This window comes from Myiozetetes cayanensis, unplaced genomic scaffold, assembly GCF_022539395.1.
Source record: "Myiozetetes cayanensis isolate MyiCay16 unplaced genomic scaffold, myiCay2020 scf44, whole genome shotgun sequence".
In the NCBI taxonomy this organism is placed as follows: domain Eukaryota; kingdom Metazoa; phylum Chordata; class Aves; order Passeriformes; family Tyrannidae; genus Myiozetetes; species Myiozetetes cayanensis.
This window is the reverse complement of record NW_026087676.1, coordinates 598,065-709,761: the sequence shown is the minus strand read 5'-3', so window position 1 is coordinate 709,761 and position 111,697 is coordinate 598,065. Positions and strand designations below refer to the sequence as shown.

General features: G+C 61.0%; 11 protein-coding genes across 14 annotated transcripts; 4 read left to right on the top strand and 7 right to left on the bottom strand.

Annotated features, from left to right (window-relative positions):
• Window positions 1-4,384: 4,384 nt before the first annotated feature.
• IKZF3 (IKAROS family zinc finger 3) lies at window positions 4,385-31,430 on the top strand. The gene is given in 9 exon segments (XM_050330824.1): window positions 4,385-4,431; window positions 4,433-4,536; window positions 6,754-6,807; window positions 7,425-7,532; window positions 18,673-18,933; window positions 19,612-19,779; window positions 21,312-21,428; window positions 25,428-25,544; window positions 28,935-31,430. Coding segments are annotated over 9 exon segments (1,677 nt in total). The 3' UTR covers window positions 29,636-31,430.
• Window positions 31,431-34,762: 3,332 nt separating this feature from the next.
• Window positions 34,763-37,092, bottom strand: LOC126648079 (retinol dehydrogenase 8-like). Its single transcript, XM_050330769.1, has 6 exons — window positions 36,950-37,092; window positions 36,697-36,858; window positions 36,090-36,269; window positions 35,921-36,014; window positions 35,646-35,829; window positions 34,763-35,122 (listed from the first exon to the last, which is right to left on the bottom strand). The coding sequence occupies exons 1-6, from the start codon at window positions 37,065-37,067 to the stop codon at window positions 34,883-34,885; spliced, it is 978 nt and encodes a 325-aa protein (XP_050186726.1). The 5' UTR covers window positions 37,068-37,092; the 3' UTR covers window positions 34,763-34,882.
• Window positions 37,093-37,974: 882 nt separating this feature from the next.
• GRB7 (growth factor receptor bound protein 7) lies at window positions 37,975-43,711 on the bottom strand. The gene is given in 15 exon segments (XM_050330736.1): window positions 37,975-38,121; window positions 38,223-38,316; window positions 38,612-38,699; window positions 38,788-38,848; window positions 38,929-39,045; window positions 39,117-39,197; window positions 39,529-39,627; window positions 39,756-39,866; window positions 39,939-40,076; window positions 40,163-40,236; window positions 40,330-40,455; window positions 40,557-40,713; window positions 40,909-41,053; window positions 41,155-41,308; window positions 43,648-43,711. Coding segments are annotated over 15 exon segments (1,650 nt in total). The 5' UTR covers window positions 43,706-43,711.
• A 1,056-nt stretch (window positions 43,712-44,767) lies between these two features.
• MIEN1 (migration and invasion enhancer 1) lies at window positions 44,768-46,937 on the top strand. Its single transcript, XM_050330737.1, has 4 exons — window positions 44,768-44,871; window positions 45,481-45,578; window positions 45,828-45,904; window positions 46,201-46,937. The coding sequence occupies exons 1-4, from the start codon at window positions 44,777-44,779 to the stop codon at window positions 46,282-46,284; spliced, it is 354 nt and encodes a 117-aa protein (XP_050186694.1). The 5' UTR covers window positions 44,768-44,776; the 3' UTR covers window positions 46,285-46,937.
• A 301-nt stretch (window positions 46,938-47,238) lies between these two features.
• Window positions 47,239-57,137, bottom strand: ERBB2 (erb-b2 receptor tyrosine kinase 2). Of its 2 annotated transcripts, XM_050330810.1 has the most exons (27): window positions 57,113-57,137; window positions 54,446-54,597; window positions 54,180-54,366; window positions 53,750-53,887; window positions 53,587-53,655; window positions 52,889-53,001; window positions 52,672-52,813; window positions 52,469-52,585; window positions 52,095-52,221; window positions 51,941-52,014; window positions 51,758-51,848; window positions 51,242-51,441; window positions 51,001-51,133; window positions 50,821-50,911; window positions 50,573-50,733; window positions 50,432-50,479; window positions 50,186-50,324; window positions 49,975-50,097; window positions 49,782-49,880; window positions 49,510-49,695; window positions 49,264-49,419; window positions 49,092-49,167; window positions 48,858-49,004; window positions 48,665-48,762; window positions 48,404-48,574; window positions 48,023-48,290; window positions 47,239-47,922 (listed from the first exon to the last, which is right to left on the bottom strand). In XM_050330810.1, exons 2-27 carry the CDS (start codon window positions 54,578-54,580, stop codon window positions 47,612-47,614), a joined length of 3,600 nt encoding a protein of 1,199 aa, XP_050186767.1. In that variant the 5' UTR covers window positions 54,581-54,597; window positions 57,113-57,137; the 3' UTR covers window positions 47,239-47,611. The 2 variants fall into 2 exon arrangements, with proteins under 2 accessions (XP_050186767.1, XP_050186768.1); XM_050330811.1 differs by lacking the exon at window positions 57,113-57,137 and having other exon boundaries at window positions 50,573-50,911; window positions 54,446-54,630.
• A 1,390-nt stretch (window positions 57,138-58,527) lies between these two features.
• On the top strand, window positions 58,528-62,068 carry PGAP3 (post-GPI attachment to proteins phospholipase 3). Of its 2 annotated transcripts, XM_050330829.1 has the most exons (8): window positions 58,528-58,735; window positions 59,450-59,547; window positions 59,619-59,771; window positions 60,242-60,304; window positions 60,401-60,462; window positions 60,722-60,858; window positions 60,969-61,173; window positions 61,484-62,068. In XM_050330829.1, the coding sequence occupies exons 1-8, from the start codon at window positions 58,543-58,545 to the stop codon at window positions 61,545-61,547; spliced, it is 975 nt and encodes a 324-aa protein (XP_050186786.1). In that variant the 5' UTR covers window positions 58,528-58,542; the 3' UTR covers window positions 61,548-62,068. The 2 variants fall into 2 exon arrangements, with proteins under 2 accessions (XP_050186786.1, XP_050186787.1); XM_050330830.1 differs by lacking the exon at window positions 59,619-59,771.
• Window positions 62,069-62,338: 270 nt separating this feature from the next.
• Window positions 62,339-64,333, bottom strand: PNMT (phenylethanolamine N-methyltransferase). The gene is made up of 3 exons (XM_050330734.1): window positions 64,180-64,333; window positions 63,778-63,985; window positions 62,339-62,825 (listed from the first exon to the last, which is right to left on the bottom strand). Exons 1-3 carry the CDS (start codon window positions 64,331-64,333, stop codon window positions 62,339-62,341), a joined length of 849 nt encoding a protein of 282 aa, XP_050186691.1.
• Window positions 64,334-66,017: 1,684 nt separating this feature from the next.
• Window positions 66,018-67,050, bottom strand: TCAP (titin-cap). The gene is given in 3 exon segments (XM_050330807.1): window positions 66,018-66,273; window positions 66,906-66,966; window positions 66,969-67,050. Coding segments are annotated over 3 exon segments (399 nt in total).
• Window positions 67,051-68,157: 1,107 nt separating this feature from the next.
• Window positions 68,158-83,958, bottom strand: STARD3 (StAR related lipid transfer domain containing 3). Of its 2 annotated transcripts, none has more exons than XM_050330814.1 (15): window positions 83,905-83,958; window positions 80,528-80,785; window positions 78,060-78,137; window positions 77,774-77,851; window positions 77,593-77,646; window positions 77,372-77,489; window positions 76,276-76,371; window positions 75,666-75,721; window positions 74,902-74,994; window positions 73,619-73,681; window positions 72,591-72,686; window positions 72,027-72,106; window positions 71,560-71,664; window positions 70,358-70,451; window positions 68,158-68,616 (listed from the first exon to the last, which is right to left on the bottom strand). In XM_050330814.1, the coding sequence occupies exons 2-15, from the start codon at window positions 80,738-80,740 to the stop codon at window positions 68,512-68,514; spliced, it is 1,329 nt and encodes a 442-aa protein (XP_050186771.1). In that variant the 5' UTR covers window positions 80,741-80,785; window positions 83,905-83,958; the 3' UTR covers window positions 68,158-68,511. The 2 variants fall into 2 exon arrangements, with proteins under 2 accessions (XP_050186771.1, XP_050186770.1); XM_050330813.1 differs by having other exon boundaries at window positions 80,528-80,841; window positions 83,905-83,941.
• A 732-nt stretch (window positions 83,959-84,690) lies between these two features.
• On the bottom strand, window positions 84,691-88,927 carry PPP1R1B (protein phosphatase 1 regulatory inhibitor subunit 1B). The gene is made up of 8 exons (XM_050330756.1): window positions 88,602-88,927; window positions 87,518-87,578; window positions 87,101-87,123; window positions 86,595-86,670; window positions 86,395-86,514; window positions 85,869-85,937; window positions 85,271-85,399; window positions 84,691-85,189 (listed from the first exon to the last, which is right to left on the bottom strand). The coding sequence occupies exons 1-8, from the start codon at window positions 88,680-88,682 to the stop codon at window positions 85,101-85,103; spliced, it is 648 nt and encodes a 215-aa protein (XP_050186713.1). The 5' UTR covers window positions 88,683-88,927; the 3' UTR covers window positions 84,691-85,100.
• Window positions 88,928-99,281: 10,354 nt separating this feature from the next.
• Window positions 99,282-101,716, top strand: NEUROD2 (neuronal differentiation 2). The gene is made up of 2 exons (XM_050330822.1): window positions 99,282-99,518; window positions 100,599-101,716. The coding sequence occupies exon 2, from the start codon at window positions 100,604-100,606 to the stop codon at window positions 101,678-101,680; it is 1,077 nt and encodes a 358-aa protein (XP_050186779.1). The 5' UTR covers window positions 99,282-99,518; window positions 100,599-100,603; the 3' UTR covers window positions 101,681-101,716.
• The last annotated feature ends 9,981 nt before the right edge of the window (window positions 101,717-111,697 follow it).

Genomic DNA, 111,697 nt, shown 5'->3' with positions numbered 1-111,697 from the left:
GGCCGAGCTTCTGGTAATTGGCTAAATTATATTTATCATAATTATCTTGATCATATTTATCACCCCAGGCCATGCTAATGTCCAAAAATGATGTAATGGGATTTGCATAGCAAATATGGAACCAACCAACGCAGGAATGAGAGTTATTTTTGTAGAGAGCTGTGAAAGTTTAACTCAATGCTTCCATGTAAAAAAAGGCACATAAATTACAAGTTTCTTTTAATGAAGAAGCGTTTGCTAAAAACAGAGAAAAAAGTTTGAAAAAGAAGGTATCAAGCTATTGATGGTAAACAGTTTTACTCAATAGTTCTTCTTCCTTAAGAAATTAACTCAAGTGGTTGGCTAAGGTGTAAGAACTATGTCAGGGTTTTCATTTTTAATGTCCTTGAGCTGCTGAGCAGGACAGAACTGGGACCACCTCAAACAATCCTGTGTTCCCATGTGCTGAATGTTCTCAGTTTTACTCAAAGTGAGCATTTCACTCCGGTGCTGTGCGGGCAAAATGATTCAGTTTTTAACGTGTCTGCTAAAAACAACTCATTTTTCAGCCTGAACAGCCTCAGTTCCTAAGGATGTTTATAGCTCATTTCACATCCTGCACAGGCCCAGCTTGTTAATTATTATTAAATAATATCTTTACTATAAAGCTTTGGCTGCAGTTCTGAATCTTTATAAACTGAGTCTGCATCTTTAGCCAAATGACTCATTTATTTTCAAATCTATAACATTCCTAAGTCACAGATTGATAAATTGTCATCATAGACTTGTAAGCTGGGTGAGGAGGGAAGGTTGGTTATTTTTAGGAACAGGGAGTGTCAGGGGGAGGATTTATTAGGACAAAATGTGAATTCAGGTATTTGTGCTTAAACCCTGGATTACTGGGGTTTTTCATTAATAGAAGCTCTATCAGTAGGAAATAATAGAAGAGGAAAAAATTTGACATAAACTTGATCATGGTATGAATAAATATTAAAAAGGTGAATATTTTACCCTAGAAAATACATAGAGAGACTTCCAGGAGTCCAGAGTCAGGTGAAGGACCTGTGCAGGGCTCTGGAGAGGAGCTACCTGAGCTGTAGAGCACAAGTTCTGTCTCTGATCTTTAAGGTGAGTGATCCAAAGCTGGGATCACACAAAGGAGGGGCACAGTCAACACAGTGCCATTTTTACAGGCTGACAAAACCAGGCTCATTTGATTTCTGCCCTTAAAATAAAAACAGAGAGAAGACACAAGCGATTATCTGATGGTAAAAGTGATGGAAAGTAAAGATTTACAGTGGAGAACAAATCTGGAAGCAAAAGAAAAAGGGCATGTATAATCCTGGGGTGGGAACCAGAGGTTTTTGGTTGTCACACAATAATCCCAGGGCTTCCTTAGAGCTCCCAGGAGCAGGAAACCTTCCTAATTCCTTCCTAAATGGTTCTGGAAAGGGGACACAGAGATTGTCTGGAATAGCAGAGAATTGGACTTCATTATCCCACATAACTTTTTTTTTTCCTACATTTTATTTCTAGAATCATTTTGCAAGCGATGGAAAAGCAACAGTTTAAGAAGGAGTTGATGGCAGCACACAGGAAGTGAGTAGGAGAATCATGTTTCCATGCTGTTATCCCACACCTGAGCTGTGGTAATTCACACTCCCTGCCTTTGGATTTACATCCAAGCTCAGATCCCAGTTTCATTTGCCACTTCAGTAACTGGGCTTAGGTTGGAAGGGACCTGTAAATGTCACCTGGTGCCACCCTCAGCCACAGTGGGGACATCCTGTGCCAGGTCAGGTCCCTCAAAGCCCCAGCCAGGCCCGGTGTGCCGTGAGCCTCTTTCAGGATTCTGTGCTAGATGTACAAAAATCATCATTTAGCAATTCCCCGAGCACTTTGAAACTCACGTTTGCTTTATTTTATCAAAGATCTTTGCACCTTGATTCTCTGCTAAACAGCAACGCTGTTCTGTCAAGAAAAACAGCCCGTTGAACCTAAGTTGTATTTACTCTCAGTCACTTAACTCTTAACACACAGCCTGAGATGTCTGAGGGCATGCAGTGCGTGCTCTGCGGGCTCTGATGCCCTTTGTCCTACCCAAGTGTCTGGGGGCTCCCCCAGACACCCCTAAAACAGGCGCTGTGCCCTCAGCCCGAGGGGCTGGAGCCTGGTAGCGGCAGCAGCAGCAGCTCCGGTGTCCCGGTGCCGGCCCCGCCGCCCGGCGCCGCTCTCCGCCCGCCGAGCCCGGGCCGGATGTCACGGAGCGGGGCGGGAGGCGAGGCCGGTGCTCCCCGCCGGCAGCGCCGAGCCCGGCGGGGCAGGTGGAGCCGGGACCCGCGGCCGGAGCATGGAAGGTGAGAAACGACCCCGCTCTTCCCTCGCGGACCCCGGAGCCCCGCAGCGGCTCCACCGCCCCGGGGACCTCCAGCCGCTTCTTCGGGCGCTTGCTGCGAGCAGACCGCGGGGCTCCGGAGGAGCGGTGGAATCGCGTGTAGCAATTGAGCAGGAAACGAGCGGGGCTGCTTGACCGCTCTCTGTTTAATTTCAGAGACATCACGGCGCGTGTGGCAGAGCCGGGGTTTATCTGCTGGTCCTATTCTGGGTTTTAACGAATTCAAGGGTGTGTTGGTTTCTTTTCACTTGTATGTGATGTTCAGAGCCAGCAAAAGCCAAGCTGGGAGTTAAATCTTGGGGTGCAGAATGATTCCCTTTTGAAGGAAAGCAGCATTTCTCGTGTTTTTAACAAACCTGGCAAAGAAGCTCTGCAAAGCATCACTTGGCTTCTTATTTCAGAGGTGGAGATTCTTACTGCAACTCAGAGCTTCAGGGGCTAGAGTTCAAACTCTGCTCAAGGTCTTGAGCAGTTTGCTTATTCGAAGTTAGCTGCAGTTGCCTATTTAAAAATGCATTTTGCTTTGCTAAAGGCTTTCTAACTTTGTATGTAAGTTAATCACTCATTGAATGTGACTGAATTGAGACCATCACTGCTTGAAAGACAGAACTAAAGTTTTGAAAGAATCGATTTGGGGGCAGCTTAGCACTTAAAAATGCAGCCTTGTTTTCTTGATGGAGTTGGGATCGCTGCCTTTTTGGGAGAGAAAACTTGTGAGGTAGGTGGGAATAGCCTGTGATTAGAAAATGATGTCTCTCTACAACTGAGGTCATCTAAGAAGTCTCTTTTTTTGGCTTTCTTGTTTCTTGTGCACTCCAAGTGAACGTGGAAATAATCCTGCAGGTTTTGGTTCTGTACGTGAGGAGGATGAGGATTCATTAATGTGCCCGAGGCTGTTACAGTGGGGATGAAGTAGGTGCTATGCCTGGATACAGTAACTGCCAAGAGCGTTTCCGTGGGTCTTGGGAAAATCTCAGTTGCTCTGGGATCAGCAGGGAATTTGCCTCTGAGGACAGAGGGGGAACTCTGCTGTCCTGGATTTTCCATGCCCAGCGTGAGGAGGCCCAGTATGGTCACGGAGCGGGAGATGGGCCCTGGCCAGAGTAGGTAGTCATTAACTTGGTTCTCTCTCTGTGACTAGTTTGGTTTGGTTTTGTGACTGTCAAAAGAACTGCCCTGCTGTCAGCTCCAGGTGCTGGGATCAACCTGTTGGACCAAGGGTTGGACTTCGATGATCCTAGTGGGTCTCTTGCAACTCAGAATATTCCGTAGTTTGTGATGTTCAGTGTTGAATCACTGAATTATTCTGCTGGGTTTAGAAGGTCTCGTGCTATGGTATGAGCGTCGTTTCACACACTGCATGGTGCTTAAGAGCAGCAAAGTATTAGAGACTCCACAAAGAATTTATTTGGTCTGGGTGCCTTCTTCAGAAAGCCATGGAGACTGTGGGTGCTGGATAAGGGTTTTCAGTGGGGAAATCAGCTGTAATTTCTCTCCTTAATGGCCCAATGCAGGTTGGAGGTGAAAAACACGTTGGGGTGAAAGAGATTGAGTGGTACAAGTAGTGTTTTATTTTTGGCTTGTTTGTGCCTCTTAAAATGCTGCAAAGACAAGGAAACTGGCTGTGTTTGCTCCAAAAGCTGTGATGGAAGCTCTAAGGGCAGATGGGATTTAAAAGCTTGTCCCCTTCCCTGTGCTGTTGGGTTGAAAATTGCAGCTGGCAGGAAAAAAGGCGGATTTCTGTTTTCACTTTGGAGACAAACAGGTAAAATTATAATGACTCAAGACTTACCTCTGTTGGCTACAGTTGAACTGAGGATTAGAAGGGTGTTAATGTTACTGTTGATTTGAAAATTACCCGTTTTAGAGCAGTCAGAATTCAGGCAGGCTGTTCTGCTCAGGCACCAGGAGAGAGCACGAGCAGTGTCACACATTCAAACACTGCAGCTCTTTTTTTAGCCAACCATTTGAATATTTTGGCTCCCTTTGGCCATTGGTGCAGAACACAGGATGGCCAAGGATTGGTTTCGAAAGCAGATGAATTTTACTTCTGCTTTGTGAGGACCTCTGTGCCTCGGCTGCAGCGCAGAGGGACGGGCGTCCCCTTCCCATGCACCCCAACCTCTGGAGCTCTTGGAAGCTCGGGAAGAGGACCGTGCTCTGTGAGTGATTTCCTGCCTCGTGCTTTTCTGAGCGTTGCTGGGGAAAAATGGTCTTATTGCTACAGGATCAGGAATCTTCCCAGACCTTCCTCTCTGGCCTAAAATTCTCGGGAAAGGGACCTGAGGTTAAATATTAAGGGGCCAGTAAGGCTGTAAGAAGCTGCTGGGGGCTGGTATTGCAAAGAAACCAGGTGCTGGTGAGGGGAGGCTGGAGGCTTGACAGTGAGACAAAGACAGGGATGTTTCTCAACCAAGATGAGGAACGTTCCATGGTGTGTCGTTGTTCTTATCTCTTCTGAAGGGTTGTCCTGCCCATCTTGGGCAGGAACCTGCTGGGCCCAACAGAATAGGAACAAATCCCTGGGGGAGATGGGGGTCCGAGGAGGGTGAGCAGGTCCTGCTCGGCTCTCGCTGGGCTCAGGCAGCGCTGTTCTCCAGCCAGTCACCCTGCACCTGCAGGGAATATCTGGGGAATCCAATGGTTCATGAAAAGATACAACTCTCCAGGAATATATGTGGAATTGTTGGAACTGAAGCATCCAGGTAGGGGTTCCAGTTCTTCCCTCCAAGACCTCCCAGGAGAAGGCAGAGTTGCTGCCAAGGCTCCAAGCCTTGAGGCTCCATCCTGGGGCTTTGACTCTCAGCACCAAAATGGGGCAACTGCCCAGGGTTTCTGAATGCAATTAAAACTGAAATCAAGTGTTGCAGAATAATGGGGATTTCATTGTCTTGTCCAAAGCTTAATTATGTGTGCAATTACAAGAGTTTGTGTAGTTGAAGTGTTTGTGTTCACAGAATCATGGAATGGTTTGGGTTGAGAGGGACCTTAAAGCTCATTCAGTTCTACCCCCTGCCAAGGGCAGGGACACTTTCCACTGTCCCAGGTTGCTCCAAGCCCCATCCAACCTGCCTTGGACACTTCCAGGGATGGGGAAGCTGCAGTTTCTCTGGGATATTATTGCAGTGTAAAGTTATAATCAATAGTAGAGAGAAGTTTGTTCCTGTACCCAGGATTTACTGATGTTTCCTCATTACAATTTGCTGTATAAATCGGTCCTTTTGCTTCTTTGCCCCTCGCTTTTCCTGGCATGATGGAATGAAACAGAGAAATTAAGGAGTCCCTTGATCCTTTTAATTTATTTAAAACCCACATATTTGGTAAATATTTGATCTCTTGGTCATTTAACTCAGTGACTCCTCACGACACAAGGCCTTCATTGTGCTGCACGCACCAACCAACCCTCCACTCGTGCAGCTTTTGGAGAGCCCCATCTGATACCAGGCTGGCTTGGCTGTAGAGTTACCAGAGCTTTATATTCTGACGTTGCAGAGACCACAGAAATGTTCCATAAGCAGAGGAGGTAAAGACAGATAATGGTGGGGTAAATGTCACCCGTGGTTAACACCTCATGCCCGCCGCCTGGGTGGTTCTGTTATGTAACTGCCAGGAAGGAATTTTCCCAGTCCAGGAGCTGTTGTTTGACTGGTACAAAGAGGGCAGAAGCTTTTCTAGCACGTAAAAGGTAAAGATGAGGCACAGCTAGAGGAAAGGAAGGAGGCAGGAAGCAGGTAGATGTGAGTCTGTTAAGAAAATCAAGCTCCTATCAATGAAATCTCGAGGCAGTGAGGCCTTGAGTGGAGATGCAACAGGACAGCTCCTGCTCAACTCCCCAGCCTAAATTAGGGCACTGGGGTGGGAGATGGCAACACCTGCAGCCTGTGCTGGCTCCAGAGCCCTGCTGAGCCCTCTGGGAAACCAGGCCACATGGGTAGTCCCCTGAGGTATTTTTAAAATGCCTGGCATTTGATCCCTATCGGAATTTCTCAGTGGGAATTAGGCCTGCATTCCCACGAAAACCAAGCAGATCTTGTGGAGATAACAGGGGTTTCCCTTTGTTTTGGGAAAGGAATGTAAAGCATCTTTGTGCTTTGGAGAAATTCCCTTCCTACAGAGTGCTGTGCTCATGGGGTATGCAAGGAGGAAATCAAAAGCATAAGTTACTCTGCTCTGTAACTTTCTGAAGTTAGAAAACCACACTAAATCCCTCTTCTGGGCACAGGCTAGTGCTCAGGATATAATATATACACTAATTTGGTATTTATTTATTTGAAATCCTGCTTTTTCTGTTTTGCTTTCAGCCAAGAAAAGGGTGATTTAAAAGATTTATACCAACTGTGTCACGAACCGACACCTAAAGCTGCTTTTCTCTTTTGCAGATTCACAGCCTGGGATGGACCTCAGTAACCCTCAGGAACAGCCCCTGGCTGCAGGTACTGTGCTGTTCAGTTATGTTCTGCCACCTTCTCTTGGCAATTTTACATTTAAATGGGGAAAAATACAAGGATTGCAGCTTGTTCAGATTCCCAGGGTACTGAATAACAGAGTCACAAATACAAAGATGGGCACCAAAGACAAAAAAGTGAATTCTATATTCTTGAAATAAAACTGTTCAACATATATCTGTAAAATGACACTGAAGTGGAGAAAAAGACTGTATAGAAGGAAAGGAAAGTGTTTTCAGGAGAAAGCTGCAAGTTTTGATTAGGGAAGCAAGAATAATGTGATTCTCTTGGTTGACTGCATTTCTGAAAATATGAAAACAAACCTCCTGAGTGAGCTGGATAATAAGTGCTTCACTTTCTTGTTAACCAAAATTCAACCTTCTGAAAATGAGTTCAAGGGGTGAGAGTTTCTGTGGGATTTTGGGAATAAAATCATTCCCCCCCAACTGCAACTAATGCATCCATAGGAATAGCATCGTGGGCACTGCCAACAGTACTGGGAGGGTGCAGGTGCTTTGAGGGAATCACCTGGAAATATTCTTGGAGCATAAATAGTTACTGTTTTGTTGGGTTTGTGTTTTGTTTGTTTGTTTCTTTTTCACAAGAACAAGAGGATTTGACAGACTGTAACCTGAACAAATCCCAGGAAATGGAAAGCATGGATAACGTGGAAGACATGAAGGAACACAATCAGTCTAACGAAGAAGTAGGAGGTAAAGTGGAGTTGGGATTCTGGAAAATAATAGTAATGTGTTGCCTTTCTATCCATCTGATCATGCTGTGAGATCATGTCTGTAAAAGGAGTAACAATACAACTGGTTTGGAGCATTTCAACATGCTCTGAGGAGGAGCAACTGTTCTCCATCAGGGAACCTCCCGTGCATTTTACCAAGGTCAGTTTTACAGGATCTATGAAATATGGATGGGAAGATAAAAAGGGAAGTGCATCTGGCGAGCCTTTAACGTGTGTGGTAATACACAGATTCCTAAGAGCCCTTTGCATGGACAAACCCTGTCTTAGGGCTGCAGTTTTTATTAATGCTGTTAAGTCCTTTCATTCCTGCATTGTCAGGAAGACTTTTGGGGAGGTGAATTTACAGGAGTTAAACAAAACCATAAATATCAATAAAACATCATTCCCCTCCACCAGCCTCCCTTACCATTAGAGCTCATTCATTATAAAGGGAGTGTGAACCTCCAATCCCGCAGTGCCCCATCCCTTGATTCCCAGGGAATGAAGCCATGATTGCAGGGAGGAGGCTGCTTCAAGTGCACTAAAAAGGTACCTGCAGCATCTCAGGGTAAAATGGCACGAGATAGAATGTACATTGTGTTTGCTTCAGTGCTTCACACACTGTTCTCTCCAGTCATTCTGATACCGGAAGCACAATAAATCTTAAATATTTAAGCACCCTGTGCTGGTGCTCTGGGCCCTGCAAGCAGCAGTAGGTGCATTTAAATTTCTTCCCAAAGACACCAGTTCTGTTGCTGTTGGAGACTAAAATTCACAAATAATCTCAGCTTTGATGTTGTGGCCTCTGTAAAACAGCAGCAGCTCTGTTAGTCCTGAGCAGTCCTCGTGGGTGAGTAACTACTGTCTGACTTCTATAAATGAAACCACATTCTGACAGTGCTGCCCTGGTGGGAGGGTTATCTTTTTGGGATCACTAACCTTGGTAAAACCAAATATATAGTGTTCTCCACAGACTAGAAATATCATTGGTATCAGTGCTGGCTTTTGGGAAAAGGATTATGTCCTGCCCACACCTGAAAAGTCTGTCTGGTTTAAAAAAAAAAAAAAAAAAACCACCAAAACTATTTGGCACATTGAGGTGCTCACCAATCCCCTCATTACATACCAAATCTAAAGAGAAATCATGAAAAAAACCCTTTCTGTGGTTCTCATAGTTGTTGATCACTCAGTGAGTGATTCCCAGCTCCTGGCTGATGACATCCTGGGACACACAAACCTTCCCTCCTGAACCCCCACACCATCCGTGCCCCCGGGCTTTGTTCCATCTGCTCGAGGCCATCATGGGAACTGACTCATGGGGAGAGATCAGGCCTGTGATAACCTGCTTTCCACTGCCTTGCAGTGCCTGTAACATGTTTGTCTCCAGCAGGGCTGTGTCTGGGTTTTCCACCTCTCGTCAGCCATCCCTAGTGAGTAGGAATCTCCCAGTTTCTCGGGCTGCACGTTTCTGTGACTCTCGCGTTATTCACGGGTGACACTGAGTACGTAGTGGGGATTTATTCTGAGGCTTTGAGCAGAGGTTGGAGCTTGTTCAAGTCTAGGTGTTGTCTGACTTGGTTTGGTGGAGGCTTTTATGCTGAAAATGGCACTGGGATCGCTTTTAAAAACCTACAGAGAGTTCATAAAACCACTAAATTAATGTATAGGGCTGAAACAACATCACTGGTGCTCGTTTAGCATGAAAAAAATCGACATTTTCAGCAAGCGGTTCTGTATTTATACTTCTCTGAGCACGTGCAAACACCAGTTGATGATGTTCACCAGCACAGGTGAGATACCTGTGAGGTACCTGACACAGGTGAGAAGCCATTCCAGGAAACCCCTGTCCTATTGCACCCCCATTCTCAGGGCTCCCAGCACGATGATGTCTGGGTATCAGGCAAACAATTAGGCAGAAGGCTCCGGTAAAATGATAATTAAAAGCTTGATGGGGGAGAAGGGGGGAAAAAAAAAAGAAACAAAACCCCCTGTTCTTGCCTCAAGGGACTGGAAGCTGCACGCTGTGGTGCACATGGTGTACGCTCGCCTGCAACCATAAAAATACACCGTTCCCATGGTGCTTCCTGTGTCTGGTCTGAAAAGAGACGAGCAGTGAGGCAAAGGGGGGGGGAAAGCACTTGATTTCCCCTGTTCCCTGATGCGCCCCCAACACTGTTACCTTTGGTGGCCGAAGCTGAGGCGGCTTTAATTTAAAAATTAAATTAAAAAAGGGGCCACGCTCTTCCCTCGGGGAGTCCCAATGTTTAATTACGGCTTAAGTCCCCCAGCTGTTGAGGCAGACAACTTTTTTGGGGTGTTCTGAATGTCAGCGAGCTTTCATGGTTGCGAGCCAAGCAGAGATAAAAGGCACGTTCGCGGTTTATGGATGTTAATTGGTGCTGCTCGGAGGTGTGGGAGGGGGGGCGGTTGAAAGGCTGGATGAGGCGGGAGAAGGTGGCAGAGCCCCGCTCGGGCTCCGGCGGTGCTGCAAGCACACGCAACTTATCTGCCTGGAAAGGAAGTGCCGTTTTTTATCGCAGTATTACATCTCCCAAGCCCAGCCCGAGCCCCGGCGCTCATGGGGCTCGGGGTTATCTCACAACATCAGCAGAAGTTCGCTGCGAGGGGATTTCTGTGGTGTGAAACCAGCAGGGAGTCTGTGCCGAACCAGGCCGCTGCTCTGGGGGCTCTGCCGGGGCTGAAAGGTGTGTTTTCCTTATCGCCAAACGATCCTTTTGAGTGTGTTTGAGCTCTTCCGACTGCACCGTCAGTGGCAGGAATGCTGCCAGGCACGTTCGGTGACATCGATGGGGGCGGTGGTGTCACAGCAGCCTGGAAATGATTGACATAGCCTGGACTGTCCTGAGCCCCCAGGGCTGGCACAGACACTTGGACACCCTCATTGCATGGACAGAATCAGAAAGTGCAGCTATGTCTTACTCTAATTAATCCGTTGCAGTGATTAGAAAATAGAATTTGCTTTTGAGATATCCTGACTAGCAGTGGGAGATCTCAGGCAGGACAAGGGCTGGAAGGAGGATTGGATGCACAGTGTTATTCCACAGATGATGGGCTCCTTTCCATAACTTTCATAACTTCATTTTTCTTCACTTGTTCTACAATGTGTATCTTGGGTTCATACAAAAAAATTCCCTGAAGTTACAGGTGAGAGAAATATTTATTCCTCAGGCATCTAAATAAAATCTAGTCCAAGGTAGGTGAGTTGTGTGGTCCCTCCCCACCTCCTCAGCAGGAAATAAGTGAAGAGGAAGAAAATGGCCCTGGGAAGTCAAATCACACGTTGTCAGAGAAAACGATCCATTTTTAGAAATACAGGTCAGTGGAAAGGAAATCAGTTAGTGAAGGTGAGTCATGTTTTGCCCCCAAACCAGGCTCTTCATTTGACACAAAATATGATTTTAAGGGGCAGGTTCACTCTGTCCTGCTGGAGAGCTATGAGGAAGCAGAAATAAACCCCTAAGAGCCAGAACTTTGCTAAAACAGTTCCCTGAGTGTTGGAATTGATGTGTCTCGTGTCTTGCTGCTGACTTTCCCCTGCACTGTGCAGAGTTTGCTCAGTGCTGTTTTCCCTGCTGCACCCACCTGCCGAGCCATCCAGCCGAGCTCCTCTCCTGGTGCAGGAGCTCCACCTCCAGGAGCGGCTCTGGGAGCTGCAGGTGCAGCGTTTGACAATCCTGAGCTGCCAAATCCTCCCTGAGTTTTGTGGTCACAGAATGCTGGGATCGTTTAGGCTGGAAGAGCTGTAGGATCAGTGTCGGAAAGGGAACACAGAGTGGGTGCATCCTCTCTAAAAGACAAGGCTAAAAGTAAACCACGAGTATTTAATTACAAGAACCTCAATGAGGAGAGATTGTAGGTTTAGGCTAAAATTCAAGTCAAGATTATTTACTACTGGAATTTTTTTGTAGATGAATCAAACCAGTACACTTCCAAGGATTTTGAGAACATCTGAACCAAGCTCCTGTCTTCAGCCTATGGGCCTTAAAATTCCTTGGATCCTTATCCCAGATTTCCCCCTTCTTCATATTGTTACATTCCCTCTCCCTGCCATGTTTTTCTCACCAGAACATCTTGCATTGTCAGGAAGACTTTTTGGGAGGTGAATTCACAGGGGTTAAACGTTGAATTTCTCAGGTTTGAAGTTCATTTGAAGCTCAGTTGACCAGAGCCGACCGTGCCTGAGCGGTCACGTTAGTGATTGCTCCCTTGATATAAGTAACACCAGCGATTATCTGAATTTAACATGTGGCCTCTCTCAGTCTGACTGTTGGGTCCAGATGTTCTCTGATTAACTGTCTCATTGGAGTCTGATTTAACGGTTGTGATTGTATCAGCCCTGCTGGACTTCAGGAATTGTAATTTTAGTGCTCTTTTCTCCGGGTGATCTTATCTGAACGGTGAGGGAAGGGAAGAGCTCACGCAGTTTCGTCTCTTTCTGTGCTGTTTTTTTTTTTTAAGAAAGAGGCTTTGGAGGTGTTCATATCTGAAAGGATAATGTGAACAGGTGTCATAGATCAAACAGATTTCACCTGCAGGCCTGGGGATGTGGGGATGACATTCCCTCTGTGCCATCCAGCACTGGGAGCGTAGAAAATTGAGGAAAACCGGCAGATTGGGCACACTTTGAAAAATTAAAGAGAAAAAATAGAATGCCCTGGTAGTTTCAGTACAGCACTAACCGTGAGTTTTCCAGCCCCAGTCCCGTTGTCCCAGGGACTCCCACTCTGCTCCCCCAAATTCTGTTTGTAGTGGCAGGTAAATGCATTTAAAAGCAATTAAATTCCCTTTCCTTCCCTAAAGCACAGCCCAGTGGCTGTGCAGTTTGTCCTGTTGGGCTCCAGCTTTGGGAATGCTCAGCTTGGGGCAACACTTCTCCTTTATCCCTATTTTTGTTAATACAACTGCAATGTATTTTGGAAACCGTTAGGATAAAAACCCTAAAGCCCACTAGAGTTTTAAGAGGCAGAAATCAGTAATAGAAGGGTGTGAAATTATAGATTTACTCAGGAATATTCATCCTGATAAGAAAAATGCTTGTATTAAATAAGATGCTGTGAGAATCTGTTACATAATTCGAGTTTCCTGACTCAGACGAGCTTGGAAACGACGTGTGTTGTTTGGTGGGGGTTATTCTGCAATTAATTGTCCAACTAGATAAATTACACCGTGCTTTAATGGTGGAGAGACACTGGTATTAATGAAGTAGAAAATACACATCTGAGCGCCTGGAAAATGACGCCTGGCTGATTTTTTTTTCCCCTTATTTTCTCTCCAGCTCTCAGTGCTGTGTTTCCATTTGGTTTGTTTTTATTTTTGTTTCGAGTCCCAATAAAACCGAGGACAAAGGGGAGTGATGAAAGTTTCTCTGCTGTTTTTAGGAGTGAGATTTCCACCAGGTGTGTTCAGGAATTACCACTCACCTCTGCTTTTTATACAGGATCTAAACAAAAATAGAGACTTGTGTTTTGTGCTGTGTGGAACAGCAGGACTAAGAAAATACTGAGAGACACAAAGATAAACTCAAAGCCAGTGTGTCCAAGTCGTAAATGCAAAATTTGGGATTTTTTGTTGCTGCTTTGGCCTGTGGTGACACAAAAAGAGACCCGAGGAGCAGGACAGGTCCAGCGTTCACACCCTTTATTGTCACCACTTCCTCGTTGGGGTTGTTGTCTCTGCTGTCTGGCTGGAAGTTGATACTGCTGAGAGGTGATTGCTCCTTCCTTTGTTGGCAAACAATGATCTCATAAAAGCTGTTGGGAAAAAGGGAGCTGAGTGCTGGAGTCAGAGGAAAAACAAAGCCAGGGTGGGCCAAAAAGGCTTGAGCTCCTTTCCCTTGCCTAGATGGATATTTGCAGTGGGGTAGAAATAAAACAGGGAGAGAGGTTGCCTTATCTGACTGCTTTGCCTCAATTAAAAAACCTCTCATGTTGCCACTGTGTCACTTCACGTTTTATAATTCCCCCTTACTTACAGTCTCCAGATTTTCAGTACATACATGTAATTGTTTGCTTCTTGTTGTTTAAGGAGAGAAACTTAGGAGGAGCATTGAATTTTTAATTACCTCCCACCCCCCAGTTTATAATTTTATGGGATGTACTGCTCTCCTTATTCACTGAGGGAATGGGAGTTTTGAATTCCTGACGTGTCTCCCCCCTCAGTGTGTTGATTCCACCCCCGAGGTGTTTGTCACAAACATTCGGGATTCTGCCTCGAATGTGGAAACTCTGCTGGCTCTTTCAGCCTCACCACTTGTCTGCTCCATCTCAGGCTGTTTGGGGGTACAGGGACCTCTCCTCCTGGGAGGGGAGCAGCTCTGCCTTGTGTCTGCAGGGGTTCTGTGCAGATGAATCAGCGGTGAATACCTGTCAAAGCCAGGGAGTCACAAGAACCCTCCGATAGTCACCGTATTGACTCCCTTCTTGTTCCCCGGCATCTGAATCCCATTAACAGCTGTCAAAACCTGGTAAACTATTTATATGCTTTCACAATTTGTTTAATTGGATAGTTAGGAAATGGCAGACAAGAAAAGCTTTTCTTCCCCCCCCTTTTTTTTTTTTCTCTCTTTTCCTTTAGTCTGGCTGAACATCTGTAGCATTAGGGGCTCATTATCTCTGAATTGGCACAGCAAATCAGCAGCATCATTAAAATGCCACATTAAGATGATTAAGTTTCTTTGTTACCCAGTTGACTTTTTGCATGTGCTGAGGATTTCACGATTATGACCCCACTCCTTGTAAAACACTTGAGCTACATCACCCTTTCCTGCGTTGTCTTTAATGGCTTCTGGGTTTTATTCCTTGTGCTTTTCCTAAAGCTCCCGGTAAACTTTGCTTAACAACAGGACAAAACTTACCTTCTCTTCTCTGTATTGGATGCCAAAGTCTTGGATTAAATGGAGAAACTGGGGGATTTTCCTTCTGAAATCTCCTCCTAGAGAAAACAGCTAAGATTAAGACCTGCCCACCCTTGTTCTAATTATTTGTTGCTCTTGCCTTTTTTTTTCTTCCTGCGTTTTCAGCCTGGAGAAGAGAAGGTTGTGTGGAGACCTCACAGCACCTTCCAGTGTCTGGGAGGGGCCTCAAGGGAGCTGGAGAGGGTCTGTGGTGCCAGGACAAGGGGGAATGGCTTCACACTGAAAGATGGGAAATTTAGGTTGGACATAGGGAAGAAATTCCTCCCTGGGAGGGTGGGCAGGCCCTGGCACAGGGGTTGCCCAGAGAAGCTGTGGCTGCCCCTGGATCCCTGGAAGTGTCCCAGGCCAGGCTGGACAGGGCTTGGAGCAACCTGGGCCGGTGGAAGGTGTCCCTGCCCATGGCAGGGGGTGGGACTGGAAGAGCTTTAATGTCCTTCCAAGCCAAACCCCGGGTGATTCTCTGGTTTTACCGAGCACACACAAGCCCTGTTTGGGTGGTGACTCAGTCTGAAGTTGCCACCGCAGCTTTATTTTGGATTTTTTCCAGAACCCATTGTTTTTGCAGCGTTTCAGGTGAAACAAAAATATTACTCTGGAGTATGTCTTTCATCTCGTAATCATCTCCCCAGGAAATGAAACCATGTGCATCAGCCTTAACGCATCACACCGGTACTTTGTTGTGTAAAAGCTGCAGGTTTGGTTTTTTTTTTTTTCTCAGTGTATATTAACTCCATGAACTGCCTCAAGAAAAATAGTTCCCTGGCTTGGGCACCATGGGTGGGTTATTTCTCTTACAACCTCTTTATTTTCCTGATAGAAGAGATGACAGTACTTCTTTTTTTTTTTTTTTTCCCCCACTGTGGGAACTTGGGTAGTGCTTTTAGGGATAATTGTGTTTTTCCTCAGTTAAATCTCTCTTTTCTACATGAAGTCATGTTCACCTTCCTCTTGATTAAGGTGGACCGGCCTGAAAACTCCCTGATCTCATCAAAACAGGTTGATATGATTTTGAGGTGATGGATACAAACCTTCCACACAGCTGCCAATCTCCTGATCTCCCGGTGTTCTCTGGGCATGCCAGGACAGAGCAGAAGTCAGGGCTGAGAAAGGACTTTGATGCTTCCAGACTCTGCAACCACCTGCTTGGTTTTAGCCTGACTTGCACTGAGCCATTTTTTCCTCAGACTGGTTTTTATACCAAAACTGTCTCCTGGGTGGATCTCAGCGAGGCAGAGCAGCCTCTAAACCATAACAGGTGACAAATTCCAGCCCTTCTAACATATATTTGCTTTAAACCAACCTCTTCCCTCGTGGCTTCTGCTGCTCTCAGCCATCAGAAAGGGAATTTTTCTGTTGAGGTGCTTTTAATGTCTACATGAAAGCACTCAAGCCCTGCTGGGATGGTGTGGACAGCCAGGAACGATGATGATGTGTTTTTTTTGGGGGTGATGTAGGGGTAGAAAACCCTCAGTGAGAACTCAAGTGCACCCTTCTCTCTTACTACGAGGAACCATCAGCCTGAGGCGCAGCGTGGAGAGCGCAGAGGTGATTATTTTCCACATGGGATGCTGGTTGTTTTCCACATGGGATGGTGATTATTTTCCACATGGGATGGTTTGTCCGGTCTGCACCAACCAGGACGTGGCAGGGGTGGGTGAAAGGTGAGACGTTGGGCAGAAAGTGGGAATTGAAATTGTGTCTGAAAGCACCAAGAAGGTGCAGCTGCACCGGGCACTTCCTTTTACCGTGCTGGGCAGGATGTAGCAAATTATTTTGGAACTGCCTCCCTTTAAGAGGGGAAAAAACAACCAACCAGCCCACCAAAAAAGCACTTTTAGTTATTTTTTTTCTCTTTTCCCCTGGAAAAGACATTGTGCTGAAAGCTGCTGTCAGCAACTGGCAATCATTTTCCCTTGGAGTGATGGAAATGGATGTATGAACTAATTTTGAAGGAATCTTGATAGCAGGATCACCCTGGCAGCCTCAGACGTGAAGTTGGCAGCTGAAGGCACCTGCAGAGGAAGCAGGAATTCATGGGATGTGAAGCAGGAATTCATGGGATGTGAAGCAGAGCTGGTGCTGAAGAATCCACGGAGAAAACCAGCCCATTTTGGGTGAATTTGGAGCTCTCTGCGACCCTCTGAGCAAACACCCAAACCCCTGTGAGCTCATCAGTGACCAGGACACCAAACTCTAAGCATTGTCAAGGACAGAGGGATAAAACCACACAATATGAGGGGAAAGCCCATCCTTCTGTGGATATCCTCATCCAGGGAGAGCACCAGAGGGATCTCAGAGTTTCCCACACCACCACAGAGTGTAGGATGAAGAAATCAGGACCCACCTGTTCCCTCCCCCTCAACTCAGACAGTTTGGCCGGGTTTAGGGAATAATTTAGGACAGAGGAGCGATCTTCTCACCAAAATAGAGTTGAAAATTTTGATTTCATGGAAGTTGGGGTTGCCAGATCTTTCTTTTTCAGCTCTGCTTTTATGTCGCCACCTCATTTTCGCTGCCACCCATTGTTTGTTCTCGGCATTTGATGTGGTTTGTTACTCAGAACCAGAGCTAATACATATTCAGCAGTTTGTGTTCTGTACTTTGGAGAAAGGACAAGTGGTTCAGTGCCAGATTAAACTGTCTTAACCCTGGGCTGCAGGGAGGAGCAGGTGGCCAGAGAACAAGGCTCTCAAACAGGAAGCCGCATGGTGCATCTCGTGGGGTTTGTCTTCACTGGGGAGCTTGAGCATAACTGCAGTTCCAGCCTTTAGTTTCTTTCTCTGTCAGAGAACCATGGAATGGTTTGGCTTGGAAGGACATCAAAGCTCATCCAATTCCACCCCCTGCCATGGGCAGGGACACCTTCCACTGGCCCAGGTTGCTCCAAGCCCCCTCCAACCTGGCCTTGGACACCTCCAGAGCTGGGGCAACCACAGCTTCTCTGGGCAACCTGTGCCAGGGCCTGCCCACCCTCCCAGGGAGGAATTTCTTCCCTATATCCAACCTAAATTTCCTGTCTTTCAGTGTGAAGCCATTCCCCCTTGTCCTGTCACCCCAGTTCCTGATGCAAAGTCCCTCTCCAGCTCCCCTGTGGCCCCTGCAGACACTGGAAGGTGCTGTGAGGTCTCCACACAACCTTCTCTTCTCCAGGCTGAGCAGCCCCAAATTCCTCAGCCAGCTTTAAGCAGCAAAAAGCCATCCTGCCCATTGCTGAGGGGTTTAGTGGAAGTGCTGGAGAGTTAACAGTGGAAAGGAAATGCAGCACCATGAGTTGGGAATCACCAGCAGTTTATACAGTGTGACCGATTTGCTCACATTTTCACATTGTTAGTAAATCATTAGCTCCTTGCTGCATCCACCTTTGTCGTGGAGCTGCTCTCGTCGAGGCAATGCCTCTGGATTCCTCTGGACAGGGAAACAGGCCCAGGGACCTGTTTGAAGACCATGAATGCTTCGGGTTCTTTGCCTCACCCTTTCAACACGGCTTTGGACAAACCTTTTGATTTTTCTGGGATACTTTCACTCCTCAGGAAATCCTTCCCCCACCTCTGCTGGTTTTACTCACGCGGTAAATGGGGATTGCAGACTGCTCCTCACACATCCCAGAGCTGTGGATAAAAATTGGGACTTGCAAGTGAAAACTGGGATTATTGATTAGGTTCAGCTGGTGAGAATCTGCACCACAGGAGCACTGGGAGTCTTACACTGCTCAGACATATTTCGTAGGAGTGTTCCAAGCACCAGAGATTCCACGGGAAGATAAAAGTTACAAGATATAATTATCCTTTTTTAATTTTATGTCTTTCTGTATTTCCAGTTCACAGGAGCAGACTGAGATGCTGGTTTCTATAGAAATAATAATTGTGAGTGATGTGAACAAGTGTTCTCTTTTGAATCCTGACTAGTTCCCTGTAATTTCAGGAGAAGTTTGTACTGTATCCTACTTTCATAATCTGTAAAAAGAAATTATTCATCACAGGTAATTAGCAGGCAGGTCAATGTTTCTAAGGTTTATCTCACTAAATGTCCATGACCAGTTTCATTTCTTCATCTTTGGGTGTTTCAGTAACACTTTTAGGAAATGGATAATGTCATGTTATATAATTTTTGGCTCATGTTTTTTTCCTAAGGTACTTTGTGCGTAAGACGAGCATCTTTTCACTCCTGTGCTTTGTTTTACCTGCAGATGATGTGATCAAAGTGAAGGGTGAATACAGTGAAAGAGAGGAGAGTGCTTTAAATTCCGAGCCTATGGAAAACCCGGAGGAATCTGAGCTGCCTTACACCTATCCCAGAGAATATAACGAGTATGAGAGCATTAAACTGGAGAGGCACTCGGGTTCCTATGACCACGTCAGGCCAGCTAGTGGGAAGATGACTTGTGATATCTGTGGATTAGCCTGCATTAGCCTCAATGTCTTGATGGTTCATAAGCGTAGCCACACTGGTAAATATCCCTCTGTTGTTCTTGTAAGAGCTGGGCACTGACAGGATAATGATTTTTAATCCAGACTACTTATTTTTAAAAAAGGATCCCAAAGCCAGGCTTTCCTTGCCCTGCCCTGGAGGCCACATGTGATCTCTAGCAAGTTACCCACTGTTCTGTGCCTCACTTTACCCACCTTTCCTCTCACCAGGGTTGAATGTTATTAAAAGCACGTTTGTGAGGCATTTTAAGAATTCTGGATGAAAGGCACTATGTGATGTCAGTATTTCAGGCACAAAGCACGAGTTAGTTCGGTTTTGTGCTGCCATTTCCAGTCTGTGGATGTACTTCTCTCTGTGCTATCCCTGGGCAACAAACCAACCAGCATTTTAAGTTTCAACCTGCAGTAAGATGAGGCTTTTTTTTTTTTTTCTTCTTTTTCTTCTAAAAATTGCTGGCTTGTTGGAATCAGCCTCCTCCAGAGCACTTCTTTCCATGGCAGAACCGTGCAGTGCTTTCCATATGCTACGAGCAGCTCTGACACCAGAGCTGCACCTCCCTCCCACTGAAATCCCACTCTGCGTGTTTCTGTAGAGAGAGGTCGAGCCAGTAGCTCATTCTTTCCTCTTCCAAAAAAGGCAGAGGGCAACCTGATACCCACGTAACCATTAAATGTCCTTTTCTGTATGTCATTTTAAGGTGAACGGCCATTCCAGTGTAATCAGTGCGGAGCTTCCTTTACTCAGAAGGGAAACCTCCTCCGCCACATTAAACTACACACAGGGGAAAAACCTTTTAAGTGCCACCTGTGCAGTTATGCCTGCCAGAGGAGGGATGCGCTTACGGGTCACTTAAGGACACATTCTGGTAAGTGACGTCACAGGCACCTCGCGTGGTTCAGGTGTGTGGCACTGGGACACTCGGGGCGCGAGGTTTGCTCAGCCTGCCCGAGAGCCCACGCAGAGCAGGGACCCACTCCCTGTGCTGGTGGAACCCACTCAGGCCCTGCTCTGGGTGCTCTTAGTGCGGGGGAACACGTGTCACAGCCCACAGCCCTCCTGGCACAAACAACTCCACGGGATTTTCACTGAATCGGTTCAGTTTGGAAAAGACCTCCCAGGTCATCAAATCCAACCTCTGACCCATCACCAGCTTGCCAGCTTATTTGCAGATGAGTGGAGCTGGCTTTGCCAGCAAGCCCTGAACTCCAGGAGAGTGTGAGAGGTGCTTTGCTGGGATTTCCTCCCGTGCCATCCTGAGCTGTGAGGAAAACTCTGGGAGCGCAGTCCTGGGCAGAATTACTCTATTGCCAATTGATGCCTCTCAGTGGTCTAGTGCCTTTCATCTGAATCTCTTAACATGCTCACAGGTGGTTCTTCTCCAACCTGGTAGGGTGTTCTGTCCATTTTGCAGAGGGGGAAATGGAGGCACAGAGCTGAGGTGAGCTGAATAACAAGCCAGGTCAAAATTGGTCCTAGTTCCCCCAGTTCTGCAGGAGCCAGGTTGTGCTTGCCCTTGGATTTGTGTATATCCTGGGATCTTCAAGGGCCCAGGAAGAAAACATTGATTCTAAATGACAGATGCTATCTCTGCACTGCATTGAAAAAAAAAGTTCAACCTCACAAAGAGTCAAAGTCAAAAATGAGCTTATCTGCCATGGATAAATGAGATTCTGATTTAATCAAGACCAGTAGAGTGGTGGTGAATGTTCCCCACCAGCACAATGCTAAAACCTGGCCTTGGACACTCCCAGGGATGGAGCAGCCACAGCTGCTCTGGGTAACCTGTGTCAGGGCCTCCCCACCCTCACAGGGAAGAATTCTTCCTACTATCTAATTTTAGAGGATGCCTGTTCCCAAACCAGTACTGAGATAATTTAGGAAGCACTTCCAGTCCTTGCCTATGAGGCTATGTGGGGACAGGCTATGTGGGGATCTCGAGTTTCAAACAGGTTTGCTTTAGTTTAAATGAATTAGGAACATCATTCCCTCTACAACAAATGCCTTTGGGAATGAAATCAGTTTAATGAAATCCTTAAAGAATTCTGTACAGGCAGGACCCAGGCCAGGCACTCAGGGCTGTGGCAGTCCTGGTTTGGCAGCGGTACTGTCAGAAGCTACTCCAGGAAAAGCTGTCACAGGGCTCTGGGAACAGTGTTCTCACTTAAAACCTCTTCCTTTCTGGTGCTGAGCTTAGAGGATGAGGAGGAACTCTGTGTGTCTGGTGGTTTCACCCTCATGTCACCCTGAATTTGTGATGATTAATCTCAACAGGAATTTCGAGCATTCTCTATGAGCTGAACGTAGGCTGTTGGTAACTATGTGCTGAATGTCAGGAGAGGGTATCTTAGTGGTCTCTTGTGGCTGTTTTACTTACTTTATGATGTATTTTCTTTCTAGTGGAGAAGCCATACAAATGTGAGTTCTGTGGCAGGAGCTACAAGCAGAGGAGCTCTCTGGAGGAGCACAAGGAGCGGTGCCGGACTTACCTGCAGAGCGCTGGCATGTGTGAGGCTGGTGAGTTCATCACAGCACGGTGGTTTTGGGGGTTTGCTGCATTACAGGGCTCCAAAAAGGGCGTCTGGGGAGCTGTTAACCCACAGCCTGAGAACAGCTTTTCCTCCACTCAGCTTTCAGTAACCTGAGGGGCTGTGGTGTTGTAAAGGGGCTGGTTCAACGCAGCCCTCGGGCAGGGAGTTAAAGAGTGCCTTTATCTTAATCCCTTTTTTGTTTCACAGTTACTTTGAATAAAACATCTAAAATACCTTGTACCCAGTATTCTGTAGGTGATACAGTGGGTTAAATTATTCCTGCATTAATGCCATTATGTGGCTCACTTTATGGGATGAGTTGTTGACAACAGTTGCTCATGTCTCAGTCTGTTTGGTGGTTCCTCTTCTTTTGAATAAGAACTAATAATCATAATCTGTTAGAATTTCCAGAAGTTTTAGTGGCCTTATCAGCTCATCAGGAGTTCTGGTTTTCATGAGAACCCTTTACACATTGTAACTGTGGTTTGTGTCACAGTACACACTCCCCTGAATAATCACCTGGAGTGTCCAGCCCTGAAAATGGAAAACCTGAGACCTCCCAGAGCTCTCAGTGATTCTCAGGGGTTCAGATGCATTTCAGAACAGCGACATTTCACTCCTTAGCCCAGCCTGCTGTGCAGTCCTTGCTGCAGTGGGCAGGGAGCCTTGACTGGTCACAGGGAATGCAAATTCCCACTCTTACATGAGGTGGTTGCTCCCTCTGCCTTGGAGACCTTCACACTCTTACAAACACTGCAGTGTCTTTAGGGGAGGAGGAAGTTTTATGAAAATTGGGAACTCCTGGGGCATTTCCATCCGATTTCCTGGTACCAGCAGGATGCTGGGTGACAGCACCAGGGGGAGGGAAGGCTGGAAAGGCCCTCAGGAGGTCATCTGGTACATTTTGTTTATTTTCTTCCCTAAGTGTAGCATTTTGTATTTGTGTTTAGTAAACATCCTCTTTCTGTTTCTGACCCTTTTCTCTCTGCATCACTTTCAATTCTGGTGCTTTTTCTGAAATCCTTGCAAGCTTCTCAACCTGGTCTAGTGGGAGGTGTCCCTGCCCATGGGAGTTTGGAATTACAGAATCTGTAAAGTTCCCTCCAACTCAAACTATTCTGTGATTCTCACACGGAGCCATCTTTAACCACAAATATGCTCTCCATGCATCATCCATAACTCATTAGAATATTTAGAGGCATCAGGACCACAGTAACCATTCTAGTTCCTTTTTTTAGCACCAGGTTCCAAAGGTGGAAATATTTCTAAAAGGAAAGCTTTATGTAACAATACTGCTGGAGCATTGTCCCTGATAACCATCTCTGCTCACATTGTTCTCATTGCACAATCACCCAGCTCTGTTCCACTCTCCATTCTCGAGTGACCACACCGAGATGCTACAGGAAGCAATGCCTCTAATTTCAGCTCTGCTCTGTTCTCGAGGGCTCTGCTCGCCATATCCGCACCTTCTAAAAATTCTACTCACGCTGGTGGTGGTGTGGCAGAAACCACACTATGGAAACAGCTCAGTGCAGGGGGACAGGGGATGTGCTCAGGGCTGGGGCAGCAGCCGCTCTCTCTGCAGCCATGGGGGGACACAGAGAGGGAGGTCCCACCCTGGAAGTGTCCAAGGGCAGCTTGGATGGGGCTTGGAGCATCCTGGGCCTGTGGCAGGGGGTGGGACTGGGTGGGCTTTAAGCTCCCTCCCAATCCAAACCACTCTGTGATGACCAGCAGTGTTTGGAGAGGCTGTGATCACAAGACAATGGATAATTCCCATTGGCAGGGTAGTTATCTTCTGGCAGTGCTTTATAAACTCAGGATCACACCTGACACCTACACTGAGGCTGGAGCAGGGCTGGGAGCACCACGGGGACATCCCAGGGGGAGCAGGGGAGACCACCCTCAGCCCCAGGGCTGGCTAAGCAGGAGAGAGGCACCCAGGCTGAAAAGTGGCAGCAGGGATGAATATGTTTACATGAGTCTCCAAACACACTGGAGTAATTCAGGATAAAAACCAGGCCAGCAGAGCAGTGTGTTATTCCCTTTCAGGCACTTCATGCCCTGCACAGAGTTACAGGACTGTGGCAGAGCTGAGCTGGGCTCTGGTATCCCATCATTCCTGACTCAGATTCGCAGCTGGTGTTTGTACCTCTGATACACTTCACATTTTCAAAGTGCTGAACAAACACGGACAAATAGTTCTGGCTGAGGTTTGGTGAGTCATGGTTTGTGCTGACTGAAACTCGTGCGATAGCAGGAGCAGCGCCGACAAACAGGGAAAGGCTGCTCCGAGCTGGGAAGGATGAAGCTGCACTTTCAGCACTTGCTGTATTTGGCAAACAGCAATTTAAGTCTAATAATTAATAAATCTGCCTTTTAGCAGGACTGAAGTGAAACCAAAGTGTTCCTGTCACCTTCCTCCGGCAGTGCTTCTCTCTAACTTAGGTTATGCTTCATTTATTCAGGGAGGCCTCATCGTGACCTTCCAGGGGCTGATAAAAAGGAAGGAGAGGGACTTTTTATGTAGGTAGAGAGTGGCAGGACAAGAGGGAATGGTTTCACACTGGTAGATGGGACACTGCGGAGGAATTCTTGGCTGTGAGGGGGGTGAGGCCCTGGCACAGGTTGCCCAGAGAAGCTGTGGCTGCCCCAGCCCTGAAAGTGTCCAAGGCCAGGTTGGAGCAACCTGGGACAGTGGAAGGTGTCTCTGCCCATGACAGGGCGTGGGACTGGAAGGGCTTTAAGGTCCCTTCCTTTCAACCCAAACCATCCTGTGACTCTGTGATTCTATGTTCAGGTATGTCAGTGCATGTGCCCATCAACCAGGACTCTTCCACAGGGAGATCCAACCTTTTGTACTACACTGGGAAAGTAAATCACCCCTCCTCATCCTCCTCTTGTAGATCCCAACTCCCACAGACACGGGCACTCTCCTAAGACGTGTCCAGCTGTCACCACCGTGACTCCCGACCCTGGAACTCTCAGCAACGACTTTACACTTTAATATAATGCAGTTTTTAATATAAAAGTCCCAGTGCAGAGCTGTGTTGCTGAGGTGTGAGCAGGGCTGGGGGGAAGCCGCAGCAGTTACGATCAGTATTAGTGTGGCAGTAGTGAAATGAGGTGGCAGCTTTCCAGCTCATGGCCTGTGCAGCCTCCAGGAGCTGAGAGCAAGCACAGCCCATGTGCAGTGCTGGGCACTGCTCAGCACGGCTGGGAAGAGCTCTGGAAAATGGGAAGAGCCTTAAGTGGCCCAGTCCTAGGGGGGTGATGGCAGGGCATAGACACTTTTCCTAAAATTGGGCATTCTGGAGGTTAGTGAGGTTTAAAACACCATAGAGAAAACACTGATAGTTAGTTTTAGCTCTAGCATTTAGGGAGAAAAATGAAGTGACAGTAACACCTGGGAAAAAAAGGAGTTAGAAGTAAATTTTAAAGGTTCTATTGTTTTGATTTTAATGGAACAGTGATACATTTCATACGAGTTTCTTAGTGATTCGTTATGACAACTATGACTGATATCTGAAAAGTGCAGCAAGGGGCCTGAGTGTCTTCTCCTGAGCCTGGAGCACTGTGTGAGTGTGCAGGTGTCACCCAGCCTTACTCAGAATAAAAAAGAAAAGCTTGCAGAGCTTGTGTCTCCATCTGCAATTTAACCAACCTTCCAGCCCCTTCATTCACTTCCTCTCGCAGTCGCCCATGCTGGTTTGCATGGTCTGTGCTCCCCGAGCGAGCTCGGGGCTGGGCCGGCTCCCACTGACCACAACTGGTGCCCAAAGAGCAAGAACGACAGAAAAAGCAAAAAAAAAACCAACTTTGCATCAGATCTCCAAACTGTTTCCTCCAGTCACTGTGGCAAATTGGAGATTAAACCAGTCAGCTCTTCCTTTATTTTATCTTTTTTTTTTTTCACCTACGTGGTTTTTTTTTCTCTCTCTTTTTCTTTTTTTTTTCCCCTTCCCTTGCTCATTTTCCAACGTAGCCAGCGTGGAGGCGAGGCACATCAAGGCAGAGATGGGGAGTGAAAGAGCCCTTGTGCTGGACAGGCTAGCGAGCAACGTGGCAAAGAGGAAAAGCTCAATGCCTCAGAAATTTATCGGTAAGAACAAAACCCCCTTTTCATCCCCAGCAGCTCGAGACGTGCGAGTGGGTAACCCTGGGGACAATGTCTGTGCTTCTTTTAAACACCCTGCTCAGCCTTGGCATCTAAGTGTAAAAGAATGAGGTTAACTTGGATTGTTCTGATGGGGTTTTTAGGGATTTGGTGTAGGGGGTTGATTAAAACATGAGGAATTTACTCTGTTGGCTGCTTAAACTGGGTGGAAGCTGCTGCTGCTGTGCTTTGTGTTTATTTGTGCAGGTGGTTTATAAATGTATTTTATGGGCTTTCATGTGCTGTTTCTGTACCTGTGCACTTGAAATGTTCTCTGCTAGGATCTAGAACAGGCAAAGAACAGGAAGGTTAATGTTTTCCCAGCAGGAGCTGAAGCTTCCTGCAGGACTCCTGTGTGCAATAAGGCCTAAAGACAGAAAAGTATTGGATTTCTGTTAGTCATCCTCCTAAATTCGACTATGATTAAAAAAATATCAGATCCTTTCTTGTGGGAATTTAAGCAACCAGATGTTTCCATAGCCTTTTCTTTGCATTTCATTGTCCGTGATCAGAGCTTTGCATGTCGGGGATCCGAAATACTCGTCGGGCAGGTTCTGTGTCCCAGCCGGATCCTCTTGGCCAGTCTGATTTCATCAACCCACCTTTAAAGAGGATAAAACACCAGTCTGTGTCCTGAGGAAAGCCCTTAGTCAGCAGCTGTAGAACACAACACTGGTGCTGCTGAAGCCTTATTTGTGCTGTTTGTGTGGTTGGTTGCGGTGTCAAGTGCTGCTTTTTTGGCTTAATCTAAGGTTTACCTTCAGTGGTGTTCCCCTGGGTGGGAGTGCAGGGGGGGGCTCCCTGGGCTGCTGCAGCCAGACCCACCTGGCAGGGGGTGTTCAGAGCACCCATCCTGCACCAGGTCCAAAGCCAGGCACAGATGTGCTCCTGGACCCACCCCAGGGAAAGGTGTGTCTGCTCCCGGGTCCATCCAGGCAGGAAAACAACTCCATTTTTTGAAGGTAGCTCTTAGTGGGTTTGTGGGGTAGCACTGGGCTTTCTTCTGCAAGAAGTGAACTCTTTTATTTATTTATTTAATCTCAGTGTGGCTTTCTGAAGGTCACCTCATTGCACAGCCACACCATCCGAGTGCCTTTGGTGCTCAGAACTGAAACTGGGACTGTGGGGCTCGGCCCTTACACACCATGCTGTGATTCAAACAGCAATGCTGATGCAAATGGCTTTGTAATTCTTTAGCTTCCTTTTATTTTTATATATTTTTTTAAGCTTTTTTTTCAGCTCTCTTGGTGTACAGTTGGCATCACTTTGATCTGTAGGTATTTTATCAAACACACCTGCAGCAGGATGCACCCCCTCGAGTTCAGAACTAGTGGGGTTTGGGTTTGCTGTGCCAACCTGTGAGTTCCTGTGTGGCACAGACCCTGTGGGATTTGTGCCCGTGCTGGGTGGCACCAACTGGCACTGCACACTCAGGTGATCTTGTGGACAAGCTGCAGAACCCATCACAGTTCACCTGAAGGCACAAAACAACCCATTTCTGAAACTTGCTGTTTATCTAGACCTTCTGTGCTTGTTCTCGTTGAGCAGCATGTGAAAAAAATTCCCCCCTTGTCCCTTTAATCCCTGGGAAGGACGTTTGCAGGAGCAGGCTGCCCGACCTTGGCCTGACTCCTGTGCCTCTCTGACCTGTCCTTGTCAGAGCCCGGATCTGCCAGGGAATTCCTTGGGAAATCAGGGAATGAGTGCTGATGTTTCATTTTGTCAGGAAGCAGGGACAGGGATGTGTAGTAACAAGGCATCTTTGTTTGGCCCCTTGCTCTGAATGAAGTCCATTGATGGGAAGAAGAAAACCCTTTATTATTGCTGGAGGGCTCTGCAGAGATTCAGACAAGCCCCAGGAGTCTTGCCCACTTTCTTTTTCACATCTCCATCCCCAGTAGCTCCCTGGGCTGCACCAGCACAAGTCCCACAGGAGGACAGGGACCAGCAGAGCCTGTACTTGACCCTTCACCTCCCCACCAGGCCCCTCTTCAGAGCCTTCTCCTGGGGGAGGGGTGTCCCGGGGGGACCTTAAAATCCATCAGGACAGTGGAATCACTGAGAGCCTAATGATCATTCAGGAGCTGGGCTCAGTGATCCCTGTAAATCCCTTCCAACTCAGAATACTCCAAGATTCTGTGATCACACGTCGTGTTTTTGTGCATTTACCTTTTGGCCTTACCTTATTTAACCGCCAAATGTTTAGGGAATTCCTATCAATTTCTGCACTTTTTTTTTTGGTTGCCTTTTTTTTAAATTTTTTAAATTTTTAAGTTTCAAATTTTTATTCCCACCTTTCACGTGCCTGGAGCTGTGTTTTATGAGTCACCCCAACGCTCTGCAGCGCTTCGTTTCCTCGCACGTGGAGCTGGACGGCGAGCGGCGGCGCCGAGGGCTGGGAGCAGTTAACACTCTTGTGGTTCACGAACCTTTCTGGAGTGTGTTTGAAAAGAGAAACGTGAGCTCCTGGTTTTCTGCCCCTGCAGTGAAACCCCACGAGTTTCATACACATTGAGTCATGGTGTTGACAGGTGACTGATAAACATCTGCACCACTCGAGTTACCGTAACTGAGAGATTCGTGGATCCGATGTTTGTGAGTCCCTTGCACACAAAACCTTTCATCTGCTCCTTTCTTTTGTATTGTGTGTTGGCTTTTTTTTTTTTTTAAGCTATGAACAATTTTATGGTTTAAGTAACCACAGAATTCAGTTACTTATTTCTAGACATTCACCCCAAAAATGAGTTTAGCGCTTCTGGGGCGCAGTTTTATTTCCTCCTTGCACCAGTCGTGCTGTGCTGCCAAAAGGTGTGGGCAGGATTTCAGGTGAACTGTCCTTCCCTTCTGTCCAGTCCAGAGCTTCCAGAGCCCCAGCACACCCAGAGGAAAACAGTTTTCCGTTACTAACCCTTTATCAAGTGACCCTAAATGTGATTTTTGACACCTATATATATCTCTGCCAGTGTTAGATTACCTGAAAGCTTGTGTAGAGATCCAAGAACCCAGGTGTGGTGCAGAGGAAGTTGTAGCTGTCAGAGGACAGTGGGGAAAACTGACTTCAGTGTCCAAGGCCATATCAAAGACAGGTCTATCAGAAAGTGCCCTCAAAGCCTCCTTCCTTAGACTGCTCTGCTTCCAAGCCTGAAGTTTAAAAAAATAACCACCCCCCCCGAAAAACCCCTCCCAGAAACTACTTGTGTCTATAAACAGAGTCTTTCAGCAGAGACCATCTCGTGCCTCCTCACTTCCCAGAGCCTCCTGCCCTTTAGAGGAGGCACTGTGGGGTTTAACCCTCCTTTGCCCGCCCGGGTAACTCTGAGCTCTGCTCCCTCGCAGGCGAGAAGCGGCCGAGTTTCGACGTGGGCTACGGCCCGGCTTTCCTGTACGAGAAGGAGAGCGAGCTGATGCACGGGCGCATGATGGACCAGGCCATCAACAACGCCATCACCTACCTGGGGGCCGAGGCCCTGCGCCCGCTGGTGCAGACCCCGCCGGCGCCCACGGCCGAGATGGTGCCGGTGATCAGCAGCCTGTACCCGCTGCCGCTGCCCCGCGCCGACGTGCCCAACGGCGCCGCGCCCGAGCCCGGCCACGGCCACCTCAGGGACAAGAGCCTGTCATCAGACAGGGGCCTCTCCCCCAACAACAGCGGCCACGACTCCACGGACACTGACAGCAACCACGAGGAGCGGCCCAACGCCTCCTTCCCCCACCAGGGCCAGGCCATCCCCGCCCCGGCCCGCAACGGCCTGCCGGCCCTGAAGGATTTCCCCCGGCCCTACGACATCCTCAAGCCGCCCGCCCTGTGCCCGCGCGACGCCTTCAAGGTGCTCAACAAGGACGGGGAGCCCATCGGGGTGTTCCGCTGCGACCACTGCCGCGTGCTCTTCCTGGATTACGTCATGTTCACCATCCACATGGGCTGCCACGGCTTCCGAGACCCCTTCGAGTGCAACGTCTGCGGCTACCGGAGCCACGACCGCTACGAGTTCTCCTCGCACATTGCCCGGGGGGAGCACAGGGTCGTGCTCAAGTGAAGGGAGCGGCTCCCCCCAGGGCAGGGGCCGTGTTTGCCCGGCCCAGGGGAGGCTCGTTTGGTCGGGTTTTTAATTAGCGTCACGAAATTTCCCGAGTATTTTTCTAGGCCGGTTTTTAAGCGTGTCACGGGCAGGTGACACCTCTGTAAATTCTTTCCCGATAATTCAGTGTTCTGTAGCATCTCTGCCTGGCTGCTGTGGTGAGCAGGACTGTGGGAAACGCCCGGGGCAGAGCCTGGTTTTGATACAAACTTTATTTTTGTGAAACTTCGGAGCCATTTGCGGTGTTTTCGATTTTTAACGTGTGTTTTGTTTTTATAGGGTTTGCTTTAACTCAGCACAAAAGGGTTTCGTGGCAGCTCCCCTGCTTGCTCAGGTGTTTGGTCAGAGGTGTGTTGGAGGAGCTTTTCCTAGTAATAATTCTGATATGGTCTTCCAAATCAAGGGCAGGAAAAGGGAGGGATTTTTATTTCCTCCTTCAAGCTTTTCCCCTAAGCCCTAACAAGTGTGTGGCCCCACCACACTTCCATTTTTCTTACCCTTTTTATTCAGTTTCTTTAAAGTCACTCCCACCCAGCAAGAGCAAAATAAGAAATGAGACCCATTTGGGGTTGGGATTTTTTTTACCAATAAGTATTTTTGGGACACCCAGTGAGGTCACTGGTTGGCTCATCCATGTAGGCTGGGGGAAATCCCAATTTTCACTGCTGGAAACTCCTCCTTTCTGACGGGCTGCCACGAACGAGGATGAAGCTGCGCTGTGTGTTGTGCCTCTGCCTTGCTCCTGCTGTGCTCCAGCAGCAGGACACGTGGCTGTGCCATTCCACGTCCCTGTGGACAGTGCTGGGATGGGAGTGGGATCAGGTGGGACCTCCAGGCGTGTGGGAGCTGCACCAGGACATCCCTTGGCAGGAGATGCTGCTCCACACCCTGAGCAGGTGCCTCCCTTTTGAAGCTGGTTTTTAAAACAATTCCTTGGAACTCCTCCCTGCTCTGCAGCCCTGTTGGTGTCCCTGTGCTGGAGAGGGATTTGGGAACGGCTTTGCTGAGTGAAGGTTTATTCTTTGTGAAGTTTTTTTGTTACCCCCTAGTTAGGAGTGTTCTGATGGACTTTCTGCATCCCCTGTGTGTGGTTTGAGAGCTGCGTTGCTTTTGTATTATCCCTGGTGATCCAGCTGCTTCCTTGAGGGAAGGCTGGATCAGGCCTCAGGGTCAAGAAATCCTGATTTCCATTCCCTCTGCCTCTTTTGGCTCAAGTATTTCCTCCCAAAGAATTTTAAGGTACAAAAAAAAAAAAAAAAAAAAAAAGACTACATTCATTTTTCCCACTAAGGGTAGGCCTGGAGGGGGATAAATCAGCCTGCAGAGTGTCCAGAGTGCTGTGGAAGAGCTAATCCAGGACCCTGCTATCCCTGGGGCTCAGGAGATCTGGTTTGCTGTCATGTGTGGAGCTGTAAAACACCCTCAGGATCTTTCCCAGTTTCCCATCTGAGGCAGGTTGGGCTCTTCCCCACCAACACTCGTGTCATGGTGTGACAAACACTCCCCCCAGGTGAGGCTGTGGTTCCACCAACAATCCACCCCAAGGGTTGAGCCTTTGGGAAAGGGAGGGAAAGAGTTCCCAGAGGACAAAGAGAAACAGTTCTACTGCTGCCCTGCCATTTCTGTGATAGTTTGGGGAATCTAAGTCCGACATTTTTAGGACATTGTGGTTGTCTTTATCAACTTCTAATTTTGTCACAAGCTTGCTTTTCAATGGCTTAGTTTTCAACACCAAAGAATTGTCAATAAATGAATAAAATACCTAAACAATGACAATGTGCTGACTTGAGGGCAGGCAAAGACAGGCTCTTCGGGGAACCTGCACACCTGGAGCCATCCAAAAATCTGATTTTTCACAAGTGGTTTGTTATTTTGGTCCGGAACAGATTTGGGCTTGGGGCATTCTCTGGCCCATGGTGTGTCCGCCTTGCTTGGCTCTTCCCTTCCTGATGAACTGCACCCCAACAGTGGCAGGGGAAGCCCAGGGAAGGAGCTTTTAGCACCAAGAAACGAGTCTCTGGTGCTTAAAGGTTTGCTGAAGTTTTTAAAAGATGTCAGTAAACCCACGTGTGCTAAAGCAGAGCTGGGAAGTGATGGCAAAGCAGGCTGAGGAGTGGGAATGGGATCTGGGGAGCGGGGCTGGAGCACCAGGGCTGGAGTTGGGACCTGTGAACCACCCGAGTGGGATGGGACTGTGCCTGTTCCTCCAGCTGCTGGAAAATGGTGTTGGACGCAGCCGTGGTTAAAGGGGAACGATAAAACCCAAGAGCCATGGGGTAGGGGCAGCTCAGCCCCATGCCTGGACCGCGGGGTGGGCGCAGGGGTTCCGTGGGATGCCGGGGGCTGCACCCACCGTGCGGGAACGCGATGGAAACATCCCGGCGGCGGGAGGGTGGAGGCTCACACCACCCCCAGCCCTCTTAACACCCGCCTTACCAGGCTGGCGTTGCCCGCCCTTGTTTCATTCCCCCCTGACACCTTCTGCCGCAAGGGCTGGACACGCTTGAGAAACAGAAACGAAAAAACAACCCAGAAGAAAGTCAGAGGATCCTTTTTTTTTTTTTTTTTTTTTCCCTTCTCACTTCCTTCCCAATCCGGGGTGGCAATAAAAACGCCGAGGGGTCTTTCCCCCTCGCTGTGCCAGCGCTGGGTGCGACAGTGCCAGCCCCGCCAGCCCCTGGGGGCTCAGTCCCATCCCTGATCCAAGCCCCCTCATCCCTCTGCTGCCTGGATCCAACCCCCTTTCAAGGCTTACAGAAACCTTCGGTTGGTGTTGTGACAGAGCGATCCTTATCTGCTGATAGCTGTTATCGTGACAGAGCACGGAGGAACTGGTTTTCCCCGCCGTCGTGTCGAAACACGCTTCCTCAACGCCCCAAAAAATCCCGTAAAACTCTTCCGGGTGCTGCGCCGCATCCTTGGAGCATCCCGGCCGGCTCCTGCTCCCCCGCGGGGAGCGGCCGAGCTCCCAAAGCCCGGCGGAGCCGGGAGGGGACAGAGGGCGAGGGACGTCTGAGTCAGCGGCACCTCCCCCGTGTCCCCGTCCCCAGCCGTGCCCTGAGTCACGGGCCCCGCCGGCGTTTTCCCACCCTCCGCGTGGGCCGTGTTCCCAAATCCGGGGGGCACGGCGCCAGCAGAGCCACCTCTGTGCTGAGTGACAGCCTTGGAAGTGTCCCCAGCGCTGGCACCGCCACGGGGGGATTCTCTGCAGCCCCGGGGGTCCCGCCGGGACACGTGGGAGCAGCACAGGGACAGGGCCGCGACTGTCACCGGGGCACCACGACGGGGGCAGCGGGTTCATGTCACGCCTGGTGCCCCCTTCGCTGCGCCGGGAGGGAAGTGAAGCCCCCGGGGAGCTCCCGAGCCGTCCCCTCCGTCCCCTCCGGCCGGGTTAAATCTGGCTCCACATTTGCATGGCAGCGAGCCGGCACCTGGCAGCGAAATCCTCGGGGGATCGGGGACACGGGGAGCGGCTGGCGATTGTCACACGCCGGGGACAGGAAAGTCCCAGCAGACAATTGTGTTTTTTAGAAGAATCCGCTTCCGACCCGCCCGGCTCCGGCCGCTCCAGCGCGGCACCCGCGGGGCTGCGGCAGGGGTGGGGTGGGAATGGATGGTGGTCCTGGACTCGGACTGCTGTTCCACGGCCACGGCGGGTGCTCCGGGTGGGCGGTGATGCTCCTCAGCCTCAGGCATGACCCAGGTGGCCCCCACAGATTAGGGATCCCCCACCACCAGCAGGTTCCCCCCTCGCTGTGCCCGGGACCCCCGTGAGGGGGGCTGTGAGTGGGGCTGAGGCCATCACAGGCTGCTCCCCCCAGACCCCGCTGCCTCCCACCCGCAGGGAGAGCTGCGGCTCATCCTCCTCCTCCCAGTTCTCCCAGTACCAGCCCCATTGCTGCTTCCCTGGGCACTGGGGGGGGAGGGGGGATTGGAGGGAGGGTCCTGTCCTCCCTCAGCCCCTTTTCCCACAGCCGTGACTATGTGCTGGGGGGCTGGGCCGCAGCCAGGGCCCCCCCTTGTTGCTCCCCGGCGCCGGGCACAGCCCCCTATCCCCCTCCCCCCGTCCTGCCCCCCGGAGTGGAGAAAGTTAGTCAAATCTGCAGAAACCGCAGCGGGGGGGAGGCAGCGACTCTGTCACCGCTTTGATGTCACTCCTGCACGTCCCACAGGTGCTGCCATCGCCCCGGGGCCGCGGTCCCACCGCCGCTTTGCCATTAACTCGTGCGAGAAGGGGGGATAATGCAAAAATATTTCCTCTCCCCGCCCCCCCCCATCCTGTCCCCGAGGTCCCTGGAGCCGGGGGGGCCCGGAGAGGCCACGTGCGAGGCACAGGAGCTGCAGCCACCGCCCAGCCCTCGCACGTGGGGCCGGGGGTCCCGGCAGGGCTCCGGGGGGCTGCGCCGCGGGAGGAGCTGGGGGGGGGTGGTTGTGAGCAGCGGCCCCGCGGGGTGGATTCGTGCCAGGCCTCCTGCGGTTTGCCCCTGCGCTCCCCTCCCGCGGCTGTCACGCCAGGCGCCCACGCCCCACCACCACCACCACCAGGGGTTCACCCACCCTGCCATCACCTCCCCGAGCCGGAGGGGAGCCCCCCAGGGGCAGCGTGGGGCGCTGGGGTCCCCTGTTCCCAGCCCTTGCCATGCACCCCAGCTCCACTTCGCCCCGGTTCCTGCCTCCCCTTTGCACCCCCTGTGCCCCCTCTGAACACACCACACCCCGCTCTCACCCTGCTCCACCCCCGTCACCTCCTGCACCCCCTGCGCTGCCCCAGGGCCTTGGGGCTCAGTGCTGGAGGGGGGTGACTCAGGACACCCACCACCCTCCATGGGACATTCCCGACCCCACAGCAGTGCCCGAGGGAAGGAGGACGCAGGAAGGAGGACACCGCCTCTGGCAGCCGGGGGGTGGCCGGGTCAGGTCCCCTGGGGGCCACACGCCCTCGGGGGCAGGGGGTCGGGTGCCCCAGGGAGGGGGGAGGCCCTTCCCAGCCCCGTCACGGCCGCCGCTCTCCCGGGGGAAGCCGCTCCGCGTTGCTCACCCGGCGCTGCTTACAAACACCGCTCCCACTTTAGGTTTAATGCGGCGGCGGCCGCGGGCGCTATTTTAGGGCCGGGGCCGGGATAGAAACCCCGAGCGGGGTCCCGGCCCCGAGCCCCCCATCCCCCGGGGGATGGGCTGCGCGGTGCCCGGGGCTTTTTTGGGGGGCTATTTGAAGCCCAGGAGCCGCACGCCCGCCTTGACCTTGCGTGACTTCCAGCGGAGCAGGCGGATGGCGCGGAGCCCGAAGCGCAGCACCGCGTCGTACTTGAACACCAGCTTGTAGAAGGCGTCGGTGACCAGGGCGCCGCTGGGGTCGGCGTGTTTGAGCGCGGCCATGGGCGTGTACGCCGCGTTCGTCTGGTGCCGGAACGGCGGCCGGGCCGCCTCGATCACCCGCAGGGTGTGCTGCAGGAGGGCAGGGCACTGTCCCCTCCCTCCCTGTCCCCCCAGTCCCTCCTCAGCCCCAGCCCGTTTCTGTCGCCATCACCATTCCACTCCCATCCCCTTTCAGCCCTGTCTGCATCCCATTCCTCTGCATCTCCATCCCCATTCCTATCCCATCTTCTTCCCGTTCACATCCCATCCCCAAGCCCATCCCATTCCATCCCTGTCTCTATCCCATCCCACCCCATCCCCATCCCATCCTCCCCCATCTCCATCCCGCCCCATCCCCATTCCATTTCCATCCCATCTCCATCCTCAGTTCCCTCCCATCCTGTTCCCATCCCATCCCACCTCAACCCATCTCCACCCTCATCCCCGTCCCCATGCCCCAGCATTCCCATTCCCAGGCAGGCTCAGCCCCATCAGGATGGAGCTGTCCAGGCAGGATCTGTCCCATTTCGGACTGGCCATTGCTGTTCCTCATTAGGGCTAATTAACACTTCTCTGCCCAGCCCAGCCCAGCCCACTGGGGCCCCTCTCCTACCTCAGCAATGTCCTCGGGGGTCTGGCCCAGGCTGGCGAACACATCCCTGGAGTTCCTCAGGTAGAGGTCGGTGAAGATTTTGGCCGTCTCGGGGTCCGTCCGGGAGTAGTCGGCGCGTTCGGCCTCCTCGTACAGCTTCGTCTCGAACTCCGTCACCACCGGCCCCGGCTCCACCAGGCTGATCCTGCCCGGGGAGGGGGCGCTGGGCACTGGAGCCCCCCCCAAACCCCCAACCCCGAGGGTGTTGCAGCCCCCCCGCCCCGTCCCACACTCACGCCACGTTGAAGCGCAGCGCCTGCACCACCAGGCTCTCGCAGAAACCCTCCACGGCGAACTTGGAGGCCGAGTAGATGTCGTTGAAGACGATGCCTGGGTGGGTTGGGGGGGTCCCGGTTAGGGCTCAGGGGGGTGTGGCCCCCCCCAGGGTGCCCCGTGCCCCTGTACCCTGCAGGCCCATGATGCTGCTGATGACGACGATGTGGCCCCCGCGGCGCCGCTTCATGTCGGGCAGCACCTCCTTGACGAGGCGGACGAGGCCGAAGAAGTTGGTGTCCATGAGGCTCTGCATGGCCGCCACGCTCTGGCACTCCAGCGGGCCTGCCATGCCCACCCCGGCGTTGCTGACTGAGGGCATGGGGCGTCAGTGGGGGCAGCCCCCCGGGGAAGGGGGATCCCACACCCCGGGCATGGAGGGTCCCCAGCGTGGGATGTCCTGGGAGCGAAGGGGCCCTGCTGCACAGGGTGTCCCCAGCATGGGGGGGTCTCTGCTGTGTGTGGTCAGGGGGTTCCCCATGCTCAGAGGGTTCCCCCAGCAGGGTTTGGAGGCTCCCTGGTACATGGAACATCCCTGGCATAGAGGGTGGCTGGTTCATGGGGTCAGGGGGCCCTGGTGCACGAGGTGTCCCTGTCGTGGACAGTCCCCAGCACTGGGGGTACGAAGCCTGGGACATGCTTGGCAGGGACAGCCCCCAGCACAGGGGGTGTCCCCATCACGGAGCTTCCCAGCCCAGGACTCCCCACAAGCAGGGCAGGAGGGGGTGCCAGGGCTCACCCAGGACATCCACGTGGCGCCCGGGGATGCTGTCGAGGCAGGCTCGGATGGAGCCCTCGTCGCACACGTCCAGCTGTTTGATCTCCAGCGTCCGGCCCAGCGCCGGCCCCGCCGCCGCCGCCAGCGCCGCGCTCCGGCCCACGTTCCGCATGGTGGCGATCACTGGGGAGGAAGGGGGGTGGGCACGGGTGGCTCAGCCTCACGTGGGATCCCTCTGGGGGGGCTGGGGAGGTCCCTCCTTTGCCCTGCTCACCTTGGAAGCGGCGCTGCTTGTCCCGTGCCAGCCGCACGGCCAGGGCCAGCCCGATGCCCGAGGAGCAGCCGGTGATCAGAACCGTCTTGGGAGCCATGGCACGGCCTGTCGCCCACATCCCAGCCCCCCCGCCTTTATAGCAGCTGCCCCGGCCCCGGCCTTGGCCCTGGCCCCCCACCCCCCAAATCCGGGCCCTTAATCCCCCCCGGATAATCCGCCCCCCGCTCCCTGGGGATTTGCAGCGGCCGCGTGGCTGAGCCACACGTGGTGCCCCGGGCACACAGAGGGGCCTTTGTGCGGGACCTGGGGCACACTGGGGACATGGCAGGACACGGGGACACTGCCAGCCGTGTGCCACCGGCAGTGGGGGGCTGTGGGGACCCCCCCACCCCCGGCTCTGCCTTTGGAGGGGATGAGGCGGGAGCTCTGCAAAAATAACCTTTATTGTCACTGGTATAAAACACGTCCCAGTTTTCAACTGGCCTTGTGGGGACGTGGGGGACGCGGTGGTGGCTGCCCCCCTCGCCCCCCCACCCCGGGACCCTGCTCCTGGGGACCCCGAAACGCCCCTGGTGTGGGGGCAAGGAGTGCCAGGCTCCCACGGGGACACTCGGGGCTGCTGCTGCTGCAGAAGGGGGGGACAAAGTGCTTGAGTGTGGGGGGCCCTGGCGAGCTGAGCTGTGCCATGTCAGTGGTGCCAGGCTGTGCCAAACCATCCTGGTGGTGCTGAGCTGTGCCAAACCGTCCTGGTGGTGCCAGGCTGTGCCAAACCGCACCAGCAGTGCCGGGCTGTGCTGAGCCGTGCCGCGTCAGTGGTGCCCAGCTGTGCCAAACTATGCTGGTGGTGCTGGTCCGTGCCGAGCCGTGCCATACCATGCCAAACCGTCCCAGCGGTGCCAGGCTTTGCCGATTCATTCCACGCCGGTGGCGCTGGGCTGTGCCAAGCCGTGCCATATCGGCAGCAAGGCTGTGCCAAACCGTGCCGGCAGTGCCGGGCTGTGCCAAAGCCAGGGTGCCCCGGGGGCTCAGAGGGCCACGCAGGTGCAGTAGTGGCGCAGTTTGCAGGGCAGGATGCCCCGGTTGATCTGGTGGAACTCCACCAGCTGGATGAGGTCGGCGAAGCGCGTCTGCCCGTCGTCCATGGTGAAGTAGAGCCGACCCTCCTCCTCGCTCTGCCAGGGGCCAGGCGGGTCAGGACCCCACAGCCCTGCATCCACCTGGCCCCTCTGGGCCCCCCCGACCTCGCCCAGCCCCCCTGGAGCCCCCCACTCACGGGCAGGATGAGGTAGTGTTTGACGCGCTGCAGGTGGCACAGGGACAGCACGAAGCCCTTGGGGTTCCGTTGGCTCTCCCGCACCAGGAAGACGCTGCAAGGCCCAAGGAGGGGGGGTCACTGCTGGCCCCAGGCCCCTCTGTGTCACCCATGGGGTCCCACATACCTTCCACAAACTCTGGGGGCCCAGTACCCCCTGCAAACCCCGGGAACCCCAAACTCATGGGGAGTCCCAACCTCCCTGGGATCCCCCAGCAAGCCTCCCCCACCCCTACATGTGTCCTGCATCCCCCCCTCCCAGGACCCCACAACTCTTGGGGCTCACGTCATCCTCCTGCTGTCCCACGTCCCCCCTCTGAGCCCCAGGGACCCCTCCCAGGCTCCCATACCCGTCCACCATGCCCTGGCGGCCGATGAGCTGCTGGGTGTCCTCGCGGGAGATGCGCCCGTGGAACCAGGGCTGGGTGCGGTGGATGGCTGTGGGGACAGGGGTGTCAGGCTCTGGGGGGACCCCACGCCAGGGGCAGGGACCCCCCCGTGGGTGCAGCCCCCCCCTCCATCTCACCGGCGCTGAGCGGGGAGCTGTGGCAGGCGGCGGGCAGGCTGTACCGGTGCGTCGTCTTCTTCTGGCCGGGCAGAGCAAGGGGTGGGCGTTAGGGTGGGCTCAGGGGGGCTCCTCCCTCACCCACCCAGCACCCCAACTCACCCTCCAGGCCTGAGCCTCCTCCAGGGCCGCCGTCAGCACCTCGCTGGGGTTCTCGATCACCCGGCCCGTGCACCCCGAGAAGTCCATGGCCACCAGGGCGTTGTCAGAGACGCTTCTCTGCGGGGGAAGGGGGGGTCACTGGGGGTCCCCCCACGGGCAGGGGGCTGTGGGGGGTGGGGGGCACTCACCAGGGGCGTGGGGCCGATCCAGGGGGGTTGGCTCAGTCGTGCCTGCGCTTGCTGGTAGTTGCGGTAGAGCTGCATCCCGTACTGGGGGGGGATGGTCCCGTCAGCTGGGGGGGCCCGTGGGGCCCATGTCCCACTGTGGGGTGGGTGGGGGCGACAGGGACCTCCACAGACACCCATTGCAGGGATGGGGATCTCTGTATCCACCCCACACGGGGACAGGGACACCCATCCTAAACCTCTTCCAGCAACCCCCCTCTAGAATCCCTCTGTATTGCCCCCAGCATCACCTCAGTATCCCCCCAGGAATCCTCGGGAATTCCCCCAGCATCCCTCTGGCATCATTCCAGGCTCCCCTCCAGCCTCCCCCCGATCTCCCCGGGCACAGGGCCGGTCCCACCCCGCCGGGGCTCACCTTGAAGAGCCGGAACGCCGCCATCCAGCAGCTGCGGCTCTGCTCGTCCTCGCTGCAGAGCAGCTTCAGGCCCTTCACGCCACCCCGCACCTTGTGGGGCTGGAGGAGAGGCCAGAGCTGTCACAGGGCAGCCCTGACTGGCCCTGGGAGCGGGGGGCAGGGACAGAGACCCCCTGGCAGGGGGAGGCACCGGGAAGGACCCCCCAGCCATGCAGGGACATCCCCACCTTGATGCAGAAGCCGAACTCGGTGGGGGTCCCGTAGAGCTTCTTGCCCTGGGTCACGTAGTAGATGTTGGACTCGGTGAGGTCAGCGAAGTACTGGAGGTGCCGGGGGTCCTGGTGGCATGGGGGGTGTCAGGCTGCACCCTCTGGCTGTGCTCCCCTCCCCAGTACTCCCCGTGCCCTCACCTTGGAGGTGCCCTTGGTGGAGTAGTAGAGCCCCGAGTGGCGCAGGGAGAAGTGGAAGCGCTTCCAGACCTTGCGGCCGGGCTCCCGCAGCTGCAGGAACCCCTGCACCTCGGGGCAGCTCCCAGAGTTGAGGAAGTTCTGGGGGGGGGGACACGGGGGCTGAGGGGCACGGCGGGGTCCCCGGGGCCGCCAGGGCGCCTCAGTCCCATCAGAGCACCCCGTACCTGGATGAGCTCGGAGTGTGCCATGCTCTTGTTGGCCTCCAGGCAGCTGGACACCATCACCTCGGGAACAGCGACTGCTGGGGGCACGGGGTGGGGTGGGTCAGCCCAGCCCCTTGGGGTGCTGGGGGTGCCCATGGGTTTTTAACCCCCGTCCCTGCAGGCCCCACGTACCACGCTGCTCTTGAAGAGCTCGTACTTGGCGAAGTTCTTGCGGAACACGAAGCGGCTCTCGGCGCCGGCGGCCCAGGAGCTCTGCACCTCCACCACCGCCTCGTGGTCCTCCAGGCACCGCTCTGGGGGGAGCACGGGGGGTCAGAGGGGGGGACTGGGGGAGCCCCAGCCATGCCCCCATCCCCCCGTGTGCCTTTTTCCCCCTCCCCCAGCGAGGGCTCACCCAGGGCCAGGTGAGGGTGCAGCTCCACCAGGGCCCAGCTGTGGTCGTGGATCGCCCGCGTGCGGCGCACCAGGGTCTCGCAGAGCTGCCGGGCCGTGGTGCCCGCCGAGACCTCCAGGGAGCGGCACGCGCCGTCCTCGCCGAACACCTTCACCACCTGCCACGGCACCACCCTTCCCTGAACTCGCGTGGGGGGTGCTCCTTGCCCCAGGGATGGGACCTTCCCAGCCCCATGACGCGTGGGGTGTGGGGGGGGTCCCTGTCCCAGGACCAAGAACCCCCCTCCCCAGCCCCTCAAGGCTCACACGGGGGGTTCCTGTGCCAGGGCTGAACCCCCCCTTCCCAGACTCACGTGGGAGGTGCCCTCGCGGGGGGATCCCTGGCCCAGGGCGGGGCTGCTGAGGATGGGCGAGTTGGAGGGGCTGCAGAGCTCCGGGAAGGGGTTGGGAATGCTGGGCAGCGACGACGCGCGCGGCTCCTCCTGGGGCGGTGTCCGGCTGCGGGCACGGGGCGAGGGTGGGGGGGGATGTGACACCTCTGTGACACCTCTGTGACACCTCTGTGACCCCCCCCGCGCCCCCTCCAGACCCCCACCCACCTGCTGCCGTGGATGAAGAGGGGCTGGGAGCGCTTGACCTCGGGCGGCCCCTCGCCCCCGTCCCACTCGCCGGGGACCCCCTCCTGCTCCGCCCCGCCCGGCCCGGGGGGCTCCCGGAGGCTGCTCTGCTGAGCCCCCCCCTCCATGGCATTATCTGTGGGGAGAGAGCAAGTCCAGCACTGTCCGGGGCTCCAGGTTTGGGATGCAGGGCCAGGTTTGGGATGCAGGGCCAGGTTTGGGATCCAGGGCCAGGTTTGGGATGCAGGGCAAGGTTTGGGATACAGGGCCAGGTTTGGGATACAGGGCCAGGTTTGGGATCCAGGGCCAGGTTTGGGATGCAGGGCAAGGTGTGGGATACAGGGCCAGGTTTGGGATGCAGGGCCAGGTTTGGAATGCAGGGCAAGGTGTGGGATACAGGGCCAGGTTTGGGATGCAGGGCAAGGTGTGGGATGCAGGGCCAGGTTTGGGCTCCAGGGCCAGGTTTGGGATGCAGGGTAAGGTGTGGGCAGCCCCCATGGGACGCTGTACCAGGCTCCCCACAAGCCACACGCCACCAGTGCTGTGATGCTGCTGAGGGGATCCCACCCCTGGCACCCACCCAGGGGGTGTTTTAGCAGTGCCCAGACAAACAGAACCCCCACCCGAGGGGGGCTGGCTGAACCCGAGGGTTGGGGTGTCCCTGACCCCCCAGACCTGTCCTGATGCTGGGGACAGGGGTGTGAGACTGGTGCTGAGCACAACCCACCACGAGACAGCTGAGAATCCCCCCACATCCCTCACGGGACCCTCACAGCGCACCCAGGTCAGCACTGGGGGTCTGTGGGCACCGGGAGACACCAGCTGAGCTGTGCTGGGCTGAGCTGTGCCAGGCTGAGATTTGATGGGCCGAGCTTTGCCAGGCCGGGCTGTGCCAGACCGAGCTTTGCCAGGCCGGGCCGTGCCGGCGCCGTGGGGAGCAGGAAGCGGGAGCGCGGCGGCGGCTCAGCCCAGACACCTCCTCGGGTCCGGCCAAACCAGTTCTGGCGGCCGCTCCCAGCTCCACCTCACCGCCCTGGCATCCGGGGGCGAGGGAGCCGGCGCCCGCCGTGGGAACCGCCGCCAGCCCCCCGCGTCGGGGGGACCCCGGAATCGTCCCCCTGGTCCCGCCGGTGCCGGTGCCACGGCACGGGGAGGGCTCGGACACCGACCACGCTCTGGGTCCGGCCCTGGAGTGACCAGCACGTGGCTCACGTAACACACGTGGCACCCGCGGCTGCACCGGTGGCACTCGGTGACACTTGGTGACACTCGGTGGCACTTGGTGACACTTGGTGACACTCAGTGGCTGTGGCCTCGGCGGGGACGTCCCAGGAGGCCGCGGGCACTCGGGTTAATCATCCACCCTCTGCCCCTGCCCAGCCCTGTGCTGTCCCCTCCCCGTGCCCCTCCCCGCCTCCTGCCAGCTCCCGGGGCCAAGTCCATGGCCGGGCAGCACCGGTGCCATCCCAACCCATCCCATCCCTGTTGTCGCCGTGTCCCCATCCCGGTGTCCCTCTGCTCCACCCCCATTCCATCCCTGTCCCCACAGTGTCCCACCAGGACATTCTGTTCCATCTGCACTCCCTGCCTGGCCGGACCCTGGGGGGGACAGGGGACAGCCGGGGGGAAGGTGGGGTGACAGTGCCCATGGTGGGACACGGGGGATGTGACAGATGGGGACCCCCAGGGCCCTGGGACGGGGACACAGCCCTGCCACCAACACAGCCCATCCCCATGGCCTCAGGTCACCCCGGGGCCAGCCCTGCCCTGGTGGCCCTGCCGGGGCTGTGACGGGGTGGTGACCGTGGCAGGGGAACACTCAGGGTGTCCCCACAGTCTGGGACAAACAGGGGGACCCAGGGCCTTGGGGCTATGGGGGAAGGGGACAGGGCCCACCAGGGTGATGGGGTGGGGGACTGCAGGGGGTCAGGACCGCTGGGTTGGGCCGTGGGGCCACCAGGATGATGGAGCAGGGGGACCACCAGGAAGGGACAAGCCAGGGCCAGCAGGACTGGGGGGCAGGGGGATGTCCAGGCTGTGGGGTGGGGTCTGGGGGCCACCAGGGCTACAGGAAGGGTCCCAGAGCCACCAGGATTAGGGGACAGCTTCCCAGAGCCAGCAGGGTGAGGGACAGAATCCCAGGGACACCAGGATAAGGAGATGAGGTCCCAGAGCCACCAGGGCTAAGGGAGGGCGTCCCAGGGCCACCAGGATAAGAGGACAGGGTGCCAAGCCCCCCCAGCTGTGGGTGGGGGTCCCGGTGGGTGCCCAGGTGGGGGTCCCGGGCTCCCCAGGGGCACAGAGGTGTCGGGGAAGCCACGGGGGTGGCAGAGGAGGAGGAAGAGCCGGGAGGGAGGTGGGAGGGAGAGAAGGGGCAGGGTCCCAACCAGGGGTCCGGGATCGTTCCCGGCGGGATGGGGCCAACCCCCTGGGCTGAGCAGCGGCCCCCCCGGCCCCGGGACCCCCCGGCCCGACCCCGCTCCTACCTGCAGGCGCCCGCCGCGTCCCGCCACCCTCCCGCCGGACCGGGCATTCCTGTTCTCCCCGGCTTTATCTACCTGCGCCTGCCCCCGCCCCTGCCTGACATCACCGCGCCCCGGGGCTGCCGCCCGGCCCCGGCCCCAAATGCACCCGTGGGGGGCTCCCACAGCTCCCCCGGACCCGCGGGGGGGATGCCCAGCCCGGCCCCGTGCTGACCCCGGGGGGCTGGACCCTCCAAACCCACCCACGGCCCCCCATGAGGAGGGGATGGGGAGTTTCCCACAATGCACCGGGGTGAGCCCTGGAGCAGCCAAAGCTGGGGGACACAGGGCCCTTGAGGGGATCACAGGGACCCCTGGGATGTCCTGGGGCTGAGGGTTCCACGGGCCCCAGCCCACCCCCATGGGGGTCTCCACCCTCAGGGTGTGGGTTTTGGGTCGGGGCTCCCCTGAGACCCCCCAGTGTTGGGTTGGAAGGACCCCACAAAGGGTGGGGGGTCCCACGGGGTCATCAGAGGTGGGAGGGACTCCTTGGGTGGGGGATTTTTCATGGGGGTCTCGTGCAGGCAGCAGGAGGGATGTGGGGACCCCCCATGGGAGGGGGGCTGTGGGGAGATTTGGGGGGTCCCCAGGGGGATGCTGAGGGCCCTGTGGGGGTCCTGAGGGTCCATGGGTGGGGGCACAAGGCCCCACAGGACCCCATGGGAGTATTGGGTAGGGTGGGGGTCCACAGAGCAGTGGGGACTCCCGTGGGACCAGAGGGCTCCTGGGAGGGTCATTTCAGGTCCCTGTGCGGGTCCCCTGGGGGTCATTTTGGCTCCCCCTGTGTTGTTTTCGGGTGACACTGGGGTCACTCCGGGTCCCCCAGGAGAGGTCACCGGGGGTCGTTTTTGGTCCCCCCTGGGGTGGGTGTAGGTGACACTGGTGGTTGGGTCACTGCAGGTCATTTTTAGTCCTCCTGGGGGGGTCAATTTGTGTCCCCCGGGGGTCACCGGGGTCACGCCGGGTCCTCCGGAGGTCTCGCAGAGCAGACAAGACGGGGCGGGGCGGCGGCGCAGAGCGGCCGGAAGGCGCCGCGTCACGTGACGGCAACCCGGAAGCGGCGGCGCGGCGGGAGCGGGGCCATGAGCGGCGGGGCCGGGGACGGGACCGGGACCGGGAGCGGGGCCGGGAGCGGGGATGGCGCTGAACGGCGGGTCCGCATCGTCGTGGAGTACTGGTGAGAGCCGGCACCGCCCGCGGCAGCGGGAACCGCGGGCACGCAGGCGATCCCGCGGCTCCCGAGCGTGTGCGGGGCCTGTGCGGGGCGGTGGGGACTGGGGAAGGGGGGATTGGGATGAGGGGTGGGGAGAGAAGACACGGAGGGGCCTGGGAGGTGAAGGAGGAGCTGAGGAGGGAGGTGTGCGGGAGTTTGGGGGCTGGGGTGGAATTTGGGGGTCTGGGGGTTATAGAAGGGTTGGGGGCGGAGGGGGGTTATAGGGGATCTGGGCTGAGGAGGGGATTTAGGGGAGCTTGGGGGTAAGGGGGTTTATAGGGGTTGGGGGACTGAGGAGAAGGATTTGGGCGGCTGGGGGCTCTCCAGGGCGAGGGAAGTGGGGATGGAGCAGGGCTTTGTTGGGGGTCTGCAGGGCGGGGGGAGCTGGGGAGGTAATTGGGGGTCGCAGGGTTATGGGATCCGAGGGGGGTGCAGGGGGTCGGGGAGGGCTCCTGGCTGGAGGTTTGGGATTTTGGGGGGTACAGGATGCTCCAGAGCTGCAGGGGGGAGGTACAGGCGGGTGCTGGGGGGTCCCTGTGCCTCGACCCCCCTCGCCTCATCCCCCACCCCCAGCGAGCCCTGCGGGTTCGAGCCCACGTACCAGGAGCTGGCGAGCGCCGTGCGGGAGGAGTACCCGGACATCGAGATCGAGTCCCGCCTGGGGGGCACTGGTGAGGCCCCACAGCGCCCTCGGGGGCTCCTGGGGGCACCGCAGGAGGGGGGTCACACCTGCCCTGACAGGTACCTTGGGGAGGTTGAGGTGGGTTCAACCCCGCGGTGAGTCTGGGGGGGGGAGGTCATTTTGGGTGCAGAGTTTGGGCTCTGGGGGGTCTGCAGGAGCCCCCCAGGGATGCTCTGGGTGGTGGGGGCTGTTGGTTGAGGGGGCACAGCTCAGGGCTGGGCTCCCCCTGTGCCCTCAGGCGCCTTCGAGATCGAGATCAACGGGCAGCTCGTCTTCTCCAAGCTGGAGAACGGGGGCTTTCCCTACGAGAAGGACGTGAGTGTCGCCCTAGGGGCCCATCCTGGGGGTCCTGGGCTCAGCCAGGGGGGGTTTGGTTTGCACTGAGCCCCCCCCTCCATGATGGGGTTCTCCCATGGGGGGGTCCCTGTTTCATTTCATCCCCCTCACGATCCCAGCAGGAGTTGTTCCCCTTCCTGCCAGATCCCGCTGGGAAGGGGGGAGAGGGGCAGTTCCTGCAGCTCCTGCCTCGCCCTGGCAGGGATTTGTCCCCGTGTGACCCCCCTGTGTGGTGTCCCAGCCCTCCCAGCCTGACCCTGCCCGTGTCTCCCCAGCTGATCGAGGCCATCCGGAGGGCCAGGAACGGGGAACCCCTGGAGAAAATCACCAACAGCCGCCCCCCCTGCACCATCCTGTAGCCCCCCCAGGGACGTGGGGGTCCCCCCTCGCTGCTGTGACCCGGGGGGGTTCACTGGGGACATCAAGGAGGACCAGGGATGTCAGGGTGTCCCCCCCCATCACCCCTCGCTGCCTTTGGTCAATTCCTGCATGCCTGATGGGGGGGGAGCAAGGAAATTGGGGGAATTTGGGAGCCTCCTGGGGACCCCCTGTTGTGGCACCTCCCTGGGGGGGGGGGCACAGGGGGTCCCCCAAACCCCACAGCCCCCCATGGGCCTCTCCCCTCCCTGAACCCCTGGGAACTTGGGGCCCCCCGTGAGCGGTGAGGTCTCTGCAGCTCCCAGGAGGTGAATTCCAGAGGGAAATCCACTGGCTGGGCCTTTCCTGGGGTTGGTTAAGGATTAAACAGCTCTGTCACTGTTTAATCCAGGCGGGGGCACGGGGCCCCTCCCGGCCATGGCAACCCCGGCCTGGCCACGGGTGTGTTTGTCCCTGACCCCTCCCCATTCCCAGGCTCCTGCTTCCTGCCTGGAATGACCCTGCCCTTGGCCTCGGGGCAGGGGGGGCCCCTATTTATTCTATACTGTGTATAAACCCAAGGGCTGGGACGGAGTGAGGGATGGAGGAGGTGGAATAAAGGATGGAGGAGGTGGAATAGAGGATGGAGAATGTGGCTCCTCTGTGTCCTTTGGGAATGGGGATGGGACACAGCTCCTGTGTCCTGCTCAGGGTTGGTGGGATTAGGAATTTTTCCCCAGGCAAGAGGGAAGGGAAAGGAAACAGGGATGGGGAAAGGGACATACTGGAGATGGAACTGAATCTGATGGAAAAGGGGGAATCAAATAGATGAGGGGAGCAAAGAGGAAGGGAAGGGGAAGGGAAATGAAGAGGGAGGGGGAGGGAAGGGACATCCTGGCCCTCAGGAGACGGGGCTGGGTCGGATGGAGAAGAGAGAACCACACAGACCAGAGGAGTAGAAAAAACAACCAATGTACAATCCTCAAATATACATCCCGGGGCTTCCAAGGGATCCCGGGGGAGCCGGGACACGCCCGGCGTCCTGTCCGGCTGCTCTCAGTGCAAGTCCGTGTGTCCCAGCCGTGACAGGGACACGGGGACAGCCCTGCAGTGGGGGGGTGATGGTACCAGTCTGTCCTTCCCTGGGCACCCCCCGGCGTGGGGGTCACCCCTCTGTCCCCACACCTCGCTGTCCCTCAGCGTCCTGGGCTCTCCCAGCCCCTGCATGGCCGGGGCCGCCCCCGGGGTGGGGGGCAGAGGGGACCGTGCCCAGCCCCATGGCCGCGGCTCGTCCCTCCCTGAGCTGCCTGGGCGAGGTCAGGGGGTCTCTCACACGGCCTCGGGCCCGGCCAGGCCCAGGTACTCGGGGTTCTCGGCCGTGGGCGTCGCGCCGGGGCCGCCCTCGGGCCCCCCGCCCTTGGGGGGGTCCTGGTTCCAGTAGTAGGGGTTGTCGAAGGCCTGGCTGAAGGGGCCGGGGGGTGGGGCCAGGTACTCGGGGTTCTCCACGGCGTGGCCGAAGGGCCCCGGGAACGGCAGCTTGGGCTCCTTGATGAGCCCGTTCTTGCCCTGGTGCCCCTTGGGCTTGTCCGGCGGGGACGGGGGCGCGCGGGGGGGACGCTCCCCGGCCTGGTTCACGTACTCTGCGGGGGGAGAGACACGTCAGGGACCCTCTGAAGGGGAGGGGGCAGGCAGACCCTCTCCCTCTGCCCCCTGTGGGGGTCCCCACCGTGCCCTCCCTACCTGGCATGGTGCTGTGGGGGGCCGTGGCGGTGAAGCCCTCGGGGTCCTCGCTGTCCTCGGCCGCCAGCCCGGTGGGATCCTCGCTGTACCGGGGCAGGGGGCCGGGCTCCCGCCCCGGGGGGCTCTGCAGGGCCGCCTTGACCCCTCCCTCCCCCTCTGGCACCTCTGGCACGGGGCTCTCCGGCCCCTCCACCAGGCCCTGGGCAGGGAAGGGGAAGGAGGACAAGCCCTCGCCCTCCTCCACCTTGGCCGGAGACTCCGCCGTGCTCTGGGAGCGGGAGAGGACACAGAGTCACCCCGAGGACCGTCCCGGTCCCGTGGGGTCACCCCACAGCTGTGCCAGGAGCGGGGGGTCCCTTCCTGCCCCAGCCCGCCCCGTACCCGCACGGAGGAGATGCGGCTGCGGTAGGTGGTGGAGGTGTCGGCGCTGAAGAAGCCGTGGTGAGGCACCAGGTACTCTTCGGCGTCCACCAGGTCATCCATGTCCTCCTCCTCCAGCAGCGCCCGGTAGAAGGTGCTGTCCATGGAGCCCGGCAGCCCTGCCAGGTCATTCTAGGGGGGGGCACACACCGATCAGTGCCCACCCCGGGGCGCTGGCAGGGGGGGACAGGACCCCTGGGGGACCCCCAGGGACCCACAAACCTGGATGACCACGAAGCGCTGGGGGTCGCGGGCCATGCGGGAGAACTCAGTGACCAGCTCCCGGAACTTGGGCCGGCACTCGGAGTCGATCATCCAGCCTGGAGGGCAGGACACACCATCAGGGCCCCCCCTGTCCCTGCTGCCTGCCTGTGATGGTGTGTCCCCACGCTGCCCCACGTCCCCCTGCCCGTACATTTCACCATGATCATGTAGACGTCGATGGTGCAGATGGGCGGCTGCGGCAGCCGCTCCCCCTTCTCCAGCAGGTCCGGGATCTCCCGCGCGGGGATCCCGTCGTAGGGCTTGGCCCCGAACGTCATCAGCTCCCACACCGTGACACCTGGAGGGAGCAGGGGCATGGGTTTGGGGTGAGCAGCGCCCTGAGGACCCTCCCTGCTGCCCCTGGGGTGGGGACACCCCGAGGTACCGTAGCTCCAGACGTCGCTCTGGTGCGTGAAGCGCCGGCGCAGGATGGACTCCAGCGCCATCCACTTGATGGGCACCTGGCACGGGGAGGAGGAGGAGGAGGTGAGCAGGGCTGGGGCCTGGGAGCTGGCTGGCACCGAGGTGCCTCCCCACGCTGTCCCTGTGCCCCCCACCTTGCCCCCGTCGGCGTGGTACTCGGTCTCGTCGATGTCGAGCAGCCGCGCCAGCCCGAAGTCCGTGATCTTGACGTGGTTGGGGCTCTTGACGAGGACGTTGCGGGCGGCCAAGTCGCGGTGCACCAGCCTCACCTCCTCCAGGTAGCTCATCCCCTGCGGGTGGCACGCATCTGGCTGTCCCTGGCCCGCCCCAGGACCACCACCCCCTTCCACCCCCAGATCCCCCCAGACCCCCTGTCCTACCTTGGCGATCTGCACACACCAGTTGAGCAGGTCCTGGGAGCCGATGTGGTCCTTGTTCTCCCGCACGTAGTCCAGGAGGCAGCCGTAGGGCATCAGCTGCGTCACCAGCTGCACCGTGGAGGTCAGGCAGATGCCCAGCAGCCGGGACACGTAGGGGCTGCCCACCCCCGCCATCACATAGGCCTCCTGTGGGCAGGGGGGGGTCAGGATGGGCAGGGGCTGCTCCTGGCCCCACACCCCTTTCCCCGTGGCGGTGTCGCTGCCACACTCACGTCCAGGATCTCCTTGTTGGCTTTGGGTGACGTGTTCTCCCGCAAGACCTTGATGGCCACCGGGATCTTCACGCTCTCCCCATCAGGGATCCAGATGCCCTGAGGGTGGGGGGGGACAGACACACACACACAGGTGAGGGGAGCGTGGAGCAGGGAGGGTCCCGCCCCACCACAGTGCCCCCCCACCCCTCACCTTATAGACGGTGCCAAAAGCACCAGAACCCAAAACTTTCACTTTCTTGAGCTCGGTCTCCTTCAGGATCCGCATCTGGGCTTGGTTGGGGAGGGCCCCGCTGGGCGTCAGCGGCTCCACCAGCTGCAGGGCACACAGGGGTGAGGGGGGCCGGCTCCTGGCACCCCCTGGGTGCTGAGGGGGTCCCCCCCTGCCCCCCAGGAGGTCCCACCTCGGTCTCCTGCAGCAGGCGCCTCATGGTGTGCTTGCGCTCCTGCTGCCGCCGGCGCTTGACGCAGATGACGGTGATGAGGAGCAGGACGATGACCAGCAGAGCCCCCACCACGCCGGCGATGATGGACGTCACCTGGCTGCGGGGTAGGGGGGCGTGGGGGGCGGGATGGGGTGATGGGGGACCTCCCAGCACCCCGAGGTGGGGCGGGGGAGTCAGAGTGGGACAACACCCCCACGCTCCTACCTCGGCTTCTGGTCCACGGGACACCCGTCCTCATCCCGGATGGTGCACCTGGGGACACAGCGTGTGGCACCCCGCTGTCAGCACCCCCCTGCTGACAGCTGTGACCCCTCCCCTGCCCAGCCAGGGACCCCCCGGACTCACGAGTGGGTGCAGTTGGTGGGGCAGAGCTGGCACACCCCGTCCTCGTCCGGGTATTTCCAGACGGGCACGAAGGAGGCATCGGCCTTGACCCCGCTGGGGCAGCGCCGCACGCACTGCTGGGCGTCCTTGTAGTGGGCACAGGCCACGCACTGGTCCGGCTCCTGCAGGAATTTAGGGGGGTTGAGGCACCCTGTGGTCTGGGAACACCCCCTGTGCCACCCCTGGGTGTGTGTGTTCCCTCCCCTCACCGATCCGAAGCAGGTCTCGGTGCCGTTCTGGGGCTGGCACTCGGGGTGGCACGGCAGGCACCGCGTCCCATTGGCGTGTTCCCGGACGGCTCTGCGGGGACAGGGCACAGGGATGGCGTCCTGGACCCCTGAGCTGTGCTGGAGGAAGGGGCTCTGCCCTTCCCAGGCGTCTCCACTCACCCATCCAGGAGGTTGCAGGAGGCCACGCACTCCTGGCCACGCAGGAACCGCTCGCAGGCCACGCACTGGGTGGGGCCGGGGCCCCAGCAGTGCCCGTGGGCGCAGAGGTGGAAGCAAACCAGCCCCTCGCTCTCTGCAGGGGGGGCACCGTCAGCACCAGGGGGTCCATCAGCACCGGGAGTGGTCCATCAAAGATGGGGGGGTTCCACCCTCTCCCCCCACCCCCCCGGGCACCGCTTACCACACTGCTCGGGGGGCTTGTTGTGCGTCTGGAAGAGGCGCTGGCGGGGGTTGCGGAAGATGCTGTCCCAGGGCACCTTCTGGAGGAAGCAGAGCTGGGGGTTGTGGTGGACGAGCACCATCCCACTGCTGATCTCCTGCAGGGCCCGCAGCCCCAGCGCCTGCACCGCCAGGTCCCGCAGCGTCAGCGAGTAGGCGCCGCTGCCGAGACACCCACGGGTCACACACGCGGCCCCCCCGTGTCCCCCCATCACCCTGAGTGTCCCCCCACGTCCTCCCTGTGTCCCCATGCCCCCCTTATGTTCTCCATGTGCCCCCCATCTCCCTGTGTGTCCCCCTGTGTCTTTGAGTTCCCCTGTGTGTCCCACCATGTCCTTCCTGTGTCCTCCCTCATCCCCACATGTCCCCATGTCCCCCCATGTCACCCCTGTGTCCCTCTGCATCCCCCTGCGTGTCCCCCCCATGTCCCTGCATTGCCCTCTGTGTGTCCCCTCACGTCCCCCCCGTGCCCCCTCACTTGTGCAGGACACGGCCCCGGATGACCCGCAGGTTTTGGAACACTCCCAGGTCCTCCATCTCAGGCGGCCAGGCAGCGATGTAGAGGAAGCCTGAGGGGAGCTGGGTGTCACTATCCTGTGTGTGTCCCCCCCACCAAATCTGATTTCCCCTCCCCCAAGCCCCCCACTCCCCCAGTTCTCACCCGTCAGCTCCTCGAGGCTCTCAAAGATCCGCAGCAGTTTGGGGTCCAGGGGTGCTGTGTTGGTGCTGGGGTCCCTGGCAGGGATGGGAGGGAGGTTGGGGGGGTCCTGGTGGGGGTCCTGGTGGGCTCAGGGAGGGGGGGATGAGGTGCTTACCCAGCGAAGGTCTCGGGCAGGAAGGCCAAGCTCCCGAAGATCTTGGTGCAGCCAGAGAAGTGCTGGATGTTGGAGGCGTTCACGGCACGGACACCCTTGAGGAAATCCACTCCCAGCCCGTAGCACACTGTGGGGTGGGACACAGCAGGGCTGGGGGGCTCTGCCAGGACCCCCATCCCGCTCAGAACACTCAGTGCCCCAGTCCTGCCAGCCACGGAGCCACCCCACACACCCCAGGGGTCCCCAGAGCTTCACCAGGCAGCTGCTCACCCGCACCTCTGGGGTCCTAAAAGCCCCCACAGGTCCCTGGAGGGTTCCCACTGGCACCCCTGGGGTCCCCAGAGCCCCCCCAGCCCCCGGGGGTCCCTGCTCACCCTCTGGGCAGGGTTTGCTGCACTTCTCACACTTCTGGACGTTGTTGACCGTGACCTCCTGGCTGTTCTGGGGGCACACGAGGGTGCAGGACCCCACCTCTGTGGCTAGGTAGTTATCTGGGGGGGCATGGGGGGGCAGAAAGGGGATGTCAGGGCCGTGCTGGCCCCCCCCCCAGGCCCCCCCTCCCCGGGGTGTCACTCACAGGGACACTGGGTGACACAGCTGGCACCGAAGGTGTAGCGCCCGTCGGGGTTGGGCATCGACTCGAAGGTGTCCGAGTTGTAGATGACGAGGGGAGGGCAGTGCAGCTCGCAGATCCCGCTCCTGTTGAAGTTCAGGCACGCCTTGGGGGGGAGAACAGCCAGTGTGAGAGACCCCTGCAGCCCCCCACCCCCAGAGCCCCTCTGCCCCGTGCTCACCAGGCAGTCGGAGTGCTTGGGGCCGGTGCAGCCGGCGGCGCATTGCTCGTGGCAGCAGTCGGTGGGTTTGGTGCCCTTGCAGCGGGGGCAGCCGTGGCAGATGACGTTGGTCACTGTGGGGGGCACACAGGGGCACGCTGGGCACGGGGACCCCCACGGCTTCCCCCCCTCCAGACCGCCTGGGGGTCCCCAGGATGGAGGGGCTGGAGGGGAGGGGTTCCTGTGGTGGGGATTTGGGAGGTCAAGTGTGAGGATCCCCAGGGCAGGGATTTGGGGGCCGTGGAGGAGTCAGTGGGACAAGGATTTGAGGGCCAAGAGGAAAGTCAGGGGGTCTCCTGGGCAGGGATTTGGTTGCTGAGTGAAGGTCAGTGGGTCAGGGATTTGGGGCGTAAGCTGAGCAGGAATTCCACCCTGGGCAGGAATTCTAGGGGTTTAAGGGGCAGGGATCTGGGGAGGGCAAAGAAGGTCTCTGGGGCCAGGACTTAGGTGACAAGTAGGGGTCAGTGGGACAGGGATTTGGGATTGCAAGAGGAAGGACCAGGAATTCTACTGAGGGCAAGATTTAGGTGGCAAGTAGGGATCTGTGGAGCTTGGATATGGAGGGGGAAGGAAAGGGGATTCCCAGGGATTTTGGAGAAGCCCGTGGGGCTTTGGGGGTCCCTGGTGGGTGTCAGAGCCACTGCGGGCTTGGCACTCACACGTCTGGCAGTCCCGTGGGCTCTCACCCCAGCAGTGCCCCTCGGAGCACAGCGCCCGGCAGTCGGGACCTGCGGGGGGGAAATCGTGAGTGGGGGCTGCTGGAGACCCCCAGCCTCCTTCCCCGGGTCCCACAGCCCCCTCCCCACCCGCAGGGGCTCTCACAGCTGCGGTTGCGGGCGCTCTCCACGTGGATCTCGCCCCGGAACTCGTTGTGCCGGTGCAGGATGTCACTCCACAGGATGGTCTCCTGGAAGCACAGCTGGGGGTTCCTCTCGATGTGCACCCCTCCCTTCAGGATCTCTGAGTGGGGGGGGGGAAAAAGGTGCAGGGGGGTCAGTGTGGGGACAGGGGGATCCTGCAGTCCCCGTGGGGACTCCCAGACCTGTCGCTCTCCATGGGAGCACCCAATCCTGGATGGGGACACCCAGTGCTTGATGGGGACACCCAGTGCTGGATGGGGACACCCAGTGCTGGATGGGGACCTGCCACCCCACAGGACCACTTGTCCCCAGGCAGGACCCCACAGCTCCCAGCACCAGGAGCAGCGCCCACACCCCCGAGCCCCCCATGCAGGCCCCGGGGGGGTCCCCACCTGTGAGGTGCCTCATGCCGAGCTGGCGCAGCCCCGGGGTGCCGGCGGGGCCGGCGTTGCCCACCACGGCCAGGGCGTAGCGGTCCTGGAAGAGCTGCGTGCCGCGGATGATGCGCAGGCTCTGCAGCTCCAGCCCCCTCACCTGGTTCTCCGCGATCAGCACGTACCCCTGCACCTCCTTGATGCCCTGGGGTTGGGGGGGACACAGGTGAGGGGCTGCTCAGATCACCACTCTCCCCCCCCCAGTGTTTTCCCACTGCACACACCTTGAGGAAGGCGGTGTCAGCGTCGGGGGGCAGGTAGGTGAGCTCCAGGTTGCCCTGGACCACCTGGCAGCCCTGGTAGAGGTGCCGCAGGGTCTCGTAGTGGCTCTCGGGGCTGGAGGGTCGCAGCAGCTTCATGTCGGTGCCAGTGCAGACTGTGGAGGACAGCAGGAGCTCAGCAGGACCCCTCAGAGCCCGACTCTTCCGAGCCCCCGCGGGACCCCAAGCCCCGGCCCCCGCAGGAAGCGCTGTGGATCCGGCGGCCGCCGTTTATCTCCGGGGCTGCTCCCAACAGCTTCCGATGGGCTTCCTGCATCGCGGCTCCCCCCGGGCTCCAGCCCCGGCACACGGAGAAGCTGCTCCCGCTCTGGCACCGGCCCCACTCGAGGGACAGTGGGGTCCCCACATCACCCCATGTTTGCCAGGGGCTGCAGGGGGGGCTGGGTTTGGGGACCCCCTTCCCCTCGGTGCCGAGCCGGGGGCCACAGCGGGGGCCGCAGGCAGGAATGCTCTGCCCACGCGGGCGGGGGGGCCACGCTGAGACAAGACCCGATTGTTGAGCGGTGACGGCTGCGAGCCCAGCCGGGCCCATTGTGGGGGGCATCGTGGGGGGGCCGCTGGCAGGGCCACCGTCCCCGTGGCACCGCGGCAGGGTGGGGGGGCGTGGGAGCCCGCCCTGGGTGCCAGGCCCCGGGCGGGTGAGTCACGGGCGCGGGTGGCACAGGGCCCCGGCCGCCCGCTCCCGGCAGGAACCGCCTTTTCAGGTCGGGCGTGTTTGGGGAGCAGTGGTGACGCAGGGCTGGCGGGCACGGCCCAGCCCCGGCGCGCCCGCGGCCCCCGGCACCCCAACACCTCAGCTGGGAGAGCCCCCCGCCAGACCCCGACTCTGCTCCGACACCGGCCCCGCCACCAACCCCAAAACTGGCCCTGCCACCACCCCAGGGTTGTCCCCAGTGCCACCAGCCCCGCCGCCATCCCCTCCCGGCACAGGGGGCACAGAGGTGCAGGGGGTCAGCCAGAGGTCCGGTGTCCTTGTCCCCGGTGTCCCCATCCCCGGCTGCTGCTGGTGCCCCACGGCTGAGTGACAGCCCCCGGTGGCAGCAGCTGCTGCGGTGGCCTCGTGGCCGGGGGACCCGGCTGGTACCCGCCTCCTCCGAGGCCTACGAGCCAGGGACAACACTGGCAGGAAGGGGGAAGCCCCCTGAGCCTGGGGTGCAGCTCTCCCCCCACACGCTGGTTCCCCAGCAGGGAACGTGCCGCTGTGGCGGGAGGCCAAAGCTCAAGGTCTGCCCGTGGTGCGGGCACGGGATGCCAGGGGCTCCCCTGGGGCGAAGGGCAGGTGGGACGGGTGAGTGGCAGGGCCGAATCCTGCTGGGATCCCGGTTCCGTGCCTTGGAACTCGGCCCTGCCAGTTCCCCCAGTCCCCTGGGAAGGGCAGCGAGGGATCCATCCTGCCCCAGTGGGCAGTGCCACCGCTGAGGGCCTCGGCTGCCCGCAGGCGTCCAGCAAAGCCCGTGGGCCACGTGCCCGCAGTGCTGCCCCGAACTGGGGCTGCTGGGCACAGATCCGGCCCCAGGGATGGGGAGCACTTGTGTGTCCCTGGCTGGGAGCTCCCGTGGCACAGACACTCCTAACAGGGCGAGCCGTGGGGTGCCAGGGGGGAAGAGCACCCACTGTGTCCCCACATCCCTGTCCCAGCACCCCACACCGGCTCAGCCCCACTGGGCATTGGTTTCCCAAAGCCCTGATGCTGGAGCTGCCCCCCAGCACAGAGCTGCCCCCCCAACACGGGGCTGCACGGAGGCAGTGGGGACCAATTTTTGGGGCTGCCAGTGCTCACTTTGGGACCACCGGCCCCGTCCCCCACTGGCCCCGGCCCTGCCGGCCCCATCCCAGTGCCCAGGGGGCTGTCGGGGCTCCGTCCAGGCTCCCTGCTCCCCCCGGGGCTGGGCTGGGTGCGGCACGTCGAGAATGTGGATGGGAGCGACGGGGACGCACCCACCCACCCACCCACCCGCTCCGTGGGGCACCGCGCCTGTCCCGCGCCCCGAAACCTCGCGGGGCCGCCGGGCAGGGAACCCCACACAAAGCTGGGGTCTCCCCGTCCCCGCTTCCCCCGGCGGTACCGGAGCCCCGGGACGGGCAGGGCAGCCCCCTCCGGCCCAGCGCCCCCCAGTACAGACCAATCCGGCCCCCAGTCCCGGCGGGCGATCGCGGCGCGGGGACACGGGGACGCGCTGCCCGCGGCGGGGAGAACCGGGAGGGACCGATGGGACACCGGGGGGGGAACCGGGGGGAACGGGAGAGGGGGCGGTCCCGTCCCTTCCAACCCAGCAGCCCCCGGGCACACCGGACCCCGCAGTGTCCCCCCCGACCCCCTCCAGCTGCTGCCCGGTCCCATCCCCCTTGCCCTCTCGGTCTCCCCACGGTGCCCCCTCGGTCGCCACGCGGTTCCCCCTCGGTCCCACCCCCGCCGTCCCCTCGGTGCCCTCCCGGTCACGCCCCCTGTGCCCCCCCGCCCCGTCCCCCTCCCGGTGTCCCGTGTGTCCCCCACCCCCCCAGCTCCCGGTGCAAAACTTCGCGCAGAGTTCCCTGCGGGGCGGGGGTCGCTCCCGCAGGGCTCCGGTGTGCCCCCCTCCCCACTGCCCGGTGCCCCGCGGTGGGACCCACCTTCTGCGGGGGCGGGGGCCAGAGGGCGGCGAGCAGCAGGAGCCCTGCTCCGGAGGCAGCCCCGGCCGCGATCATGGTGCTCAGCGCGGCCCGCGGCCCATGGCCCGCCGCCGCCGCCGCCGCCGCCGCCGCTCCGCGAAAAGTTTGCGGGGCCGGAGCCGCCGCCTCCCGGGCTCCGCCTCGCGGTCCCGAGCCCCGGTCCCGGCCCCGGGGCGAGGGCGCGCCGCGCGCTCCCGCCGCCCCGCGCGCTCCCGCCGCTCCCCCAACACACACCCCCGGATCGCGACACTCCCGCGCTCCGGACCCCCCGCCCTCCCCGAGCAGCGAGGGACCCCATCCCGGAGCAGGAGTCCCCCCAACCCCTCGTCCATCCACCGGGACCCCTGCTATCCCTTCCCATCCCTCGGAGCACCGGGGACCCCCCCGTGGTCCCCTGTGCCGGGGTCCTGCTGGGACCCCGCAGAAAGGGGGGGTCGTCGGAATAGGGGGAGAATCCCCCCCACCCTGTCCCCTCACCTGCCCCGCTGGGGTTGGGGCTGTCACGGGTGCAGGGGAGGGGGGACAGCGATGCCACTCCTGGGTCTGGGGTCGGGGGCAGTCCCAAGGGGTGAGGGGGGACAGGCCCAGCACCCGGAGTGGTCCTGGGGGGTCGGGGGGACTGTCCTGGGGGGACAAGGACAGGGGGACAGTCCTGGAGTTCAGGGACAGCCCTGGGGGGACAGGGAGAGTTCTGGGGTGCAGGGACAGGTTTGGGGGTGCAGGGACAGGTCTGGGGGTGCAGAGCGTCAGTCCCGAGGCACAGGGGCAGTCAGGGACAATCCCGGGGTGCAGGGACGGGGGAACAATCCCAGGGGTACAGAGACACTCCTGGGGTGCAGGGACAGCCCCGGGGGGCCAGTTCTGAATGAGGGGGACAATTCTGGGGTGCAGGGACAGCCCTGGGAGTGGGGACAGGGGGACAATCCTGAATGACGGGGGACAGTTCTGGGGTGCAGGGACAGCCCAGCAGCACCCAGTGAGGTGTCCCCAGAGCTGTCCCCTGTCCCCTCTCCGTTCACCTGCTGCCCTGGGCACACACGGGAATTGGGGGGGGGATCGGGACATGGTGTCCCCCAGGAGCATCCCCGTCCTCCACAGGGACCCCTCACCCGGGAAACCCCCTGGGCAGGCACAGAGGGGGGCACCTCCCCAGGGCGGGGGGCTGGGCTGTGATTCCCCCCCCCCGTGTCTCCACGGGCCACCCCACAGGTGCCACCGAGGGAGGTCCCCCCGCTGTTGGGGGGTCCCCTCTGGCCGGGGATGATGACCCGGGACCCCCATGAGGGGACACCTCCCGTCACCCTCCGCGGCCGCGCGGGGGCGGCCTCTCCCACAGTGCCCCGCGCGCGCCGCGTCCGGGGAGGACCCGGAAGCGGCCGGGCCGGGCGGCGATGGCGGCGCGGGCCCCGCTGCTGCTGCGGCTGCTGCTGCTGCTGGCGGCGGCGGCGGGCCCGGCCCGCGGCTCGCAGGGGGACCGGGAGCCGCTGTACCGGGAGTGCCTGAGCCGCTGCGAGCGGCAGAACTGCTCCGGGGCCGCCCTGAGGCACTTCCGGGACCGCCAGCCGCTCTACATGGGCCTGACAGGTACCGCCCCCCCCCCGCGCGCCTATTGGATGGAGCCGCGCGGGGACACGCCCATAGGGGGCGGGGCCTTATGTGGGACACACCCCTGTCACCAGGCCACGCCCCCGCCGGGAGGGACTGGGATCCAACTGGGGAGCACTGGAGTCAAACTGGGGAGCACTGTGGGGACTGGGATCAAACTTGGCAGCACTGGGGAGGGACTGGGATCAAACTGGGGAGCACTGGGGAGGGACTGGGATCAAACTGGGGAGCACTGGGGTGTCCCGAAGCCTGCTGGGCTATACTGGGGCTGGACTGGGAAGCACTGGGCCATGCTGGGGGGGTCACTAGACCATGGCGGTTCTATACTGGGGGCCACTGGGCTATGTTAGGAGTCACTCGGGCTATACTGGGGGGCACTGCTGGGCCGTACTGGTGGCTGTTGGGCTGTTCTTAGTCCATACTGGGATGTACTGAGCTGTGTAGTGAGATCACTGGGCCCTCCTGGGGGGCCACTGGGTCATACTGGGAGCTACTGGGCCGTGATGCTGGTCCCCCCCTGGGGACAGCCATGTGCCCTCCCCGCGCCCAGCACAGCCCTGGGCAGGGGTGGGATGTCCCCAGTGCCACAGGGCGAACCCCCCGCGGTGTCCCCAGTGCCGCCTGCCAGCGCATACTGGTGCATACTGGTGGGCACTGGGAGGCGCTGGCGGCTCAGCATCGCCGTGCCCGCAGGCTGGACGTGCCGGGACGACTGTCAGTACGACTGCATGTGGCTCACGGTGCGGCTCTACCAGCGCGGGGGGCACCGCGTGCCGCAGTTCCACGGCAAGGTGAGCCCGGGAACCCCGGGGGGAGGGAGGGGGGTCCCCCCGGCCCCGCTGACCCCGCTGTGCCCCCGCAGTGGCCGTTCCGGCGGTTCCTGTGTTTCCAGGAGCCCGCCTCTGCCCTCGCCTCCTTCCTGAACGGCCTGGCCAGCCTGGTGATGCTGCGGCGCTACCGCGCGGCCGTGCCCCCCGCCGCGCCCACCTACGGCACCTGCACCGCCTTCGCCGGGGTGAGACCCGCCTGCCCGCCGGCCCCTGCACCCGCGGCCCTCCCTCTGCTCTCCTTTCTCTGCCTTTTCCCCTCCTTTCCTTTCCTTTTCCTTCCTTTCCCCCTCCTTTCCCTTCCTTTCCCCCTCCTTTCCCTTCCTTTTCCTTCCTTTCCCCCTCCTTTCCCTTCCTCTCCTCTTCCTTCCTTACCTTTTTCCCTCCTTTTCCTCTTTTCCCCTTTTCCCTCCCCTTCCTTCTTCCCTTCCTTTATTTCCTTCCTTTCCCCCTTCTTTCCCCCCCTTTTTCCCCCATCCCCTTTTTCCCCTTTCCCTCTTTCCCCCTTGTCCCCCCATTTCCCCTCCCCTTTTCCCCCCATAACCAGCTGATCCCACCCAGCTCCAGCTGCTCCATCACCCCCATCCTCAAAATGGGTGTGGAGGGGTCCTGACCCTCATCCCCCCCTCCCCAATCCCACCTTTCCCCCTTTTCCCAGGTCTCCCTGAACGCCTGGTTCTGGTCCACGGTTTTCCACACTCGGGACACGGCGCTGACGGAGGTGAGGGGGTGACACCCCGGGGTGTCCCCGCATCCTGGGGGGGTCCCTGTCCCCCCCTCTGCTGCCAGTTGGGCTCATCCATCCCAAATCCCACAGAAACTGGATTATTTCTGCGCCTCGGCCGCCGTCCTGCACTCGGTGTACCTGTGCTGTGTCAGGTGGGCACTGGGGGCACTGGGACTGCACTGGGAGGCACTGGGGCCAACTTGCAGCTGGGCTGGCGAGTGCTGGGCCACGCTGGGGCGTCACTGGGCCGTATTGGGGGGTCACTGGGCCATGCTGGGGCTGTGTTAGGGGTCACTTGGGCCACGCTGGTGGCTGTTGGGGCACCCTTGGTCCATGCTGGGAGGTGCTGGGCTGTGTAGTGGGGTCACTGGGCCATGCTGGGGGCTCACTGGGCCACCCTTGTCCCCCCAGGACGCTGGGGCTGCAGCGCCCAGCCTTAATCAGCATCTTCAGGGCCTTCCTCCTGCTCTTCCTCACCTGCCACATCTCCTACCTGAGCCTCGTGCGCTTCGACTACGGCTACAACCTGGCGGCCAACGCGGCCCTGGGTGAGCTGGGGGGGTGCTGGGCTGTACTGGGAGCCACTGGGCCGTGCCAGGGCTGTGTTAGGGGTCACTCGGTGCCCCTCTGTCCCTGAGTGCCCCCCCTGTTTTCCCAGGAATGCTGACGGTGGGCTGGTGGCTGCGCTGGTGCCTGGGGCACGGCCGGCGCCTGCCGCACGTGTGGAAATGCGCGGCCGCGGTGCTGCTGCTCCAGGCGCTGGCGCTGCTGGAGCTCCTGGACTTCCCGCCCCTGCTCTGGGTGCTGGACGCCCACGCGCTCTGGCACATCGGCACCATCCCCCTCAACGTGCTCTTCTACAGGTCTGTCACACCCCTGGGCCCGTTGCTTCCACGGGGGGTTTTTTTTATTTTGGGGTGGTGGGAGTCTTGTCTTTAAAACTGAGGTGCTGGGGACCCAACTCTTGAAGTTGGGGTGCCCTTTGGTCCGTGGGATGCTCAGGGCTCCCCCCTCCCACCACCTTGAAATGGGGGTGGCTCAGTGGGGTGTGTCTGTGCTCAGTGGGGGGTTCAGGACTCCCCCAGTTTCCCCCCTTCCCAACCAGCACAGGCAGCTGGAGGGGGGTGTGGACCCAAGAACGACCCTCCTCAGAGCCCCCTGTTTGTCCCCCAGTTTCCTGATGGACGACAGCCTCTACCTCCTGAAGGCCAACTCCGACCTCCTCAAAGTGGACTAGAACTGCTGAGGGGGGCAGGGGAGAAGCCCCTCGTGCCACCCCCCCAGGGTCCTGCCCTGTCCTGTGCCAAGTGACCCCCCGGCTCCCCCCGGCCACGGCCTCCTGCTCCCCCTGGTTGCCTTCTGAGGTTTGTTTTTCCCTCTCCCCCAAATCCCTGTGCCCCCCCTCACCTCTCCCTTGGGGGGGATGGGGACCCCCAGTGCTGGTGCACAGGGGGCAAGGGGCAGCTGAACCCCCCTGGACCCCCCCGGGGCTGAGCCACGAGGTGACAGTGGTCACAGTGGGGAGGGGGACACGGGGGTGACTGTGGGGGTGGGTCTGTGCACTTTTGGGGCCTTGCTGGGCCCTGCTGGGTGTCTCTGGCAGGGGTGGGGGTTGATGTGTGGGTGCCTTGGGGCTGGGGGTGCCCCCCCGGCCCAGAGGGGCTGTGCCCCCACCCCGGGGATGTGCCCCCCACCCCGCCCCCCTTGCCTGGGTGTGCTGTGGGATGTGAATAAAGCTGAGTTCAGCCTGTGCTGGGTTATTGCCCATCTTGTGTCCCCTCCCTGCCCCGAGGCCACCTGCTGTCACCCCATGGGGCACTCCTTGTCTTGAGCCCCCTTTCCCACCCTGTGCCCCCCACCGTGTGCCCCAAATCCCCCCATCGTGACCCCCACTCATCCCATACCCACCCTGTCCTTGCCCTGTTATCCCCACAATGCCCCACATCCCCCCTCTCAGTGCCCCCTCCCCACACATCACCCCTTCCCCACACCTCTCACCGGCTCCGGCTCTTGCCACGACCTCAACCTTTATTCCACCCGCCCGGGAATTTGGGGAGGGGGATTCCCGGGGTTTCCCGGGCTCAGCGCTGGGGGTTTCTGGGCGTGGGCGAAGAAGACGCCGTGCACATCGTCCACGCCGGTGCGCAGGGCGGGGGGCATCTCGTAACTGCGCAGCTCCCGCAGCGCCAGCCCCGCGCCCGCCAGCGCCGCCCGCACGTCGGCCAAGGCCAGCGGCACCACCGGCAGCCGCGCCGGCCCCGCCAGGTAGAAGGACTCGCCCAGGGCCCCCAGGAGCAGCGCGTGGCCCCCCGGGCGCAGCAGGGACCCCACGTGCAGCAGCGCCCGCGCGAAGGCGGCGCGGTCGGGGCTCACGGCCTCCAGGCAGAAGGCCGAGAGCAGAGCGTCGGCCGGGGGGTCCAGGGGGGCCCCCAGCGGGTCCGGCCGGTGCACGTCGATGGGCAGGATGCGGCGCAGGCGATCCCGCAGCCGGCGCTCCTTGTCCTGCCACGGCTCCCTGGGGAGAGAACAGGGAGGGGGGAGTAGGGGGGGGATTGATGGGGAGCACAGGGATGTGGGGATGGGATTGATCCAGGACCCACAGGGATGTGGGGATGGGATCCTGCAGGGATATGGGGAGGGGATGAACCCAGCACACACAGGGATGTGGGGATGGGATCGACCCAGAATGCACAGGGATGTGGGGATGGGATCAACCCAGAATGCACAGGGATGTGGGGATGGGATGAACCCAGCACACACAGGGATGTGGGGATGGGATCCTGCAGGAATGGGGAGAGGGGATGAACCCAACATGCACAGGGATGTGGGGATGGGATCAATCCCAACATGTGGGGATGTGGTTGCCTCAGAACCCACAGGGACGTGGGGACAGGACCCTGCAGGGATGTGGGAGTGGAATTGTGCAAGGGTATGGGGGGATGGAATCAATCCAGAATCCCAATCCAGAACGCCCAGAAATGTGGGAACAGTGCCTTGCAGGGGTGGGCCCAGCACCCACAGGGACAGGATCCCCTGGGGATCAACCCAGCAGCCATGGGGATGTGGTGGGAGGGGATCTAGCAGGGATTGATCAGGAACATGCAGGGATGTGAGGACAGGATGAACCCAATACCCACAGAGATGTGGGGACAGAATCCCATGGATATGTGGGGCCGGGACCTTGCAGGGATCCCCCCCAGCATTCACAGGGGTCCTGGGGGGGCCGTGATCCCCTGGGATTTGGGGACATGATCCTCAGGGATCATCCCAGCATCTGCAGGAGCATGGGGCCGTGATCCCATGGGATTTGGGGACAGAGTCCCACAGGGATCACCGCAGTGTCTGCAGGGATGTGGGGCTGTGATCCCGGGGGCCTCGGGCACACTATCCCTCAGGGACCACCCCAGCACCACCCCTGTCCCCCTGCACCCCCCCACGACCCCTCCCACCCCCTCCTGCCCCCCTACCCGCGGCCCTCGATCTTGCAGACGTGCTGGATGAAGGGGCTCCAGTCGAAGGCGCCGGGGTCCGCCCGCACCCACCGGCCCAGCTCCTCCCTGTTCACCGCCAGGTAGTCGGTGGCCACAATCTCCTCGAAGTGGTCGCAGGCGCTCAGCAGTTGGTAGATGGTGGGGCCCGAGCCCACATCGATCAGGGTCCGGCCCTGGATCTCACCTGGGAGGGGGGACACACACACACACAGAGGACATGACTGAGGGGTCCCCACACCCACCCTGGAAGACCGGGAAAACCCGGGCGGGCGGTGGGAGCTGCCCCCAACGTGGGGTGTGGACGCAGTGGTGCCCCGTGCCTCAGTTTCCCCGCCCCTCTGCAGGGTTTTTGGGGGGATCCCCGAGCCCCCCCCTCACCGCTAGCGAAGGTGTCTGCGAGGCATCGCAGCTTCCAGGGCACCACGAACTCCTCGGAGGAGAAGTCTGCGCGGGGGGGGAGGTAATTGTTGCGCAGGTACGCGCGGGGGTCGAAGCGCTCGTAGCCCTCGCGGAGCTCGGCCAGGCTGCTCATGGCGCGGGGGCTGCGGCTGCCGGGCCCGGCCATCGCCTTTTATCCCTGTGCGAGGCCCTGGGGGGGCCACGGGGAGCCGTGACGGCCCCATCCATCCAGCCCCCCCGTCCCTCCATCCATCATCCATCCCGGCTCCCAGCCGCCCATCCATCCCCGGTAACTGGGTTAGCGCCGGAGCCCCGGAGCCATCCCGGAGCTGATAACGCTCTGCTGCCCTTCCTGGGCTCAGGGATCCAGGAATCCTGGCCCAGTCCCCGTGTCTGGGAGATTGGGACACCCCCTCCCCAAACCCCTGTGCTGCCCCAGCAGGCCTGGGAGTGCTCATGAGTGTCCCATGGGATGGGAATGGGGAGGGATTGGGATGGGGAAAAGGATGGGAAGGATTTGGGATGGGGGGGAGAAACATGATGGGGCTTGGGAAAGGGATGGGAATAGTGTGGGATGCGGATGGGAAATGATTGGAAAGGGATTGGGATGGGAATGTGGAGGGATTGGGATGGAACGGGATGGGGATGAAAGTGGGAATGGTTTGGAATGGGATGGGGATGGGCATTGGAATGGCTATAGGAAGGGACTGGAAAGGGATAGGGATGGGGATGGGGATTGGGATGGGGATGGAAAAGGGATGATGGGGATGGAAAAGGGATTGGAATCAAGTGGGGTTTGGGATGGGATGGGATGGGATGGGATGGGATTGGAATGAGGCCTATCCGAGCTCTCCATCACCAGAGAGCCGAGTGTGCTGGACCTCAGCCCAGCCCTGGCAGGAGCTGCACCATCTCTGCCAGCTCCCAGTGCTCCCAGTGCTCCCAATGCTCCCAGCACCCTGTGACAAGGAGCAGGATGAAACCCTCTTATGGGACTGTGGGGAGGGTTAAAGCCCCCAAATCCTGCCCGTGCCGGAGCTGTGGGTGGGTGAAGGGGAAGGGACAGGCGGCTCCTGAGAGGAAGGGTCGGGAATGGGGCCGGGATGGAGCCAGGTCGGGCACAGGGAGGGCACAGGGCCTGGCAGGGGCCCAGGGACAGCGGGATCCGGTTGGGAACAGCTAATCTGGGCACGGGGGCCATCCTGGATCCTGGCACCAGGGCAGGAGACAAGGGGGGTTATATAAGCCCAAGGCTCCCCCCTAAACTCCCACAGGACACCCGTGTCCCTGCAGCTGCTGTGCCTCAGTGTCCCCCGGCCCACAGAAAGTCCCTCTCCCCCTAAGCCTCGCCCCCCATCCTCCTGTCCCCCCCAAAAACACACCTCCTGCACAGCGTGAGCCTTTTATTGCCGTACAAAGACCGTCGTTTGTACAACCCCAGCCCACCCACCCACCTACCCACCCCCGCCGCCCCCTCAGGGCCCCCTCGGCCCCGGGCGGGTCTCCACGCTCCTCATCCTCACATTCCCGTCTCTTTGCCAGGGAAACTGAGTCACGCCGGTGCTGCCGGGAGCCCCTGAAACGCGGGAGCCCCCGACCCGCAGGGACCCCGTCCCGACCGGCCCCCACCGCGCCCTCAGCGGGGTGGGCTCCCAGGCACACGGGAGCCCACCCCCACCTGCCCCCTCCCTCCTGCGCTGCCTCTTCGGGGTGGCTGAGCAGCCCCAGCTCTCTGGGTGCCCCCAGCCCCCCAAAATCAGCCTCGTGACCCCCCACCAACCCCGACCTCCCACCCCTCCCCGGCCCCTCCACCCCGCTCAGCCCCGCTGGGCTTCGTGGGAGAGGGAGCGGGAGAGGGTGCGGGGGAGCCCCCCCTTGGCTCCGCGGAGGTCCGGGGGGGCGAAGAGGGGCAGGGGGAGGCTGCGGGCGTAGGGCAGGAGGTGCTGGGTCAGGGGCTGCCCCAGGACCCCCACCCGGATCAGCCCCCAGGGCGAGCGCTGCTGCAGCACCCGCGTGGCCCCGCGCTGCTCCAGCGACTCTCGGCGCGCCGTGTCCACCTCCCGCCGGCACCACCTGGGCACGGGGCGTTCGTGGGGGTCAGGGCGGGGACCCCAGAGCCCCACGGGGATCCCCCAAGCCCTGCTCTGGCGTGTTGGGGTCACCCCATCCCGCCGGGAGTCCCCCCTCGAGTCCCATCCCCATCCCATGGGAAACCCTGGAGATCCCCTTCTCCCACCCCATCAGGGTCCTTGGATCCTATAACCCCCAAACCCTATGGAAACACCCCACTTTGGGACCCTTGGAGTCTCCAGCAGCCCCGAGAACCCACGGAAACCCCACAGTTTGAGACCCTTGGAACTGCCCAAACCCCCATCAGGACTCCTGGAGCCACCCACAACCCCAAGACCCCATGGAACCCCATGGAGCCCCCCCAGTCCCCAGACCCCAGGGAAACCCCACAATTTGGGACCCTTGGAACCACCCAAAGCTCCCATCAGGACCCCTGGAGCCGCCCACAATCCCTAGACCCCCATGGCACCCCTAGTTTGGGACGCTTGGAGCCCCCCACACCACCAGGACACCACAGAAACCCCCCATTCCGGGACCCTTGGAGCACCCCCCAACCCCACCACCCCACAGAAACCCCCTGTCCCGTGGTGCCCGTCGCCCCCAGCACCCCCAGGCCCCCCAGCCGTGCCCCTCACCCCTCCTCGGGCCGCGTGCTGAGCTCCAGGTCGAGCCACTCTGCGCTGAAGGTCTCTCCCTGCCCACGTCCTGCTCGCTGACAGAGCAGCCCAGGCGGGCTGAGAGCCCCCCACTGCAGCCCCCCACCACGTCGGAGCCCACCATGGTGTCAATGCCCCCCCGCCCCGTGCCCGCCCCGCTTTTATGGCCCCGCTGGGGCTATTTTGGGACGTGTCTCTGGCACGGCGGGCACGGGACGGTGCCAAGGGGGATGGGGGGTTTAGGGGTGGCACTGCTGACATGTGTCACCCTGGCGTGTGCCACCCACGGGTGTGTCCCCCCCTCACTGCCAGCAACGTGATGGCACCGGCAGGACCCCCCCTGACCCCCGCCCAGGGCACGTTTGGCCTTTTCCCTGCTCCCGGGACCCCGGAGGGGGTGAGGAAGGCAGGGGTGCCACTGCCAGTGCGGTGCCACTGCCACCCTGTGCCTCAGAGTGACATGGGGGGCCCTCCCTCAGGGCAAAGGGGGTTTTGGTTGCAGGGCCCACCCCAAACAGGCTGTTTATAGTGCCCAAATAGGCTGTTTATAGTGCCCAAATAGGCTGTTTATAGGGCCAACAGACAGGGTGCCCACTGGGTGACAGCAGCCCAGGGCTCACAGGCACAGGGATGGTGACAGGGGCACGTGGGGCTCCAGCCCCCCCCTCAGACACCCCCCAGCCGTGGGGGTCCCACCTCAGGGGAGCAGCAAAGGGTGGGGGACACGGGGGGCACTCAGTGCAGATGTGGAGGCTCCTTGTCCATGGAGCTGCCACGGGGTGGGGGACAAGGACACCCAGGAGCAGCGACACCCACGGCCACTGCCACCCACAGCCAGCGGCCAAAGGAGCTGGGAGACCCCACCCTTTGTGCCCGAGGGGGGCATTTGGGGTGACCCCAGCCCCACCCCTGAGCTTCGACTGCCGCGGGTGACAAAGGGCACGAGGAGCTGCAAACAGTGCAAGGCTTTAATTCCCCCCTCACCAATTTTTGGGGGGGGGCAGGGGGGTCGGATCCCCAGGCCATGGCTGGGGGGGTGCAGAGAGCCCCCTGGAGCAGGGGGGGGTTGCTCTGGGTGCCCCCCCTCCCTCAGTGCAGCCCCCGCGTGCGGAGGGGGCCCCTGCGCTGCTGCTGCTGCTGCTGTGCTGTTTTTAGAGCAGCACACGGCGCTCACAGGTAGAGAAACCGCAGCCCCCGCGCTCCCCCAAACCCCCCTCCCCCTACACCCCCAAAAAGGATCAAAGTCTCTGCTTAAGGCAAATCCCGCGCCGGGAGCTGCGGGATTGGGAAGGGGGAGGGGGTTTGTGCAGTCCCAGCCGTGCCCCGGGGTGGGGGGCACAGCCCCAGGGTGGGGGGCACATGGGGGTCACAGCTGAGCCCCCACCCCCTGTGTGGGGCAGGGGGGACCAGCCCAGCCCCGGAGAAGGGCAGGGCAGGGGTTTGGCACGTAACAGTCAGTGGTTCCAGGGCCCCAGTGAGGGGGCAGGAGGAGCTGAGCCCCCCAGCGAGGGGTCCCCTCTCTGGGAGGGGATTTGCAGGGTCCTGTCCCCCCCCCTTCCAGAGCAGAGAGGGCCGTGGAATGTCCTCAGGGCTTGGAGCAGAGCTCGGCCACGCGCTGGCGCAGGTGGAAGGCGAACTCGAACATGGTGGCAGCCAGGCTCTGGTGGATCAGGTACCGCGGCAGCCGACCCTGCAGGGACACAACGGGGCTGGCACACGGGCTGGGGGCTGAGGGGTGGCCCCATCCCACCCCTGGGGCTTCCAGGGACACAGAATCACCAGCACAGGTTTGGGAATGAGAGCTGCCCCTTCCATCCCACCCCCAGGAGTTGCAGGGATGCAGGAGCCGTGAGCGAGGTTTGGGGCTCAGGGCTGCCCCTCATCCCATCCCATCCCATCCCAGGGTGTTCCAGGGACAGGGACACAGAGCCACGAGCAAGGTTTGGGGTTGGGGGCTCTGGGGATGCAGCCTGGAGCCTGAGAGCCTTGTGTGAGGTTCGGGCTGGGGGCTCCAGGGACACTCCAGGAGCACCCACGGCGCGGAGCTGCGGCTCTCGTGGAGCTCCGAGCCGGGGGAGGATCTGCAACGTGGTTTGATCTCCCTAAAAAAGCCCTGCACGACTCACCCCCACCCGCCTCGGCCTCGGCTCCGTGATGGGAGATCCAGGAAAAAAATAATAATCCCAGTCTCTGCAGGGGTGGGGAGGGAGCCCAGGAAGGGCTGGGAGCTGCTCTGGGGGTCCTGAGCAGGGATGGATGAGGGGACAACTATCCTGGGGGTCAGGCTGGCACAGGACAGCCCCCTGCCCTCAGATTGGGGGGTTCCAGCACAGATTTTGGCCTGCAGGGGGTTTCCTCTCTGATTAAAGGGCAGGAGAGTTCGAGGCCGCTGTTCCAGGGGCCGTTTCAGTCACCTCCCCACAGGGACCCAAACACACACATCCCACCCCCTGGAGCAGGAAGGGATGAGCCACGGGCTATAAATACCCCTCCAGGGCCAAAGGAAGCAGCGAGGAGCTCCGGAGGGGGTCTGGGCACTGGCAGAGCCCCTGGGGAAGGCGCTGGGAGCAGTTGGGGGTTATTTATAGCTCGGCCGCTCCGGAATTCCTTCCACCACCGCGGAGGCGGCTCCGGCCCGGGAAGCACAAGGAACCTCTTCTCTTCCCGAGCCCCGTCTCAGGGGTTTGTTATCCCCCCTCTCCAAACCCCTTACAGGCATGGGAGCCAGACCCATGAAGGACACAACGGGGAGGGAGGGCACTGCCCATCTCCAGCGAGGCGGGCAGGAGCCTCTGGGGGAAGGGAGGGGAGGGGAGAGGGCCGTGGGAGGGGAGGGAAGGAGGGAGGGAGGGGAGGGCCCGGGGGCCGCAGCGCTGCAGCACAGCGATGAATGGAGCCTTTGTGCCGCTGCGGCAGCGCCGTTACCACGTCAACATCCCCAACCTTCCGCGGGGGAAGGAACGGGCCGGCCCCGCTCCCGCCCCCGCCCCAGCCTGGGACACCCGCAAGGCCACGGGTGGCAGCTCCACAAAATGCTCCAGGCCTGGGAAACCTCCTTCTCCCGGGGGTGGATACGGGGTGGGGGGTGTTGGAGCTGGGAATTGCCCCTCTGGAGTGTTCCTGGGAGCAGCCAGGCACAGCTGCCGTGCCCATCTGGTTTTGGTCCCCCAAATGGATAAAAACATCCTCTCCCCCTAGTTCTGCACTCAGAGGTGAAGCCCCTAAATGAAATCTTTCAGGTAAGGAAGAGCCTGCCCGCCTCCTCATCGGGGCAATGATGGGGATTTTGGGGTAGTTTAACCTCCACCTGAGCCCCTCCAGGGCAGTGTTTGATAAGGAACCACTCCAATGGCTGCTGGGATCCAGGAGCAGGGCCCTGGGATGCTGGAGCCCCCAGGAGAGCAGTGCCAGGAACCAGGGACTGGCTTTACCTTCAGGTCCGTGTTGAGAATCCAGATGAAGGTGCAGACCCTGGGGTTGCTGGGACACTTCAGGACGATGAAGCCTCCGGGTCCATTCTCACCCCTGTGGAGCAGAGCCAAGAGGATCAGGCAGGGCCCGATTCCTGGCTGGAATCCCGCACCGCTCCGCATGGATCCCGCCTGGCAGCCAGGGCCGGAGCCCCGTGGGGCAGGAGCAGATGTGGAGAGCCTGGAAAGGTGTTCCTTGGCTCCAGGAGCACGAGCCAGCACGGCAGGGCAGGCTTCCCACAGGTGCCTTGGCACTGGCGGTGCCAGAGCAGCAGCTCTGCCTCTGGATGGTGCCAGCTCTGCCCCACGGGAAGCTTTCCCAGCCAGGCACAACCAGGAGGTCCCAGGGAAGCCCTGTGTGCTCAGGACAGGCTCAGGGGACAAGGATCTTGTCACTCCAGCCCCCAGATCCTTGCTGGCACCATCTGATCCGTCTCTGAGACGGGAGCTGTGCACAGATTTCCCTCCCCTGCCCAGAACACGCTGTTTTCGCTGGGTACATTTGTCGAAGGATTTTTTTCCAGGCCCCGAAGTCCCCTGCTCTTAAATGGAGCGAGGCAGCTCCGAGATAAAATGGCAATTACTTTAACCAGATTATTGGGAAGGGCGATGTGGGAGCGTGGCAGCACAGCTGGGCCCCGGCAGGAACAAGGAGTCCTTGTCTGCCGAGCCCGACCCTGCCAGGGCCCAGCACCAGCCCAGCCCTTCGGAATGGGAGAGACCAAAGCCCTGCTGAGATTTTGGGAGCTGCTCCATCCTTCTTTCACCCACGGGACCCTCTCTCCATGTCTTAAGCTCGGTTTACGAGGAGCAAAAACGCGTGTGAGAGGCTGGGAGCGTATCCAGCTGTTTACTGCCCTCTGAAATTCCTGCTACACAAACAGGATGTGGAGTGGGGGACTGGGACAGGGCTGCTGCTGCTACTGGTCGGGCACCTCCACTCCCCTGAGGTGGGAAACGCCCCAGCAACGCTGACAGCACAGAGAGTTTCTTGAACAAAGGGAGACGAGCAAGGGAAGCGAGGTTTCAGCTCCACAAATAGCTCGGCTTCCTGCAAGCCCTGCCAGGAAAGGCAGCAGGGTTTGCAGCTAAGTGGCTCTTTGCCCTAAAGCTTCGTTGGGAGTGAGTGATCCCAGCTCAGAAAAACAGCCCCTGCCTCTTACCTGACGTACTTGGAGAGAGGAGGCTTCAGGCTGTGCGTGGTCGAAATCCCTGAGGAAACGTACCTGTCCCTTCTCCTCTCGATCCGACGCACGTTCACGAAATCCCTGAGCAAAGAAAGGGCACTGCCTGCTCAGAGCACACACATGGCATGTGGAGGGAGCAGATCCCGCTCCCCTGACTGCTGGGAAGGGCTGTGGCAGGGCTGTGTCAACACGGGGACAAAGCACAGCCAGCACTGATACGTGGGAGCCCGACCGAGCGGCCGCCTGAGGTTTGGAGCTCTTGAGAATCCTGCCAGGAATGTCTGGAGGAAAATTTCAGGGGCTGCTCGCCCTTGGGAGGGTCACACAGTGGTGACACCGGAGCTCCCAGCCGGCCCAGAGCGTTCCCAGTGCCCTCAGAGGGCTCTCCCTGTGGTTTGGGGGGTGTTTGGGGGCTCAGGATGAACGGAGTGGGATGAACCGACCTTGGGGAAACCACCCCTCCGGCAGCGCCGGCCGCCACGTCGTACGAGACGATCGTGTTGTCCTCGATCCGCTGCAAGATCTGGGGAGGGGAGAAATAAAAACGAGAGATCTGCGCTCAGACTGTGCCTCCAAGTGCCAAGAGCTGGGGGACACATTCCCTCCCCCAAACCAGCACCAGGATCAGGGCACCCACAGGCTCTGTGGTGCAGGGGGGTGAGTTCGCTGGTGGTGTGGGACGGGTTTGCCTCCTGAGTTTTTGTGGGGGCACAGGTGTCACCTCCAGCTCCCCAGAGCAATGCCCAGACCCTCCAGCGAGCACAGGCAGGCTCTGCTCGGCCTTGGCCCCTCTCCCTGCCCACCTCACGGGCTCTTGGCCGGGCTCAGGCAGCGGCTGCCGCGCGGCGCTGGGACGAGCGGCGGAGATTTAACGCCTCAGTGACTGGGACCCAGCTCGGCTCCAGCACGGCCTGGGCGCTGCCAGCAGCCTGTGCCGGGCTGGGAAGCTCCAGCTCTCCGCTCCAAGGAGCTCCTGTGATTAAGCCATCTTTGTCCAGCACGCTCACCTGGCACGCTGCCACTGTTCTGTTCCACAGGATCATCTTCTCCGGCTGCAGAATCACCTCCTGGTAAACCAGCTCGGGAGAGCACTGCAGGAAAGCCTGAGGACACAGACACAGCAGTCAGCCAGGCCCCTGCTCCCCTTGGGGAAGATTGTTTTTAAGGAACACAGGGCAGGACAACAAAGGACAAGGGGGATCATCTTGGAGAGCGGCCTGGTTTGCATACAGCCAGGGTGCCACCCCTGTCCCAGTGCTCCCAGGGGAATGGAGGGCACAAACCCTCGGGATTTGGGAGCACTGAGCTCCGTGCTGGTGCGAGGGCAGGGGATCTGTCTGCTTGCCTCCTCTCCCACCCCAATTCCCAGCAGCTCCCTGTTCCCCTGGCTTGGGAAAGCCACGTTTTTGACCCTCCAAGCCATTCCAAGCTCCACCACCCATTCCCCCCCACACCCCAACCCCACAGGAGCCGGGGGATCTTTGGAGGCAAACGGTTAACGCAGTAAAGGGGGACCATCCAGCTTTTCCTGGTGAACACACACAAGAGCTGCTCCACTGGCAGCTCCTGCCAGCGAGGCAACATATGCACTGGAACAAAGAGGAGCCACGGCAGCGCCGCCGCTTCATTAGAGCGTGGTTCCCAGCCAAGGCTCTCCAGCTTGGGAGAGGGCACCGGAGCAAGGCACTTCCGAGCGGCTCTTCCCGATGCCAGGCAGCAGCAGACGCCTGCTCAGCCCTGGTCTTGCTGGCAATTAGTTCCAATTAGCCTCCTTGGTCAGATTAGCCCGAGATGCTGGGGTTGGAAGCGAGTCTCGCAGTCACCTGCTCCCGGTTCTCCCCGCAGGGTCTGGGGCCCGGGATGTTTGCTGGGGAGTTTGTCTGCCAGCCAAGGGGTTTTCCTGGAGAGATTCCCCAGTGCAGCTCATCTGTCTCAAGCACAGGGAGCGTGTCCTGCAGCCCTGACCCGTCCTGAAAGCTGAGCTGTGGCCCTTCGCCCGTGCCAGACTGGGAATCGATCCAGGGAGGGTTCTTACCTTTAAAATAAAGGTCTTGCCGTGGAAAGGGATCTCAAAAGTGTAAACAACATCACCAAAGTCCTGTGCAGGAGATAAGAAAGGTGCATTTGTGTCAGCAAAAGGAATTGCTCCTATTTGGGGTGAAGCCTAGCAAAACACTGGGGTTCCTGCCACCCCGAGGGACCCCCTTCACCCCTCCAATGTCCCCCTGCCCCCCCATGCCGGGCACAGAAACCACCCCGAGCACGTTTCAGCTGGCCATGCCTGCATTTCCATCAACAAAACAACATCCAGAGAGGCAGCAGGGGTGAGACAGAAAAAGAATCCGCCCCGTGCCAGCCTGCAAACCCCACGTCAAGGTCAAACTCTCTTTGCAGCACCGGGGCAGGAGAGGGGGGTCGGTGCCAGCACTGCACATGGGAGATGAGCCCCCCCCTCCACCACCAGAGGGGCTGGGCATGGGCACAGGAAAACCTTTCATCGTTAGCCCTGTGTTAAACTCTGATTAGTCTATTTAAATCCATCCCCCTTTGGAAAAAGAAAACAATCTGCCCAGCTAGTTTGGCATCAGACAAAGGATCACTTGACAGGGGAATTTGAAACACCAGATGAGACAGCACTTTGCAGGGCTCGCACCCCCCCCTCCCAGTCGTGTTTCCACCTCGTAAAACAGGGTCAGGTTTGGGAGGGGGGGCAGAGACACCTCCTCTTTCTCCCTGCCCTTCAGAGCTCTGGGCACACCAGAAAACCTTGGGGTGGGCAAAGACACATCCCAGATTTACACTCCAGGTCCTTGTGCTGGGGAAGGGGGTGGGGGGGAAGCACCAGTGGATTTGGGGGTGGGAAGAGCAGTTTGTACCCCACATTTCCTGCTCCCACGTGGGCCAAGACCCTGGTTTGGATCCACCCAGCAGGCTCCAAGGCACCTTTCCTTGGAGTAAGAGCTGAGCTGGAGCCATGGGAGCAGCATTCCAGCACTCACCCCAAAGGTGAGCCCTCCACCCTTTGCCCACCCACCCCCGGCCAGAGGGAGGAGGGCTGAGGCTCCCACTCCTGTCAAACTGCAGGGCAATTAAACGTCTAATTAAATAAGGGGGGGGAGGGGGGGGGGATTTTACATTTAACCGAACTGGAAGAGATTCCTAATTCAATCAGGTAATTGTAACGCTTGTTAATTTTTCACGGCGCGAGGAGGCTTCCAAAGCCTCGTTTGTCCCGGTTTTTTGCTAAGCCTCTGCCAGCTGGGATGGAGGGACACACACACACACACACACACACAGAGAATACCACACCACACTTGCATTGTTTTTCTCGAACTTCCAGTTCTCCTCCTGGGCGAGGATTTGGTCCACGACCTCCATGGCCTCCTTGCCTTGTCGGACGTACTCCTTTTCCTGGGGAAAGCAGGGAGGGTTCGGTTAGCTGGGCATGCAGGAGGCCTGAGGGGGGGTGTGTGAGGCTGCTCCCCCTCCCACCAGGCTGGCAGAGGGAGAGGGGATCAGAAATCTCTTAATTTGGGTCACAGAGGCCTCATTTTGGAGCTCCAAGTCACGCTCCCTGCCCTGGCTCGGATCCACACACCAGCTGCGGCTCCTGCCTCGGCGTGAGGGCTTCCAGCAGGAAGAGGGCTCTGGGATGTGCAGCTTCCTTCCTGGAGCAGCCACAAGTGGGGCTGGACCACTGGAAAAAGGGCACAAAGCCTGTGCCCAGCCAGGTTTTGGGGAGGTGAAAGGGCCACCCTGCAAGTCATGGGGACAGGGAGGCGATGCCCACACTGGAATGTGCCCAAAAGGCAGGGATGGAAGGGGGACAGGCAGGAGCAGAGCCAGGACACAGCCCTGTGGGATGCTGCAGGGAAGAGGACGCAGCCCTGGGGGAGGGGGGTGAAGCTGAGGGGACTCAGAGGACCCTTCCCGTGGTGGCCACGAGAGGTTCAGCCACACATCCCCAGAGCAGAGGGGTGTGGAATGGGGGGCAGCAGGACTGGGGGGATTCCCACAGCCCCAGATCAGCCTGGAGAGGGACAGGGACAGTCCCAGTCTCGGGCTCTGCTGCCTCAGTTTACCTGAGCTGTCAAGGCCTTTCTCCCTGTGCCTTCCTCATCCGACTCGTTGTCCGACCCTTGGGGGAAACACCCAATTAACGAACAGTTAATGAAGGTCCCACTGGTGCAACCCCCTCTGACCTTCTCCTGGGGGCAGTGGCTGAGCCCTGCCCCTTATCCAGTGGGAAGGGCTGTCAGTGAGGATGACTCCAGTCCTGTCTCCCTGAACACCTGCTCAGCTCTCCCGAAGGCTGAGCTCATCCTGGGTGTCACCTACACTGGGATAACAGCTCTGGAAGGCTGAGCTAATCCCAGGTATCAGATACACCAGGATAACAGTTCTGGAAGGCTGAGCTCATACCGGTGTCACCTACACTGGGATAACAGTTCTGGAAGGCTGAGCTCATCCCAAGTGTCACCTACACTGGGATAACAGCTCCAGGTGACATCCCCCCACTCCAGTGCCAGCACAGTTGGTGTCCCAGGGCAGTGTCCCAGGGACAGGGATGTGCTGCCAGCCCTGTTCCTCCCCTGCCTGTGCCCACCCACCCCCCTGCCCTCATTCCCAGGAGCTGGGATGAGCTGGGATGAGCTGGGAAGGGAGAGGAGGGCTCAGAACAGCACCTCTTACCTGCGAAGGACTCGGGGGGGGAGTAGAACTGCCCCTCAGAGAGGGCCCGGGGGTAGAGCAGGGGCCGTGAGGCCGCAGCCTGGGCTGCCAGGTACCCTGGGAACGGGAGCACAGGGATCACACACTGCCATCCCCACACCCAGGGGTGCCAGCCCTGCCCAAACACCCTCCCAGCCACTTGTTTCCCACGAGTTTTCCCGCTGACACCAGCCAGCCCAGGAGCTTTGCGGCTCCTCTTGCCTCATCTTTTGTCTGAGACGTTTTATCTGCCTGGAGATCAATGGGCTCTTCTGCCTGTCAAATAATCCAAAGGCGATTAAGCATCTAATTAAATAAGAGCTTCCCCTGGAAGCAATTTGGAACCTGAGCCTAATCCAATAGAGGCATTAAACACTTGATCATTTTTCATCTTAAAGCCTCCTTGCAAGACCCAAACATCCTCTGGTGCTTTCCAGTCAGTCAGAGCATTTCTGATCCAGCCCTGCCTGACAAATGCTCCCTCGTTCAGGGTCACTTCCCAGCCAGTCTGGGAGGGGGGCAAATCCTTGTGGTGCTGCAGGAATGGGCAGCTATTCCAGCACCAGCTCCCTGGAAGGACCCTGGGAGCCACAGGGTGACGTGGAAAGCATTAGGTCAGGCTCAGTCTGTGCTCAGTGTGACCTCAGAGACCACAGGCTGTGGAATGTCACACCCCATAACTCACAGCGTGCCCCACAGCGCCCCTGTGACCACAGCAACCCCCCTGGAAAGGTCTCCAGACAGATCCAAGTGCAGAGAGCAGGGACAGGGAGTCCAACACACTCTGCCTGGCATTTGCCTCACTGCTTCCAAACACTTTCTCTCCCATGCAGAGGATCCAGACACTGGGGGAATCTGGCACATTTTTCTCCCCTCAATTAAAAGATGCTTTTTATAATCTGGTATTTTTCTTCCCCCGAAAGGGGCTTTGAACACCATTAACAGAACTGAGTCAGGCACTTCCCATTCCCAGCCAGCCTGGAGATCCCTTCTCCAGAAATGTCAAAGCAGCAGCAACCAACCCCAGGCCTGGTGCCTTCATCCAACCCCTCCAACCAGCGAGGAGCCAGGTACTCACATCGCTCCTCTTCTGCCTCCTGAGTCAGGACTTTGAAGTCCAGGAACCAGGTCTCCAGCCAGGCAATGACAAACGAGACGATGGGAAGCAAGTAGCCAAAAGCCCCTTTGGTCAGAAGCTGCGTGGAGGAAACCACAGGGGAATTACCCAAATGGGATAAAAAAATAAAATAATAAAAAAAAGGAAGCACAAAGGGAGGAGCGCAGGGAAAACCAACCAACCTCGGAGAGGATGACCTTCACAATCAGGAAGGCACTGGAGACCAGTGTGGTGACCTGGAACGTGAATGGACGCGGCTCAGATAAATGAATAAGTGGCTCAGATCCCCTGTGAAGCCCCTGGAGGGGCAGGGAGAGGGGGGAGAGGGAAAATGAAACCAGGAGAGGCCAAAGTGGCTCTTACCGCGATGACCCACCAGTGGCGCAGGCGGACGATGGCGTAGCCCAGGAGCAGCACCACGAACCGAAACAGGGCCAGGAGCTGCACCAACAACCCCCCCAAGAGGCACCAGTCACTGCCCTTGCCCCCTGCCAGCTGCTGGGGGGGCAGGGACAGGTGCCAGCACACGAGGGACAGGCGGGGTCAAGGCTGCACCAGGATGGGCTGTGACTGGCTGGGACTCAAGGTTTGGGCTGTGGGGATTGTGCCCATCCCACCCCGAGCCCTGCAGGAGGGCTGAGATACTCACAAATATGTCAAAGAAAGAGCTCTTGAACTTGTATTTGATGACTTCATCCTTCAGGTTCTTCTGGATGCCGTCCTTGGTCTGAGGGGAGACAGAGAAGCAGGAAGATGCTGAGGGCACTGATGAGGAACTCCCGGGAGAAGGAGCCCGGCCAAGCAGTGCCTGGGGTTATGGCCAGGGCAAGGAGGGCACCTGGAACACAAATGGTGCCCAGCAGAGGAGCAGGGAGGATGCCAAGGCACATTTTCCCCTGAGATTCACGCTGAGGAGCGTGGGTTGGGCAGGCAGGGACATTAAAACACCTCTACGTGTGGATTTCCAACCCCCAAACCCGCTCCTCTGGCTCAGCACAGCCAGTGCCACCAGATCCTGAAGGCCCTGGACGGGCACCTCCCACTGCTTCCAGGTGACAGACTTCAGAGGAACAGGAGGAGACACAGGAAAAACAGAAAACCACAGGAAAATGCCTCTGCAGCACCTTCAGTCACGCACTGAACCATCAGAACATCTCCCTGTGAGGGCTCTCGGGGTCACCCAGGACCTGGGGGGGTGGGTTTAAGGATCCTCCTCCTGCCAAGCACTGAGAGGGGTCTCCCCTCCCTCCTTCCCAGCCCCAGCTTCCCACAGCACTCCAGGAAATGTGATGGAAGGAGGGAACCAGCGGGTCCAAAGGAGCTGCCAAAGGGAAGAGGGAGGGGAGGAGGAGGAGGAGGAGGCCCAGCCACGGGCACAAAGGGAACCTGGAACAGGCTCACAGAGGAGCATTCCTGCCTCACCCCGGGGCAATCCCGGCTCTGAGGGCCCTGGCACCACAAATCCTGGGAGCTGGGATGGCTCTTTGTGAGGGCACTGGGACAAGTGCTGCACCTTCAGGCCGTTGCTCGGAGCTGGGCCCAGCTGGCTGGGAGGGGCTGGATGCGAGGAACTCTTGGATGGGCTGTGAGGAACGAGGTGCTGGATCCCGGGCCAATCCCTTGGCAGGAGGTTGTCCTGGCACCCTCCGAGGGCAGGAGAGGAGCCACCGGGAAGGGATCCCTCTGGGCAAGGGCTGGGGGTTAAAATCCAGGCAGATGGGGGGCAAGGAGAGGGGGCAAAGCAGCGCTGGGCTGTTCCTCCAGCTGGGCTTGTGCCAGCTTGGCCACCAAGAGCCTCTTCCCCACACCAGGGAAAACTCTGGGTGTCCTTTTGGGGGCTTGTTTTCAGTTGGAACACAAGGCTGTGGACAAGGCAGACAAACGACCCGAGGCATCTCTCTTTGTCTCTGCAGAATTGTCTCTTAACGAGGGGCAATTTGCTCAGCTTATCTCGGAGCCGAGGAAACCGTTGGGATAACAAAGAGGAAAGAAACAAAAAAAAAAAAAAAACACAAAAAAAGGCCCATTAGTCATGATACCGAATCGTTGCTCTTCATAACCAGGCAAATAAGCTGCTCTAATAGCTTTAAATATGCAGCATCTCGGCTCGGGGCCCAAATATCAGCAGTTAGTCACTCATTAATGGCTACCTGAACGACCCACGCTCAGGCATCACCCTGGTGACCGAGCCAGGATTCTCTCCCCGGGGCTGGAATTGCTGGTTTGGAGGCAGCACCTCCCCCTGGGAGAACCGGGACAGGAGCAGGAGGGCCGGGGTCCAAACTGGGCGTGCTGGACACCTGCTGGCATGGCTGGAATGCTGGCTGGGAGATGGTTTTTCCTAAGGGGGTGAAGGGCAGGGGGCTCCTGGGGCTCCGGGCAGGGTGAGGAGCTGCTGCCAGGACAATCTGTTAAGTGCAGACACTCAAGAGATAAGGAGGGCAGAGATAAGGGCTGTAAGTGAGCAGGATCCAGGCTGATAAAGCAAGGCCAGAGCCCAGGGTCTATCAGATCATCTCTTCCAAGGGAGGACATGGAGTGCCTGAAGCCAGTCAGGACCGGTCCAGGGAAAATAAAAACAAAATACAGCCCAGAGAGGGACTTGGACCCGGTGGGGTTGAGGTAAATAAACTGGATTTTGCCGGTGGTTGCAACACGGAGCAAAGGCAGCAGTTTGTGACAGTCAGAAGGGGACCAAGCCCCTCGTGTTACAGTCCCTGGGGAGGTGGAACAGCACCTCCAGCTTTCCAAAGCTGAGATCAGCAGCGGTATTTTGGGATCAAAGCCCCTCGAGGATCCTCCCCTGCTCCGGGAACAGCAGCGAGCCCGGGGAGCCAGCAGAGAAATTTGGCTCAACCTGGTGATTCCAGGAGCCCTGGATCTCAGTGACAACACAACACAGAGCAACAGGGCCGGTGTTAACGACCCTGGACAGCCCCCCCAGAGCCCCGGGGGCAGGAAACGAGCTGCACTTTAATTTACACTCAGGAACACGGGGCCAGGGCTGGGAAGAGCAAACAAAGATCGGTCCCAGGAGTGCCGGGACCTGAGCAATTAACTGAGGGAGCTTAAACAGGGGCAAAGATTCCCGGGGATTTTGCTTCCCCTGCGACTCACATTGAGCTCGATGATCCAGAGCAGGGAGATGAAGAGCAGGTCGAAGGTGACGAAGAGGCAGAAGGTCCTCCTGACGTCCGAGATGACCTTCCTCTTCTCCGGGGACAAGAAGTAGGGGGAGAAGCCCTGGCTCTGGGAGAGGGAGGAGCTGATGGAGGCGATGGCCGGCAGGCTGCGTTCCAGGTCGTGCTGCAGGTCCGTGGGCTTGCTCATCCTCCGGGATCGGCACCGGGAACGCGTCGGCCGCGGCAGCGTCACCTGCGGGGGGGGGGGACACTCAGACACCCCTCCTGCCAACCCTCCAGAGGGTGATCCTATGAACAGAGCAGACTGTTGGGGAGGAATTCCTTGCTGGGAGGGTGGGCAGGCCCTGGCACAGGTTGCCAAGAGGAGCTGTGGTTGCCCCTGGATCCCTGGAAGCGTCCAAGGCCAGGGTGGGGCAACCTGGGACGGTGGAAGGTGTCCCTGCCCGTGGCAGGGGGGTGGCACTGGGTGGGTTTTAATGCTGTGGCAGCAGGAAAAGGAGCCCCAAACCTCACAGAGACGCCATGGCAGAAGGAAAAGGGCCACAAACCCCAGGGAGGTGCCATGGAAGCAGAAAAAGGGGCCACAAACCCCACGGAGATGCCGTGACGGAAGGAACAGGGGACCCCAAACCACACGGAGACACCACGGCAGCAGGAAAAAGGGGCTGCAAACCCCACAGAAAAGCCGTGACAGGAGGAAAAAAAGCGACCCCAAACCCCACAAAGATGTCGTGGAAGCAGAAAACGGGGCCTCAGGGCGTTGCAGGAGCAGCCCCCGGGGTATCCCGGAGCCACCTCGGGAGCTGAGGGCACAGATCCCAACCTGCCCAGCCAGGACAGCACCCTGCTCCCCTCCAGAGGGGTGGGATGTGGGCTCTGCTGCCCAGCCGGGCCAGGCAGGGCAGCAGGGGAGGCAGCAGGGAGGGAAGGGGACACCCTGCTCGGCGTCCCAGCCCAGGGCACGCGCGAGGTGCCGGAATCCTGAGCCTCGTTTTCCTGCGGCCGTGCCAAGCATTGTCCCGAGATGTTTCCTCTCCGTCAGACAGGAGCACAAGGAGGGCCCTGTGGAGCTGCCAGCGTGACAGGGGCACAGAGGGCAAACACGGAACGAGGATGCCAGAACAGGTCGGACCAGGGATCTGTCAGTGCCACGTCCCAGTCACCCCCACGGCCTCCCGAGAAAACCCTCCCGCTCTGGGATTGGTTTTGCCTCCCAAAAGAATCCCCTTCCTGGGCTGTTTGGGGCAGTTCTGCTCCTGCCAGGGACCCCCAGCGAGGTTTGTCCACCACCAGGAGGCTGGGAAAACAACACAGGCCCTTGGGAAGGGGCAATCCATGGGGGCAGGTGAAGATGCCAAACCCCCCGAGCGCTGGAGCGCCGAGCATGGCCTGATTTGGGGTGATCTGGGGCTGATCTGGGGCTGACCTGGAACGATCTAAGGCTGATTTGGGGCGATCTAGGGCTGATTTGGGGCAACCTGGGCCTGATTTGAGGTGATCTGGGCCTGATTTGGGGCGATCTAAGGCCTGATTTGGGTCCCCCAGGCAGCGGCTCCAGTGCCCCATCCCCGGGGGAGCAGCAGGGCCGGGAAGGGAACAAAGCTGGACTCCTGTCAGGTCCCTCTCCGAGGCGCTTCCGAAGGAGCTGGAAGCTCCTGTCACTTCGGATCAGCCTCTCCAGGCGCCGGGCCCGGCTCGGAGTGACAAAAAGTTAAGGACATCTGCGGGGGGGATGAATAATGGATCACCCCTCCCCCCTGCCGACAGCACTTTGCACTTAGGCAGCTCCCCCCAACCCCCTCAAAACTTTCACAGCGCCTTAAAATCACCCTTTATTGAGCTCCCCCGGTGCTGGATTATGCATTTCCAGCATCCTCGGGCTCTGCTCCCAGGGAATGAGGGATGGGACTGGAGGGAACGGGCCTGGAGCCGCACCGGGAGGAATTCCTTGGTGGGGAAGGGTGGTCAGGCTGCCCAGGGAATGGTGGAGTGGCCACCCCTGGAATGCCCAAATAAAAGGGCCTGTGGATGTGGCACTTCGGGGAGGGACTCGGTGACCTGGGAGGGGCTTTTCCAGCCTAAACGACTCCAGGGACGCCTTGGAGCTTCTCTGCCTCAAAAAAATGGGGATTTTTGGACTCTGAGGGAGGATTTTTGCTGGTGAAACCTCCAGGAGGCCACAGGGGCTGCAGGGACCGGGGGTGATCCCACACGGGCAGGGAATCCCAGGGGGAAGCGAGCACGGAGGAGATCCTGATCCAAAATCCAGCAGCAGCAGGCAGGGAAACACCCCCCAGGACAGGACAGTGCCACCACCCCAAAAACACCCCCCAGGCACCTCCTGTCCCTGCCACAGCCCCTCAAAGCCCCCCCTGTCACCCCCCTCCCCCTCTCCCCATTAGCCCCATTTGCATGTTAATGACCTGTCTCCCAGTCAGGAGCTTTTATTCTTTCCCATCTCGTGACTCCACTTCTCCTTCCTCCCTCGCTCCCCCGTTCCCGTGACAACCCCCTCCTCGTCACCTCTCCCGGGATGTGCAGCCCGGGAACATCTCCCCCTTCCCCCCCCCAAAAAAAAAAACAACCCCTCTGCGGCTCCCGGCTGGGGGAATATATTGCAGGGGGCAAGTTTGCCAGGGGACGAAACACCCGGAGAAGCCCCCCAGGGGATGTTTGGGGACTCCAGAGTGTCCCGCTGGACACACACACACACTGGAATTCTGGGCTTCCCATGAGGGGGAAGAGAGGCCTTTAAAGTGCGAAAACAAAACAAAAATATCAAACCAGATATTAAACCTCAGTTTAAAACAATCCCCGGGGGGGGGGATCCGATGCCTTTGGATCTTCCCTTCAGAAAGTCTGGGTTGGAATTTGGGGTCCAGAGCCCCCCCCTCATGCAGTGTTTGGGATCAGAGCCGGGAACCCCCCCCCCCGGGATCCCCGTGGGGTGTCCCAGAGGGGGGAGTTGGCCGTGGGATGGAGGGGAGGGCAGGGCTGGGACCCCCCGAGAGCCCCTCAGTCCTCCGGTGAGCCCCCCAAAAACCCCTCAGTCCTCCGGTGAGCCTCCCAGCCCGGTGCCCCCCGACAGCCCCTCCCCGGTACCGGGACCGCCCCGGCCCGCCGGTGAACCGTGAGGAGAATGGAGGGGGTGGTCACAGCGTTTAACGGGCCTGCCCTGCCCCGGGAGCCCCCCGGGACCCCTGGGACCCCGGGACAGCCTCGTCCCGTCCCCACCGGCGGCCGCGCCCCCGGGCCGCGGCGGCACCGGGACACTCGCACAGGGGTGGGGGCCGCGTCTGAGCCCCCTCCTCCCCGAGGCCCCCCGGAGCCCCGGTCCCCGGTCCCCGGTACCTCCCGGTGCCGGGTCCGGTCCCGCCGGGAGCCGCTTCCGGCCCCGCCACCACCTCCGACCCCGGAAGGGAAACGGCGGCACCGACCATGGCAGCGGCGGGGGGGAGGACGGGGGAACCATTGACAGCGGGAGGGGGGCAGTGGGCATGGGAGAGACCACTGGACATAGGGGGATCTATGGGGCTGGAAGAGGCCATTCACCATGGAGGGGGGGTGTTCAGTGGGGCTGGGAGATTCCATCCCCAAAGGAAGGGTGGATCGGTGGGGCTGGGAGAGACCATTTCTCACGGCGGGGGGAATCAGTGGGGTGAGGGGGAGAGACCATTCCCTGCGGGGGGATGTCCGTGGGGCTGGGAGGGACTATTTCCCACGGGAGCCAGTGGGGCTGGGAAAGACCATTCCCCACATTGGGGGGGGGGGGAAGAGATATCCATGGAACACTTGGTCCTGCCCCACATCCCCCCTTCTCTGACCCCCAGAACTCCCCTGTCCCCTGCCCCACACCCCCGGGCTGTCACCACCCCCATATGGGGTTCAAGACCACCCAAACAGGGGGGTCAGGACCCCCTATAAACAGGGGGCAGAACCAGCCCCCCCACATGGGGGATCAGAGTCCCCCAAACACGGGGGTCAGGACCCCCAGAACACAGAAGTCAAGACTCCTCCAGGAGGCTCAGGACCCCCCCCCACATGGGTCAGAGCCCCCCAAACCATGGGGGTCAGGAACCCCTACACGAGGGTCAGAGCCCCCCACCCCCATCCCCGTCCCCCCAGTGACTCTCCATCCTCTGTACAGCCGTTTATTGAGGGTGGGGGGCTCTGCTCGAGGGGCACCAGGGGGGGCAGGACCCGTGGGGGTCGGGGGGCCCCAGACCCCTCCAACACCCGGGGGTCCCTCCCCAGCCTGCCCCGGCAGCCGGGCTTGTGGGGAGCAGGGGGGTGGCACGAGGCCCATGGGGAGGGGGCGGGGAGGGGCCTGGCATGGCCTGGCATGGCCCAGTTCGGCCCAGTACGGCCCAGTTTGGCCCGGCATGGCACGGCACGGCGCGGCACACGGCAGACGAAGCGCAGGCAGCGGGCGGGGGGGCGGCCGGGGGGCACAGGCGAAGCTGCTGGGGCCGGGGGAAGGCGTTTGCTGGCGGGGAGTGCCGGTCCCGGTGTCCCGGTGTCCCGGTGTCCCGGTGTCCCGGTGCCGGCTAACTGGTGCCCAGCGGGAAGGTGGGCGAGTGGCGCTCGGTGCCGATGGGGCGCGGGGGCACCTCGGAGAAGCCCACGTGTCGCCGCTCTGGGGACAGACAGGGGGGTCAGTGAGGGCGTGGCGGCACCAGGGACACCGGGGACAGGGCGGGGGACACACCCCACGTACCCCCGGTGCCACCGTCCTGCTCCTGCCCCGGCTCCTCCTCGTCAGCCTCGGGGATCTCGGACACCGTCAGGGCCTTCAGGTCCTCCTCGCGCTCGTCGATGCCGCCGGCGAAGGAAACCTTCTGCCCGCCTGGGGGGGGCCGGGATGGTGGCCCCGGTGGCCAGGATGGTGGCCCCAGGGACACCGAATGTGGGGTGACCCCACTGTAGCACCGGGGGGGGGATGGGGCTCCCAATGCCCGAAGGGGATGCAGCAGTGGGGTGGGTGGGTGACCACGGCCCCTCGTGGTCCCTGTGCCCCCACCATCCCCATCTCAATCCTCCCACCATCCCCATCTCCTTGCCCTCCCCTGCCAGAGCCACCCCTTCAGCACCCCGTCCCCTCACTGTCCCCATCCTCCTGCCATCCCTGTCCCCCCGCCGTCCCTATCCCTCCACCGTGCCCATCCTCCCGCCACCCCCCTGCCATCCCTGTCCCTCCCGCTGTCCTCATCTTCCTGCCATCTCCACTCCTGTCCCCCCATCGTCCCCATCCCCTCACCATCCCCACCTTTGTCCCCCCCACCATCCCCGTCCCTCCTCCGTCCCCATCCCGTTACCTTTCCGCTTGTGCGCCTTGGGCCCGGCGGGGAAGTAGCTCCTCTCGGCTCTGCCCTGGCTCCCCGGGGCTGCCCGGGCGGGGGTGGATGAGGCCGGGGCAGAGATTGGCACGGTCGGTACCGGGGGCACCGCCGGTGCCGCATCATCCCGCGGCCGGGGGTCCCGCTGGCGTCACCCGGCCCCGCGGGGACGGGGACACGGCCCAGCGGGGGGATGTGCGGCCCCGTCACCGTCACCGGGCGAGTGGGCAGCAGGGAGGGGCAGCACCAGCAGCAGCCAGTCTGTGTCCTCCCCACACCCCCCATGCCCCCGAGGGCTGCAGGGGACGGTGGCCCCCGTCCCGCTCCATCAGCCCCGTCCCCATCTCTGCGTGCCCCCCGCGCTCCCACAACCCTATCCCCGTGTCCTCCGGGCTCGGGAAGCCCCGACCCCACAGCCCAACATCCCCTGGGGGTGGCACCCCCACCCCCATGTTCCCCATCCCCCTCCCATGCCCCAGGCTCCCCCAGCCCCGTGCCCCCTCACCAGACTCGAGGCCGCTGTCGGGGTCGCAGCCGTGCTCGCCGTCGTCGGGCTCCCCGTCCGAGCTGTCCCCCCCGCCCAGGCCGCTCTCCTCCAGGTGGGACTGCACGATGCGCTGCACGGCTGGGGACACGCCGGTGTCACCGGGGCCCCAGCCCCGCCTGTCCCCCCCAGTGTCCCCCCCAGTGCCCCCCTGCAGGTACCTTTGAGCGAGGGTGGGGTGTAGGCACACGGGTTGGTCCTCTTTGGTTTGAGCAGGCAGCCCTCGCCCGAGGAGCGCTGTGGGGGCAGCGGTGTTGGGGTGGGGGGTCCTGGTGTCCCCTCCACAGACAGACACTCCCCATCCCCCCCCCCACCATGGGGACGTGATGTTGGGGACCCCCATGGTGGGGACCCTGCCATGGACACCCTGGGTTTGGGGGCCCGGCTGTAGGGACATGGCACTGGGGACCCCACAGTGGGGACCTCTCCATGGGGACATGGCGCTGGGGACTCCCTGATGGTCACAGGGCCGCTTTGCACTGTGGCCAAACCCCACAGCCTGGCTCGGCTCCGTGTCCCCGTCCCGTGTGCCCGTCCCCAGCGCTGGCACCGTGTGCCCATGCCGGGAGGGAGCCGATAAGCACCAGGCGCCAGGGCTGGGCCCCGATAACCCCCTGGGGGACACGGGACAGGGGGATTAGGCTGTGTCAGGGGGGTGCCCACTCACCTGGTAGGGCAGGTTCTCGTCCTCTGGGTTGGCGGTGCCAGGGAGAGAGGGTGAGTGTGAGGGGGGCTGCTGGCACCCCCAAACCCCTGCTGCAGGGGTTATCCTGCCACAGAGTCCCCTCCCTGCCACTCCATTCCGTATGTGGCACCCCCTCCCCTCCCCGCCACCATGTCCCATCCTGGACAACCCATTCCACAGGTGACACCTCGTCCCACCCACCACCGTGTGCCCTCTGTGCCACCATGTCCCACCCTGGACATCCCACTCCACAGGGGACACTGCTTCCCATCCCTGCCAGCATGTCCCATCCCAGACATCCCATAACATGCAGGTCACCGTGTCCCACCCCTGCCACCACCACCTCCCGTCCTTAGATCAGACGTCCCCTGCCCCGTGTCCCACCCGTGTCCCGCTCACCTGGCGAGGAGTGCTCGGAGAGCTGGAAGAGCATGGCCGGCGTGGGCCTCCTCCGGCGGATCTGGGGCACAGCGGGGTGTCACGGGCTGGGGACACCCCGGGTCCCCTGTCCCCTGCCCTGCACCCCGGGGACACGTGTCTGCACGTGTGTGAGTGTGTGTGTGGGAGCGGGGACAGGGACCCACCCGGCCCGGGGTGTCCACGCTGTCCCCGGTCCCTCCCAGCCCCGTGAGAGCCCCAGCTCCTGCCGGGCCCCTCTGGGAGGGCTCCGGGTCCGAAGTGTGCTGGGAATGTCCCCTCGGATCAGGCACAAGCAGCGGGGGTGGCTGCACCGTCCCCCAGCGTGTCCTGTCCCCTCCATCCCACCCTTGTCCTCATCCCGTCCCCTCCATCGAATCCCTTCCCTCCTGTCCCATCCCTGTCCCTGTCCCTGCCCTGTCCCCCTGTACAACTCTCCCTTCGCGGGACCACGGCTCCCACGGGGACCTTGGAGCTCTCTCCTTGTCCCGTCCTGTGTCCCCCATCCAGTCCCATCCCCTCTGTCCCTCCCGTCCCGTGCCCTGCCCGCTCTGATCCCCCTTGCCCTGCTCTGCCGGTGCCATCCCCTCCCTCCTGTCCCCTCTGTCCCCTCCGATCCCCCTTGTCCTCCTCCCCAGTTCCATCCCCTCCCTCCCCTCTGTCCCCTCCCACCTCCCCCTTGTCCCATCCCATCTGCCCCAACACACCCCTCACGTCCCCTCTGTCCCCCTCGATCCCCCTGTCCCACTCTCCCCGTCCCATCCCGTGCCTCCTGTCCTTCCTGTCCCCTCTCCTATCCCCTCCAATCCCCCTCGTCCTGCTCTCCCGTCCCCACCTTGTCCCCTCCTGTCCCCTCCGACCCCCTCTGTCCCACCCGCTCCCTCCTGTCCCCTCCAATCCCCCCTTGTCCCATCCGCTCCCTCCCGTCCCCTCTGTCCCCAGCCCGTCCCCTCTGTCCCTGTCCCTCCCCGCCCCACTCCAGCCCCCCTGGACTCTCCCGCGCGTCTCCCCCTCATCACCCCCGGTTATTCCGGGGGTCCCCGCACCCCTCTTTCCCCCCACTCACCATCTCGACGGCGCGGGGGTCCAGCTGGCTGGGGGGGGCCGGCACGGAGAACTGGATCTTCTTGCGGTCCTTGGGGTCCATGGCCTTGGCCGGGAGTCACCGGAGCCGGGGGGTCTCTGCCGCCGGTACCGGGCGGAGTTCGGTGGCGCCCGGGGCTCGGTACGGCGAGGAATGAGAGTGGCGGGAGGTGGGGAAGGCAGAGCCGGTGAGGAGGAGGAGGAGGAGGAGGAAGGAGAGGGAGGGAGGACACGTCTTCCTACCAGGCGCTGAATTATTCATCCCCCCCTCCCCGGGCAGGGGGGCTGAGGCCCCGGTAATGAGCCCTTGGGGAGCCCCTCAGGGGGTTCAGCCAACCCGTGGGGGGTCTTTAACCCCTTTCCTGCCGTGGGGGACTCCCGGCTGCGGTGGCCGGTTGGGATGGGACAAGGACGGGTGTCTCTTGTCCCCTGTGCCTCGGTCTCCCCCCAGGCAGGGGTGGGCAGGGAGTGGGGGTCCAACTGCTCCCACCCTTGGGTGGGCAGTGGGAAAATCTCCCCCTCAGCTGCTCTGTACCACACGGGACAGGGACACCACTCCTGGGATACAGCCAGGGGACATCCGTGGGGACATGGGACCCCCCAAAACATCCCATCACCCACGTGCTGGGGGTCCTCCCCAACTTCCAGCTGCAGCCCCTGGGATGCCAGAGGTGGGGGGCTGTGTGCCCTCACCCAGGCTGTGCCCACCTGCCCCAGCTCTTCCCTGGCCCTCAATTATTCTCCCCACAGAAAATTCCATGAAACGCCAATTTTTCCCCCCCCGGGGCGAAGCGGGAGCTCAGCCCCCCAGGGCAGCGCCTGGCACCGGTGCTGCACATTCCGTACAGGGGCCTGGGGTGTCAAGGGCATCTCTCTGGACCCCGCTGAGGGGGCACAACCAGGGGGTCCCCGCGCGGGGACAGCAGGGTCACCGGGAGCCGGAGAGGTGGCTCGTCCCCTCCCGGGACGTCCCGGGGCAGTGGCCATGGAAGCCGCCCCTGAGCAGGAACGAGGAAGGGGGAGCTGGGAACTGGCTCCGTCCCCCGGATCTCCCGGTGCTCCAACGGCTGCGGGTGGCCCCGGGCCAGCAGCCACCGCTCCAGCAAAATATTTACCCGAGTGGCACCGAGCCATGGACCAGCCTCCCGCCCGCCCGGCACCACGCGGCACAGCTCGGCAAAACACGGCAAAGCTCGGCTCTGCCTGGCAAAGCTCGGCTCTGGGGGACAAATCGTGGCTCTGGGGGACAAATCTCGGCTCTGGGTGGCAAATCTCAGCTCTGGGTGGCAAATCTCAGCTCTGAGTGGCAAATCTCAGCTCTGGGTGACAAAGCCCAGCTCCGGGTGAGAAATCTCAGCTCTGGGTGACAAATCTCGGCTCTGTGTGACAAAGCCCGGCTCTGGGTGATAAAACCTGGCTCCGGGTGACAAACTGGCGCCTGTGGCACAGCGCAGTGCCCACTCTGGGGACGTCCCAGGGCCGGGCACCAGCACAGCCCAGCGTCCCCACGAAGGCCAAGGCCTGGGGACAAGGGGAGGGGTCCCTCGGTCGCCCCGTGCCCAAGCTGGCCCCGTGCCAGGCTCTGAGCATCACCCCCATCCCGGGACCCGGGTCGTTATGGCAACAGGTTCCCCGGGCTCCATCCCGCTGCCGTTCCCGCTTCTCCCACCCACGAGGACGCCGTGTGAGGGGGTGGCCGGGCCCCCTCCCCTCCCCTCCCTGCGCTGCGGCAGCGCCGGCACCCGCAGCCCCCCGGGATCGGCACGCGCCGCCCGCGCCCGCGCCCACGCACGGAGCACCCGCGGGTGGCACCTGCAGCGTGGCACGGGGGGAGCCACACCGGGCCCGGAGCTCGGGAGGGGGGGGTGGGCACCTTCCAGGCACACGTGTGGCACACGCGGCCCCTGCTCCTCGCCGGGACGGCCACGCAAGGGGACCGTGGGCACCACCCGTGCCGTGCCCGTGCCGTGCCGGTCCCCGTGCCCGTGCCGTGGAGCTGTGGGGGCTGCAGCTCTCTGTGCAGCAGCGAATCCTCCCGCAGAGAAGAGTAAAAATAGCAGCAGGTTGAGGGAAGAAGCTCTCGCCCCCCCGCCAGCGGGCACCGGAGAGGAGCCACAGCCACAGGGGACGGCCACGGCGCGGTGGCACCGGGACAGGGGGCTGCGGGGACAGGGGGACACAGGGGCAGGGGGACACGGGGGCAGAGGGCCCTGAGGATAGGGAATTGTGGGGTCAGCGTGACACCAGGGCAGGCAGCTGTGGGGATGGAGCGTCGTGGGGACAGGGGGACACGGGGATGGACAGTCTGGGGACAAGATGGGGACAGAACTGGGGCCGGAGCGTCGTGGGGATGGGGCACACCAGGGATGGAGCACTGTGGGGACAGGGAAGCAGTGAGGGCAGTGGGGACAGGGTGCCCCGGGGATGGAGCAGCGTGGGGACAGGGTGTGCTGGGGACAGAGTGTTGTGGTCACGGGGGGCACCAGGGACCGAGGGTTGTGGGGACAGGGCGTCGTGGGGACAGGGTGGGGATGGGGTGCCGTGGGGACAGGGCCCCGCGGGGACAGAGCATCCTGGGACAGGCACAGCCGGACCAGCGCCCGGTCCAAGGGTGAGTGTCGGGGGCGGGGCCTGTCGATGAGGGGCGGAGCCAGAGGGTGGGCGGGGCTCTGTCGGGACGGTCGGGGGGGCTCCAGGACCCCCCCAGTGCCCCCCACACCGGTACCCCCCTCCGGGTCCCCTGCCCGGCCCTGCGGGGAGTCTCCCACCCAGTCCCTGTGTGTCCCCCCTCCAGCTCCCCCCGGGCTGAGCCCCCGAGACCCCCGCACCCCGAGACCGTGGGCGCACCCCCAACCCCGGAGCTGCAGCGGGGGTGGCGGGTGGGGGCCGGTGCTCCCCCCGGGGCGCAGGGGAGGAGCCGGGAGTGGGAACACGCGTGGGAAGCAGAGCACGCGTGGGAACCCGAGGGGCGGCAAGCGGGGCGGGGGGGCACCGCGGGGGGCTTAACCCCTTCCCTGCCGGGACCCCCTTCAGCCACAATCCTGGGGGGCTGCAGAGGAGAAGAGGGGCCTGTGGGGGGACCCTCCCCAAATGGGGCTCCACGGGGTGGGGGGGACTGGGGAGGGGGCACCCCCCCCCGGGGCTGTGCCTGGTGCCGGTGCCCCCCCAGCCCCGTGTGCCCACGGTGACAGATGTCCCTCCCGACGCTGGCATGGCCGGGCTGGCACGGCCACCCAGGGCTGGCACGGCCGCCTGGGCCGGGCAGCGGCTCAAGGGCTTTGGCACGGGGTGACCCGAGCGGAGCCGCGGCTGGAGATGACCCGGCTGGCAACCACCAGACACCGGCCACTGGCCCACGCCAAGCCTCACACCCACGGCACGGGGTGGGACGGGGGGCTGGGGGCACTGGGGGGTCCTGGGGCAACACCCCTGGGGTGGGCACCCGCCTGGGCAGGGGCTGGGATGGTTTAGGGGGGTCTGTGCACGGGGTCGGCCTGGCCCAGGAGGGGCTGAAAGGGGGAAACCTTGGCAGGGGGGAGAAGCTTTGGGGGGGGAATATTGGGATGGATGAGGGGGGGAGAAGCTTTGGTGGGGGGGAATATTGGGATGGATATGAGGGGAGACAAGTCCAGAGTGTCCAAGGAGGGAGGGGGTGCAGCACTGGGACTGGAAGAGGCAGCCTGGGGGTTTCCTCTGCCTGGGGGACCACACGGGCCGTGCCTCAGTTTACCCACCTGTAACACGTGCCCTCCACAGCCCAAAGCCCCCCCGTCCCCTTCCCTGCAGAGTTGAGACCCCAAAACCCATCCTGGTACTCCCATAATACCCTACCAGGGTGGTCTAGGGGGGGCTCCTGCTCCTGCTCCCCCCACCCCATCGCTGACCCCCCCGGGGGGGCCGGGCCGGCAGCACAGACCAGTTTGCTGCCTCCATTCCCAGAAGAAAGAATAAAGTTAAAACATCTGTTAATTTATAAACCAATTTAACCATGACTGGTTAATAAATAGCTTCCAGCTGGCACCCCCAACCCGTGCCGGGTGAGGGGGATGGGGGGGGGGGCACAGCCGGGCTTGCTGCTCTCCCACAGCCCCCCCGGGGTCATTGTCACTTGTCCCCGTGGGGGTGTCCCCGGGGTCTCTGGGGATTCACCGGGAGAGCCCCGTGCCCGCAGGGTGGTGGGGAGCACGACCACGGTGCCTGGCACAGGGGGGTCCCGTGGGGATGTAGGGACTGGGATGGTGCCCAAGGTGGGGGGGCTCTGGTCATGCTGGGGGTGGGGGATGTGGGGACACGGGGACCTGGGTGTGGGGGCTGCCCTGCTGCGGGGGTGTTTGGGGATGGGGAGGTGGGAGGGCTGGGTGCAGGGAGCTGTGTGTGTGTGTGTGTGTGTGTGTGTGCACGGGGGTGCCAGGGCTGTGCACGTGTGTGCATCCGTGTGGATTTACATGTGTGTGTGTGTGTGTTGTGTGTGTGCACACAGGACCACGTGTGTCCCACCCCAGCAGGGGGGCCAAGCAGGACCCCCTTGTCTCTTCTGGGGGGATTTGCCATGCCCACAGACCCAGGGGCTGCTGATGTGTGCCTGGCCCTGTGGGGCACCACCGGAGAAGGGCCTGCCCCTGGCACTGCGGGGTCCCCACTCCTGACCCCCACCCCTCTCCTGGAGTCCAGGGGTGGTGGATCTGGGGCAGGAGCCCCTTCCCGGCCGCGGCGCCCGACACGTGTCGCAATAGTAATGTAATTTGTCCGTTAACAATGGGCAGCTTGAGGTTTATATTTAATTACACCGATCGCACCAACCTGAACTCACCCTTATTCATCAATAATGCATGGGTTTGTGTTTATCGCTGCTTAATTAATCTGCGCTTACGACAATTAAAGGCTCGCAAAATCCCCCAAGGTGGCAGCGGGGAGCGGCTGCTGTGCCGGGCTGGCGCGAGAGCGGTGCCGGCGCCGTGCTGCTGGTGGTGGTGGTGCTGCTGCTGGCACGCTCACGGTGCCAGCTCGGCGGTGGCGGTGCCGGCGTGGTCACTGCGCTGCTGTGGCCGCGGTGCCGGAGCGGTGGCAAGGCCAGAGCGCGGTCACCGCGCTGTGGTGTGTGGTGGCATCTGGTGACGGTGCCATAGTAGGCACTGTGCTGCTGTGGTCACGGTCACGGTGGTGCCATCAAGGTCACGGCGGTGCCACCACGGTCACGATGCCGGTGTGGTCACAGCACTGGTGTGGTGGCAGAGCTGGCACAGGGTCAGAGCCAGAGCAGCCGCCAAACAGGGTGGCCCCTCCATGTACCCCCACCCTCAGGCGCCAGGAGAGGGCAAAGGAAGACCCTCCCACACACACACACAGTGGGGACCCCCCACCCTCGCTCCCTGCAAGGAAACCACCGATGCCACCGCATCCATCGTGCCCATCCCTGCGCCCCCAAACCACCCCTGTGCTTCCTTTATCCCCCATTTCCCCCTTTCCCCACGCCCTGGCCCCCCTCGCCGGTGCCCCCCAGGCCGTGCCAGGCCAGCTCTGTGCCTTTAAGCGCGTTGCCGCGGCTGTCCCGGATCAGCCGGAGCGCCTATTAAATTTTTATGCGAAGTGTAAATGGGCCAGGTCTCCAGCTTCCCGCTCCCTCCGAATGATTTATTACTCGCAAATACCACAGAACTAATTAGTATAGTAATTAATTAATACGAATTTGCATATTTGCATGTGCAATTAGTGCAGTGGAGTGATTACTCTGAAAATGAGAAGTTGGGCCTGTCAGATGGGAGTGTGAACTGGAGTGGAAAAGCCTCGTGAAAATGATCCCGGGCGGCGGCGGCACCGGGCACGCGGCGGCACCGGGCACGGGGTGGCACCGGCGGGTGCCAGGCCCCCCCTGTGTGTGGGTGGGTGTGGGTGTGAGGGGGTGCTCAGCCCCCGGGACACCCCCTTTTCCCCCATCCCATCCCAGCCCCGGTCCCCACGCCATGGGGACCGCTCCATCCCTCGGCCATCTCCATGGCGACTCGCTGTGCCAGGCGCATCGCCATGGCAACGGGCCGGGCCACGCAGCCTCGCCATGGCGACTGTCGTCATCGCGCTCTGTCGCCATGGAGACTCCCCCCCCCCCATCTCCCCGAAATCTGCTCCCTGCCGGGCCCCCCCACCTCGGGGTTGGGGTGGGGGGTGCTCCTCCTCAGGGTGGGGGTCCCCGAAGGCACCCACGGGGCGGGGTGGGGGTCCCCGATGTCCCCAGGGATTGGAGCACCCTGGGATAGGGGTGAGCACCCCAGGGTGCCCCACACTGGGGGTCTCCAGTCCCCCAGGGGCTGGTGGGGACAGCCCAGCCCTGTGATGGCAGCACCCAGCTGGACCCACTCCCAGGGGACGGTGACCCGAGACCCCCCAGGATGGGGGTCTGGCACCCACAGATCCAAGTGCAGCCCTTTGATTTTGTCCCTGGTGCCACCCCGATGCCTCCTCACTCTGCCCACCCGCCTGGCTGAGGCCTGACACACTCGGTGCGCTTCTGGGAGGGCCACCAGCCGCCTGTCCCCTGATTTTGGGGCACAGAAGAGCAGGGTGGGGGGCTGTGGAGGGGGATACAGCTGCCTACCACCCCCACACACTGTGTCCCCTCCACCCCCTGCACCCCCCCAGCCCCCTGAAACGTTCCCAAGCACTGCCATCTGCCGCAGGGGGGCCGGGGGCCGCTGCCAGCAGCACTCCTTGAGCCGTGCCCGTGCCGGTGGCACCACTGGTGTGTCCCCCTTGACCTTCCAGGGCAGCCATGGGGGGGCTGCTGTGGCCACAGCCAGTCTCCAGGGGGTGACTGTGATGTCACAATGATGTCACAGTCCAGTTGTGATGTCATAGACCTTTGTGACATCACCAGGGTGGCCTTGTTCCCTCACCAGCAGCACAATGGCACCTCCCTCCAGCCCAGGATCAGGGGTTGGGGTCCCAAAGAGCATCTGAGCCCAGCAGGGGCAAACCCAGTGACCCCTGGGTGACAAAGAAGCACAGAGTGTGGGGGGGACAAGTCCCCTGGGCCACCTGTGCTCCCACCCCAGGGACTCTCCATCCCCTCACGGCTCCAGTGGTTTCCCACTGGACAATTCCCAGGGCGTCGTTTGCCCAATTAACAACGTGTGGCTCAAAAAGCACTTGGCAAGTCCCCAGCCCGTGTGTGACAGTGGGGGACAGGTGGGGTGGCAGGCAGGGGACACAGACAGGGGTGTTGGATGCCCCAGGGCAGGATCGAGGCAGGAGCACAGCCCCAGGCCTGGCACAGCGTCGCCCCATCCTCCTCTGGCTAAAGAAGGGGGTTCACTAAACCCCTCCCAATCCCAGCTGAGTCAGGGCCCCCCCTTTTCTCCCTCCATGCCTTCGTTTCCCTCCTCCATCAGCTTCCTGTTGCCAGGCTCCCCAGCCCACTCATGACCCCACAGGGACCTTTAGGGACATTTAGGGACAGGCAGGGCACCCACCCTGCTCCCCATCCCCCTGAGCCCCCCACCCACAGCTCTGGGTGACCGTCACTCACCCCATGAGGGGAAGGTGCCCAAGGATGGGTCCCACGAGGGAGGAGCTGCTCCAGGGACCTGGCCTGGAGGCAGCAGGGATGGGGATGGGGACAGGGACAGGGATGGGCTCAGCTCCTGCTCCCTGCGCTCTCCTCCCCTCGGTGACATTCCCGGCAGTGGCTCCGCCGCGCGTTAGCGCATCCATCTCTCCCCAGCCTTCACCTCCCAGAAATATTGCAGCGCCGAGCCGGCTCCATCTGGCACGGCCCCCGCCTCCCCCCGCACCGCACCGGGGACGCGCCGGAGCCGGAGCCACCGCCCGGGCCGGCCCGAGGGGGCACAGCGACCCTGCCAGCCAGGGGCACGGCCGGGATGGGCCCCGTCCCACACCCGGGGAGGGACAGCGAGGCCTCACCAAGCACAGGCCCCACGCTGGGGGTGCGGCAGCCGGCTGAGCCCCGGCAAACTCGCCCCACGCGGAGCCCCTGGAGCCACCGCGGGCCCAGCTGGCTCCCAGCCGGGTCCCGGCACCACCCAGCACCCGGCTGCCACCCCCGGCTCTGCCAGGCCCGACCCGCTGCCGTGCCCTGGCCGTGCCCCTCAGGATGGCACGTGTGCCCTGGCTGCCACCTCCGCCATGGAGCTGTTGCTGCCCCAGGCGGGGTCCCCGTGTGCATCCATGACCTTCCTGCTGGAGGGAGGGAAGGGACATGGGGGATGGATTTTTGAGGAGGAAAGAGCTTTGTGTCCTTTCCTGCTGGGCACCGAGACCCCCGGGGACCTGGTTGGGGTGGCCAGGGGTGGAGGTGGCAGTGCTGGGACACTGGTCCTGGCACACAAGGACCAGCAATGGGATGGGCAGCAGAGCCCCGGGGTCACTGGGTCCATCTCCCCTGTCCCCTGCACCCAAAAAGGCAGCACCCAGCCCTGCCCCTGCTCCCTCCCTGCTCCCACCCAGCTCCCCGAGCTGTGCCTGGTCCTGGGTTCACCCTGACCTCACCTGCCCCTGCTCTGCACGGCAGCCCCAATTCCCACGGGATGGATCCCCCTCATCCAGCCCCTGTGCCGTGACACCAGGACCCCACTCACCCCCCTGGATCAAACCACCACTCCAAAGTCACCTGGGGACCTGAGCAGGGCCGCCCCTGCCCCCTCTGCCCTGTGCCATGGCTGGCTGTGGTGGAGGGGACAGCACCGTGATCACTCTCCTGCCCTCACCATGGGCCATGTCCCGGCACAGTCCGGCCGAGGGCCCGCGGTGCCACGAGGCAGCGGTTTGGGTTTTCATCTCCCCACTCCCCTTTCATCTCCTCTCCCCGTTTCATGTCTCCACTTTCTTCTCCCTCCCAGCGCTGCGCATGCTGATGAGCCTCACGCCGGCGCCCACCCCGGCTGCTAATTAGGCTGGAACGGATACACCAGGCCGGGGCTCATGAATGTCCCTGTCCCTGTCCCCGCGCGGGCCAGCCTGGCCACTCACCCTGTGGCATCTCCTTGGCCTCAGGCAGCCCCGGTGCCCCCATAGATCCCCCACGTGCTGCGAGCCCGGTGCCAGGGGCCAGGACACCGCCGGCCTCGCTGCCCCGACGCCCGGGGTGTGGCCACCCCCTGGCCTGGGGACCCAGGGACTTACCCGGCGCTGGCACCGGTGTGCCACGGGCAGCAGGAGAGGGTGGGCTCCCGGAGCACGGCGATGCCCGCCAGGCACCCGCTGGCAAAATGGAGACAGCAGCGACAGAGGGAGCTGAACGGTGCTACGGGAAAGGGACGCGGCGTGCCGGGAGGATGCCTGGGAATCGGTGCCCGGCACAGCACTGGCAGGGCTGGGGTGGGCCCTGCCTTCCCCGCAGGCCGGCCCCAGCCCAGGTGCCATCTGCTCGGCCGCAGCCCTGAGTGACAATCGGGGGGGACGCTCACCGGCAGCGGAGGCCCCTCTGTCACGTGCCAGCCCCGGCACCTGCACCGGGGGAGCGGGCACCGCCGGCGCCGCTGGCACAGCCCCAGCGGCCGGGCACGGCCAGCCCTTTGTCTGCGTGCGGGCACAGACGTGGCCACCGCTGTCACCGTGTCCCTGCGGTGCCCACGCTGTGGGTGGCACGTGCCGGGGTGTGGCACCCCATCCCCGGCCTGCACCTCTAGAGCCAGGCAGGTCCCAGCCCCTCAGGCTGGTGGGGACAGCGGGATCCAGCACACGGCACCGGCCTCGATGGGCACAGCCAGGAACAGGGCTCCGGCGGGTGGGATGTGGCTCCTGGGGACACCGTGTGCCCCTTTGGGCTCCCTGACCCCATGGGAAGGGCAGCGGTGGTTTCTGGGCGCAGGGACACCGTGGTGGGGACAGATCTGGAAGCTGGAGGGTGACAGAGCAGGCACCAGTGAGGAGTCACCCAGCAGACAAAGGCCTAGCTGGCTGTGCCGCGGCACCGCTGGGCCTCAGCCACCGGCACCGTGGCACCGGCACCCACGGGGGGCTCAGAGCCCGTGTGCGCTGGGGAGGACACGTGTGTGCAGGCATGTATGTGTGTGTGTGTGTGTGCACCCGCATGCCCAGGGCTGTGTGGGGCTGCGCTGTGGGCACAGAGAGAGGTTGGCGTGGCCGTGTGGCCACAGGGGTGCTGGAGGGTCCGTGTGCCACCCGTGTGGGGACACACGGCCCTGCGGCCACCGACCCTGCCCACACCACACCCGCAGCCCCCTGCCCACCCCTCTATGGCCACACCGGGCACCGCCACCACCACCGCGGTGCCCGGCCGGCCACAGCCCCCAGCCCGCGCCAGGCCCTCTCCGGCACCGCCATCGCCGCCCGGCTGCCGGCTGAGGGTGGGGACGGACCCGGCGGAGCCGCCGCGGCATTTTGCGGCGAGCCGCAGATGCCAGCTCCCAGCGAGGGTCCCCGTGGCATCGCCCCCCTCGCCCCGGCGCCCGCCGGGGTCCCCGCCGCGCTCGGCCCAGCCGGGATGGTCGGTTTTCCCGCCGGCTCCATTGTTCCTGCCGGCCCCGCCATCGCCTGCCTCTCGCCCGGGTCCCATTTTGTGCCATGCAGGCAGAGCTGGAGATTTGGAAGAGGGTTTTTTTTTTTCCCCTTCTTCTTTTTTTTTTTTTTTTTTTTTTTTTTAGAGTACAGAGTGACAGATGGCGAGTCCTCCTTCCCCAGAGAGACAAATCTCCCTGAATGCAAGCGCATGTCAATCATTAGCTCTCATGTGATAGCTCTCGCGCATGACGTGCCAACCATATGGCACTGGCAGCAGAGCTGGTACCCCCTTTGCTGGGTAGAGATGCCACTCTCGCCTCCTTTTGGATAGAGGACTGCAGGAGGCTGGAGCACCTCAAGGAGCCGCGTCCCGCTCCCAGAAGATGCTGGGAACAATGAAATAAGAATTCCTGCGGTCCGCCCGAAGGTGAGTTATGTAAGAAGTGGAGGGTTGGGAGGGCAGCGGAGGAAACTTGAATGGAGAAAAGGCAACTTCCATGTTGATTTTGTTTCTCCGCCACGTCTCGCCCTTTTTTCCCCCCATCTTTCGTTCTCCCCCGGCCCTCGGTTCTCCCGTTCCCCGCCGGCCACGCTGATGGGGGTTTTCCCCCCCCCGGCCGGAGTCCCCCCAAGGGGGGTTGTTGGGGTTTCGCCCCCCCCGGTCCCCCCCCCAGCCTGGGCGCGCCCGGGGCTCCGCGGTCCCAGTGGGACGGAGCGGGCAGCGGCGGCCGGGCGGCATCAACGAAATCAGCGCGGAGCCTCCGCGCCGCCGCCCCGGGGGCCTGACCCGGCGGAGCCGCCCCCGCTCCCCGCGGCGCCCCCGGCCCCCGCCCCGGGCGGTGCCCCGCCCCGGCCCCGCCGCGCCCACCGGCCCCGAGGCGCCCCCGGCAGCGCCGCCGCCCGCGCCCCCGCGCTCCCCGGGGCCCGGCCGCCCCCGCCGCCCCCGGTTGGTGCCGCCGCATTTACGGGCCGCGCTCCGGCGGCCGCGGGAGCCCGGGGCGGGATGCGGGGGCGCCGGGCGGGGCTGACCGGGCCGGAGGGGTACGGGAGGTACGGGAGGGTACGGGGAGGGGCGGCTGCGCCTCGACCCCCGGCCACGGGACGGCGGTGGCGGAGCCGCGGCCGGGGCCGCTCGCGCCCGCGGCGGGGAAAAGTTGGAGGCGTCAAGAAGGACCGGCGACACCGGGCCCGGCCCTCGGGGCATCGCGGGGGTCACCGGGAGGCCGGGGGCGGGGGCGCGGGGATGTGTGCGGAGGAGCGGGAGCGGGGCGCGGGCGGCGGCCACGGGGACCCCGGCGGTGGGGTTGGGGAGGTCGGGAGGGCGGCATCGCCGCGCCCCGAGAGAGCCCCGGTGCCCTCGGGGTCGGGCGGCCGGGGCGGGGGCAGCGGCGGGCGGCCCCGCGCCCACTCCGTTTTCGCCGGTGCCGGCGGGTGGGAACGGAGCGGGCGGGAGGTGGGCGGGCGGCGGGGCCGCCGGTAACGCCTGGCTCTTTGCCCCCCGCTGCAGCCACCATGTTGACGCGACTTTTCAGCGAGCCCAGCCTGGTCCCCGAAGTCCCGAAATTCCCCGGTTGGGCCGAGGAGTGCGAGGAGGATGCCCGGAGCGAGAAGGAGGAGCGGGCGGGGAAGGGCTGCGCCCTCCCCGAGGAGCCGCCCGAGGGCTCGCTGGGGGAGAGCAAGGAGGAAGGGGAGCTAGGAGGGGACGAGGAGGAGGAGGAGGAGGAGGAGGAAGGCCTGGAGGAGGCGGAGGGCGAGCGGCCCAAGAAGCGCGGCCCCAAGAAGAGGAAGATGACGAAGGCGCGGCTGGAGCGGTCCAAGCTGCGGCGGCAGAAGGCGAACGCCCGGGAGAGGAACCGGATGCACGACCTGAACGCGGCCCTGGACAACCTGCGCAAGGTGGTTCCCTGCTACTCCAAAACCCAAAAACTCTCCAAAATCGAGACCCTCCGCTTGGCCAAGAACTACATCTGGGCTCTCTCCGAGATCCTGCGCTCGGGCAAGCGGCCCGACCTGGTCTCCTACGTGCAGACTCTGTGCAAGGGGCTGTCCCAGCCCACCACCAACCTGGTGGCCGGCTGCCTCCAGCTCAACTCCCGCAACTTCCTGACGGAGCAGGGGCAGGAGGGGGGTCGGTTCCACGGCCCCAACGCCGCCTCCTTCGCCGTGCACCCCTACCCTTACCCCTGTTCGCGGCTGGCCGCGGCGCCCTGCCCGCCCGCCGCCGGCCCCGGGCCGCACGGGCTGAGGACACACGGCTACTGCGCCTCCGCCTACGAGAGCCTCTACGGCAACACCTCCCCCGACTACAACAGCTCGGAGTACGACGGGGGGCTCAGCCCCCCGCTCTGCATCAACGGCAACTTCTCCCTCAAGCAGGACTCTTCATCCCCCGACCACGAGAAAAGCTACCACTACTCTATGCACTACTCGGCGCTGCCCGGCTCCCGCCCCGCCGCCCATAACCTGGTCTTCGGGTCGGCGGGGATGCGCGGGGGGGTCCACTCCGAGAACATCTTCCCCTACGACATGCACCTCCCGCACGAGCGGGGCCCCATGTACGAGGAGCTCAACGCCTTCTTCCACAACTGACCCCCTCCCCGACACCCCTCCCCATCCCCGAGGTGGCGAGGGGAGAGACCCCTCACACCCCCCACCCGCGGCGGCCCCGCGGACCGGCCCCCGGGGCTCCGCCGTGGGCTTTGGTGCAATATGGGGACCCGGCCCCGGCGGCGGGTCCCCGCGCCCCGTGGGGACAAAGTGCTTTTTTGGGAGGATTTCCCCTTTCCCTTAAATTTTTTATTAGTATTTATTTCGTTATTTTTTAATTTTCTTATTTATTGTTCTTCATTATTTAATATAATTTATTTAGTTATTTTATTACCGCTGTTATCACCGCGACTATTTTCATAACTGCCACAACAATTATGACGACTATAGCCATTATTACAATTACATTATTATTATTATTATTATTATTATTATTATTATTATTATTATTCCCGGGGGAGACGTCCCGCAAGGGCCGATCCCCCCCCCATCCAACCCGCCGGAGCCCCCCGGGTGCCCAGCACGACCCTTTGGGTCGAGCCGCTTCGTTTCCCTTTGAATTCGTTTTAATTTAATTTTATATATTTATTTTTAAAGAAATTTTTCCCCCTCCCACCCCAATTTTGGGCCGTTTCTCCCTCCCCTGCCCTGATCCCGACCCCCGCACCCCCCGGCATTGGACACCCGCTGCCCCGGCCCGTGGGAGCGAGAGGAGCCCGCCCTGCGGCGCGGAGCGAAACTTTCCGAAGCAATAAAGAGGCGCAGGGAGGAACGAACCCCAATTTCTATCTATGCAAGAGGCCCGGCCCGGCGGACGCTCCGAGATGCACTTTGCTTTGGGGGGGCCCCGGCCCCGCTCCCCGCCCCCCGGGGAGCTCCTCGCAGCGCGTGTGTCAGGACGTTTTTTACCTGTTTTAAAAACTTGAAACGGAAAAAAAAAAAAAAAAAAAAAAGGAAAAAAATTATAAGAATTTAAAAAAAAAAAAAAGAAAAAAGAAAAAAGACACCCCACCGCCCGTGGAGCCGCCCCGGTTTTCCCGGTTTTCCCGAGCTGGCGGAGCCGGGAAGAGCAGCCCGAGCTATGCAAGCGGGGCTCCGGGGGGGCTGGAGGGGCTGCGCCCCCCCCGCGGCGCCCGGCCCGGGGGTCTCCATCCCGGTTTGCCGCATTCCTTCGGCCGGGAGACGCCGGGAAGCCGATAATGCTTTTTTTTTTTTTTTTTTCTTTTTTTGGTTGGGTTTTCTCCTTTTTTTTGGGATTTTTTTGTTGTCGGAACCTGCCCGCAACCACCTTCGAGAAACCAGCATTTTTAGAGACCAGGGAGGAGGAGAGGAGGAGGATTTCTGAGAAACGTTTTGAAAACGAAAAAAAAAAAAAAAAAAAAAAAAGGAAAAAAAAAAAAAGGAAAGAAAAAAGTTTTTGGGAAAAAAAACAAAACGGGAAAAAAAAAAAAGGGAAAAAGAAACAAAAACCCACAAACCGTTGTAGCAAAGGGGACCCGCTGCCCGACACCAGAAGTGCTTTCGTGTTTCCGTTCCGTTTCATTTCGATTAATAAATATTTATGGCCAACGATATGCAACACCCCCCCGCGCCGGGCGCCGCTCCCGCTCCCCGGTCCCGGTTCCCGGTCCCCGTCCCCGCCACCCGGACACTGCTCGGCGGCGGCGGAGCGCGGGGGCGCGGGGCCGGGGGGCCCGGCCGTACTGCATGCACCGGCCCCCTCCCTGCCGGGGCCGCCCCCCCCCGGCCCCGCTGGACGTTCGTCGCCCGGTCCCGGCCCCGCCAGGACTCGTCGGCCGTGACGAGCCGCCGCCGGTGCGATCGCGGCGAGGTTGTAATTACCGAGCGTCCTTCGACGGCGATTAATAAATATTCAATGTTGACTCCGCCGCCTTCGCCGCTTTCCTTCCGCCCCGGAGGCACCGGGGGCACCGGGGGCACTGGGGGCACCGGGCCGAGCCCACCCCCCGGCGGTGCCGCCGCCGCTCCCGCCGCCCGAGTGCGCGGCCCGCGGGCGGCGGCGCTGATATAACGCTGCTCTGCCCCACGGGTGTCCCCCCCGGGACCGCGGAGGCGGTGTCCCCCCCCTCGCCAATAGGGGCACCGGGATGCGGAGCGGCGGCCCGGCTCGGTCCGCCGGCCGTGACACCGCTCCGGTCCCCCGGGAGCGGGAGCTCGGAGCGCGGTGCCCGGGGCTGGCACCGGGCCGCGGGGCCGGTGGCCGCGGCGAGGGCGCGGTGGCGGTGGCCAAGGCCGGGCTCCTCGGTCGGCTGCAGGCGCGGTGCCCGCTGCTTGTACCGGTTCCCGGTGCCGGTTCCCGATGGAGCCTCGGCGCGGTGCCCGGCCCCGGTGCCAGTGCCGATGCTGGTGCCTGTTGGAACCCCGGGAGCTCCGGCCAGGTGCCGGTGCCAGTGCCGGTGCCCGCTGGAGCACTGGAAGCTCTGGCCCGATGCCGGTGCCAGGTGCCCGGTGCCATTCCCGGTACCCGCTGCCGGTGCCCGCTGCAGCCCCGGGAGCGCGGTGCCCGGTGCGGAGCTGTCCGCCTCGGCGGTGCTGAACGGGCGCCGGGGCCGATTAACGGGCACCGGTCTGTTCAGCGTCCGCGCCACCGGGGCTCGTCACCATCCGACGGCCGCGGGTCCCGGGCGGGGTCGGGCACCGGGCTCCGACCGATCCCTCTCCCCACGGCCGCGGGGGTCAGGGGGGCCGGTTCCCCCTCGGGAGGAGTCGGGGCTGCGGGAACGGAGCCGCCAGTTCCTTCCCGGGAAAGGTGGCGGTGCCCGCTCCCCGCAGCCTCGCGGCTTTTGGGTCTAAACCTGGCCGGTTTGGGGTCGGGCCGGGACGCGCTGGGGCTGCAAACGGAGAATGGCTCCAATAGTGGCCCCGACGTGCCGGGCCCGGCCCCGGAGACACCGGTGGCGGGGAGCCGGGACCGGGCCGGGGAGCAGATCTGCCGCGGTCCCACGAGCCGCTGTAGCGGCCTCCGAGCCCTCCGAGCCCCCTGAGCCCCCCGACCCCCGGTCGGGCCCCGGCGCTCTCAGCTCTCCGTAGAGCATCAGAGCCTCTTCCGACGGCTCCAGCCCGGGCATCCTCCCGGGACTCGTTTCTCCGGGGAAAAAGCCTCCGGGGGCCCTGGCTGGGGCTCCGTGGGGTCGTGGGGGGTCGGTGTGCGGCCCTTCTGCCGTCACCCGCAACCGGCGGCACCGGGACCGCGGAGGCGAAGGGCGGATGCCCCGGCGGAGCGAAGGAGGGGGTCGCGGGGGGCCGGGGGCTGCGGGGGGGCCGCCGACATCTGCTCCCGGGGCCGGCTGTGCCAGGGGGTGCCGGCTCCGCTGGGGGGGCTGCGGGCTGCCTTCAATTCCCGGGATTTTTGTTTCCTCGGTGCCCGCCCGGCCCCGCCGAAGGTGCGGGAACCCGCTCGGCTGCTCCGGCACGGCCCGGCCCCGCAATGCGGCCCCGCGCTCGGTGCACGGCCCCGGGGCACAGCTCCGGAGAACAGCTCCGCTGCAAAGCTCCGGGGGAAGATTTTGGTGCACGGTCCCCGTGAACGGTTTCGTTGCAAAGCTCCGGTGCCCGGCCTCGGTACAAGGTTCCGGTGCCCGGTCCCGGTGCCCGGCTCCGGTATCCAGCCCCACTACAAGGCTCCGGTGCTCGGCTCCGGTGCCCAGCCCCGGTGCCCAGCCCTGGTGCCCAGCCCTGGTGCCCAGCCGTTCCGCCCGGCGGCTCCCGGAGAGGGACGCGGAAGGTCGGGAACCGCCGCCCCGCCGGGCTCTGCGAGTGTTTTTTGTCGGCTGGGGCTTTTTTGGGGGCTGCCAGAACCACGCACAGCTCGGCCGGGGGACGGAGCGGGGCCAGCACCGAGGGGACCCCTCTGTGGCGGCTCTGGTGGGCTCAGTCACCCTATTTCAAGGCAGGACGAGGTAGGAGTGGGGGTGTGCCCCCCACTCCATCACCTCCGGTGCCCGCGGTGCCCCCGGTGCCCCCGGCCCGGCCCCTCTCCCGGCCCGGCGGAGCGCGGCGGGGGCGCGGGGCGAGCGCCAGCTCCGGGTCGCCGCTGCCACCGGCGAGTGCCAGCCGGGGGGGGGGAGGAGGAGTCATTGCTTCAGTTTAAATTTCATGGCATCTGTTCATTATTATACAGTGCGGATTTTTATATGGACAGCTAAATTAAAGACAGATTTCTGCCAAAATTGCAGATACCATAAAAAACCGGAGGCTCCCGGCGCCCGGCGCTCGCCGCGCTGCGGAGGCGGCCCCGCTCCGGGGGCCGGGGGCTGCCCGGGGGTCGGGGAGGATGTGGGGGGTCGAGAGGAATGTGGGGGGGTCCGGAGAGCGGCGGGGCTGCCCCCGGTTTTGTGCGATGGGGAGCCCGGGACGCCGCCCCCCGTGGGGGAGCGGGGGGTCCCCACGGTCCCCGGAGCCGCGGCCGGGGCGGGTCGGGCTGGCAGCGGTCCCCGCCGCCCCGGGGGCTGCCGAGCCGCCCCCTCCCCCGCCCGGTCTGCCAGGCTCCATCGCAGAGGAGTTAAAACAAGGACATCTGTGCCTGGAATCGCTGCGAAGCTCCGAACCTGCCAGCGCCTGCTGGCACCGGCCGCCGGCGGAGGCGGCTTCTCCGGAATGCGGCACCGCCGGCAGCTCCGCCCGGGGCCCCCGGCCCGACCTCGGGGGCTGCGGGGCCAGGGGGGCCTTGGCCCGGCCGGGCAGTGTCCCCACCTGTGCTTGTCCCCACCGTGTCCCCGCCAGCCACAGCCCCGCGTCCCGTGGGGTGGCCACAACACGGTCCCCCAGCCCTCCCTGGGGTGGTGCCTTCCCCACCAATCACCCCCCGACCCACACGGGGTATGGGGGGGCGGTGGGAGATGCCAGGGGGTGAGTAGAGGGCCCTGCACCCTGGTTGGGCACGGGCAGCGCTGGGGGGGCTGCACAGGTGGGCTGGAAGGGGGAGAGCAAAGGGGACAGGTGGTACCTAAGGGCACCCAGGGCTGGGGCACCTGGATGGCTGGGGCTCTGCTGAGCTGCCTGGGGACTGCAGCCCAAAGTTTTGTGGGAAGGGGAGAACTCCCTCCCAGGCACCAGGGGGAGAAAAGGGGCAAAACCCAAGCAGGGGTAGGGGTAGAGGGGGAGGTTGGATCCAGCAGACACCAGGCTGGCTCTGCCTGGGAACACTGGAGAGCAGGTGGTGCCCACCTGAGCACCCCATGGCATCTCAGCCCTTTTCCCATCCCTTCCCTTTTCCCTTTACCTTTGCCTTCTTTTCCCCTTTTCCCTTCAACTTTTCCCTTCCCCTTTTCCTTCCTTTCCCCTTTTCCCTTCACCTTTTCCCTTCCCCTTCACCTTTCCTCTTCCCTTTTCCTTTCACCTTTCCCCTTCCCTTTTCCCTTCCCTTTTCCTTTTTTTCCTTTTCCTTTTCCTTTTCCTTTTCCTTTTCCTTTCCCTTTCCCTTTCCCTTTCCCTTTCCCTTTCCCTTTCCCTTCCCTTCCCTTCCCTTCCCCCCATCCCGAGCCCCACCCTGGGGGTCTCACCCTGCCCCCGTGCCCCCGGCCGGGGTCCCTCTCCCCCTCTGTCTGTGGCAGCCGGTGGCTCATTTCATATGGGAAATGTCCATTTTGTTGCTACTTAAAAGCTGATTTACGGCGGCTGCATCCCAGCCCTGCCTTGGCCTGCGTTCCTCCCATAATCTGCCCATTTCTCTTGGCAGCTCCGGCTCGCCGGAGTCTGTGCCGGGCAGCGGGAGCACCCGGCCCCTCCCACGGCCCCGGGGCCCGGGCCCTGCTCCCCCTGGCAGCCGGTTCCTGGTGCTGCTGGCAGCTGGATGCCTGCGAGCCCATCCCGATGTCTCTGGGATGGAGGGACCCAACTTCCCAGAAACACCTTCCCTGGGGCCACAGGGCTGGAGGGGACACAGGAGGGGTTGGGGACAGCACATGGGTGGCTTCACATCATGCTGGCACAGCCAGGATCCCCTCCCATCCACCTCCACCCCGGGAATTGGTGATGGGATCCATCAGGACAGACAGGGTGGGCACACCCGGGCATGGCAGCAGCAGCAGGGCCTGGGCCCGGCTGTCCTGGCTGTCCCAGCCCTCCCTGGAGCTCCTAATTAAATCTTACCCGACTGTAAATCTTTCTGTTAAATGTAATTGGAAAGCACACCTTCGGAATCACCGCATTAACCCGGCGCCCGCGCTATCGGGGCGATTAAAGCCTTGCCCGCTCCGGGCAGGGCGGCGGGATCGAGCCCTAATCCCGGCAAAGCAAACAGGTCCCCAGCAAAACTAATTACATTTAGAGCAGCTGTGATAATAATCCTAATTCCACCCCGCTCGGTGCCTAAAACCCGGCGATCCGGCAGCGAAAGCCGGGGCTGGATGGGGGGGGGGGGCTGCTCTGCCCTCCAGGTCGTCCTTTTGCAGCAGCAGTGATGGGGATGGGGGTCCCTGGGGGTCCCTGGGGGTCATGGAGATGTGACCCCTGAGGGTTGGGGTCTCTGTGGGGGCATCCCTGCCCTCAGCCCCTGAATTCACACTCCCCCTCACCCCGCCTGACCCCGTCACCCCCGGGGCGCGGCTGTGGGCCGTGGCTGTGCCCCGGTGCTTGGGAGGGGAGGTGGCACAGTGCCCAAGCCCCCTCCCTGCTGTCCCCAGGGACGGGGGGGACCGTGTGGCCGCAGCTGGCGCACGGAGCCGTAATGGCCACGGCTGGGCTGGCACGGCGGCCCCGCGCCTGCGGGCACGCGGGCAGGAGCAGCTTGTGAGCCGTTTGTCCTTGACGAGTCCCCGCGTGGCCGCCCCTCGCCTGGTGGTGCCACCGCACCGAGAGCCCCCCAGAGCCACCGCAGAGACCCCCCAGCTCATTGCACGGGTGGCACCTCCGCCAGCGCCGCAGGCCGGGCAGGGTTTGCTTCCCACCGGAGCAAACCCTCCGTTGGCGTCTCCAACAGCGGGCACGGCCTTGGCAACACCGCTGGCACTGCCAAAGTCACCACCAGCCTCACCCAGTGGGACATGGGATGATATTCCCACCCTCCCCTTTCCCTCTGGGAGCGTTTGCTACAAAACACCCTCTGGAGCCTCTTTTTTTTTTTTTTTTTTTTTTTTTTTATTAAAGTTGCCAAAAATTTGTGTTAGCTAATGGCTTCTTAATTCCAACGAAACCGAGGGAAGGAAAATGATGCCATTCATCTTGTATTGGTTTGAAATCACGTCTGACAACTAATCGATCATACTGTGGGACATTAACTCCTTTGGATGGGGGCCCAAGCGCCTCTCGCAGCTCCTGCTCCCGCGCTGGATCCATTTAACTACTTTACTGCTGGTATTTTGGCACGTGGCTCGGCGGGGCTGGTTCCTCTCCGGTTGGTGCCGCTGAATTATTTGCCTTTCTGCGGGTACAGCTGGCACGAGGCGCCCGCCGCCTCCCCCGCCCCTCTCTCCCACCGTGCCCTTCACCCGACCTTCTCCTCCCCCCCCGGGGGGTGTCCAGACACCCCCCAACACCCACCCTCTCCCCCCTTTCCATGGATCCTCATTTCGGGCATCGCAGGAGGATTTTGCTCCAGGCGGGAGCATCCAAGGGGGCTGAAATGGGGGATGGGTTTTGTTCCCCTGCCCCTGTGGGTGACACCACGGAGGTTTGTGGGGACAGGGATGTGTCCCCCCCCAGGGTGTTGTCCCATCCCCAGGACAAGGGGTTGGGATCCCGACCCCCTCCACCCACTGCCATGGGAGCGGGGGGACCACACAGGGAGAGACTCAGAGGGACCACAGGGACCCCAGAGCAGGCTCGGGAGGGTGGAGGGGTCCAGGACACTCCTGGGACCCCCGGGAACCCCCAGGCATGGCCCGGGCAGGCGGTTCATATACCCAGGGTGGGCGGGGCCAAAGGCAGGGAGGGCTGGGATTGGGATCGGCTCGGGATTGACTGGCAGCACCAGTGCTGGCGGGGGTCGGCTGCGGGCTGTGCCCATCCCGGGGGTCCCGGAGGCCTCTGGTGGCCCCTCAGTGATGGAGGGAATGTTGACCCCCCGACATTGTCCCAGCCCAGTGCTGAGGTCACAGCCTGGCCCTGGGGTCATGACCCCGTGTCCCTCCCCAGGCCCTGGGTGTCACCAGGGGCCACAGCAGGGTCTGTGCCCCCCACAGGGACAGAGACCCCCCACCCTGGGTCCTTCTGATGGCTCCTGGCCTAGGAAAGCTGTCACTTCTGCCTGTCTGTCCAACCCTGTGTGTCAGTCTGTCCAGACACCCTCTTGCCTACCCCGTCACCCTTCTGTCGGTCCTCCTGTCTGTCACCTGTCACTCCTTCATCTCCTTCATCCTCATCATCCTCATTGTCCCCTTCATCCCCATGATCTTCTTCATCCCCATCATCCTCTTCATTCCCCTCACGCTCATCCTTCCCATCACCCCTCTCACCCCCACCGTCCCCATGACCTCCATCACCCCCTTCATCCCTCACCATCCCCTTCATCCTCATCCTCCCCATCACCTCCTCCACTCCCATCTCCCCCATCATCCCCTTCATCCCCATCACCCCTGTCATCCTCACCCACCCCTTCATCCCCATCATCCCCACCCTCCCAATCATTCCCTTCATCCCATCATCCCCTTTTTATCACCATCACCCCATCCATTCCCTTCATCCCATCCTTCCCATCACTCCCATCATCCCCTTCACCCCCATCCTTCCCATCTTCCCTACCACCCCAGCCATTCCCTTCATCCCAACCATTCTCTCCATCCCAACCATTCCCTTCATCCCAACCATTCCCTTCATCTTCATCATCCCCATCACCTTCACCCCAACCATTCCGTTCATCCCACCGTGCCCTTCACCCCCATCCTCCCCACCACCCCCTTCACCCCCATCACCCCACCCTCCCCCCGACTCGCCCTCCCTCCCCGCTGTCCCCGCCGATGAAGACGCAGACCCCGAGCGTATGTCAGGAATCAGTGCCTGTCGCAGGCGCCTAATCTGTTTTTCTAAGCCGCCCACGAGCAGCACGGTTGCCGAATTAGGCCGACAGCTGCTCCGGGTCCTTCTCCCCCTCCGCGCCCGCTCCGCGCCGCCTGCCGCAGATGCCGGGGCCGGGAGCGGCGGGTACCGGCAGCCGGCACGGCCCCGCTCCTCCCGCCGCCCCGCACCGGCACGCGGACCCCCCACACGCGAGGCGCGGACCCTCCCCGGGACACACACCCCACCCACCACCCACCCCTTCCCTTCCCTTTCCTTCCCTTCCCTTCTCCCTTCATTTTTTTTTTTTCTTGTTTCCCCCCTTTTTTTATTTTTTTTTTTTTTTTGGGTAGCGGTAGAATGCAATATGCAAATGAGATGGTTATTACCGCAATGTTCGTCAAGCTGAGCTGAGAAGACATTAATAGCCTGATGAATATGCATGTGAATTTGTTAATTAAGTTAATTATTCTGCTGAAAATGCATTCGTCTTCCAAGGACATTTTCCCAATGATTTTTACATGCTTCAGTCATTAGTCATGCTGTATTTTATCGGGGAAATGAGTTTGCTTAAGTTGCAAAAAAAAAAAAAAAAAGAGGGGGGGAAAAGGGAGAAAGGAAAGAGGGAAAAAGGGGGGAAATGGAAAAGGTAAAAAAAAGGGGAGGGAAAGGAAAAAGGAGGAAAACAGAGAAAACAAAGCAGTTGGAATTGCAGTGCTGGAGGGGGAAACTTCAGGGAAAGAGCAGGGCTGCAGGTGGGTGCAGGTGGGTTCATCCCCCCCATCTCCTCCTTCCCCCCAGATGACAAACTTTTTTTCTTTTCTTTCTTTCTTTCTTTTTTTTTTTTTTTTCCGGTGCCAAATTTCCAACACATTAATTAATTGTTGTAGCCAATTAACTGTAGTTGTGCAAATGAGTTTAGCACTAATTACCATGCAGTGCCTGTAATCACATAAAAAACTTGCTGAGAGGTGGAGGGAGCGGCGGGGAGGGCGGCGGGGGCTGCGGGAGGGGGGACACGGCAGGGTCCCGGCTCTGGTGGCCCCCGGTGTGGCGGTGCCTGGCTGGGGCCTGGGGGGCAGCGACAGGGACACCGCCCTGGTGGTG

Excerpts from the sequence above, each read along its gene's own strand:
- LOC126648079 (XM_050330769.1), bottom strand. The coding sequence starts at position 37,067 with ATGTGGGCGACAGGCCGTGCCATGGCTCCCAAGACGGTTCTGATCACC. Across the intron at positions 36,859-36,949 it reads CAAGCAGCGCCGCTTCCAAG|TGATCGCCACCATGCGGAAC; the intron begins GTGAGCAGGGCA and ends CTTCCTCCCCAG. Across the intron at positions 36,015-36,089 it reads CAGCATCATGGGCCTGCAGG|GCATCGTCTTCAACGACATC; the intron begins GTACAGGGGCAC and ends CAACCCACCCAG.
- MIEN1 (XM_050330737.1), top strand. The coding sequence starts at position 44,777 with ATGAGCGGCGGGGCCGGGGACGGGACCGGGACCGGGAGCGGGGCCGGG. Across the intron at positions 45,579-45,827 it reads GTCCCGCCTGGGGGGCACTG|GCGCCTTCGAGATCGAGATC; the intron begins GTGAGGCCCCAC and ends CTGTGCCCTCAG. Across the intron at positions 45,905-46,200 it reads GCTTTCCCTACGAGAAGGAC|CTGATCGAGGCCATCCGGAG; the intron begins GTGAGTGTCGCC and ends GTGTCTCCCCAG.
- ERBB2 (XM_050330811.1), bottom strand. The coding sequence starts at position 54,580 with ATGAAGCTGCTGCGACCCTCCAGCCCCGAGAGCCACTACGAGACCCTG. Across the intron at positions 52,814-52,888 it reads CCAAGCACTCCGACTGCCTG|GCGTGCCTGAACTTCAACAG; the intron begins GTGAGCACGGGG and ends CTCCCCCCCAAG. Across the intron at positions 51,849-51,940 it reads GAGCCTCGAGGAGCTGACGG|GCTTCCTCTACATCGCTGCC; the intron begins GTGAGAACTGGG and ends AGCTCCCCTCAG.
- PGAP3 (XM_050330829.1), top strand. The coding sequence starts at position 58,543 with ATGGCGGCGCGGGCCCCGCTGCTGCTGCGGCTGCTGCTGCTGCTGGCG. Across the intron at positions 59,548-59,618 it reads TGCCGCAGTTCCACGGCAAG|TGGCCGTTCCGGCGGTTCCT; the intron begins GTGAGCCCGGGA and ends GTGCCCCCGCAG. Across the intron at positions 60,859-60,968 it reads GGCGGCCAACGCGGCCCTGG|GAATGCTGACGGTGGGCTGG; the intron begins GTGAGCTGGGGG and ends CTGTTTTCCCAG.
- PNMT (XM_050330734.1), bottom strand. The coding sequence starts at position 64,333 with ATGAGCAGCCTGGCCGAGCTCCGCGAGGGCTACGAGCGCTTCGACCCC. Across the intron at positions 63,986-64,179 it reads CGCAGACACCTTCGCTAGCG|GTGAGATCCAGGGCCGGACC; the intron begins GTGAGGGGGGGG and ends CCCCCCTCCCAG. Across the intron at positions 62,826-63,777 it reads TGCAAGATCGAGGGCCGCGG|GGAGCCGTGGCAGGACAAGG; the intron begins GTAGGGGGGCAG and ends TTCTCTCCCCAG.
- STARD3 (XM_050330814.1), bottom strand. The coding sequence starts at position 80,740 with ATGAGCAAGCCCACGGACCTGCAGCACGACCTGGAACGCAGCCTGCCG. Across the intron at positions 73,682-74,901 it reads GGAAGTTCGAGAAAAACAAT|GACTTTGGTGATGTTGTTTA; the intron begins GCAAGTGTGGTG and ends TCTCCTGCACAG. Across the intron at positions 72,687-73,618 it reads GCAAGACCTTTATTTTAAAG|GCTTTCCTGCAGTGCTCTCC; the intron begins GTAAGAACCCTC and ends CTGTGTCCTCAG.
- PPP1R1B (XM_050330756.1), bottom strand. The coding sequence starts at position 88,682 with ATGGACCCCAAGGACCGCAAGAAGATCCAGTTCTCCGTGCCGGCCCCC. Across the intron at positions 85,400-85,868 it reads CAAGGCGCACAAGCGGAAAG|GCGGGCAGAAGGTTTCCTTC; the intron begins GTAACGGGATGG and ends GGCCCCCCCCAG. Across the intron at positions 85,190-85,270 it reads GCAGGACGGTGGCACCGGGG|AGCGGCGACACGTGGGCTTC; the intron begins GTACGTGGGGTG and ends GTCTGTCCCCAG.
- NEUROD2 (XM_050330822.1), top strand. The coding sequence starts at position 100,604 with ATGTTGACGCGACTTTTCAGCGAGCCCAGCCTGGTCCCCGAAGTCCCG.